At 41.9% G+C, this 143,373-nt stretch overlaps 3 protein-coding genes across 7 annotated transcripts in view; all 3 read left to right on the top strand.

Moving 5' to 3' along the window:
* SLC38A2 (solute carrier family 38 member 2) overlaps positions 1 to 12,117 on the top strand; it is a 15,491-nt gene extending 3,374 nt beyond the window's left edge. Inside the window, exons 5-16 of one of the 2 annotated variants that reach the window (XM_032182266.1) lie at positions 925 to 998; positions 1,092 to 1,184; positions 1,378 to 1,459; positions 4,495 to 4,577; positions 5,530 to 5,588; positions 5,702 to 5,848; positions 6,297 to 6,376; positions 6,478 to 6,578; positions 6,875 to 6,999; positions 7,665 to 7,809; positions 7,945 to 8,042; positions 8,764 to 12,117. In XM_032182266.1, coding sequence (XP_032038157.1) covers positions 925 to 998; positions 1,092 to 1,184; positions 1,378 to 1,459; positions 4,495 to 4,577; positions 5,530 to 5,588; positions 5,702 to 5,848; positions 6,297 to 6,376; positions 6,478 to 6,578; positions 6,875 to 6,999; positions 7,665 to 7,809; positions 7,945 to 8,042; positions 8,764 to 8,862 — 1,186 coding nt within the window. In that variant the 3' untranslated portion in view covers positions 8,863 to 12,117. Of the gene's footprint in view, positions 1 to 924; positions 999 to 1,091; positions 1,185 to 1,377; positions 1,460 to 4,494; positions 4,578 to 5,529; positions 5,589 to 5,701; positions 5,849 to 6,296; positions 6,377 to 6,477; positions 6,579 to 6,874; positions 7,000 to 7,664; positions 8,043 to 8,763 lie in introns of both variants that reach the window. The other variant, XM_032182178.1, reaches the window with a different exon arrangement.
* Positions 12,118 to 27,918: 15,801 nt separating this feature from the next.
* On the top strand, positions 27,919 to 62,592 carry SLC38A1 (solute carrier family 38 member 1). The gene is made up of 16 exons (XM_032208186.1): positions 27,919 to 28,123; positions 36,283 to 36,495; positions 42,628 to 42,703; positions 43,178 to 43,293; positions 48,591 to 48,664; positions 50,282 to 50,374; positions 50,700 to 50,781; positions 51,622 to 51,704; positions 52,629 to 52,687; positions 52,810 to 52,935; positions 55,223 to 55,302; positions 56,487 to 56,587; positions 59,735 to 59,853; positions 60,402 to 60,543; positions 60,650 to 60,747; positions 61,421 to 62,592. The coding sequence occupies exons 2-16, from the start codon at positions 36,377 to 36,379 to the stop codon at positions 61,520 to 61,522; spliced, it is 1,470 nt and encodes a 489-aa protein (XP_032064077.1). The 5' UTR covers positions 27,919 to 28,123; positions 36,283 to 36,376; the 3' UTR covers positions 61,523 to 62,592.
* A 30,160-nt stretch (positions 62,593 to 92,752) lies between these two features.
* SCAF11 (SR-related CTD associated factor 11) lies at positions 92,753 to 137,983 on the top strand. 4 transcript variants are annotated; one of them, XM_032187875.1, is made up of 15 exons: positions 92,753 to 92,861; positions 107,729 to 107,807; positions 108,650 to 108,804; positions 116,929 to 117,006; positions 118,697 to 118,791; positions 119,800 to 119,867; positions 120,508 to 120,563; positions 122,977 to 123,083; positions 124,022 to 124,111; positions 125,335 to 125,441; positions 129,456 to 132,014; positions 133,712 to 133,944; positions 136,624 to 136,842; positions 137,232 to 137,351; positions 137,705 to 137,983. In XM_032187875.1, exons 2-15 carry the CDS (start codon positions 107,747 to 107,749, stop codon positions 137,831 to 137,833), a joined length of 4,077 nt encoding a protein of 1,358 aa, XP_032043766.1. In that variant the 5' UTR covers positions 92,753 to 92,861; positions 107,729 to 107,746; the 3' UTR covers positions 137,834 to 137,983. The 4 variants fall into 4 exon arrangements, with proteins under 4 accessions (XP_032043766.1, XP_032043742.1, XP_032043750.1 ...); XM_032187851.1 differs by having other exon boundaries at positions 133,712 to 134,055; XM_032187859.1 differs by lacking the exon at positions 92,753 to 92,861 and adding an exon at positions 93,332 to 93,424 and having other exon boundaries at positions 133,712 to 134,055.
* The last annotated feature ends 5,390 nt before the right edge of the window (positions 137,984 to 143,373 follow it).

Below are 143,373 nucleotides of genomic sequence, written 5' to 3'. Positions count from 1 at the left end.
GAGCTTCACGTTTTTTAGCAGATGTGCTGCTTCTTAAGTTTACAATAAAGTAGCGTGCTCCTATTGGTGTAAGAAAGGCCAGGGGGTTTTGAATACATTGTAGTTTTCCACAGTGTTCATAAGCTGTAAAGAAGTCCCCCCTAGTGTGCCACTCCAGTAAGTGCATTTGCTCTGGTTCACTTCAGAGATCTGAATTTTAGGTGTTTCAAAGCTGTGTTTCTACAAGTAATATATGTAAAATCTGTGGAGAAGATAAACAAGCCACTATCAATTCACACAGGAAAAATAACTTTTGAGCCAATAAAGTATTTCTTTAATGTAAGCTCATATTTCCATTTAAAGACCAAGTGCACAGCTCTCAACATACATTCATTTATTCATTTTCAGTACATCCTTCCTTTTGCAGTTTAATCTTTACATTAAAAAAAAAATGTTTACATGTTTAAGCTGAAAGGCTGATTTGTTCATGACTAAGGTAGTCTTTACTTTAGCTGCAGTTTTAGTTGATGATATACTCAGGACATACTGTTTGTTGAACAAGGAAGACAGGAGAAATACAGTTTCCAATAATGATCCAAAACCATTGCCATCGGTAGTTTGTTAAATAATTTATATCAAATGTATCCAACTGTATGACCTGATACTTGTCCTTGCTTATGCTACCTTATACTGAATAGATTAATTCTACACTAGAATTACTCTAAAATGTGTTCCTCTGAAATATATTTTCATATAAAATCCTTTTTAAACAAGGCATTAATTGGGTTTTCAAAATGCTTTTAGCTAGCCTTAGAGTCTACAGTTTATTCCCAGATAATATTTTAAGACGATTTTTCTTTTGTTGTTTGATCTGCCTTTATTTAATAAGGTTACAATAAATCATTTATGGCTGTTACAAAGTTGCATGTTTTTTCCATCCCCCAGGATACTTCTGCTATTTGTCTCAATAGTTTCTTTGTATTCAGTGCATCTCCTTTTGAAGACTGCCAATGAAGGAGGTATGTCAAAGTACTGTTTTGCAAGCGTGGTATTTGTTTCATGCTGTATTTTGGGGAAATGCCATACCAATGGGTTGTTTTGCTTTCTTTTAGGATCTTTATTATATGAGCAATTGGGAATGAAGGCATTTGGTATGGCTGGAAAACTTGCTGCTTCTGGATCAATCACAATGCAGAACATTGGAGGTGAGGACAAGATCTTAAAATGTCTATATTGTCAATAATAATTGTTCCCTACTTATTGTGGAGACTTTTTTTCACACAACATGTGTTCATTAACTGCTTGTGTTCAAGTGAGGTTATGAAACATGTTATGTGATTCTTGCATCTTGTGACATATTCTATATTTGTAATGATCTATGATGTTATTCACCTACAGCTATGTCAAGCTACCTCTTCATAGTGAAATATGAGTTACCATTGGTCATCAAGACATTTATGAACATCGAAGAGAACACAGGGTAGGTGTTAGAACTCCTCATCAGAGAAACTATTAGGAGAAACAAATCTGGAGACTGTATATATTTTTATATGAAGACCACGTTCGGTACACCATAGCGTAGCTTCTTACTCAGACAGATACAGTAAGTTTGCCCTTCCCCTGAGTGCTCCACTTCATTTAGATCCAGCCTGTCCTTGGAAAAGGGTAGAAAAACACAGGTATTGCATCTTATTACAGAAAGCTGTTCTCTAAAGAACATCAGGTAAGTGTTAACATATGTATGCATAACATATGTATGGCAGTACATACTCATGATAAGGAAAGGTAAATGCTATTATGTGTTGTTTTTTAAATTATATTCCAACTAGTTTGCAGTTATTGTTCTGTTTTTCTCATATTAACGCTGTGGGAAGTGATTGAATGTGTAAGTTAGGTGAAGTCATGTAATAAATGTCAAAAGGGGCAGCTTTCAAAAAAGGTATGGGGACTAAACACTGAACTAAAAGAGTTCATATGCCCAAGACCAGAATCATGAACTCATGACATGAACTGAATCATGCCAGTTAGTCCTGGAGACAATTTAACTCCCTTGTGGCTTTCCTGCTTGGCTCTTAATGAGGATGCCTTGGGGAGAGCTCATGTTACCTAACTGTACTGGTCTGAAAGTTAGATTTTGAGCTCATCATTGCTCTGGTCTTTGCATAATTTTTGAAGAGAGCAGGTTCTTTGCAGTGGTCAGTTTAGTGCACCTGACTTAGACACCTGTTTTGGGCATCTCCGATGAGTGATTTATCACATCACTTTGTATTGAGAGGGTATGTAAAAACAGCTATCTAAAACAAGACGCCTAACTTAGATGGATAGAGTTAAGTGCTATAAATCTCACTCTTCAGAGTTGTACTTCTGTGCCTTGTCCTGAAGTGTCCCAGTCTTGAGAGGGCTGAGCAGCTCAAGACTCCAACTTACACCTAAGCCTGAGTTCAGAAGGTAGGCATTTTTCTGCCTGTGTTCCCCAAGGGGTTCAAGCCATTTGGTGTTCATACAGCTTGCTGATGGATATTATCATGATGACAGTGCTAGTTTTTTGTTTTTTTTGTTTTTTAATGTATTCAGATGAAGAATACAATACCTGACTTACTTAATAATGTAGATCTTACAAGTTCATTCGTGGGACAGTTCATTTCCCTCGTTTGGTTGAATCCAAGTCCTTATGTTCCACTTCTTAAGGAAGTCGGCAGTACTTACTAAAGGGGCTTGGAGACATATTTTTAACTGACCTGTCTTCAGAGAAGAATTCAAAATCAATTGTAATTCAAGAGGGAAGTTTCAGCACTGTGAGTTGCATTGCATAAAGTTGCTGCTCTGCAACTGAGGCAGCAGTGTCTGAGAGATTTGTATCTACAGTGTTTTCTTGTTGGCTGATACTAGGTAGCTGTACACTGATTTAAAGTAAATTTTTTTCTCAGTGCTGTAGCAACTGTGGACCCCATTTAACTGACTCTCTCCATGCATTGCTTAGGAGAGGCTGGGAATTGGCATCCATTGGCATGGATTCCACTCTGGCAGCCTGGTGCCTAAAATGTAAGCACTTACCTGTTTAAATGTCCCAAAATAATGCTTACTGTAGAAGAAAATGTTCTGGAATTCTGCAACAACATTACAAAGACTATCTCCATTTTTACAGTTTGTTCTGCAATTTTTAAAGTACTCAGCTGTATTTTGAAGCTGTGCAGTCCCATTCTTCAGTCCTCAGTACTGAAAAACTGTTAAGTCCTTGGTTTGAAAGTCCCAATGCTTTGTTGTACATACACTGTAACAGTGTGCACATTCTTATGACTTGCAAATGCCATGAGTCTGCTCTGATTTCTTTTAAATTTACCTGTTACATTTAAAATAAGAGAGGAGAAATAAGAGCTTACCACGTTAATGTCCTACACATCTGAACTTTGTAAAATACATTTTTTACATTCAGCTGTCCCAGGTAAAGCTGGGGAAAGAATCAAATCATTTTTTTACTTGCTACATATATCCAGAGCAAGTCTGTTAAAGTTATTCCGTATTTCAACTAGCATATGGGCTTATAATAGGCTTATAACGCAGCTGTTGAGTTTGAATGGACAAATTTCCAATTGGGTTATTAAATTTTGTTTAAATAATACACAATTTTGAAATATATTCTGTATACATTATCTAACAGTATTTAAAGTATTAATGTTTGGAAATAAATGCTTAGTGTTATTTGAATTACTTAAAGAATATGGGATATTCCTGTAGGATCATATAAAGGAAGCAATTGCTCTGCCACGATAAACTATTCAAGATCAGTTTTCCTGTTAGTTCAGTGAAACTGCATTATATTTACAGAGATTGTTTTCCCATATTTCAAAGGAAGATGGTCACCTTCTAGCTCTCTAAAATGTCTGATCAAAAATAGCTTTTGATTTTTATGGAATAAAGGGCAAAACCAATATGAAGGAAAAAACTTCTAAGTTTCTTACCATAGTTTCCCTACTGGAAGGGACTAAACATGCTTCCAGTAGAATCCCACTGCTTTTTTTGGTATTTTTCAGTCAGTGGGCTTGAGCTACTGCCTTAACTCCAGCCCTCATCTGTTTTTCTGTAATTCCCGCAGGGTACCCAACAGAATTTTACTGGCATTAAAGTGGATTATTACCTTGCTGGGGCCTTGCTATATTCTAATACATCTGGAGAGTTGGGAATCAACATTTAAGCAAATTACTTTTCTTCATGGTTTATCCCACTTGACTTTCCTTCTGGTCAGTCATTTACTTTCGTCTTCTGACTTCCAGATGCATATTAATTTTGGAAAAGGACACTAAAGGAAAGGCACAACATAGGTTTGGGGTGAGATAGGAAGGTATTGTAGTGCTCTAGGTCCATATAGTAAGTTGAATGCTAATCCCTTGTGATATCAGATAGTGCATTTATGTAAATAGCAGCCACGTGTTGTAGGAAAAGATAAGTGTGAAGACTAACCAGCAAATGTAATTTTTTCAATGCTTCAGTTACTTACAAATACTCTTTTTCCTACAGAGAATGGTATCTTAATGGCGACTATTTAGTGCTGCTGGTGTCTGTCATCCTCATTCTTCCTCTGTCGTTACTGAAAAATTTAGGTAAGCAGTAGAGTACAATTGAATTAAAAATGCATTGAAAACACTGTGAGGAAATGGCTAATGGGATGTTTGAGTCTTGGAGTGCTGTGTGAATTGACAGTGTCTCTAAGCTTGTCTCATCTGACTACTCAGTCTTTAGGTAATTGCTCTCAACCTGCTTTAAAAAAAAAAAAAGGTCAAGATGAGTGCCTCTAAGGCAACAGATGTGTCTGTGGAATACAAAAGGACAATAGATAGGAAAGCTCTAGAACACGGATCAGCAGTACTTTGTGTTTTAATCACAAAGTTTGACCTATCTTGGTCAGCTGTGAAATAGTGTAGTAGTGTTACTACCCACCCTGTAACAAAAGAATAGGAATGCTAGCCCTGGGCAGTTAAATTGTCTTACCAGTGTAGGCGGAAGTCACCTTTTTCATTCTAGTTCCCAAGCGGTAGTAGAATATTTGTACCAGATGCCTTACGTGAAGTGTCTGTAATTCAGTGATATATGTGTGTAACTTAGATAACACACTATTTGTTCAAATAATCCTGTACTGGAACCTTAATAACTTTAGAAAGCAATTCACATTAAGACTTCCAGTTATTAATTCCTACAAGTTAAATGAATCAATACAAACAGAATGGAAGGCAAACTTGTTGCTGGGGGTATTCCACTAGAATTAATCCTGCAGTCACATTTAGTATATAATAATGAAAAATAACGTTTTTTACTTAAAAAAAAAAAAAAAATTCACCAGCACAAACTCACTTTGAGAACTTCCAGAGAAGAGATTAATTGCAAAGTTGATATATATATATATATATATATATATATTTTTTTTTTTCTTTTTTTTAACACAATGCAAGGAAAATGGCAATCCAAGGAAATAACTTTCAGAAAATACTGTCTTAATTTTAGTATGGCATGAATATTGTGTCTTAGACTTTGTTTTTTTATCTTTCTTGATTACAGGATATTTGGGCTATACCAGTGGTTTTTCCTTACTTTGCATGGTCTTCTTCCTGATTGTTGTAAGTATAATTTTGTAGACTTCCAACTGCATTTTGAAGTGGAATTAAACAGAGTTTCTGAAAAGTTTCACATACTGCATTAGCCAAAGTAACAATAAATGCTTTATTTCTAGGTAATTTGGAAGATGTTTCAGATTCCTTGCCCTATGGGCAGTGACATAGTGAACGTGACATTAATAAATGCGACACTGGCACCTTCGGTACATGAAAACATAAGTGATGATGCCTGCAAGCCAAAATACTTCATCTTCAACTCACAGGTAACTGACTGAAAATCAGATTCTGTGTTGACAATCACTGAAAGAAACTATATACACAAGGGAAGAAGGACCTAATTTATTCAAGCCTTGACTCTGACATATAAACTCAATTACAGTGATGAATCTTGACACATGGGAAAGAAGTATGTATAATAGCCAATATAAAGATCAGGCTATGATGAGTTGCAGAAATAATTCTAAACACAAATCTATTCAGTTGAGTGAGATTTGAGAGTATTTGGTATCTCAGGGTCTGAGTTTAAGAAAACAACCATAAAATTGCTGTTTCACTTTTGCCAAAGTTTCAGTTACAAAGAATAGCTAGTCTTTATGAAAAAAAAAAAAATGAAAGAGAGAACCTAAGTCAAAACTGGAAATTTGTGGAATTTTTAACTGTATTTCTAATGTCTGCTTATTTAATAAAAAAATACATATTTGTGTTTTCCAGACTGTCTATGCTGTCCCAATCCTAACATTCTCTTTCGTCTGCCATCCTGCAATTCTTCCCATCTATGAAGAACTGAAAGGGTAAATGCTAGATATGATCCCATTATTTTACTGCATAAACAAAGTAGTGTAAACTGTCATCCTCTCATTGCTAACAGTATTTCTTTTTCTCCTTCTTACAGCCGAAGCCGTAAAAGGATGATGAATGTGTCCTACGTATCTTTTTTTGCCATGTTCCTCATGTATTTATTGGCTGCTCTCTTTGGATACCTAACATTTTATGGTAAATATTGCCATCTCTGCTTGCTTTTACATAATTAATGCACTGCAAAACCACAGTATTATTTTTAAGGTAGAGCAAGTTAGTTTTAACTTTGGGTTCCAAATACGCTGTATTTTTTTTAATATTTCTGTAAGTCTGCACCCAAAACTAGATCGGTAGTAGAACTATGCCTAAGGCACGGGATTAAAATTGGATTAAAACAGATTCATTGCCTCCAAGTTATCTCTGCATAAAATTGGAGACATACTGGAGAAGTGTGTTAACTACATCTAATTAAAATTCCGTTTTCTTTTTAGGAAATGTTGAATCAGAACTGCTTCATACATACTCTGCTTATCTGGGTCCTGATGTTCTTCTTCTTATTGTGCGTCTCGCTGTACTTATGGCTGTAACCCTTACCGTACCTGTAGTTATTTTCCCAGTAAGTGATTCTTTTAGTCTTACTACCATTTTTTCATCTGTCCTGCTACGGTAATTTGTTGATTTGGCAACTTCAATTTATTAATTTCTAGAATTTTCTCTAACATGGGGAAAAAAAAAAGAAAGTTTATTCTAATAAGCTTGTTGAAATGTCTCTATGCTGTTAAATGAAATAACTAAATAGCCAACATTTACAAAGCAGTAGATACAAAGACACAGCTATATTGTTTTCCTGATCTGATTTAATTGTTGGTGGTGGTACAGGTTGCTACTTTCTAAAAGAATCTATGTTATCGTCTTATGATGTCATGTTACGTTATCAGCTTACAGAAATCAGTATGTTTTTGTAAGTACATTTTTAATAGGAATTCTGGCCACTTAAGTGTATATTGTTGAGCAGCATCCTTATATTTAAAGGGAAAAAAAAGGATTTTTGTTACTAAAAAAAGAGGTTTTTCCTTGGGACTTTTTTCAGTCTATTACTGTCTGTTGTTAAAATCTAGGTAACTGAAAGCAGACTTAAAATAGATTTTACTTTCAGTTCTTTTAACTTTAAAATCTGAAGTTTTCAGGAAAACGCTAAAATATTCAAATCCAGGTTACTCCCCTGACTTTGACAATGAAAATTAATGTCTTTTTTTATTACATTTTTCTTCTCATTAAAAGATCCGCAGTTCCATTACCCAGCTACTGTGGGCAGGGAAAGAGTTCAGCTGGTGGCGTCACTGTTCTATTACAATTGTTCTTCTGGCATTTACCAACGTGCTTGTTATCTTCGTCCCTACTATTCGAGACATCTTTGGATTCATTGGTAAGCATTTTCATATCAGTTCAGGCAGTTCCTTAAGTCTTGGAAAATGCAGTTACAATCTAATTAAATTATACTTACCTCTTCACTTACATTTACCTGTTCACAAAACTTTATTTTTGTGCTTTGTAAACACAGGTGCATCTGCAGCTGCCATGCTGATCTTTATTCTGCCTTCTGCCTTCTATATCAAACTAGTGAAGAAGGAACCAATGAAGTCAGTGCAAAAGATTGGGGTATGTATAGACAAACACAGAATGGTTACACTTGCTTTTACTAATGCAGAGCAAGAACTTTAGTTTCCTTCTTCATGACTTTGAAATCCTAGTAAAGGAGGAAGTCAATGAATTGTCGTGGAATGTCATTTTAATTAACATGTAGAAGTTATATAGGTACTCAGAACTGAGGAGAGAGCCATCACAAGGCTCAATTCATTTCAGTGGCTTTTTTTTCTTTTAATCTCATCTCAGTGATAGTGCTAAATTTAGTTCATTCTGCTGCTGATGAGAACCAGCTTTCAACAGTTGCTATCCAAAAAAGCCTCGTGGTTCTCCCTTTAAATTTTCTTTCAAGACTTACTCATCTAATTTACCTCATGACAGTTTACCGCCACCTATGATTTGGGTCTTCCTGACTGACTGGTGTTGGTGCTTTTACTGATCTCAGACTTACTGGCTTAACAGTCAAGTCAGTGCAGAGTGGCACAGCCTGACTGCTATCAGCAGAGCTACATTAATTTCCCTCTGTTGAGGGTGAGGTCTGCTCTACTGGAGAAAAAAAAAAAAAGGTATTATTTGAAAAAAGACCCCAGTTACAAGACAGATGTCCATCTCCTTATTGTTTACTGTGATAGTTGATCCTTCCCCCATGAGCAGCAGCATTTGTGCCTTATATGAGCATGACTTATAGATACACTAGCAAAAACTGATAACGCTTCTTTATATTTTCTCTTTTCAGGCTGCGTTATTCTTTCTAAGTGGTATAGTTGTGATGACTGGGTGTATGACGCTGATTATTCTAGATTGGACCCATAGTGATGTATCTGATGGCCATTAACTGTCCTGGTCTAATACTCGCTACTCCACTTCAAATGCCAGTGTTCACTCAGATACCTACTGAGAATGAAAATGAGCTATTCAGCTTCCTTTAAAATGCAGATTCTTTGTTGATGGTTCTTCAGATTGTAGAATACCTGAACTCTGCCTTTAAGAAACTATTCTGCATGATGGAAATGGGTATTGACATCAAATCACGAGTGTCTGGCTGAAGGAAGTGACAACTTTATTCCATTCCAGAGAATGGACAGAACTCTCTGTAGACTTTTATCAAGCCATGTTTGGCTTTCGTCATTGTTACTTGGATATTTTGTTATTTTACTTGAATGTGCCTAATGGAACCATTTGATGTGAGAAGTGACTCTTAATTTACAGCAGAGTGTTTAAATAACCAATGAGAGAGAGAAAGAGAAACACTATTATTTTTTGTACCAAAAATTCTTATGGACCTCAAAAGCACTATTTTGACTTTAAGAAACTTTTTTTTTTTTTCTAAAAAGCATGAGAGAATATCATAGAAGAACTCATAAAAGTATTTAATCAGTGTCCTAAATTAAATCTAGTTTGTCTTTCTGTAGAGGCATAACTAGAAGAAAACTTATTTTAAAAATATTTCTGATGACCAAAACAGAAGATGAACCAATTTAAGTTAAAATCCTCCAATTTTAAATGCTTCCCATAAAATTCAATAGATCTGCAGTATAGTGAAAATAATCCTCACAGTCCTATTTCACTATACTTAAACTACAGTTATCTTCATTTCCAAAAATGGTGTGGAAACCCAAATTTTCAAGCTTTAAAAAATAATGACCCTTTAGAACAGGTATGTTTGAGGAAAACATACTTAATGTAGAACTCAAAAAGATGGTGTTGACATTTCCCTTCTTGAGGTACTTAATAGTGCAATTGGGTAAGACAGGGTTTGGGGTTTTTTGCTTTTTTATTGTTTGTTTTTTGTTTGTTTTCTGTTGTAGATATAAACTAAATGGCACTGAAGCGTATCATGCCATTGATATAAAACTCCCTCCTGGAGTTCTGTTTATTAATAAGGTCCACTGTCAGTTGTAGCAATGTTTGTTGTTGGTTTTTTTTTCTGTCCAATCTTGAAACACTCAGTAGGAAAAGAAAAAGGTCCTAATGTAGTTTACTAGTTGTATAATATTCCAAAACTGTACAGTATTTCTCAAATTACTTATCCATTATTGGATTTTGAATTACTTGACTATTCTGTTTCTGAGTCAAATCCACAAAATAACTGCACCAGTGTTTCATGCTTGGTACAAACTCTCTTCACAAACACAACTGGGATTCCTCTTCCAATTTATACTGTATAGTAGTACTAAAGATAACCTCATAGACTGGATAGTCATCTCATCCTTGTTTGCTTCAGAAATAGGTAAGTTTCTTACGAGCCCTAGCTAGCTAGCTGATGAAACAGGTGCTGTATGATTGTGATAGCTGTTTTGTTTCTAGTGCATGTTTAATCTCTCATTCTTATCCCAGGTTGAAGAGAAATAACACTCGTGTAACAGCGTACTTGGCTTATAAGAGGTTCTCAAACACAACAATATTGGGTACAAAAGCCTAGATAGAGATTATTAATGAAATAATCATGGCAATGTGGTCAGCTGTCTTCATTTAACTTAATGTTTTAGAAATCCAACTTAGTGTTCTGCTCAGTATTTATGTCAGAGGGAACAAGTAGGGGCCTGTATTCCATTGGTTAGACAGTGCCCAAGACTTTTTGCTCTTGTAGAATCAATCAGAAACAAATCTAAATCATGGTCATTGTTTGACAGATAACATCAAGCTCTGCCCAGCCATTTAAAATCTATGAAAAAAAACTGCAGGTATTTTGTATCGATACTTCTGCATGGCTATAAGTACTGGTCGCTAAGTCTGTAACGTAAAACTGTAACGAGAAGTTAGATTCCTTTTGTGTTGTTTGTATCATTAGTTCAGTGGTACTCAACTGACAATTAACGATCCTGGAGTCAGCATTGACTAAAGCTCCTTAGGTACTTCTCTGCCTCAGGTACTTGACATCCATGGCTAACTATCCCATGATACCTGATCACTGTATAGGAGTGCTGAGTGTGCGCCTCAGTACTTTGGCAGCTTTCTTCTTTCTCTCCACAAATGTAGAAGGGTGGAAGAGATTTAAAATGTTGTCTACCTTTGAGCAATTTGTAGCACATAAGGGATGAAACACTTCCCTTGCCAGTATTTAAAAAGAAAAAAAAAAAAGTGAAAAATAGCCTCCTTTCTTTCAGTAGCCATTGGAGAGGAGGTGGAAATAAGAAGTCACTCCATAGACAGAGGAGAAAAAATTTTGTGGTGACACCTCATAATGTTGCATGATACATGTCATTTAATTCTCCTAGTGTAGCAATTTCTAGATTTTTGCATTGTGGTGTCCTTTGACTGGCTCTCTACCTGCAACAGTTGAGTTCCACTTGGCTGGGTTGATTTTGAATGTATGGTTTTCTTGAAACTTGTCTGTTTAAAGTCACGTACATAACAAACCACCTGAAAGAGCAGCTTCAGTATTAAACCACTGTTTTGTCACCTCAGTTAGACATTACCGTCTTCCATGATATTTCAGTCATAAGTGTAACATTATTTATAAAACATTAATCCATTAAGCCTAAGCCTATTTTTCAATATTTATGATAGTCTATGTACATAACTTGTATGTGTGTATATACTGTAAGTATGATGTATATAATGTAGGTTTGGGATTCGGGATTTATGTATATATTCCTCTCTCATTACTAAATATTACATCATTTCAATGAGTTGTTCATGTTGTACATCTGTGTAACAACTGTCAAAAGAAAGGTCCTTTTACAACATGGAATACCTACAAAAATGGAGGTAACGTGTTAACACCTGAGGTGTGTAGGAAACACTACGGTTGTATTTATTACAAATGTATATGTTGCAGTAAACACAGGCGTCACTTGGGTCCATAAAAAGCGTAGTTCAGGTTCGTGTATGCTTTTCCTGTAAAATCTACCATGGATGTTACAATCTCCTGAATGCAGTAATTTAACAACTTTTACGATCTAACAGCTCTGTTAGGCCGTCGGCTTCAGGCATCCTACGGTACATCCGTGTACATATGTGAATATCCACTGTATTGTTAGAGGCCAACAGTCTAAGGGCACTTGTTGGCAAAGAGCGCAACACAGTTTCAATGAAACATTGTATGTTTGTTTTAACTGAATTAAATAAATAAACAGATAATCTTAAACAGTGTGGTGGTGGTTCTTGGGGGGGGAGGCATGGGGAGGTTTTTCTGTAAAGCTGGTATTGAAGTGCACCTATAATTTCATGCATGTTTAATAGATTTACGAGCACTTTTTAGGAAGGGAGTGGGGCGAATTACATCCAATGAAATCTACAACTTATAAAACTGCCAAAGTAACCAGAACAAGTCTGAACATCAGAGAAAATAAGAGATGAAATTCAGCAAGAAAGCTCTGTTATGTCAGTCTTTGCAGCACAGGCACAAATATCTGCAGACAAGACTTGTTCTATTACATCTTGTATAAGCATAATAAATGAGCCTTGCCAAAATCTTGTTCCATTTTCCTGCAGATTAATCTCTAGGAGAATGACTGTAATTCTGTAAAAAAAAAAAAAAAAAAAAAAAAAATCAAAAGGGGGGCTTCTGTGTGTTTTGAATTATATCTTATGGCTAAGATACATGTGTAACATACCAATTTTTTAATTGTCCAGAAATTTGCATCAATTTGTATGAATCTTCATCTTTCCTAAGTATTAAGAATGAGCTTTGAAAGAAGAATAGGGAGGTTTTATTCACAATGCTCAGACTTGGGAATTTCCAGAGTCCTCTGCAGGTGAGAGGCAGCATCTTCACTTTCTCCTGGCTCCCCTCACCTTTTGGTCTTCCTTCCCCTCCATCCTTGCCCAGCAGCTCTGTCCTGAGGCCGTGCCTACTCTCCTCGCCTCCAAATGTTTGTGCAGTGCCTAGATCCTGTCAGATGGTGCCCAAAGGCCCCCATTACTTTGCTTGTGTTCCTGTTACGGAGCAGCCTCGCTCCCTTCTAATAAGCATGCCTGGGCTTCTCTTCTAGAGAAAACAAGCAGAGGGGCAGTGTACGTCCAGGTTTTGGTGCTGGAAGGAGCCCAGATGCCATGAGGGACCCCCAGTCCTGTCCTCCCAGGTGTTTGGACGTGCCCTCACGCCTCCAGTGCAGAAGTGTCCAGTGCCTGTTTCCCCAGCCTCACATCACAGTTTCAGTTCCTCGGATGTGACAGCCTAAACCCCACCTCCTCTCAAGTCCATTCCCTTCCCCATCCCATTCTTGCTTCTGTCCTCACACACCCGGTTTGGGCTGCCATAAGGCGGCTCATGTCAGCTCCGTCGCTCTCACTCTTTGCCCAGTCCCAGCCTGCTCCCTGGTCACACCACCTCCAGCTCTTCCATGAGCTGCATCCTCTCATCATCCACTGCCTGCCCGACCACCTGCCACAGCCCAGCTCCCACCTTTCCCAGGCCCAGCGAGAAGTCCTGTCCGTTGTCCCAGTCTCTTGTACTGGAAAGTGCCAGGACGAATATCTGAAACTAGATAAAACTTAAAAGAACAAAAATACGTTCCAGTAAGAGAACTGTCGGGTAATCTCTGTACTAGGTGGCATCATCAACTGCGCTCGACAATGTTATTTAAATTATAAGTGATATTTTTTATTTTACATATATTAATTTTTTAAAGGTTTTCCAGTTGCAAAACATAAATTGATAGATAATATATGTTGGATAGGTACCAACAATACCATAAACATTCATTATGGGTCTCGGAAACAAAGTGTAGGTTCTGTAACTCTCCTCTTGGTGACCCTTACATTTTCTTCATGTCCTCTGCAAAGAGCTCGGACTGCAGCCAAACAAAGGGGAGCAGAGCAAAGTGATGTGCAGTGTGTATCCCCAAATGCTTTGGAGTCATTGGTATTCTCATCCACTTGGACCCACCTGGAAAGCCAACAAGAAGTCAAATGGGAAAGAGAAGCCCACAAGTCCCTCTTGTAGCAAACCAGACAAAAACTCACACCTACACTATTTTTCTCCATCCCAGAAAGGTCCGTGATTTGCCCGGTTCCTACTGCCCATTGCATGTTTTGAAGCCTGTGCTCACTCTGCTAGTTGGCCTTCCACCTCTGGTTCTTCTGCAAGAGCATTCATTTCGTGTACACCATACTGCACCTCCATGGCTCCATCAGACCTTAAACAGCCAATTTCAACCCCAAATCCACTATAAGGCAGAAAGGCAGCAGCCTCTCCTTTTCCCAGAAGCCAGCCCCAAATTCTGCAGTAAGCTCTTCTGAACGAGCAAGGAAAGCCCAGTCCGTGTCACCAGCTGGATGACACCAGCGTATGAACTGTGTTTCCAAACCAAGTCTGTCATTTAACATAAAACAAATGTTATTCCTCGCTGCTACAGATTTCCAGCCATTATGGCAGGTCAAACACAGCACTTTCCTATTCCTGCACTTAATAGAGCTGGTTTCCATCTTGTGGTTAAATTTCTCAACCCATTTAAACAATCCCTATCTTGGATCAACATGCTGCTTATCTCCGGGTCCCAGTGGAGAAGTCTTATGACGGTTATTATGTCTGAGTGTGGCTAACTGCTAGCACATCCATCCATCCTCCCCTGCAAATTTCAGCTTGGCAGGCAGCAGCGGTCTTCTTCTCTTCTGCTTTTTCCAGCAGCGGCTTGACCAGAGCTAAACCTCTGGAGTATTTTCTTTCTCACTTGTGTATGGCTAAGTGTGGGAAAGAATCACTTCCCCTCTTTGTCATCCAGAAAGTCTGAAGTAGGGTAAAACCCTTCTGAAAACTGTCCCTTTTAGAAAAAGGCATCTACAACTCCTTTGGTAACTAATTTACCTTTCAATTTTTATAAATACAGAGGAAATAAACAGAATCTGAAATGCTTTTATGGGTGATTTTGTTTCTGTCCATTCTGCTGTTCCCTGACTAAGCAGCATTGCTGTGTGCCACCAGACCTTTCCCTTGCCCATGACACGGGTGCTGTCCCCATCCGTGGGCCATGAGTTATTGCCCACGGTCAAACAGCACACAGATAAAGCTAGAGGCGTCCTTCTGCAAGATCATTCCTGGTTTCATTTCTTTTTCTCTTCAGGCTAATACTCCGTGGCTTTCACTTCTCCCCTCCACCACAGCCATCCAAAAACTTTCAGTTTTCATACTCATATGAGGTTTTGCAGACTTCTCAGGACTTCTTTTTCCAAGAAGAAAAGCCTTTACTTTCCATTTGCTACGTAGTTTCCCGTGTAAAGATCCCAGAGGCTGCAAAGAATTCATTTCCAAGAGGAAGTAAATATGCCCTTTTCACCCAGCCTAGCAAACATTGCCAGATAGCTTTACAATGGGATTTTATAAAACTACACAAAAGGGGGAATTTTTGCATGACTCAGTGATAAATATTGCAGTGTCAGGTCAGCCAGTGTGACAACCAACAAGAGAGGTGTCCGAGAGAAAAACGGGGATGTTTGCTATCAAAGGGGGAGCAGCCAGGTGATGGGACAGGGTGGTCCCAGCCTCAGGACCCCCACACCAGAGCTGTGCCCCTAGGTGGGAGCTGCCACCACCAGCAGCTGTATCCCAAGGTGATCCCACCGAGATTTGTTGGCCTCTCTGTCTTCTCTTAGAGGGAGCAGGGGCAATGTGGAAGTAATCCTGAAGGAGGTACGTATAACAGAATGTGGGAAGCACTCAACACCAGCCAGCCCAGCCCACGAAGCCGCTTAATTAATAAATTTTCATTTAAAAAATCATTTAAAATTATTTTGAAATCATGTGAAAAAAGGGCAGGAGAAAATGGTAGATGCTGACAGCCTCCAAGAGAAGCCTGAGTCATTACTTAACTCCCGTTCCTTAGTGCCCACAGGACTATCTTCTATCCCACCGGCACATTAACATAAGCAATAAAATAAATCACCATAAGCCAGAGCCCTTTCCTGCTGACGGAGCAAATACTGGCATCTAAGTGTTTGGTGAAATGAAGGAGACAGCCTGTCTGAAGAGCATGGAGGGCCAGATCTCACGTGCACATGGTTCCTCCTCCTTCTTTCAGATGTGCATTGAACACGCAGCCAGGTGCGTGTTGCTCCCCAGAAAACCCTTCTCTGCCGTCCTGGAAAGTTTTTGCAGTGACGAGCTTTGATGCTACAGATGTAAGAGGTAAAACTGACTTGCTTTGCAGGAAAATGCTCAGCCTGACCCCCGGCCCCAAGGGACCTACTCAACACCAAACCATACCAAGACTGCCCTGCACTCTTCCACGCAGTCTGAATCACCAGGACCATGTAAGAATTTCAACGCCACAAACAAGACTCCAACCTTGAGTCAGTAACTTCACCTTCTGAAAATAAACTAGTGGGAAATGGTAGATTTGATGCGATTTTCCAGGATGCAGACAGGAAGGGACACAGGCGAATACTTCCTTCCAGCCAAGAGATTGATGAGAGGTATTCACATCTGAAGGGAGGAATTTGCTTGACTCATAGAAAATATCTTTGTTCTTGGGGACTGAAAAACAGCTTTTGTGGAACAAAATGGATGGTCTGAGCCATCACTGCATCTCGAGAAAGAATAGCTTTGTCTACTGAAGAAACTAACAAGGGGAAGAAGTATTTTAATGGTGTGAGAGGGTGGTTTTGGGGTTTTGTGTTGTTTTTCTTTCCTTTTTTCTTATAGCTGGCTTTACAAAAGCAGAGGACTGGTGAAATTTTTTTTTTTTTTTTTTTTTTTTTTTTTTAAGAGTACAGCAACAGTAATTGAACAATGTTTAGATTTTGAATGATTAATTTGGGTTATGATACTTCTTGTAAAGCTGTTCACTTATGTAGAAGAGACAGAAATGGATAAATCTTTTGCTCTGGAGACATTTTAGTCTCAGCATTAGCAATCTCATGCAACACCGGTACTAGCAGTCACACCTCAACCCCAGCTCACTCTTCTTAAGCCTAACGTGAAGCTAACAAGGGTTAGCTGAGGCAACAACAGAGGCAGAGACGAAAATACCCTCCAGCAGCCCATGAAGGCATTCACTCCTCTTTAATTGACCTTTCTAAGCAGAAGGGTGGCTGGAGCATTAATTAAAATGATCTCCAAGTCTGAATGTAGAGCCACGACAGTTGAAGGGTTGCCTTTTTGCAGAAACATGAATATCTGTACACCACGCACGACGACTGAGCCTCCGAGGATGGTGTGGGGAGCAGTGCCCCAGCCCAGGTGGCTGCCAGGACCTGAGCCTAAAATAAGTTATTTCTGTACTCAAGTACATGGAATTAATTCAAAAGCCAAAAGCAAGAAAACAGAACTCAAATTCTGCACCGCAATGAGCCAGCGACCCAGGTGCTTGCAGGGGGAGAAGCCCTGTGGCACAGGAAGAGTTACCCCACTCCCAGGCCTACTGCTTATTCCTAATCCTATTAGAAATTGTGTCTGGATCATTACCAAAACTATTCTTGTGATATTCTCCAATTCAAGACCAGAATGCCTGTGTGTGCCTTACAGCATTGTGCCTGGCACACGGGGCACAGCTTCTACAGGGCCAATAAGGCCTGCTGTGGAAAAACTTGCGGTGTTTCTGGGACACATTTACCAGGTATTTGGTCTTGGAACTCACCTTTTTTTTTTTTTTTTCAGTTTTGTGATCTCTTAGAAACATTCAGACACATTACCCAACCAAGGGGCTTCTCAGAGCTGCCCCGTGGCAGTAAATGGTTTGATGCACAGATATGGTTTGATAGATATAGGTTTACAGATATAGGTACCACAGATATAGGTTTGATGCACAAATGGTTTGATGCTCAGATAACAGACCTGAAGGCACCTGAAGACAGGTACGGGCGGTCACTCGTGGACGGATATCAGGACCCCATCAGCGTGCCTGTGCTGAAGCTGTGGGGCTGCCTGTGGGGCTCCCAGTCAGATTTTGGGGTTTCCACACTGCCTGGGGAAGCAGCCAGGGCAGCACTTCCCCCAGCTCAGCATGCAGGGCAATGAAACCAAGAGCATCCACTGGAGGTGACGCAGCACAGAGCTGCATTTGTGTCTCCTTCCCATGGGCTGATCGCAGGCTAGTCTCGTAGAGAATTAGGACAACTCTTGTCTGATGTTATTAAGCAGAATGATTATGGAAAAATCAACCACTCCCTTTGAATCCACTTTCATTCTCCCTCTTGTTGCCAGCATTTTTTGTTCTGCTGTGATATAAGGTCTTTTAACATTATTTTGTGTCTGCTAAGTTTCCTGTGTGGGAAGCACCGTCCTGACGCACTGTATTAATCCTTAAAGAAGATCAAATGAAAAAAAAAATAAAGATAAAAAATCAAAATTTCAGAGTTACTAGAATCCTCTTGAGGATGATTTTCTTGTTTTCCATTTCCTGTCAGAATTCGATTTTGCAAATGAAGCTGACATATGCAAACCCTGCTCACATCCTGCTCTTCACTTTATACTTAGATTTACAAGCATGATTTAGATTTAGTTTGGGATTATCAGGACCTCAGCTGCTCTTTTTGTTAACTCCAGGTTCTGAAAAAAGTCTCTGGAGGGAAAGCAAAGTCATGACCAACACCACCCTAGATCAATACAGGTATTATTTGTCACAACACATTTCTATAAAGATAAAGCACTTCCTGCTTTCTAAAAGGTGTGCACCTATCTCCCAGAAAAGTGAAAGGGAAAAGCGACAAACCCATGTATGCCAAACAAAATGCATACCAAAACTGGTGTGGAAAACAGAACTCAACTAAAGAACTTTTGGTGTTGGTGTCAAAGAACCCACACTGAAACCTTTTTGCACGTTTTAAGCAGGACTGTGAAAAAAACAGCAGAGAAGCAGGACGTACATTCCCAGAACCTGGACTGCCCTGCAAGAATTGTGATTTAATTTTGCTCCTTTCCTCAAATAACTTTGCCACAAGAGTATATTGTCTCCTTCACATGCTGTAAAGTGAAAAAATAGATTATGTTATCGCATAGCAAAGTAAGTTGTATTTGATGTGCATTTAAAGTGTGTCAAAAGAGGTTGCACTATTGTAGCCAAAAAAAGCATAAGGACATGAGGCAAGATTTATAGGTAGAGATGATATCCTTTATTAGATTAAAAGGTCTAATTAGAAAAAAAAAAAAAAAAAAAGTTCGCAGGAGCCCTTGGGAGCTCAAAAGTTTGAATATCACCTGGTCGGTGATATTCATCAAACTCGTAAACGATGCTTATCTCAGCCTGCACACCTTGGTTTGCATGCTATCTGCACGAGCTGTCCCCTGTGTTATTGCCACGCAGTGTAATGTGTTAGCACAAAATATGCCACAGGACAAGAAACCAGAGGGCAAGTTTTACGACAGCAGTGTGACAAGGATGTAAATAATTCAGGCATTAGCATAATGACATCTGCAACAGGCAAGGTATTAAATACTCTCGTGTCACTGGCATAGGGGAAAGCAAACACTTTTGCCCTAAGAATGATGGCACTTCACCCTTCCCGTGATACGATGTTATCCTTGACAGACCCCGGCCCTTAATAAAAGAAGGGGAAAAAGGGAAGGAAAAAGGTGTGTGAGGAGAAACTAAGTGTTGGCAGGGGATCAAAACCATGAATTTTAATTCAGAAATTCAGAAATTTCCAAACATGAGATTAAAATGACAAAGACACAAATAAATAAATAAATAAATCTACTTCTAGAACACAGCATTGCTGCCTGCAGAAGGCCAGAACACAGAGGTCTTTGGTTATGCTGCCTCTCCGCATTGCACAGCTCACAGCCCCGGTGTGGCAGCACGCTCCAGCAATCGATTCCCTGCTTCGGAAACGTGGCTTAATGAGCCATAAGCAGCGGTGTTGGCCGTGAGTGGCACGTGTTTGTTTAACTTACCTGAGAAATTAAATGTAAAGCATCAGCTGCCATTTAAAATTACCTGGACGTCAGAGAAAAGCAAACAGCTTTGTGCATGTAACATTAGATGCGGGCACTGAACCCTCCTCCTGCGTGAAAAACGAAAAGCAAACATGGAGCGAGGGAGATCCTTGGGTCTGCATCGCCAGCAACAGCCAGCCCTGAAATAAATGGAAAGCAAATGTTTGCTCTGCTTAAAAAATGCTCAGATTGTAATAACTGCATAATGCTCTAAGCTTTGAGAGCTTTCTTTTGATAGTTTATGGACGCTGCCTCTCTGCTCACTGAATATTTACCAGGAGAAGGGTGAGGTTCCCATCAGTTTGATATGGCTCGCCCTGTGGTTAAACCCAGCACATTTTCAAACAAAGCTGTGAATGTGAAGTGAGCTCTGGTGTGCCATATTTTTAGTTCCTCAGTTCCCCGTAGCACATGCTGCTGTGTTTGTTTAGCTTTTTCTCACTGCAGGCAGTGGGCATTCCCAAAAGCCTGGTCACTCTTTTAAGGTCCTGATTTTGATTTCTTAAAACCTTAAGATCTTGTTGAAAATTCACGTGAAAAGATTGTTACTCCCCTTTGCTGTTGGCAGCTGGATTTTTTTGTTGTTGTTGTTCAGTTTTCTGGCTCCCTGGTGCCCAATCAACAGTTGCATGGAGCAGGGGGAAACGCATGATCCCTTCCAGCTTCCCCAAATACGTTATGCTTTGTTCAGAGTAATGTAATTTAAAACACATTTACAAAATACATTTATTCCTTCCTTTTACTACTGCATTAGGGACTATGCTAATAGTGAAAACATATTGGATCGAGCAGCTTAGTGTAGTCCAGTCCATAACAATATTTACAATACGGCCTCAATACATGAGCACACAGAATTTGCAGGACCAGGCTATGATTTGCAGCCACGGCAAGGCTTTGGGAGCACAGCCTTTCCTAGTGGCCGTCTGAGACTAAGAAACCCCTAATAAAAACATGGTCAAGTTCATACATTGAATACACATTCTAAACCCATTTGCAGTTTTTTTAAATATATTTATTTAAGAGGTAAAATAGATGTCTGCTAGCATAGTATATATTGCGTATAATCTATCTGTAAATTTGTGGTATAAAATAGTAATATATATGAATTTATGTATACCACATATTGTACTATATCTTCTGCCTTCTGGTTATCATGAGCTCTATGCACCAGACCTGCTGGTAAAGCACGTGTTACACTCATGCTGTAAGAACTTTTTCTGCTATCCCATATATCCAGATTTTTTTTTAAGCCAACTTTTAGTTTTCTACATGGGCCTTAGAAATGTTACTGCACTTTTCTTCTGACCCAGCTCTGTCAAAATGTAACTTGCTTTCTTCACCTCCTGACTAAGTAATGTGAAACAGATGGAAAAATAGGAGGGATGTGCAGATGAGATAAAGCAGTGGGAACCAAAACTACCGAATCCCTTTTCTGGTGTGAACGGCCTCTACCGATGTCTGTGTATGTCCCACTGATAATTATTATCTCGTCTGTTGTAAGCATGTACACAGTTAGCTGTATGCATTGCTAAGTGAGCAGCACCTTCTGCTAAGCCCCGTTTACCAGAAGAGGAGGAAGGACCAGGTTGTTCACTTGGTTATATGTCCAACTTCTGGTCACTCCAAGCATCCCAGCCCGGGCCTGGCATAGGAGAGGGCTGCAAGCCCACAGCTCTGCAACACAGGTTTAGGTGGGTAGATATACAGCCACTGGGAGGCAATAAAACAAGCACTAGTGGGAGCAGGTTCATCTTTCCACCTCCAAAGATGCCAGAAGCTGGCACGAAGGCAGACCTACCACTGCAGAGGGACATACTGATGGCTGAGAAAGACGTATGGAGTCTTTTTAAATGTCTTCTCTCTCTTAGTACTGTGCTCCTATCATTAATATTACCGTGTAAGTCTTCCTAGTTGATGTGCAAGAGAGGGCAACAACTCTCAAAGAGAAAACTTGCAAGTGTTGTATCCAACAGGAAAATGTGAGCATTTGTGTTTTGTACCCAAAATCTGTAGCACTGGGTCTGGCATGGAAGAGTCCTGGTTTCCATCCAAAAGAAACCCAACAAAAGCCCTTTTGCTGGTACAATCCCCTCAAGCACATTAAAGGGAAGGACAGCTAGCCATGCAAGCTGTGGAGCAAGTCTTGCTCCACAACTTGACAGGGAATCCTGAGTAAATCATGTATTCTCTCAGTTTTCCTCCAAGTGTTCAGTCTGCAGTGGGACTACTAATACTTGCCACTTGTAGCAAAATATTAGGAGATTCTGAGATGAAAAACAGTGTGTAAGTTCAAAGTGCTTCTCATAATCAATAATTCTACAATATGATAGACTCCTCACTTTAATCAAGTGCGCTTTAAAAAAAAAAAAATGATTTGCTTTAAAGATAAGTTCCCAAAGACTATCCTTGAAATCAGACGGTTCAGATAGGGAGTACTTAACGAGATTGCAGGAATGCATGCCATTTCTAGTCCTGTAATTAGGCAACAGAGCAGATCTAATCACTTCATTGCTGTAATGACAGCTGCTACACGAAGCCTAAAAACAGAGAATGCAGGAGGATACCCCACAGGTACCTCAGAAAGTTTTTAGCTGTGCCTCCAAGCAGAGGCCTGCACACTTCAGCATTTTTGCACGTTGTTTTCCCTTCTCCTCACTGCAGCTTGAGCTCAGTGGCACGCCAAGGGGTGCAGCAGGGGTGGGCAGCTGTGTGCAGCAGGGGAGGCGCAGGGGAAGCACACAGTGATGCTGCACACTTCCCCATCTGAGGCAGATCAGGAAGTTTTGGTGTATTCGTAACAAGAATTTCCACCTAGCTTCACTTGATCCATCTAATGCATTTCCCGCAGAACTTGACTCCTCCACAAACACATTATTAAAAGCTTGCACATTTAATAATCGCTGAGTGCACGCGCAGTGCTGTGGCCTCAAGTGCTGTCACCATCTCTAGGGAAGGAAGCTCCAGCACACATGATATCCAGAGCCTTGTAAATTACAGATTAAATTTTGCTTCCAATTCATTTAGGCTTAGCACACCAAAAAACAAACAAACAAACAAACAAAACTATAAATGTTTGCATTTTAAAGAATTGCAAAAGAAAATGTAATTGTCAGAGGAGCAATGGCATAGGTACCAGATACCACGAGTCACCTGTCCAGTCCTAGAGACATGTTAACAGCCCCAGCTTTCAAATAACCTTAGTATTTCTGCTGTATTTCTGCTATATTTCTGCCATATTTCCCAACATACCCTTGGGTATGTCAATAGCTGTCTTAGTTTTATTATTTTAAAAATATTAGTGATCAAGATCTTTTTTTAAAGGACTTCATTTTAATCTAGCCCTCTACACTTAAATATGAGTTTCTTGCATCTAAAGCTAATCTGTATTAGTTTGTTGGTTACTGTGTTGATTTAAAAATTAGTTCCTCATTTTGCCACCATCCTGAAAGGCTGATTTCATCGTATTAGATAGGAATTGTCAAAATTAAGAATTCTCCCCCCCTCCTTTTTTCAACTTTGTGTTGTTTCAAGGTCCCGTAACATCTCCAGGATACCTTACTGTGGGATTACAATATGGTCAGTATATGCAACCTGGACACTTACAGGTTAGCTTCTAATTTCACACATTGTCAGGTAAACAAGCACGCCAATTGCTAGAGACACTGAGCTCCCTCAGCTCCCATAGATGTAAGGACCAACAGATGCTCAGCAACTTTGAGTGCTTCTAATTAATGATATTTTGATATATAATATTTGGCATCCAAATTCCAAATTAAACTTCCACATTCTTTTATGTAAGTATCTTATTATAAATATTTTTTAACAGAGGATCCAATTGCTGGGCTGTGCGCTAGGAGGCCAGTCCCTGATTAAAGAAATTATCTTCAGTATGATTTAATGCACAACAGTTACCAATCATTTCATGTTTCTAGGGACATCCCATCTTCCACAGCTACGCCTTATGCTGGGACTGGGAGTTGCAGGTTGCCAGGACCAATTCTGGCACTCCGACCTAACAGATACATCCCCTCCACACACTGAGAAAACCTTTAAAATTACTATGTACAAATGGCTTGGCAAAACTATCATTTTCTGGGGGAAAGGAGAGATAATCTCTTCTTTGCATTGTATCACAACACAGCACCATGGATACAACAAAGTCTGAATCTACTCATTCAGAAAGATCAAAGTTTTATGGTCTCGTCAGACCATATAAATTGGTCTATAGCACTATAAATTCATGGTAAGAAGCAACGCCTTAAATGAACATAAACAAAAGAGCATTTCATTACACATAGTCATACTTTTAAAGTGTGTTTTAGTGAAGTTTTCACTATCACTATCGGCATCTATCCCTTTGCTTTAGTCACCGGTATTTGCTTAGGCTCATGCAAGAAGTTTGAAGCCTTTCTATCCTAGTAAAACATTTGTTCAGATCAGAGAAAAGAGCTAGAGCAGATGTTCTGAAGTTAAGGAGAAAAAGCACAGCTCCCTGGTTCCTTGCTTGAATTCCTGAATCTAAAAAGGAGTAAGAGAGGAGAGCTCCTCCCACTAAGCCAAGGGTTAGTCACTGCAGCTGAACACCACTCTTTGGCCAGGAAGCCAACAGATGGTACTATCGCATGATCATGGAGTCACAGAAATGCATGCAACATTTCGCAGCCCTCAGAAAACTGACTGCCTCAACTTGCAGAGTTGGAGGCGGCTGAACACGTTTAAGCACAGCTGATGCTATCATTGTTCATGAATTCTGCGACAAGTGTGGGCAGTTCTTTACAGAGTGTCATGCAAGACCAGTCATGTACAAATCTCCCCATTACGCATCATTGTCAGTGATGCTCTTCCTTGCTCAGCTGTTAGACAAAATATCCTTGTCAAGGACCATCACAGAACCCACACTGGGACCCTGTGAGCACCAGCAGGCTTTCACCATGGTGGTAGATTTCCAAGAAACCTTTATTTTTGTTTGAGAGCAAACCCTAGCATCTCAGACTGGAGGCACCATAGGTAATTGCTGAGAAGTTTACTTCCAAGAAGAACGCTGCATGAGGCAGTGCAATAATTTGCTGTACCACCCTGGCAGAGTTCAACCTCCTCAGTGGACTCCAAGCATACCGATGGTGTGCTAGTGCTTGAAGCACCCTCAACCTTCAGGTAGGTATCAGCACTTTGTTCCTCCTTGCAGCACATCTGCAACACTATCTGAGCACAAGGTCTCTGTGAAGTCTTGGTGGGAAGAGGATCTTGCTGTTCAACTACTTCCTAAAAGAGGATCAGCCTTCCTGTGAACAGCCCAGTAGAGCTTAGATGCTGCTTTTCACAGGTCTAAGCTCATGGGCACTCTGCAGCAACTGGACATAGAGTTCTTAATAAAAATAAAAATTAAAAAAGGAGAATAAAAAAAAAAAAAAGCCCCAGAAGTCCATGTACCCTTTATTTCAACTAGCACAAGACATAGATGTAGCACAGAGGCGCAGAAATAGCCATTGCCTACACGCTGTGCTTCTTCATCACCCTTGGCCATTCTTGAAAGCCCGTCAGGACTTCAGAGATGTTCAAGGTTACTTTCTGGCAAGCAGCTTTTTCTGCAAAACATGGGATCTCTCATTTCTCTCCTCCATCTCCTTTCCTGTTTCTGATCTTCTCTCTTTCATTCCCCCCTCTTTCACACATGCCCTAACACATAAGTCCAAACGTGCCAATGATGGATGCACTAAAATAAAGAGAACTCTGTGAGCACTCCCCATGACTCCCCCTACCCACACACAGCCACCTCCAGCACAGTAACTGCTTTCCCCCGGGCTTTAGCCATGCATTTGCCTGGGGGTACAATATCAGAATGGGTAATCATCCCAAATCAACAACCCACCATCACCAGCTTTGTGTCAGGTGCAAGAGTCGTGCCCAGAATCTCTTGCAGGCATCATTGCAATTTTCAACCATAAGAGAGCCAAGGAGCCAACCAAGTCCCCATTTAAAATGCACCCCAAATCAAGCAGCATTCATAAACTATGCGTGGAGAAACTTGCCCAGTGCTCAGACGTGTGATGATTTAGTCAACCAAAGGATTGTTTGCTTTTTTTTTTGACTTAAGTTCACTTGTATTCCATAGGTAGAGCATTTCATTGCATACCTGCAGTTTCTATTAGGCAGTTTGAGCTAGTCAATAAGCAGAAATTTCTGAAGGACGGCTCAGACAGGAAATTTCCAAACTCTGGAAGAACATTGTACTACGGAGAGCAGTTCTGAAAATGAGCACGGCTGCTGATGCATTTTAGGCAGCAGAAATGTAATCTACAGAACATTCGGAGGCTGCAGGACTGAACAAAAGAAGGATGGAAATGGCGTTTTCGCAGAAAGAGAAAGGCTCAAGACTGTTGCAGAGGAAAGGGAAGAGGATCCATTTTGATGAGATAAAGGTGCATTGAAAGGCATCCAAGGAGAGAACTGCCAGCTCTAGGCAGACAACAGGAAGAAAAACGATGGGCCTGAAATATAAAAGCAAATTCCTGAACCTTTCGTACATCCGAAGCCAGGGAGATTTAATACACTAAAAGATAAAGGCCCATGAGTGAATAAGATCAATAAGGAGTGAATGGCATGAAAACCTATTGAACAAATCTTACAAGAAATTGTAAAAGATAGAACTAGAAGGTGCTGGTCACAAACATTAAAGTTTCACAAAACTTCTTGGCAAACAGAGTCCAAAGAATCAAAATCAGGAAGAGACTGTGAGTGGAGAAATAGGAAATATTAAAAGTGTCAAGTACAGTGCACGGTCTGGTGCTGTGCCCACAGGGCTGGATCCAGAGGCAAGCCCCTGTTGTGGATGCAACCCCACATCCTTTGTCGATATGAAATTTCTATGGGGCCGCCTGGGAGTGATTCATTCAGGGGAAGAAGTGTCAAAAGAGCAGCCCTGGGCTCACCAACCCTGGGCAGCTCACTCCTCCTCTCGCCTGTTTCACTGCCAGGAGGGTGAGTGGCTCTCTTCCTCGCAGGGTGCAGTGGGGTTGCTTCGTGGTTTGCTTCCTGCCCAAAGAACGACCCTAGTGAGGAAAAACTAAAATGCTCTACAAGCACCGTAAAGGGAATCCAACTCCAACATGCAAAAACGATGATTTGAAAACCACAGATCTTCATGTATGACATCTGCCTTTCTGGTCTGACATTTAGGGGCCCTGGGAGGGGATGTCCCAGAGCGTGCAGCCCGTGATGCTGTGGGTGGAGCGGCCATGGGAGCTCCCCAATGGGCAGCCGGGCTAGTGGCCCCAAAGCTGTGCACGCCAGTATCTGCTCCTTGCCTTGGGATGTCCTGTGTGAGCCAGTGCTGCATGGGGTGAGGGCAGGGACTGTGGTGTCACCCCAACAGCCCTAGTAGCATGTAGCTTCAGGCTTGTTCCCAAGTTCTCCTTCCTTGCTGGAAGGCTCCTGTGGCTCTTTATGGATGTAACTCTAGAAATAAGCTACAGCAAATCGTCCTCACATCGAATCCTCCTGTACATCTGAACAAAACGTGTGTCTCGCCCTAGCTGAAGACGTTGTGACCCTGCACGCGAATCGCAGCGCTTGCAGCCCATACATCTTGCATGACGAAACAGGAAACGGGCAACGTGCTGGTGCCCAACCTTCCGTGGCCATTTCGGGGAAGACTCCACCAAAATAAATAAATATGTAAGATAAAATAAATAAATAAATAAATAGAATTAATTAAGGGAAAAAAAAAAAAAAAAAAAAAAAAAAAAAAAAACGCGGCCTCCTTGCTAAAAGGGGCTCTCCTTTGGGCCAGCCGCGGAGCTGCAAAAAAGCGAGCAAACACCGGGTTTTTTTTAAAAAAAAAAAAAAAAAAAAAAGAAGAAAAAAAAAGAAAAAAAAATTAAAAAAGAGTTCGCACAGCGGGACGGCGGCGGGAGGGGCCCCGGGCGGGGGGTCCCGCGGGGTCCCGGGGGGGCTCCGCGGCACCTGGCGGCGCGGCCCCGTCCCCTGCGCGGCCCCGATGCCGCGTCGGCGGCGCGCCTTGCGCGCTCCCGGCAGCCCGCCCGCCCACCTCCACATGCACACACCCGCGGCGGGAGGAGGAGGAGGAGGAGCGGCATCCTCTGCGTCCTCTGCCCTGCGATTTAATTCCACCCCCCCCTCCTCTCTTCCCCGGGTCCTCCCGCTTGCGCCGCTGAGGTTATTTTATTGAATTTCTTTAGCGCATCCTCGCTCCGGGGGTGCCGCCGCCGGCAGAGGGGGGGATCCATCGCACGTCGGGGGGGTCCCCGCGGCTCCGGGGAAGGTAAGGCGGCGTCTGATGCAATCGGGGGCCGGGGCCGCGCTCCCCGCGCCGCCTTTGTCTCCGCGCCGCGCACGGTGCTGCGGAGCCGGGCCCCGGCCCCCCGCCGGCAGCGCTTTGTCTGCGCCGCGAGCGGCCCCCACCCCCAAAAAAAAAAAAAAAAAAAAAAAGCCAAAAGAAAAATCGTAGCCGGGTCCGACCCCCGAAAAATGCGCGGAGAGAGCGGGGCCGGCTTGGGGGAAATGGGGAGGGGAGGTTTGGCTCTGGGGAGGTTTGGAGAGGTTTGCGTTTGGGGAGGTTTGCATTTGGGGGGTCGGATTTGGAGGTTTGCGTTTGGAGGTTTGGATTTGGGGGGTTGAATTTGGAGGTTTGGATTTGGGGGGTTTGAATTTGGAGGTTTGGATTTGGGGGTTTGCCTTTTTGGAGGTTTGCATTTGGGGAGGGGGAGGCATGCGGCATTCCCCCCCCCCCATACACACACACACACGGAGGGGGGAGCTTGGAGATAGGGGAGGAAAACGAAGGGGGGGGGATGAGTGCCAGGATGCTGCCTCGACCCCAAAATGTTAAAGGAAAAAAAAATGTAAAATGGCAGTTAGCAGCCGGGAGCTTTCGCTGGCAGCACCAAAATAATTTTAAAAAATAATAGAAATTTGAAATAATGAGGGTTTTCACCTGCCCTGGTGGCCCCACGTGTGCTGCAGCCGCCGCCTGCTGCGGGCTGAACCCTGCTGGGCCCCCCCAGTGCCTTTCCCTACACAAGGGGCCCGTGGGGTTCGGGTGGCTGTAGGGAAATGCAGCAGGGCCCAGGGCACGCGTGTGCATGGGGAACAGCCACGCTGCGTGCTCCTGGCGAGCCCAAGGAGCGGACAAAAAAGGATCAGGTTTGGATGCACGCTTGTACATGCGTTCACGTGTGTGCAAGGACGTACGGCTCGCAGTACAAATACACACGTGTGTGAATGGACCTAGAGCTCGCAGTATATGCACATGTGGACCTATAGCTCACAGTGCATACACACAGGTGTGTGCATGGACCTGCAGCTCGCTGGTAGGGCAGTGGTATCGATCCATTGTTTCCCCGACTTTGCAACGCAACCTGTAGCTGTAATTTCCACCACCCCCCACAGCCCCCCTTGTGCAAGAGGCAATGGGGAAGTGTGTAAAACTGCGCTTTGTTTATGTGACACTGGAGGAAGTGAAACGAAAGCCCTTTGCGGCAGCTGGCTTCGTGGAAGGCACAGCGGGGATCCTGCCGTGTGCCAACAGCCCTGCTGCTGCTGGGCACCTCCGCCAGCGGGTGCGGGCATCCCAGGCTGTGTCCGTCCCCTCTTGGTGGCCTTGGGTTTTCCTGTTGCTTGAAAGGCAAAATAAGGGGGGCCAGCCATTGCTGTAAAAGTATTAGAAAAAGTAGAAAAAGCTCCTTTCTGATCGATCGAACATGCTCTGGAAGGAACCATGGATATATTCTGAGCCTGACCACCTCAGAAGTAAAGGTGCTACAAGGAGAAAAAGCAAGAGCACCATTCCACCTAACTTTTTCTTCCTTCACCCCCGAAGCATGAACTTCATTTAAAAAGCCTCTGTAAGGAAAATCCATCTATTGCTGAAGGATACATAGCACCAACAATTGCCATTTCCAGCCTAGGAGCCCACTCCCAAATGCTCTGAGGCCACCGGGCAGAAACCTGTCTGAGATCTGGGAACCACCGCGCTTCTGGTGAGCAGAGGCCTTCTGCGGCAGCCTGGTGGCACGGCGCCGACTACAGTGGGGTCGCACCGAATGACTGCTATTTGACTTTGCCTTTTTGGAGGTTTTTAGTCCAAAGAGGCAGCACAGAGAACGTGGTTCAGCAGAGCACACCACGGCAGCAGCAGCAGCATCCCCTGCCTCGCCGCTTGTGGCAGGGAGCAGCGGGGCCGGCCTGCTGGGCCATGCGAGCCCTGGGCACCGGGCCTCTCCCTCGCCTCTCTGCAGCCTGCGGGAGAACATGGAGGATCGATCCTCCTTCCTGGCCAAACCCTGCTTTTTACAAGGGTTTTAGTGCCTGGAGGGGGAGGAAGGGCGCTCTGTGTTTGCAGGCTCCTCCTTCTCCTCTCTCTGATCCAGATTTTCTAATTTGGGGGGATGTTCTTTACCGGGGGCAGAGGGGTGACTGAGCAGAAATGGGACTTTCCTTCCTCCCCTGCTCTCTCCTTTCCCCCTGTGTTATTTCTCTTTTTTTTTTCTGAGCACCCAGAGTGATGATTACTGCTGCCTTAGAAGTTTGTGTTAAAAAGGCAAAACAAGATGTTGTGGGAATATGTAAATATTTCAAGCCTGAATGAAGTTTTCTTTCTGATACGTATTTACTGCTGTAACCTTAATCTAATCCAAGAAGCCTGAGCAGCCACTCTTGGGAAAAATAGCAGCTTTTCCATGTTGAAAGTGCTTTACAGCCCTTTTCCAGTTAACTCATAATATTTGAGTAAGGTTATCAGGTAAATACTACTCTGAGTCTTGTACAGTCAAGGAAAGTGAAGTAAAGAAATTACACGTAAACAGGAAAAAAGGAAAAGTGAGTTACATGTGAACCTACGCAAAGAGTTCTTCTTTCTGTGGTACAAAATTTATTTTAAATAAGAGTTTCAAAGCTGCTATTTAGCTCTTGTGGATTCATTCTGGTCGTCTGCTGCCCTGCTGTAGCCCATCCTGCAGCACTCCCACTGCACAGCCCCTGTGCAACACAAGAGTTCGTTTATTTGTGGGGGTGCATCCTAGGATCTCTTCAGCAAAACCGAGACTGTTGAGAGGATTTCACAGATAAATATAATTAGGAAAAAATGTGACTATATTCCTCTGCCAAATGCCTTCGCTAAATTGACTGGGAAGGGCTCAGAACAGAAATGTACTTAAAACCATTTTCCTTTATGGCTCATCTTTAAGTGTTTTGCCTGAAGTAATGAATCACTGGGTGAATCAGACTAGGATTTTATGATTTCTGATTTGCCTGCCTTTGATCAGCTGAGTAGCCTGTCGAGACTTAATTCGGGGACTCTTCCCTTCCTTCCTACAGCCTAGAAGGGCAGCACAGAGCGTGATGGGGCAGAGCAGGAGCATTTTCCCATTGCGAAGCAAGGTCACAGCGCCGAGGAGGGCTGAGCATCTGCGTCTGTGCACATCACTCCTTTCTCATCGCATCTTTCTCCAAGCTTCCTTGTCGAGTCTCCTCTCACTGGCTTGTTTCTCACCACTACCTTCTTTATTTTAACTGTTCCCTCTCCACATGCTGGGAGGGCTCTGTGCGAGAGGAGCCTGGATGTGGAAGGTGACTGCTTGCAGTCGCCGAGCCAACAGCTGCTGCAGCTGGTAGGGCTTTTGGCAACCTCATTCCCCACGGCCTGACGGTGTTGCTGCTGGTTTCAGGGGCACGCCAGCACCTCCTTGGCCCCCCCCCCGAGCCAGGGTGGCTGGGGTGAACCCGCTTCCTTCCTCCCACTCCCAGGGCTGCAGAGGGGCAGTACCGAATAGCTGGAGGCAGTGACATTTTCAGCAGCTCAGATGTTTGCTCAGTGGATGTGAGTCAGTCTTTAATTTCCAAGCTCTTTTGTTATCTCAGTGGCGCTTCTCTCATCTCTCCATTTTGTCCTTCATATAGGTTAGGAGTAAAACAGGAACTTGATGTTCCAGATGTCAGGTGTCACTAATGCTGCAAAGAAAGGAGGTGGTTGCTTCCCAGCCTTTCAACGTGATACTGTTACGTCTAAAGCCTATTATTGCTTTTTGTCATCTAAGCGAATAGTCCGTACGCAGAGTTTCAGGCTCGGCATTTCATTATTTATATCCATGGAGTCTTACCGGTCACGTTGCTTTTCTTTGAAAGAACTTTCAACGGTACGAGCAAAGAAAGATGTATCATATCTCAGGCTTTGCGGGAGTGAAACGGCGTGTGAGAAACTCGGGTGCTGGATTCTGATACCTCCTAACCGAACAAGAGGGAGTTCTATTGGCAAAACTCCTTCCGGCCAGAAAGTTGAGTCATATTTCAGCTTTTAAGTAAATTGTCTCGAATTCCATGCTTAAAATTGCTTAGTGTGTCTTGGATATTTGCCATCACAAAGACTGCGGGAAATGTGCAATGAATGAAGTGTGCGGTGAGTGTACAAGTCAACGTGATGAAAACCGTACCCAGAGATGGGCAAGATGGTGTCCGGCCCTTCCCAAACCCTGCCACATAGCTGGGCAGCTTCTGGGCAGCCATGTGTCCTAAGATGGCACTTTCTGAGTGATCGCATTTGCAGGGTATGACAACAAATACCTGTAAGTTACAGCATCACCATTACCACCAGTAGTGATATTAGTGTTAGATATCCTGCTTCTAACAAAGGGTTTTCTGATAATACAGCTCTTCCAGGTACTGCCTAGGAAGGGTTCATGCCCAAGTCAGGAGAAGAAATAGAGTTAGATTGTCTTCATGACCATATTTTTTCAAATACAAACTTTTTGAGCCTGTTTCTACTGTTGTGGAACTTTGACAGTCCAGAAGAGTGGAGTAGCAGGATTTGTTTTTTTCTTTTGGTATTTCAGAAGGCAACACAGAAAGGAGCCCAGCTCTTGGAATGTGCTTTAATGGCTTGTAAAGGTCTCCATGTCCTTGAGGAAAATAAACTTGTTTTATCTTCTTGTGTCATCTCACTGTCCTCCTCCTGAAGTCTGTGACCAGTTGTAATCTTTCCCATTTTCTGCAAGGAGCACACGATGAGTAAATTATCCATAATGGTTTTTACAGGACATGTCATGGGATGTCTAAAGAGAAAGCCAAGCTCATAGGCCACAGCAGAGCTTTTTCTACTGAACTGAGGGCCTGAATCAGCTACCAAACACAGACCTTTGAGCTTCCTTTAGAAGTAACTTTAGCCTTTTCTGGTTTTCTCTCAGGGCAATTCATACTTCAATGAACTATTTGCCCATGTGAGTGGGAAAGTTTGAAGTAAGGGCAGAATTCTTGTGTTATTTTTTCTTGCTGATTTATTCTGTGTGTCTGGAGACTGTCTGGTTTGACTGCAAGTATCTGAAACTTCTCTGTTTGGGAAGTTTAAGGATGGTCAGAGTAGCAAGCACAGTGGGATTGCTGCAGCCACTCTTCAGATTATTTTTAATTCATATTAAATAATCAAGCTCAGTCAAGGATTTTTTTTGCCAAGATAACGTTTTTATTTTCTTTTATCTTATGACATTGCTTGAATGAAAAGGCCTTCGGGTAAAAAAACATCCTTCTTCAAGTACAGCTCAGAATCAACATATAGTGACCCTTAACTAGTTGAAGCTTTTATTTTTTCCTTCCCACAGCATCACTGGCACCTACACCAGAGGCACAGCTTGCTTCCTTCCCTCTTCCTTTCCAGCTCAGCATGGCTGGGCAGGTTGTCATCTGGCAGTGCCCAAAGCTGATGGGCAGCACGTGGGGAGAAAACCCGGCTGATGTGAACCCTGACCCTGGGGACTGTCAGTGTTTTTTGGGACCTGTGTGCTGATCGTCACAATGAGCAAAATAAAGCCTGCAATGTAAAATGGGAGTTTTGGGGGTGAAATTCCTGCAGCCACTTGTAGTACTCTGCTGACTGCTGAGGGGGCGTAGGGTGGTTAGCTCTGACAAAGGATTTGCACTGTATATATCTAAGGAAAGTTATCTTTGCAAAATTGTGGCGGTTTGCTTAGAGTTTTTTTCCAGATATCACGCATATCACCTTTCTCTCTGAACCTGTGAGCACTTCACAGACTGAGCAGTATTGTTGCTATTGTCATCCCAGCTTTACAGATGGAGGTGCTAGGGATGGTGTGGTTATCCTTCGCCAAAGGCTTGCAGTGAGTTCACGCTGTGACAGTTTCAGTCCCCAGCCCCGTGGTTCTCTCTTCGCTGCCCTCATGTTTTGGCACTGAGATCAAGTGTTCTCATACTTGAAAGTGCAATGAATTATTTTGCTCAACAGTGTTTTTGGTTTCAGGGTTTTGTTTTGTTTAAGTAATTCCCTTAACTTAGCGAGAACCTAGTACAGGCTCCAAAACACTGTCACGCTGTTGCAGGAGCCACTCATCTGTCTGAAATCTGGAATCTGCTGAAGTTGTTGCTAATGTTTCAGCTGGCTTCAGTTGCACTAGCATTTTGCTGCATCTTCATTCAATCCTTTTTTTGTGTGTGTGTGTGTCGAATCTGAGCCTTAGTTCAAACAAACAAACAAACAAACAAACAAAAAGTCATCACTTTTGCATTGCAAAGATGCCATGCAAATGAACCAACGAGCCACTTTCCTGTCGGTCCAGCCCCAGCGTTTCAGCTGCACCACAGCAGAAAGGAGAAGCAGGAGCTGCACGTCAGTGAGCTGTGCAGACTGCTTTCCAGCACACTGTTTACCTCACAGAAGGGTGAATTTCAGCACCTGTTTTTGAACATGCTCAGTGTGGAATTTCTTAAGCACACAGGTAGCGATTGGGAAAATCCTCTTGGGGGACCGAGATGCAAAACAGCCCCCAAAGGGAAAGTTGTACTGCTTGAATTTCAGAGGAGCCTCTGCATAGCTTTAAAAATGTCAGCAGATACAGATCTCGGCACAGGCACTGCCACTTCTATTAAGGCATTGTTTATTTTAGGAGCTCACGGTCACAAGAAGCTTCAGGATGCAGTGTGCTCGGCCCTTGCTACCTCAGCAGCTGCTGCCTCCTATGGCTTTATCCTTTCAGAAAAAGATCACGCTTCCCTTCCAAAATAGGTAGACGGTTTTATGCCTCTGGGAAGACTGTTCCAGAATGTCACCGCCAGAGCCACCCCCTGTTTGCCAGCCTGCAGCCGTTTGTCAGCACTGTGCTGCCATTGAAGCACCCAGGAGGACAGGCCCTGATCCCATGGAGCTGCCCCAGCTCTACACCTGGTGCCCTGGGGCAGCATGGGCTTTTCTAAGAGCACACCTAAACTTCAAGATGAAATTATTTCGGAGAAACCACTTACAGGGAAACGGGCCCCTTTGCAAAGGCCTCCTCTGTGCGCTGGGGAGGTGGTGTAAGCCAGCCCAAAGCATCGGGTCCTGTAAAGTTAATTGGGGATGCTCTTGCTTCCGTGGTTGCCTGTGAGTAGTTCGACGGTTTTGAGGTAGCTCTGAGGGTTTGAGAAAATATCCCCAAATGGATCTGGTATGTGAGCATTCCCCAAGTACCCCAGGGTGAATTGCAAATCATTGTTTGGCAGTCGGGCAGACCATTCATTCACAAAATGGGAATTAAGAGAGCTGTGGTGCGGGAGCTGGTTTCTGAATAACAATCCAGTGCCTCAGCATCACGCAGGAGTTGTCGTTCAGCTGAGAGTGGTCAGGCTCCGGAAAACGTTGGTCTTTCAGTTGATTTGCATTTCTGACAAGGAAATGTGTCTGTAGCAGCCTTGCTTGATCTGCCTTTGGTGTTTTTGCTTTTATGCAATGCATCTGTCAGTGAAGAGACCTCCTGATCTCTAAATAATAATTGCTTGGCACAAGCTGTACGTTATTCTTTCTATGTATGAGGTGTAAGCTTAGAGACCTGTTTCTGTCCCTGTTCAGCATAAGTTCATCCATACACAGAGTATCCTTTGTAAATCTTCTTTACCAAAAAAAAAAAAAAAAAAAATTCATACATTCAACTACCTGGAGTATAGATAGCAGCAGAGGAGAGCACTGTGATAACTCTGTCCCTCTGTTTCTCCACTTAGCAGCGGCACAGAAGTGAGGTATTTTATATTTTTAAGTAAAAGGCAACAGCGAGAACATACAGAAGATGAACACAGAGTAACTAAATGGGCCTTGGGCAAGCAAACCATTTTTATTCCTTAATTTGTAGGTCGTGAGTCTCTTTCTTCTGAAACAAACAGAATTGGTTTGCTCACCAATTTATATCTACCGGTACCATCCTCAGTAATCGGTTGTGGGACTGGTTAAACTTGTAAGGTCAGGACTGAGTAATTTTGTAAGGATCTCATTGAGGAGTTTAACATCACTACTCTTCTGCAATGCATTTACGTTGCAGCCTGAAGTGCTTCTAATAATATCAAATTGGTTGGTAGCATGGTCCCTCTTGTCCAGGTGTCACTGCATTCTCCTGGTCATACTGCCTGCTGCTGGTGTGCACATACATTTTGGGCTTTTTCTGTTTCACCTAGGTCGCTGACACTGTGGCTGCAGATTACCCACAAGACCTCAACCAAACACTAACATTTCGAGAAACAGTTGGATACGTACAGTTCCTCGCCCAGGATGCCGTTCAAAGCTGGATTAGAACTGACTGAATTGCAGAATATGACTGTCCCCGAAGATGATAACATCAGCAATGATTCAAATGATTTCACAGAGGTGGAAAATGGCCAGATAAATAGGTGAGTATTTTTCCACTGACGCTGCCTGCGCTAAGAAACACACTGTTTAAAAACAGCATTCTAATTTTCAGTATATGTTTTGAATTATTCATCACCAAGTCATGCTCCATTTGAAGATGTAATTTGAATTTCATATGTGACATCTGTTGGGCATAGGCTGCAACAGCAGATAAAGCAAACAGAGTGGCAATTTATTCATCGTTTCAAATCTTTCAAATTAGTCTAATAAAATGCACAAACATATAACGTAGCAAAAAGCCAACATTCTGGGACCTCAACTCACATACAGTGGAGAGGCAATAATAATAAATGCAATTCGACCAAGAGAATAGCAGGGGGCAGATCACTTTGTTGACCTTCAGTCTCTGCTGTGACAGTTGTAACCTGCCTGGCCACATCCCTGGCTCCAGGGTTGTGGCACGTGCGGCTGGCACTCACTGTTCGCTCCGGGGTGGGATGGACCAGGCAGCAGTAGCTGTACCCAAGGCAGGGAGAGCGAGGGGCTGGTCAGAGATCTGCATCTAACTCGTGTCCATCTGAGGAGTGCAGCTCTTTATCAATTTGGGTGAAAACTGGCCATTGAGTTTCCTACAGGATAGTCATTTACGGAAGGGATGTGATGGCACATCTGCCAGGTGTCTCTGCCGGGCACTAGCATCCAACAGGTGCTGAGATCTGCTGCCGTGCCCCAGCTGGGTTTTGCAAGCTGTAGAGCACGAAGCTGTTTTCTGTCCAAGGTTCCTGCTGAAGTGCTGAGCCCCAGGGGGCAGGGCTGGAGCCAGCCTGGCCGGGGAAGTCCTGGGGCAACCGCCAGCTGCACCCTGCAGTGCTGCGACCACAGTGCAGCTGCGCTGGTGGAGGTGAGGGCTGGTCAGGAATTTTCTGATGCAACTGCTTTGATGGAAAGTGCCAGGGCGAAACACAAACCACTTCTGTTAAAAAAAAAAAAAAAAAAAGTGAGAGCAAGAGAAAAAAACCCCTCCAACTTTGCCAAAACAAAACAATTCCTGTATGAACCTGCTGACTTTCCTGCTGGCTCCCCCGGAGCTCAGGAGCTGACAGCGGTGGAGGCGCTCCCCGGAGCCTGCTGAGGATTGATGTCCTTGACAGGAGGAGGGGTGGCTGAGCTCTTGGCTGGTGCCACAGGTAACTGGCAGAGGGAGAAACCCCATTAGTCCATCCTCTTTCAGTGAGTGCTTGTGGAGCTGTGTTGTGAGCATGGCCAAGTCTGAGAAGTGTCAAGCAAAGGAGGGAAGAAAAACGTGGTGTGAAAAGGGTCAGAAAGACAGAATTTCTAAGTCCTGCTCTGGCTTTTCAGGCAGATGAGCATATTCCACAGTTCTCTCTTTCCATGTGGGTGATTTTCTTCCTCCACGGAGCACCACTTGGTTGTACCAAATATCCCATCACTATTTCCCCTCTCCATGGGCACCTCCTCACTCACACATCCTGTCCACTTCTGGTGTGCCCTGTGCGTAGCGCTGTGCTCGTGCTGCTCTCCACCTCGCCACTCCTTGCCCGTAATGGCACCCAGACCCCGTTCTGCTCCCCGCGGCAAGCACATCCTCTGACTATATGGTTATTCCATTCCTACAGCTGTGTCAGCAAACGCCCGGTCCCTGTGGGATAAGAGGTTAACGGGCATACAGAAGATCATCTTTTGTGACACACAGCGTGTAAGGCCTTGTGAAACTCCAAAGTCCACCAAAATCAGTGGGACTTTTTTTTTTGTTGTTGATTTCACATGAGCTTTAGATTAGATCTGTAATTTTCAACTGACTTTTTTTTTTTGTTTCAACTTGTTTGATTTCACACTCCGTATTTCATTCTGAACCGTGTTTTTTTTCTCAGTGCATAATTTTTCAAGCTGAATGTAGAGCAACGTTTTTAAGGGTCTTTTGGGGACGATACGGCAGTGAGAAGCAGATTCCAGGTCTGATTTAAACCCCAAATATTTCCTGATCTTGGAAAAGAATCCTCTAGTTCCCTCTGGATTTCCAGCATTTTCTGGACCTGAATATGCCTTTATATATTCAGTTGTATGTAGGGAGGGGATGTCATTTGGGAGGGGCTGTGTTGAGAGGGGTTTTTCTTTGCATGCAAGTGTTAAATATTTTCTGGGAATGCCTATAAAGGAATTTGCATCAAATCCAGGCATGGATTTGCCATCTTTTAACCATTCATCCTGGCCACACAACTGTGCCATCGCTGAACATGGCATGCATCAGTGCTTAGGTGACCTGCTGCTTCATGTGACAGCAGGACAAATCCACTAAGCTGTTCAGCAAACTTGTAACTATGATGGTGCTCTCAGGAAGCTGCTGGCTAAATGCTTGTCCTGGTCTGCAGCTACTCGTAAGTTTTGGAGCCCTCCTTGTTCAGTTAACAAGGTTGCTGGTAGCTGTATCCAGATCTGGTTGAAGTTCTGTAGAGTAAGCCAGAGCAAGTTTTCTTCTGCATTTCTTGTTCCTGCTTGCCCTGGAAATCTTTGCCATCGCTCAAGCTGCAGCTCCATTTAAGAAACTGCCTGAGGATAGGGTTCTGTCAGCTTGGCAAAACCAGCTTTCCCTAACAAATGTTTAAGGCATTGTCAAATATCACTTTAAGTTAATTATGTTTAAACGTATCTGAGATGGCTAAATGGTTTTAACTCTGCTTAGCCAAAATGGTTAGCTCCAGGATATCACCTTTATCAAACATTTCTCATTTAAGTCCTTTAATAAATTAAATTTTGAGACCGTGGTTAAGCACGGTCCTTTTAAAATCACTTTATCAATAAGACTGAGTTTCTACGTTTTACTAAATCAAGCCAGAAAAAGAATCGGATTAAGAAATTCTTTCCAAGCCAACAATGAGGCTTCATTCATCACAAGGACGAGCTGATTATCTTTTGCCCAGGATGTTTTATAAATGTATCTAAAATGTTTTGCATAAACATGCTTGGCTGTGATGTAAGAAGTACACGAGGAAAGCAGAAACATACAAGAACGGGTTATGCCTTTTAAGGCTAAGCTCTCAAAGTGAAGACAAGAAACAGCACAAATGGGTTTTGTGCGTGTCAAGGAGTCGCAAGGCGCTGAAGGCACAGACTGCCTCACTGTGCTTTTGTGGGGCACCTGTAATGGGGCTCCAGAGCTTGCACGAATTGGGAGAGTCTGCAGCAGTCAGCTCACTTCATTCCAGTCAGATTTATAAAGGTCAAATATACAACATTGTGACAACTAATAGCTCATTTTCTAATCTGTTAAGCAGAGCAGATGCATGGCGTGGTTTAACCAGAAATGTTAGTCTTATAGCGTGTGTTCCTTTCATATACCATAGGAAAAAGGACACTGAAATTTTAAGAGCATTAAGTTTTTATAAAAAAGGCAAATCTTGGGAAAATTCATGTTGAATCTATCTGAATCTATTAGACTACCTTTGCCCTACTTTCTTCTTCTTCTTTTTTTTTTTTTGTAAGTTCAGCAACACATTCCATTCCCGGGAAGTGTAGGGTGTCCCACGGTGCGTCCGTACCACCTACGGAGCGTGGTCCCGAGGCAGCCTTCTCGTCTGGGCTTGCCAGCTGAGCTGTCTGCACCAGCACAGGCAGCCGCAGCCAGGGCGCAGCCGGCAGGACAGACAGACGCCCTGCAGCCCCACGGCCCCCCGCTGCAGCGCACAGCCAGCCCCCCGGCTGGCAGGCAGGGCTGGGAAGCCCCCTGCAAAAAGCTGGGCACCGTGCGTCTTGCAGGTCTGCTCACCTTGTCAGAGGAGACAACAGGCTGGACAGCAAACCCAGTCCATTTTAACATACAACTAACTCAAAAGAAAGTGCTTTGGATCAGTTTATCTTATTAGACTGGTTTTCTCCAAGGAAAGAGTAATTTTCATTGAACTTTAATTCCAGGGAGTAATAATTATATAGTATCTACAGATTTGTTGCTTTTGTGATTATTAAACAGAGACTGAATGTGTACAGATGAGCAGAAGCAGGGGGATCAGACTTGTTAACTCCTCTCCTAACTCTAACGAAATCTGAAATGACACATGACCTCTGTGGCTGAAAGAAGGAGGCAAAGCCCACAGATGTTCCAAGCAGCGCTCAGAAATCCAAAAAAGACAAAACGTTTCTCTGTGCTCCTGCCTGTACAAATTGCCTGCAGGGTGTTTCAAGAGAGAGCAGGAATGTCTTTGTCAGACCGCTCACGCTCAGCTGCCCGTGCTCAGGAGATGGGCTTTAAACAGACGTGGAAAAAAAAAACACATGCTCTGAACCTATAGAAGTCCGGGTTGAAACTTTATTCCGTGAGGGTGAAATACCTTCCCGGTGAGCTTCAGAAAGTTAATTTTGGATCATTCCAGCTTAGAAGTGGTTACTTTTCACTCCTTAAAACAGTAGGGGAGGATCAGCCATCTATTCCAGCTGCTTTAGGGCTGGTGAACCTGGCCCATATATCTATTTTACAGCAAATTAGTTTCTGAAGTTAGTAGCTGTAAAATTCCAGGATAAGCCTATAGTTGGTTTATATTTATAATAGAGCAAATTGAAACAGACTGATAGGTAGGAATCAAAGTTGCAAAATAAAAAAGCAATAACACTAAATACATCTTGCCAGCTTTGCCCGAATTTAAGGATAAACTCAAAATGTGTGTGTAGTAGCGAAAGGTCAAACTTCCAAAGATATTTGCTTCTAAGGATTTTAGCCTTAATGTCTAACGAATGAGCACAAGGTATGTTTGATGAACAAAATACTAATGACATGGAGTTCAGTGCGTCAGCTGCGGGATCCAAGTCAGCAGCATGATCTTAGTATATCTTAGAAGCTGTGCTCTCATGTATTGGTAGCAATTTGGTCACAACCAGGGCAGTGAGGAACTTTGATAGAGCTCTATATTTATAAATTCAGCATTACATTACCAGACTGAGTGCCTTCGGATGTATGGAAATAATGCACAGCCAGAGTCTGAGCTGTGTGTCTATGGTCAGAAGTTCCTGGCTGTGGGAACTCTGTGTTCAGCTTACTGTTTGCTTGTTTTCATTTAAGAAGAGCCACCTTAATCTGCCTACAGCAAAAAGGGGTCTGAAGCTTGGTGACGGCCTCTGGCTAAGTTTGTAGTGTGTGTGATGGCTGATGCAGTAGGCAGTGCTCAAGAACCATCTGTAAATTAGCAGAGATGCCAGGGACTTAATTGTGCATAAACTTTCAAAAGATGAAAAGCTGAAAGAATGTTTTATACAAACTAAAATTGTTTGTTGAAGAGAATGTCTGGGAGAAAATATCAGCTCACCCTAATCAGAAGTGTCATAAATCCCTGGGATACCAACACACAAAGGCAGGAAGCAAATCTTGCTCTGGTGTCGGTGAGATCTTCAGTGGGGGGGGGTGCAGAACAAGCAAAGGTGCAGAGAAGGAAAAATCATTTACCACATGCTCTCCTGCACAGAGGTGTTTAATTTTGCAGTATGGTGAATTCAGTACTGAGTTTTGAAAGGCTTTTTGATGACAATATGGTAGCCCAAACCTGAGGTCCGCCCGCAGAGCACGTCACCCAGTTCAGGGTGGTCCCACCCAGAGCTGGCTGCATGCAGCATCTCTTCCTCCTCCTAACTCCAGCCACATCAGCAGGATGGCAGCAACTCAGGGCTTGTATGTGGTATTCCCTCTGGCTTACCCTACTTGCAGGGTGCTGCATGGCTCAGTGGTGGCAGTACCAAAGCCCAGGGAGCGCAGTCAGGGAGGGCACAAGCATCACGCTAAAGACAGTGGTGGCTGCATCTCTGCAGGACACCTGGAGAAGCACGTCTTGCTAGTGTCTGTGCAAATTCATTGCTTTCCTGCCCACAAAATTGATGCTTTTTCATTACTAAATCTCCTAAAATACCGTTCCCTAAAATTCCGTAAAATCTCCTAAAATACCATTCCCTAAAATACCATTCTGATCTTGTACAAGTGGTACCTTTACTGAGGCACAGTGTGTGCTGGTGTCAGGGAACCGTAATCGGGCTCCTTAAATAGTTACGAGTTTGACCTCTTTTCGCGTACAGCTTTTATACATTGTGTATTTTGTAATCACATGCTGCTTACAGAATTAACTTGTTCGCATTTTCTAACCACTCCTGCTGGAAATAAATCCTCTGACTTCTTTCAGCAAGTTTATTTCGGACCGAGAAAGCAGAAGAAGTCTCACAAACAGCCACCTGGAAAAGAAGAAGTGTGATGAATATGTAAGTCCTTCTTGCTGGTCTTCTCTATCAAAATGAACTGTACTACATTGGGTGTTGGGAGGGCCTTTAGACGTGGTCTTGAAAAAGTGCTGGTTCAAGGAAAGGGAAGTCCCCAGGCCTGTGCTGGGCAGGAGGCCATGGCGGTTCCTTATGGCCTTGCAATATATCACTCGTACCTAAGATGTCCCACAGGCGTGGTGAGAGATGGGTTTTAAAGCTGAACCTGTATGAGTTGTCTGTTGCCTATGTATTTACTGGAATTTAGGAAATCTGTAGGACAGCAATCAGAATATAGCTGTGAAAAAGTTCGGTGTTTTTTTTGTTTTCTTTCAAACCTCACAGTTTTTACTAATTTGCTCCCACAACAGTAGATACTTCTATCTGATATATCATGTACCCTGCAAGTCGAAGTGTAATGGCATTTCTGTGCTCTGTTCCAAGCCGTTGCTGACCTGTGAACCTCTATTTCTCCAGATTCCAGGAACAACTTCTCTGGGAATGTCCGTCTTCAACCTCAGCAATGCCATCATGGGCAGTGGCATTCTAGGCCTCGCTTTTGCATTGGCCAACACAGGAATTCTCCTTTTTTTGTAAGTGTGAGCGGGTTGAGGATCTGATCTCTCTGCAGTGCAAGCGAGTGCAGTGATTTACGGTCCGTTTGAAACGTGATGTGCTTTTTCATTACTTGAAGTCACCAAACTGTATAAGTAGCTTGGAGTTTGGAGTACTGGTGGATGGTCAGTTGTTTCACATTCTAAAGATGCACTTAAATACTCAAGTACATTCAAGCCTGAAAATATTAGCTATGTTTTTCAATATTTTTTTTTTCAGTCAGAGTGGTGGGGAGAAATAGCCACTAGTTGTGCTTCTGGAGCAAATTATGTCCATGCCGTTGACTACTGACCTGAGCCTAGCCAGGGATTTTTCCTATGGTCTACAAACTGCACATACATCGAAAACAGCAAATTTATTCAGCAGTAATACTTGCAGTGTGATAGTACCTACTTCTTGCGTGTGTCACAGGTTCTCTACAGCTTTCAGCAAAACATGGTGCAATATCTACTTTTTTAACCAAGAAAAAAGAATATTTGTATTCTTTTAAATGTTGCATATAGTGTTTTTGTCTCACTTCCACAGTTTCTTCAGTTTCTTATAGGAGAGTCCTTATTAGCCAACATAAATACAGCCAAGATTTGAGTATAAAAAAGAGTTGAGGTAGACTACTTAACTCCACCAAAAAAGAGGCATTTCATAAAACAGAATTTTATAGTTTAAAAATGAAACAGTGCCAGTGAATGAGTAAGACACAGAATACTGTGTTATTCTGGTTTGCAGTGTGAGACATTTCATTGTGAAAAGTGATTGTTAAGAAATCAGTTGGGAATTGTGTGCAGAATCCAGTAATAAATGTTCATTGAGGGAAGAAATACAATAATTTACAATATTTGAGACCTGTTCAACACAGTTATTAAGTTTACAGATCACTCTACAGAGGTGTCATTTTCTGAATGTCAGAACCTAAAAATCTAGAACTTACGTTATTTCTTTTTTTGAAAATATATAATATGAGCCCTGCATAGAGCAGAATGGATGGCCAAGGTGGTATGTATAGCCATCTGCTCTGAGGTTTCGTGCCAGCATAGCTACATCCATGCTGCTGGAGTACAGTTTGCTGTGGTTGGATAAAATCTGGGAATAATCCAAGGAATTAATCCACTTACATTAAGAATGTACAAAGTCTCATAATTGTGTTGCAACTAAGCTAGGCTATAAAGTAGATGGACACTAATTGAGTTGTTTTTTGTTTTTTGTTTTTTGTTTTTTTATTCAGAGGGACTGAGTTCATTTCATTTATTTATTTATTATTATTTTTTTTTTTAAACCAGCATGTGATAGTAACCTGTTTATGATTCTCCACCCATGCTCTCTGATAAGCACACCTTGGAGGGCACAGACTGGGGTTTGCAAAAACTGCTGTAACCAAAGAAGTCACCTCTGCTCAACCTTGTTACCTCTTCTGGGAGACCAGTGTCTCAGCTAAAGAACAGTAACTTTTTACATCTACTCTACAAGAGGAGATTTTAGAGCACCTTCAATTTCACCCTCAGTTGCTTTAGTTTTCCATAAGTAATCTTATCCTCTTCTCTCTCTCTCTCAGCAAAGTTTTTCATGAGAGTTTAAGTGAAATGCATTTGCTCTAAAGGATATAAAAAGGCAGTTTCTTATAAATGAAGTAGATCAGATAAGTGGTGTGAAGACTAGCAAAACTTCAAACAACTTGTGGTGGAAACCAGGCTAGTCTTGGTCCGAGTAGTGAGTGTATAGCTGTGCACCACCTAACTGTACAAAAACCACCAAAGCTGATAGCTGGGTAGAGGTTTTATATAGTAAATAACAGCATTATTCTCTACAGAATTAGACCATGTGGGTTTAAGTGAGAGTAATTGTTTTTGTTAGTTTTATAATGCCTTCAGATCTGTTAGCTTGGAGATAGATCAGCCTGCTGAGATGAAAGGTAAGGAAGCTAGCAGGACCTTTCTGACCGGGCAAGCAGAGATTTTGCCTTTGAAGCCTGGAGATACAGCATCCTAGCGTGCTGTCTGTAGTTATGCCTGAAAATTGAAGTGCTTTAAGTTGCCCTTTCACCATGCAATAGACTCATAGTTAAATGTAGACCATTACTTTTTTATTTTTGCTCACACTCTCAGTCAGTGCGTTTTTCCCACAAATGTATGGTTCTGCTGTCTCTGTCCTAGGCAGATCTTAGAACCATTTCTGCTTTACAAGTGATAAAAGATAAAGTCCTAGCATGAATTTGATTTCTTTTTGCACATGAGAAAGCACTTACATTCATTACTCTTGAACAGCAGAAATCTGGAAAGTTTCTAGTTTGCTTTGTCCAGGTCATCTGTCTGCCAGTGCTGGCTCGCACCAGCTCTGAAAAATAGAAAGCAGAGGAGGAAGAACTAAAGGAGCATTTTCAGCTCGAACAAAGCAGACCCAACTTGATTTCCACTCTCACAATTTTTATGCTACTTCAGTGTGAAATGTGCACAGAGTGCACCAGGATCAGTTCAGATCCTATACTCTTGGCATAAGACGTACAAAGTAAATATGGTGATGGGTATGTACTGTCACGTCATATTTGCATAACTGATTGCCATAGTAAAGTGTCATACTCTCTAGGCAAAACAGCAGAGGAACTCTGAGGAACTTAATCCTAATATTTTTAATAACCACAACCTAGACTGAAGAAGAACGTCCTTTCTTGTGTGAAAAAAAAATGGGCAGAAAGCCTTCTTGCTGCAGGAAGATGCTTCAAAAAAGAACAAAAGGCTTGGGGAGGTAAAGAAGGGCCAGGCCAGCTGGGAATGGCAGGAGCACTTGTAGGTAGCTCGCCCTGCTTGTGGTTTCACCCGCAGCAGAGCGATGGATTGCACTGCAGAGACACGCGGGCTGCCCAGGCATGAGGTGCCTTCAGCCCATACTTAGCCCCGCAGTGCATGGGGTCTGAAAAACCCTTCTGAGAGGCAGAGCTTGTCGGATGAGGTGCAGGGTGAGGTGACAGCTGAGGTTTCACTCTGCTCTCTGCAGCCGCCTCTGCTGAGGTCGGCTGGAAGCTGTCACCAGGCTGGGTGTCCTGCAGTGGCATGGCCCTGCTCTGCCTCGCTCCTCCACATCCCATGCCTTACGGGGTTCAGTGCAGAAGGCAGGGGGCTGCCCGAGCCCCCCAGGCCCTGCAGCCTGGACTCCACGGAGGGCTGGGGACAGTAAGTGTTTGAGCCAGCTTGGTAATGTGGCAGCTGTGAGCAAACAGCAGCGGTGCCACAGGAACAGTTTGTTCTTCCTAGCCCTGTATCAGTCCCCTGCCTTAAACTGTTTATTCTGGATTTGTTGGGGGAGGTGAGCTTTGCATGCGCTGATTGCTTGCAGAGCTGCCAGCACTGCTTTAAAAGTAGGCAAAATAATAAGTATTGAGACGAGAGCGCGAGCTACCCCGCTTCTGTTTTGAATTTGCGCGAGGCGAGTGGCAGGGATGTTTCCTTTCCTTTCCAAGGGGCGGTTCTGGTGTGGGTGTCCCTGTCCGCACCGCAGTCCTAACACAAACAAGTTCCTCATGCAGTGCTAAGGAAAACGCCAAGCGTCTCCGTGCAGGTCCTACAGGGAGCTAAGGACAACAGATCAAATACCTGGCTGCTCGGGGGTGTTATTTTTACCGCTGCAAAGACTCCATGAGCTCAGTCCCTGCAGAACGGGAGCTTTTAATATTAAAATAGACTTGGTGCTGGCTTGTGCAGCCAGGGCCACTTGGGGCTGGGAGTGACTCAGCCTGGCTGCCGTGGCTGCGAGCACTGTGCCTCCATGCAGACAGGGGCGTAGCGGGTCTGGAGGGGACGTGGGCAGCAGCAGGGCTTAGCAAGTCTTTAAAAAATGGAGCAGAGTGACCTCAGCCATTGCAAGCGCCTTTCCCCTCACCTCCCCAAGGAGAAACACCCTTTGGGCTGTACGAGAAACGTGGTGTTGCTGTCAACCATCATTCTCCGCAAAAGAGCAGTTCCTTCTACCACCTCCCTGCTCCTCTGGCCCCAAAAAAACTAGTGGGTCAGTATTTGGCACTAAAACATTTCTAGTCCAAAATGGTAAAAAAGGGGAGGGAGGAAGCTTCTCATCCCGATCGTTCTATATATTTCTATGAAAAAGATGTGTTGCTGCCTATCTGTGGCAGCAGCATGTTTTCTGTTAAATTTTAGGCTTGTTTTCCTCGGTGTCCCAAGGGTAGTTGTCATAATACAGAGAGGAATTGCCAACAGATTGTCTGAATGCTCTTCACACACATCATGAAAACATCATCAGGTCTTTGTGTGTCAGTGTCGGAGGGGAAGGCACACATAGTGCTTGGCTTAAAGACATAGAGCAATGAGCAAATGTGTTTTTATGCACTTAGCCCCCGGCACTGACTAATTATCATTTGTGCCAGCAAGTTCCTTACACAAACAGTTCAGTCATTGCTTCCTGCAATTCTTCTATGTGCGAAGTCAAATTATGGATCATGGCGGAAAGGGGAGTGACATCAGTGAGGGGACACCTGTCCCTTCCTGGATGAAACATAAGCCTTTGCTTTCTGCCTTCACTCCCAGGAGAAGACAGTCTGTGAGTGGTGAGGGGATGGGTCAGCTGTCTCCATGCCTAACATCTAAAGCCCAGAGGCCCCAACCCTTGGGATCACTCATTGCGAGGACACGGACAGAATCGAAGCTAGAGACCACATTATTTATCGCACTGAGTTCACATTTGGGTCCTTTTTGCCTGTGGAGGGCTGGATGGAGCAAGACATGTCTGGGTGGTATTAACCTCCCTCCTCTTCCCACTCCTTCGGCACTGGGAGGCATGTAGAGAACTATTGAGGCACCCCTCTGGTGGCATGTGACACATGTCTTGGGAAGAGATGCTTGCATCTGGCACAGAAGGCTTTAAATAGAGGACTTCCTTCTGAAATTTTTACTCAGCTTCCAGAAAAAAATCCTTTAGACTGGGTGCTGAGGAATATACCTGGCTCATCCCTGCTCTGATTAAATCCTAATTCCTATATGATGAGACATCTTCCTTCTTGCTTCCCTCAACAAGGAAGGGTATAACTCAGTAACAGGCTGCATTTTTTCTAAGTTTTACTTAGTTGAATTCCTCTGCATACAAGGTTTTATAGCTCCTCTCTAGCCTGGTGGAATTGCAAACAGCATGTTAATCACTCTTGTTTATAGGGCTTTTTGCATTCTCAGAAGATTATAAAAAATATCTTGGCATCAACAGGAATATGACCCAATGTGTAAAATATTGCAATGTTAGAGCTCTGCTTTTACAGTAAGCTTTATCTTTCATTCTTTTGTAGGCTGCTTTTGGTTTCCGTGACATTGCTGTCTATTTATTCAATATATCTCCTGTTGGTGTGTTCAAAGGAAACAGGTAATCTAAGATGTTACTGTAGCATTTCAGTGGACTTGTAAGGAATAAGAGGTAAAAAGTGCTCAGTATAAGGCAAGGTACTTTGTGAAAGACAGAGTTTCTATCACTTTGCTGACACAAAAGAAAGTCCTAAAAGATTGTGGGTCAGAAGCCCAGAATTAAAAATAATGAATGTCACGGCAAAGGGGAATGACATCTGACCATCACTGTAAAGAGAAAAAAATCAAGCCAACGAGTGGATTCTGCTGCAAGGAAATGTTTTTAGTGAGCTAGAAGGAACAGCTCAAATAGTTCCTTTGCATTACAAAATCAATTGCAAATTAAATATAATGAATCTCTGCCTATCCAGGTAAGCCAGCTTACTTGGAAATAGAGCTCGTTGTTAACAGCTAGTGTGAAATTCGTGAGTTTTCCTAGAAGAAAATAAAAAGAAACAGTTCCTCCACAGAGAGTAGTATAACTCTAAGCAAAACACATTTCTAAACACAGAAATTAGAAGTTATTTACAATGTTAAAGAGACTTTGTGCTCTAAGTCAAGAGTCTCTTTGAGTAACAACCTCTGAAGACATACTTTTAAAATTATCTGTGCATAAGAACACTGTCGTATTTTAATACGTAATTTGGATGCACATGAGTTATTATTATAGTGTGTGCAAAGGCAGCAACTACTTATTTAAACTAGGTGTGAAGGCCTAATTGTTGACACATTTGTGCCCTCTTAGTTCCCAAAATCTGAGCCCTGGTTTCTGTGCTGCTGGATTGCAGATACATCATTACAGCTAAGCTCAGAGTTATTGTTTATACAAGCTTTAAACAAGAAATGTCAGCTATAAGGAAATGTAGAGAAAAACAAACGAGATCCATTTTTAAAATAATCTGTTCAGTGTAACATCTGTAGTATTTCTCTTTCTGTTCTTGTGATTCTCACCATCTTCACAATATCCAGTCTTTTTTTTCTCAGCCTGAATCGCAGCCAAGGAAAAAAAGCATTTAACAGAAACACAATCCAATTAATAGAGGAGTTTCTCAAGCTTGACAAATACTTAAAATGAAGTTTTAGTTATAATTTAAGCTGTTCCCTGCTTTTACCAAAAACATACCACATTTGAGAATTCGCAAGTTAAGGCATCATCATTAAAAACAGTAAATCATCCTGTAAACTAGTGGCTGCCTTCATTTGGATCATTTAGTCAAACCAAGCAGAATTACAGAGTTGCAGTCTGGTGTCTGTTGTGGCCAGGCTGCCAGTACTGGCTTGTGGCCCCTGCTGTACTGAATCTGGTCTGGAGAGAAGGTCTTCAACCTTTCTTCCATTGAGACTGCAAAGCTAATATGCCAGGATGGGGATACCTGAACTTAAAATGCCATTATGGGTATAGACAGACTCATTAAGAGGGTCTCATAAATGATCGGTAGCCAAAGACAGCATTTATAGATACCAAAATATTACTCCGTAAGTTTCAGCTCTAGCAATTACAAGAGAGCTTTCCATTTAGTAACAATGGAAACATACAGTTTTACAGAGGAAAGGTTAGTGGGAAAGGAATCACAAGTGGTTTGACTCTTTGCTTTTGCTGGTGAATTCTTTACCTTTCTCCTCATTTCTTTTAACACAGGCTGCATGGTGTATGAAAAGCTTGGTGAGCAGGTCTTTGGCACCCCAGGGAAAATGATTGTCTTTGGATCTACATCTCTTCAGAACGTTGGAGGTAAAGGAGATTTGGATATTTAAAAACAAAACAAAACAAACAAACAAAAAACACAGGAGGATCTTAATAAAGATCTAAATAAAGGTTACCCATTCTCTTAGAAAAGTTTGGGATCCTCATGCTCCTCCGTATTGGTCTCAATAACATTTTGCGTGCAGCCCTTTAAAGATGCTGTGTTACTGAATGATCAGTATTTTACAGTCAGTTACAGTTCTGGGTCTTCTATCATTAGAAACTGATGTGGAAAAATGTTCATGATGCTTCTGTGTACTTATTCTACAAAATATCTCATCTGTTGTCTAAAGTGATTCTCTTGTTCCACCAGCAATGCTGAGCTATCTCTTCATAGTCAAAAATGAGCTGCCTTCTGCCATAAAGTTTCTAATGGGAGAAGAAGAAACTTTTTCGTAAGTTGAATACATTTTTGCGATTAGATTACAGAATTTAACATTGTATAGGTAATCTTGAGCATATGTTTATAAAAACCCTTAAGTACTGGATATTTGGATATTCCTTAGGCTTGTCAACAGTAGATCACAGGAGTATCTCAGTGGATTAATAAAACACAAGAAAACTTTGTGAAGGACAAGAGGATGGATAGGAAATTAAAAGTGTAGTTATCAGTATTTTCTCTATTTACACTCCAGATTTTTGTGCAGAATTAGAAGCTTTGTCTTTTACAGTGTAGGGCAATGCTTGAAGATATTGGGAACAACAAAAGTTTAAGATATTATATTTTTACTTGCATTTTTAGCATCTTACAGGACTTTTTGGCCCTGAATAAAATTCTTCTATACTAATATATGACAAAGGCAGAATATTATACTTAGATGTCTGCCAGTTGTCACTCCTTGACATTTACCAGCCTCTTTAATAGAGGGAATAGGAGGATGGTATTTCTTTACAGTAATAAATAGCCTTTACACAGGGTTATATGATGTATTGTAGAGCACAAAGAAATTAGAGATCCCTTTCCTCGGGTTTTCATACTAAACAAAGCAGTGAAAATATATCACACAGAACACCAATAGTGCTGCATCTGAGGCAGAGCAGTGCCATGTTTTAAGAGCTGGATGCCAAATACCTTTGGTACTCTGCAAAGTTCAGATGTGGTCCCTATTTTGCCTTCCATAGTGTAAGGATATGGAAGATGCTTCTGTAACTGCAGCAAAGAGGATGACTAAGTGTGAGGAAAACCAGAGAGGGTTTAAGGTGTGCTCACGGTACTTTTTTAATGTTTTGTACAGGGCATGGTACGTCGATGGGCGGATTCTCGTTGTCATAGTGACATTTGGTATCATCCTCCCTTTATGTCTCCTTAAGAACTTAGGTAAGATGTAAATGCCATTATGGGTATAAAATACAGGAGCCCATTGTGCCTCCGACAGCCACATTGGCCACTCAAATGTAATTACAAAAATTGTGCTCTCATTGTAATCTAAGCAGCCTCTCTGGTCCAGGAGGAAGCTGCGTTTTGAGCATCTTGGAAAAAAGAAGGCCTAAATTGTTACAGCGGTTGAATTCGGTATAAACCAGCCTCATCCATATAATTGGGGAAATTGATTTTAAAAAATACGGTTAAGAGGGTGTTTATTTCATGAGGTGACTGACTCTACTGTATGTGTGGCCTGTAAAAATATATTCACCAACGAAATGTAAGATTATAAAAAATTGCTTATTTTTCTATCAGCATTGAAATTTTCAGTGGTTGGGTTAATTGGAGGTGTTGGCTTTGTAAGTAAGGTGTGTATAAAGAACCACATTTCCAAATGTGTTTTAGTCCACAGAGATGCCAGATGGTGCACTATGTGTGTTTTAAAGCCATGTAACAAGTTTTGGCACTGCATTCCTCTTGGGATCTTCCTTTTGAGAAACTAACCCATAGTAAGCTCACATTTCTCTGTGTAGTAGGGAATCTGGGTCACGTTCTGATTGCAATTTCACATTTTCAAGTTTGTTTCAATTACCACAGCCCCTTTCAAAAGTAAAATTAGTTAAACTACTGTAACGATTACCTTCGGGAAGGAAGGTGTGTGTCACATCGGTTAGATCAAAGCCCTGGTCTGTCTGAAAGCCGGAGGCTTGCAACGTGGAAGGCTCCCACACCAACCAGGAATGCTTTTGTCCTGCCCAGAAGCTTGTAATACATATTAAATGTATAATGCATTTAAATTTATCATTAAGTAGAGAATTAAAAAGCAAGATACGGCTAATAAAATAACCTTGTGTAAGATTTCTTTTTAATTTATTTCAGGGTATCTTGGCTATACCAGCGGATTTTCATTAAGCTGCATGGTATTTTTCCTCATAGTGGTAAGTTAAGCTTGCTCTCTTCATTGGATTAGTCACTTGATAGCATATTCAGAATTTCTTAATTCAATTAGAATTTGCTTTTTAGTATTATTCTTAACAGCTGTTTTCTGCTTTTGTCCTAGGTTATTTACAAGAAGTTTCAAATTCCCTGTTACGAATTGGAGCTAAATGCAACATCATCTATGCTATCAAATAGCTCAGCACATGAGCATATGTGTAAGCCAAAGTATGTTATCTTTAATTCCAAGGTATGTTTCTTTTTATGATACTTATTTTTGATTCACATAATACATGCACCTACACTCCATGTCCTTAATCAGCTCAGCGGCACGTAGGGCCTGCCCCTCCATGCTTCCACATGTGCTCCGATGGCGAATGCACAATGGGAGTCCTTGCCCAGTTGTATGGAGGTGCCATAAACACCTGTAGCTCCTTGCAGTCTTGCTCTGCTGCTCCGTTCCCCAGGAAGCCAAGATAGGCTGAGCTGCCTTGGTAGTATGTGTGCTAAGGCTGTGAGCCCCAGATGACACCGGACAACAAATGCTTTGTTTAGGAAAGTTTTCCTTTCTGCTGCTTTGTACTGTCTGTGCTGTGACTGAGTTCCTAGGCTGTGGTTCAGCAGACACTGTAAGCCTGCATCCAAAGGCCAGAAGTAATTTGTCTGTCCTTCTGTGCACAAACCACTTCTTTGTGACAGGGTATTTGTTTTTATAGCCATATGGTGAACTGGACCAGGAAAAGGATACAGTCGAAAGCTAATCCAGCAAAAATTTGATTGCCTTTCAGCTGGATGCTTTCCTCGATCGCCACACAGCTGCACAAAAAGTTGTGCCAAGAGAGTGCGAAAGAGCAACTGGCTGTAGCTGTGGGAGCGGGAGGATTGCTTCTTCCAGCTGTGCCGGTTTGCAGTGATCCTTGCACGGCACCTTATCCAGTAGGGCAGGGTCCTCAGATTGTCACCATTGCATTCATAGAGAATGCGTATGTATAGTATATGCCTGAAAAAAATTAAGCTTTTTAAAAAAATCATCCTACCAGCTTCAGTCCAAGAAGTCAATGTGAACTAATTTGAGCACTTTTCTTCAGCTGTGGGCAGCGATCAGCCCTGAACCAGTGTGACTGACCAAGAAGTAGTCAACTTGGTATGTGGTAGCGACACAGGAGTAGGTACATTTTAGATAGATACTGACAAAAGGAAATCTTATTCTCCTGCAGTGACAGTGTTTACCTCAGAGTCAATGAATGCCCATCAGAAGGATCAGTCCATCTGAATTAGGCACACTGGACCTGAGCTTTAGAGATTTGCTTTCGGGGCCAATAATTTGCCAATCAATTTAGTAACTTAGATGTGTGAGAGAAGATCAGGTTCACAGGATCACAGAATGGCTGAGGCTGGAAGGGACCCTGGAAGCCATCTGGTCCAGCCCCCTGCTCATGCAGGGACACCTAGAGCAGGTTGACCAGGACTATGTCCAGATGTCTTCTGGGTATCTCCAAGAGTGGAGACTCCACATCAGCTGTGTGCTGGAAGTGATTGAGAGAAGGCAGCACAGGTCTGGCTATGGAAGGACCACCAGAGAGCAAATAGTGTGCTTTCTGAATCTCATGGGATGGGGATGTACCCCACTGGGCAGCTCCAGGACTACTTCTGTAGCAATGGTTGTCCTGTGGCCAGCACAAGGAAACCTCAGAGCACCAGGAAGAGCTGACCATAGGGATCAGCTCATTTTATCCTCACAGGAGGACCTGTTTTTCATGTGATCTCAGCTCGTACCAGTTTCCTGTGGAGAATGGAAGTGCTTGAGCTCTGAGATCATTCATAAAGTTTGGCCAAACGGTGACCACAGAAACCCGCTCAGATTTTTCGTTGAGCAGGGGGTGAGGTTCCCCTCAGAGGCCCTCTGCGCTTCGTAGTGACGTAACGGTCTCTCTCTTTCCCCAAGGAAAAGCATGCTCCCTCCACACTCCTCCTAGCCCTTTTGTTGGCCTGGGAAATGAAGGGGCTCAGTCTGGTACCTTGAAATATCCATTTATTTGTAAGTTCTGCATTCCTCTTCTCTTTTCTTACAGTCTGGATATGGGCTTCATCTTCAGGACTTCAGCCTTAGCACCACGGGTGCGCACCCCTCTCCATCCCGAGGCAGGGTAGCGTAGCGGTGACCCACCATATGTCCGTCCCCCTTACACGTGGCGGTGTGCTAGTGTCGGTGGCAGCAGCTGGGCAGGGAGACCCATCCCAGGGAGCAGAACCCACAGCCGCGTGGCACCCACCACTGCGCGCTGAGGACAAAGTCAGGGCTGTGCTTGCATGACCAGCGCCAAGATGTTGTCCTCCCATTGAAAGAGCGCTGCTCTCCATGTTTTGTTAAACACATGCCAGTTGACAGGTCTCCTGCCTTCTCTGAATAGGGCTTTCAACGTTCGGTTGAAAGAGTCCAGAGAGTTGGGAGCTGAGGTAGCTGAACACATTTCTTTATGACTCTGGGTAAAATACTTATTCTTCTTAACTTTTTGTCTGAAACTCTCTCTGAACAGACTGTGTACGCTTTGCCCACCATCGCTTTTGCATTCGTGTGCCACCCGTCAGTCCTTCCAATTTACAGCGAACTTAAAGAGTAAGCCTTTCTCTTTTCTTTTTCTTTTTTTTTTTTTTTCCAGTTAATTGTTTTGCACTGTTTTGCATGGAAAATGTTAGTGCAGAGGTGCTCTGAGTCATTCGTGCCATTCGGAGGAGATATGCTTTAATAAAACCAAACAAGCCAGCGAGTGTGGCTGTCAGCTAGGAAATCTGGCCTCCCAGATGTGCCATTGGGGTGGAGGGAAGCTGAGGATAATGCAATACTTGGGGAGTTTTCTCTGGAAGTACACAGCAGCCTGGGGAGAGCCAAGTTGTGCCGACCGTATTTTGCATAGGAGGGAGACGTGTGTTCAGCCCACGGCAGTTGTTCCAGCACAACTAAAAATCTGGTGCAATACCAGAAACAAAAATCACTTTCAGCCTCGCCCGTGCTGCGATGCCGTCGCCAGGCCGGCCAGCTTGGTGCAGCCTCGGGCAGGGCTGCGGGGAGCTGGGGCCCGGCCCTGCTGTGGCCTTGCTGGGGCCGGGCGTGGGGCCTGGGCCTGGGCAAAGGGTCGGGAACAGTCAGACCCCTGGGGACACTCAGGGTGCCCTCAAAGCTGGATGCTTTGAGTTTCATGTGGCTGCAGCAGGTGCCCAGGGGCCTGTCGAAGGCATCCCTGTGTGGATTTAAAAGCATATATATTTTTATGTACTATACTTTATATATTTCAGAGCAAATATCTAAAAATGAAATATTTACACTTAATCTATTTTGCTACAGTGGTCTGTGTACATCCATTATTACCACCCATGGGGGATACAAATACGTTTTTTTCTGCAAACATTCAGAATGTTGTTGTTGTTGTTGTTGTTGTTGTTGTTGTTTTTCTTTGTACACTTCTACTGTCCTTATATTTTGGCCTTTTAATTTAATTACTGAAGTGTTTAAGGGCTCTTCCTGCCCACTCAGCTTCGCCCTTCCCTCCAGTTACAAGAGTGTGTCTGGGGAGCAGAGCCACAGGGTGGTTACAGCATGTCTTTACTTAAACTCCAAGGTCCATTGTCCCGCCTTTCTCTTCCTGATGCAGCTGTCAATTAATTCCTGTTCTAAATGAAAATGCATTCATGAGTCTCTGCAGAATTGATATGTTTATGCAAAGGCTTGATACATTTTTAAGCAGCTATTCAGAAAGACAATCCAACCGTTTTATTTGTTCTCTTCTTTTCTTCTTTCCCCAGCCGTTCACAGAAAAAAATGCAGTTGGTTTCAAATATCTCATTTTTTGCCATGTTTGTGATGTACTTTATGACTGCCATATTTGGCTATTTGACTTTCTATGGTAAGTATGCAGACTTTACTGATCAAAGCAGAAAGGGAATACATGTGAAATCAGTAACGAATCCCAGCTGGAAAGAAAAGTCCATTCACTTATATTAAAATACTTTTTCAAATAATTTTCCTTAGCGTTTTCATACTGAGGGTACAAATCCTTTCCTGTCTTTCCCCTGTGGATGACAAGCACAAGTGAAAGCAGTATTTACAAAAGGCATATTCAAAATATGAGGAAGAGATTTGTTTAGCAGAACTGGGGATTAGCTGGGCCCTACCGAGATTTGCATTCCAGAGTCCCTACCTGAATTTTGTGTGCCTTGGTAATAAGTGATGTGTGACTGGTTGTGCACATCTGTATAAAACGTGACAGGTTTGAGAGCAGGTCCTAGCAAATGGGTATCAAATGAGCCTTCACAGCTTTTTCACTTTCTTATTGGTACTTTCATTGTTGAGAGACAAAGGACCACATGTTTTTCCTGTGTCCCTAGGGTTCACTCCTTCAGGTGTTGGTTAAATAAATTGGCAGCAAAGGTGGGGAAGCTCAGAGGCATGTCCCAGCTCTGCAGCTGAAGGATGGTTATTTCAGTGTCTGGGACTAGCATTGTGTCTCTTTTCATGAATATTGATTCGCTTAAAGAAACAAACAAATTATGTTGTATTGCTGTCCTAAGGGAGTATGTACAATTTTTAAGTAAATAGGATAAAATATGAATGTGGCCCAGGAAGCTACTCCCATTTCCCAGTATAATGGAAATGTTGATATGTAGTGTGTTTTCTCATAGACCACTAAAGGGTTATGAGACAGACGCCAAAATTGACATTTACCTTTTACCTCAGGGTCACCAAAAGGTCTTCAGTCATCTCCACTGTGTATTCCAAGTGACCTTTTTGTTACAATCTCCCCTTGTGACACCATTCACTGTAAGCCACCTATTACAAGGGAAAGAAAATAGTAAATATGAAAATTGGCTTCTTTTTTTTTTTTTTTTTTTTTTTTCTCAAAGGTGTACCTGTCTTGTTATTTTTTTTCTCAGGCTCTCGTCCTGCTCATAATGCCTTGAGCCTGCATGCACTGAAGTAATTTGACATCATCAGTTCTAATTTTCCCCATGAAACTGATGGAGGTGAGGGGGTATCTGCTGCAACTGACTGCAGCAGCAGCTGTGCTCACCTGACTGCTGCTAGCTAGAACATTGTCACAGGCATGCATTAGATCAGTAGCCCTGTGGGGGGGCAGTGGGAGTGAATCAGCACGAACCCCTTCACTTTGGCAGGGAGGAAGCTCTGGTGCAGTCGCCCCAGGGATGTGAGGAGGCAGATACCCATAGGATCCTCTCCGGGAACCTCCCACGCCCCATGGAGCCCATGGAGGAGATACAGGCTGCATCCTCCTGGCCCCCTTGGGAGGGAGCAGTAGAGGAATTTTCCTCCCGGAGCAGGCATCCCTGCACATGGACGCCGCGTGCCTCTGCGCAGCTCCGCTGGGGCTCATGCAGGCACTGACGATCACAGGATCGGTGCCATGAGAGGCAGCACAAAGAGGAACTGAGGGAATGCGAAAGCTCTCCGCTCCAATCCTCCTTACTCTTGGGACTGACAAGATTTTGCCTTTTATATGTGCACTTGGTTTTCTAACCTCTTCCCTGCCTGGGTAAGACCAGGGTTTTTATTTTGGCCATTTCTTTTTTACGCCAATAGTGCTTGTCTGTTTGCTGTGTTCTCGAAAGTGTTGCAGTTATGACTATATTTACATTGCAGAATTACAGAAAAGAGGTGTTTTTCTTCCCCTAAAAGGTCACTGTGGTTGGGCTCTGTGGTGTATCTAGCTGAAAGGAAAACAGACCTTCAACTGTAAGCCTTGCCTTTCACTTCCTACCTGGCTGCAGTCCGTGAGCGGTACAGAAGTTGCAGTCTGTGCTCGCAGGAGCAGAGTAAGCTCTGTGTCGCAGAAGCTGTGCATGTGCCCGGCTTGAAAACCCCACTCCTAACCTGCAGGGAGGTGGGAGAGTGTTTTCTTTCTCCTGGTGGGAATTCAGGCGCTGAGAGATGGTCTCGCCCCAGAAGGACGCCCTGGGGGGAGCGTAGGCGTTTTGCTCTCAGGAAGAGGAGGTTTTACCACAGTTTTGATCTACACGTGCCCACCGAGTTCCTCTTAAGGACTTCGGTTTAAAAGCTATTATGTTTTCCTGTCAGCTTTCTAAGATTAGCAGACAGAAAGAAAACTCGAGCTGTTCTAAAAACAGAGGGTAGCGAGCGTGTTTCTGTGGCGCATTTCACAGCCGCCTCCCTGGGTTGCTGTTCCTAGATATTCAAAAGGCACAAAGCAAGCACGTAGGTCCCCCGGCAACTTGCTTTTCCCATCCGTTACCACTATTTAATCAGAGTGCAAAGGAAGCATTTTTGCAGGAGGGCTTATTAAAGCATCACCAGTGCCTCCCCACTAGGCACCCCCGGCGATCTTTTGGCCATGCCGGGAGCACAGGGCCGGCGTGGGGCCGAGCCGCGGGCACTGCCGAGGAGGGGCGGCAGGTTCAAGAGAAGAAAAAAACAGAAGGGCAGCCCTCCGAGGAGAGAGGAGCTGCCCGGGGGTTTGAGTGCAAATGTCAAAATGTCCCACTGAGAGCTGACCTCAGCCGGGCTTTGTTCTTGCTTGAGAACAGAGGCACTGCTTTGTGCTGGGAGTTTATGTGCTGTTTAGACCAATTTAGCTCAACCTTGTAATTTATATTAAACTCAGCCGTTGCGGTGCATGTGGTTATTTTTATATCATTTGAAACTTTAAAACAAGCCCACAGAACCGATTAAAAGTAGCTTATTTCACTTTACTTATTTATTTATATGTATATATATGTAAGCAAGCTTTTGTGCGTGTCTCACTGTTGTCTTTCCTACAGTGAAAATTACCTTAGACTTAGGCATGTGCTGTCTTGAATTAGGATGCATTCCTAAATCAGGCCTCCAAAGGATTAATCTGGAATAATAGGAGCATTAGGATTTGGTTCAAAATGCTGTTTTAACTCAAGAACGTTTCATTCCATACTCTTTTGTTTACAGATAAATCACTTGTTGTTCAAGAAGGCTGTTGTTAAGCAATGATTTTTTGTGAATGAATTGCCTACTTGCTGGAACACTTACCGTATTGTCTTTCCCATAGACAATGTGCAGTCAGATCTGCTTCACAAGTACCAGAGCAAAGATGACATCCTCATCCTGACAGTGCGCTTGGCTGTGATTGTTGCAGTTATACTCACAGTGCCAGTGCTGTTTTTCACTGTAAGTAAAAGTCTCCACGCAGTTTGGAAGTAGGTAGTGTCTGTATAGGTTGGATTTTTTAAAAACACAGTTTGGTCGTTTCCAAGTCAGTAATGCTGCAGCTACAAACAAGAACTCGAGCTTGGATTGGTCTTTTGCCACACCAGATTCCCAGTAATTTCTGGAAAACTTCTCCCTGCAGGAAATAAATGATTCACTTTTGCTCTTAAATCAGTTTTAAATTGAATCCACAAGGGCCTTCTCTTCTTTCACATGATTTCACTGGAGCAGACTCAGAAGTGAAGTTCACTGTTAGGTGCAGAAGGACCCCAAAAGGCATGGTAGAAAGAGAGGAATAGCCTACTTTGGATGTATGCAAACATACAGTTGTGAAATATCAAATTAATTGCAAGGATTGTTTCAAAGAGCATTATGTCAGAGTCCCCACAATTTCTGTCAGATCAGTGTAGAGCTGAGTTGCCACATGAAGAACCAGTTAAAATAATCATGGGGAGCTTTGAACTGGCTGGTAGACTATTCCTGACATCAAACTCTCTCTCTTCCTACAGGTACGTTCATCATTATTTGAGCTGGCGAGAAAAACAAAATTTGACTTATGCCGTCACGTTGTGGTTACTTTTGTCCTTTTGGTTATCATCAACCTGTTAGTCATTTTTATTCCAACCATGAAGGATATTTTTGGAGTCGTAGGTACAGTGTCCTGGCTTTGTACTGCTAATATAAAACTGTTGATAATCAGCAGCATAATAATTATGGTGCTGGCAACTAAGAATACTCATTTGTTTCAATTTTGCAGGTGTCACTTCTGCCAATATGCTGATTTTCATTCTTCCTTCATCATTGTATTTAAAAATTACACATCAGGATGGAGCAAAACTGACTCAGAGGATTTGGGTATGTGTTCTTTTCAGGTCAATGTGTTTGTCTTGTCATTTCTTAAAATGTGCTAGATGGAAAACCCACCTAATCTGAAGATTTGTGTGAGCTGCTTCTCCTGACGTTTCCCTCTTGCTTCCATCAGCTGGCAGCCTTGCTTCCCCTTTTTCATTTGCCCTGTGTGTCTTCTGGGCCAAAGGCCCCCTGTGCTCCCCAGCCATTCTCTTTGGAGCTGGGGACATTTCCTTCCAGGGGAGCAGCAGCTCTGCAAGCAGCCGTGGCTTTGGCCAGGGCATGGGTGCCCCTGCAACTGCCCTTGGCAGCCCAGCGAGCTTTCTGCGTTTCAGTGTGCCAGTTCAGAAGGCATACAGCACACTCTGTCTTCAGGCTTTGAGAAGAGCAGAGCTGATAGGTCCTAAAGATGGACTCATTTAATCCTTTTTAGGGATGATCAACATTTAAGAAATGAATTGAAATGGGGAAAAAAGTGGTTTTGGTGTTCAGCAAGTAATTATTAATGACACTAATCTGTTAGTTATCTGTGAGTCTTGTCTTCCCCAGCAGTGCTATCTCATTTTAGCCCATAGCTTTGATACATCACCTTGTAAATCTCCTTAAGAAGGAAAGTTAACACACTTGAATTAATTGTCTTTTCTTTTAGTTCATTAATTTTCTCTCCTTTTTCTTCCAGGCTTCTCTTTTCTTGGCACTGGGGATAATGTTTTCCCTAGTGAGCATCCCTCTGGTAATCTATGACTGGGTACAGTCAGGAGGCAGTGCCGAAGGCCACTGAAGCTGACCTTCTGAAAAGGAGACATCCCTGTTTGCTACACACCAAAATCGCAACCATCCGTTCTGTTATCTATTCCACCTTTTGTGAGTTTACTCAAATCAAATCCAAATAATGATTTTCCAGTACTGAAAATACTGTTATGGGTGTATTTTCTTGCAGAAAACAGACCCATTTTTCCAACAGGCATATCACTCTGTCCCATGATACTGAGTTATCAGATCAGCGTTAAGTCTGTGTTAATTGTTGAGAGACTATATAGAGCGTTGCTCATAGGAACTCATCACAATTAGTTTGTTTTTCCTCTTCCACCCATGAACTCCATTGTTCCGTTATTATTCTTAGCCCTTGAACCATAAGCTCTGCTCCTTTAAAGCAGCAGCATTTGTTGTTATCAATCCCAGCTGGAGTGATTGTCCCAAATGTCATCAGTTCACACCCTTTCCCTTTGCCTTTTAACCAAAACTCTGCTCTCAATTGTACGCATTCGGTTGGTTTGTTTGTTTGTTTGTTCTGTTGCTGTTTTGTGCACCATTTGCCTCACCAAGTGTAGCATTCTTGGTACGGACAGGAAAAGCACCATGAGTGTAAAAGAGCATTGTGTAAACCTAGGTCCTAAATCTGGTGCTTCTCTCTGTAACGTTGTGGTGGAGGAGCCAGCCCTAGTCTTGGCTCTTTTGTTGCTTTGGGGAGCAGACCTGTGTGTGTGTGTGGGTGTGTGTTTTTGCAAAGGAGTGCAGGGGGCAGGAGAGGGACAATCACCACCAGCCACCATTTCCCTGCTACATTTCAGTTTGAACCTGGCCACCAGTAGACTTGACAGCCAGCAGTGAGTACTTGAACCTGACCAGAAGCAGACGCTCAGAGATATCCATAGGAAATCTGCATTTTCTTCAGCATTAAACTGTTTGCTAATGCCCCGTTCTTCTCAGAAAGAAATGGCAAGCTCCAGTTTTATCAAAACCTACACGTTTAGTCATACCTCATGCCTTTTGCATTCTTGGATTCATCTGTACATACCTAAGGTTGGCCTTTTAGAGACTGGCTCCTCTCTCATGTCTCATCCTCCTCCCCCTGAAGTCAGCAGGGTTTCTGACAGCAGTGGGAGCAGGATCTGACTCGCCCTACAGAACTACTGGATATCTAATGGAAATTGAAATATGTAACATTTATTTCAACAAACATACACACTTTATATATTTGAAATGTTTTATTTACATTTCACATCAGTTCTCCATAGCAATTACAGGAAATACATTAAATTACTACTAGCAGAAACACTGTAACTTGCATCTGTTGTCCACAAAACAAGCATTTGCCTAATGCCTTATAGCTGGTGTAGAGAACTACTTGTAGAGATTCAAATGCTAAGCAGGTGATTGTTGACCATCCTCAGCAGACGTTTATTAGTGCACTGCCAGCAGCATAAATGTGAGCTAAAAAGTGTCTTCAGTTTTGCTCTTGAGATGAACCAGGCTCCCTCTGAAAAAAACGATGGCTAAGGGGAGCCCTAGATCGCATGCAAGGGCTACGTAATGCCCTCTGCTGTACATGTGAGACGTACCTGTCAGCATGCAGTGACCCTCTTGTTCCCTGTGGCTGGTTCATTTCCGACTCCCATTGTAGCTGTGGAAGGAGCCTGTCATTAGCAGCACTGCCTGTGGGTAATCTGTCATTGCAGCTTGTTCTTTGTAAGGTCGGGGGTGGAGAATTCAGGATCTTGGGGTTTCTGTGAGCTGTTGAATTGCCTCAGTTGCCACTGCCTTATCCTACGTGGCTTGAAGCTGCTGAGAGTTGAGACTGCAGAGCACTTCTCAGGACCTTAGGAGCAGGTTTTTAAGGGTGACAACAGAGAGGTTAGTTTGAGGCCTTACTTGGAATTTAAGCACTGACATGCAGAGAGGCCTTCAGAGCAGCCTGGCAGCAGGAAATCCCATCCCTTTTAACAAAGACCTTCTGGCCTACAGAGTGTGGCTCCTGCAGCCTGTCCTGACCTGCCAGACTTTTATTCCCAGCAATACAGGCTCCCAGCAAGGTCTCCAGCATGCCATCCTTCCTCCCATGCAGCCCAGGGTTTAAAACACAGACAGCTGAGCTAGATGGGATCAGGCAGGCTGAGGATCAGCTGCCTGTGGCTTTCAGCAAGTGGCCTCAAATGCCCGTGCCTGTGACAGCACAGGTCACCAGTTCTCTCTGCACCTCCCCTTGATGTGACCAATACTGCCTTAGGTGGGCCCTCATTCACAGAAGTCCATGCTGTAGCCTACAAGTCCAGGTGTTAGTGAAACCACAGAGAGAAGAACCTGTGCTTCTGTCTCCTCTCAGCTCATTCTAGCATTTTCCCAGCTCAGGACATCATTTGGGGTTTCCCTTTCACAGGCACCCAACTCTCCCTGGTAGCTAAAGCAGGAGCCTGGCGTCTAGCTGCTCTCTGAATCAGAAAGACTTCTTACCAAGGCCTGTAGAGTCAGGGGAAGGGGCAACGCTTGTAAACTGGAAGAGGGTAGATTTAGAGTGGGTGTAAGGAAGAGGTTGTTCCTGATGAGAGTGGTGAGGCACTGGAACAGGTTGCCCAGAGAAGCTGTGGATGCCTCGTCTCTGGAAGTGTTCAAGGCCAGGTTGGATGGGGCTTTGAGCATCCCGGTCTGGTGGGAGGGGTTGGAGCTAAGTGGTCTGTAAGGTCCCTTCTAACCCAAACCAGTCTGTGATCAGCTTGCTGGGATCACATATCAGGATTCAAGGCACCTTATAATCTCTCTGGATCTCATCCCAAAAAACCTAACTCAGACCTGAGAATGCTGTACAGTGTTATCCTCAGAACACTCCAGGGCTCTTCTGCTTTCCTTCCCCCTTTATCCTCCTACTACTGATTTTTGAGCGGTGACTCTCTGTGCACTGGGGGGTTGTAAAAGAGGAGATCCTGGGAGTGATTTTCAAATACCCAGGTAGGAGCTAGAGGTCTGATCTGCTGCACGGGGTCCCAGAAAGGTCACAACTATGACATCTGCCCCCTCTCCGTATTTTGTAGTCTTGTGTTTCAAATAATGACCATTGACTTTTGACACCCAGCTACCCTGGACTTGAAGGGCTGTTGGGTGGCTGATTGCTGTTTGCATCTTCCTTAGTCTCCTCCATCACAATCCTTCTCCCTCCTCTTTGCTCTTCTGCCTTCTTCTTTTTCCCAGTTTATATGTGTACTGGAGTTTTACTGGATACATAGGGAGAAGGATGAGCTGGGTGTGTGCACAGAATGAAATTACCCAAGGTACCGGACTATCAAAGCATATCTTAGATACTGAAAGACAGATACCTGAAATATTGAGTCTTTAAGTAGGCTTTGTTTCTGGGTCTGTGAAAAAAAAATTTAAAAAAAAGAAAAAAAAAAAAAGAGGGAATTTTGCTTAGGCTGATTTACTGGCATCATATTTATAGATATTTATGGAAAGGAATCATGTGTTTATTGATGTCTGTGGTAATGAACGTGAAATAACGTGCTTTTTGTTTTCTCATCAGGTTTATACATTCTTAACAGAATGCAATAGACCCTGCTGTAACTGTCAACATCAGTGATGGATGACAATATTTGTATGAGGTTATCTGTAAAATGTACTGCTGTTATTCAGTTCATTTGGAATAGTGAACTTGTAGCCAACAATGTACGAGTCCCACATTTTAGCTAGGATTTTAAGAGCACAGTGAAATGCTGTAGGAGTTTCTCTGTTGTTAAATTAATAGGATCCAGAGTACCGTATCTACTTAGTAGGTGGTAGCATGCTTTCTTTTCATAGAGAGTTTATCACTATCGTGAGCACTGCAAATTTCATAGACTAGGTGAAAAATTGCTCCTAATAACTGCAACAAAGTAATTTAAACTTCTTTTTTGCATAATAGAAACAATCAAGTGGTGAAGGACAAGGAAAGACTAAATAGAAGCAGGGGCTCCCAGTAAGATTGCAGGAGCTAATCTTACACTGAAAAGACAGCCTTGCTGCCTCTCCTAGTCCACAGCACATTGCAAAGAAAATAGTCTTGAGCTTAAACCACCCTTATGGTTGCAGAATACAGCTGCCCTTCTCTGGCCAGCAGCAAGCATGCCTGGTGAGTAAAACACAGTGGATTGTTACCTGGGAGCAGCGTGTTGGGAGCTGTGACGTCTATGGGTGATGCTTGCTCCTGGTCAGAGAGCTAATGCCAAATCTGTGCACCAGCACAGACCTTTCGTAGGGCTGACACGGACCCAAGCAGTGCCCGTCCCCGGTGTGGGGCTGCGGGGGAAAGGCCAGTCACATCCTGTGAGGGCTGGGACACCCACCCCTTCCTGAGGGCTGCTGTCCTGAGCCTCACAGAGATCCACAGCTTGTGCTCCCCTTGGAACAGGTCATATCTGCAAATGCAGGTTGGGTGATAGATGGGTTTTGTCTGTACATCTGCCTTACAATGCACAAGCGCCACAGCTCTCTCTGATAATGAGTATTAACAGTAACAATTAATGGTATCTCTAGCTCATCGTTAAATTAACACGTTTCTTTGCTTGAGCCTTACATTAAGGCTAAAGAGCATCTTGGTCAAAGCAAAACTTTCCATGTGGTGTTGTCCCACCTCCAGTCCTACCGTCCCACCCTGGTGCCTTTATGAGGGAGGCACAGCCGAATGTAGTCAGGTCCATCAGCGGTTCCACAAGATGGCTTTACCACTTGGTGCCAGGGCGCTCGCTTAAACAGTTCCCCAGAGCACCTGGCATCAGGAAAATCCTTATTTCCTATAACTTACACAAAGAATGTTTTATTTGTATCTAATGTAAGGATTTCTGTAACAAACTGTGAAAAAAAAAAAAAGATAATTAATAAAAAGTACAGGGCTGGAAAGGTCTAGAATTCACAAATTGTACACATGCCTATGTTTCTGAAGACAAATCTATGCAGTTGTGTTGTATTGTAGGAAATTTCATTTTTATGTATATATATATATTGTAAATAAATAGGATGCTGTATATTTTTGCAGTTGTTTATGCCCTATTATATAGAAGTGTTGAGATAGGCTCTGCATATTAAGAATAATTTTAATAGATATACAAATACTTTAGCTTCAGACTTAGCAAAATGTATATCCTTTCCTTTCTCCCAAGAGTTCACAATTTGAATCCCAAACTTGAAATTATACTTACATTGCTAATGTAATAACAAGAAAGAAAAGAAAGAAAAAAGAGAGAGAGAGAGAGAGAAAAGAAAAGAAAAGAAAAGAAAAGAAAAGAAAAGAAAAGAAAAGAAAAGAAAAGAAAAGAAAAGAAAAGAAAAGAAAAGAAAAGAAAAGAAAAGAAAAGAAAAGAAAAGAAAAGAAAAGAAAAGAAAAGAAAAGAAAAGAAAAGGAAAGGAAAGGAAAGAAAGAAAGAAAGAGAGAGAGAAAGAGAGAGAGAGAAAGAGACCCAATGAAATTGCTAGGAATAGTTCCAACACAGGTCTCCCTGTTTTCTCCATAGCAAGTTACCCAGTCTTACTACTGGGTAAGATATCTCCCTGCATAAAGTGCCCATTTGGTACCCAGGTACCTGTTCCTCTGCCGAGGCCATGTGGCAGCAACATGCTGAAATGGACTTATGCAGAAAGCAGAGCAAGCTGCAGCCAGCAGCCTGCCCCAGCATTATGCCACGCTGGGTTTCAGGCCTGTATATCATTCCGCAGAGGGTAACTAGTACAGATAGAAGTCAGACCAGGACTTCTGCACTCCCTTTTCAGCCAGCAAAAATGTAGATCAGAAAAAAAAGTATCACGTGCCAGGGGTGGGTGACAACCAGAGCGATTTGTTCTGTTTGTAGCCTGCTCCCTGCAGCTCCCTTGCTGCAGAGCCCTGTGGCAGCTCCTCCAAGACAGACCCAGGCATGCAGCTGTGGTGTGCCCACAACGCTTAGCGTCTCCTGTGCTGGGAGAGCATCCCCCACCCAGGGACAGTTTGCACATCCCTTGTATGATCAGGCAGACGCCAGCATTTTGGTCACAGGATGGCTGCATGTCCAGGGTGGGTTCGATGGAAGGGGACAGATGTGTAAGCCCCGAGAGTGCCTCGGTGGGAGCACAGCCTCGGCGCTGCAGGCGAGTGCTGTCGACAGTTTTGCATAGAGTCTCTCACTGGTAAAGCGCAGAAGTGCTTTTTTTTTCAGGACTGATTAAAAATGGAGGTTGAGAAATGCATCTAAAAATAATTGTATGTTTTTCGTGTTTAATTTACGGTCTTGGATGAAAATGAAACTTGAAATAACATTTGCTTTAACCATGAGCACAAATTTGAGGAAAAATTTATATGCAGTCACTTCTATGGAGCTTTTCAAATTAGTACAAGTGTACGTTTTGTTTTCAGTGTTACAGCCAACAAAATATAATCTGTAAAGGTATTTTTCCACAAGACTTGAACTTTAACTTGTTTATAGAAAGCTGTTTTTAGCATCCCAAGATATGTTAAGGCTTACCCAGATCCAGTATAAACAATACTGTTTGAATGATGTACACTTGATATGAGCTCATCTCTAATAGATTGTTCAAGTGAGTGAATGGTAATATTTTGCTCCTGCTAACATCACCATACTTTGTGCTGTTCATATTCGAATAAAAGATGCAGTTTTTCAGTTTCTGTGTGTAAATAAAGAAAAAAAAATGTATTAAGTTCTATAATCTCTGTTACCTCTATAGTTTTTAAACATTAAAATTGTGATCTAAACTAATGCCTTGGGCTGTACTCGTTCTTTCAAAGTGATGAATATATATCATTTTAATCCCTTAAACAGGATGTGTTCCCAGCTCTTATGCAAGTGCTTTCACTGACCTCAGGGCATGCAGCTCTGCAAAGCCAGCTGTATTAGACTCAGTGCAATATATAGAGCAAAACATCAATACATGGCTGTGGAGCATCAACAGAACATTTCTAATACAGCTTTAGAGGGACTTGAAGCCAGGCATACAGTCACCACAGATCGGGGTTGCTGAAGATGATGGTGTTTGTCAAGCCCAGTGCTTGCTTCTGACCACTCCCTGAAGGCTGTCCCTGCCAGGCTGTTTTGGTGTAAAGTCAGACCTTTAGCTTTAAGGGCTGCTGTAGTTTGTTTCAGCTCAGATGCTAGACTAATGCCTGGACTAGATAAACCCCTGCTGTACCTTGTCTGCTACTGAGGCAGAAACTTGCAGCAGATGGATGAGGAGGATATCTGAGGACAGTGATGTCTTCAGCATTCCAGGCTGGATCTGCTGAAGTGCCTCTGTCAAAGCCTTAGCGGGTCTGGAAAATGTTAACTTTTTGCCTTTGACTGCTTATTTTAATAGTTCTCGTGTTGTAGTGACCACTTAAAAGAAGAGCCCTTGGCTGGAGTCCTAGCCGCGAGACAGCTGGCTTGGCTGAAGAGAGGGAGGGAACAGCCTGTGGTGCCGGGCCCCTCTGCAGGACACACGGTGGGAGGATTTGTGAACCAGGTGACCCTCGGCAAGCCTCTGCCTGGTCCCCAAACCCAGGGAAATGTCTTGAAGCTGTGCTGGGAGCAGCAGTGCACTAACCTGCTCCAGTAGGCTGACCCCTTTGGACATACCATTTGCTCCCAGTTCTCTACCTATAATCACCTCAGAGCCATAACTTAACGCACAGGAGCGTGGGCTGCAGAGTGGAGGAAGAAAGAGGAGAAGCTGTATTTCTTCCTTCCTTGCAGAGATGAGCACAGGCATCTGTCACCTTCTGCAGTGCATTTTTACAGATTCACCTCAAATTCACCTAAAACCACAGAGCCAAAGGAAGAACACCAGCCGCCTTTGCAGCCGCAGACTGCTACCTTTGGCTTGGCTTGGTCTTCATGCATCCCCATGGCTGGCCAGATCTCTGAGTTCATCTGACTTCCCCCTGCTTGAGGGTGAAAAAAGGGAAATTACCTTTTCCTTGGGCAAGGGATGCAGCCTCATCTAAGGGGAGAGACCCCCCAGTTGGTTGAAATGAGATCTTAATTTGACTTCAGTTATGTGAAATCGCAACTAATCTTCAGGCTGAAGCCCAAATTCAGGCCCCTAGTTAAGATGTCTCATTCCCCGCTGTGCCCAGAGCTGGAGCTAAGTGCTCACACCAGCTTTACAAAGTGTGGAGGAAGCAGAGATGCTTCCCTTACCTACTCACAAGCCCACGGCAGACTGAATGTGGGCTTCACTTTGTTCTTGGGCCCCACAGGGCAGCAGCACCACTTGCTTTGTGTTCGGCTGTGCTCACAGGCCCTGGCCAAAGTAGGCCCTGCTGCCTGTTAAAGGTGCTGTTAGACACGAGTTCTCGGCAGCCTGGCATCAGTCTTTTGCAAATGTTATGTGCCATGCATTTCTCTTTCAGCTTGCTATTACAGAAAATGAAGTCTCTGTGCATTATACTGCTAAATGCCACGGCTTTGGCAAGGGGGAGTGCTACTGGCTTAGCATGCCTCAGCCTTGCCATGGCTTACTGCTCTAAAAACATGAGGTTATTGGGATTCTTGGAAAAAGGTGTAGTTCGCCTGAAGTTTAGACAATAGGGCTAGGAAAGTAAACTGTGATGGTTGGGGTGTGTGTCCCTGGGCGTAAGCCAACCTGTCAGTGAGCCCATCCTCAGATTGAAGCCACCTCACAGCGGTGACGGCACCGCCTGCCTGGCTGCCGCCCGCCTCCACATCCATGGGGTGCAGCCACAGGCCTGGCCCCACAGGCACTCCTGCCCCAGAGAAACAGCCAGAAGGTACCCGGGGCCAAGAGCCACGTCCCCTCCTCAGAAGCCTCATGTCCTCTTCTCAGAGGTTGGGTACAGCTCCAGCCCCCTCCCCTGCCTGTCCTGGCCCTTTGGCAGTGTATTTGCCTCACAGCTGGCAAGCTCTGCTGCCAGCTAGGAAAAGCTGGTGACGTTTGGCTGGTTTTTGGTGGAGAACATTACTTCAGGCTGTACTCTGTGAAAGCACCAGGCACTGACCATGCTCATGACAGGCTCCTGTGAGCTCTTCCTTCCTGCACACCTCTGGGGACCTGCGCTCAGGTAATATCCTAAAAGCAGCTCTTCCCAAAACCTGCTGATTTTCCAGTAGGGCTCACTTTGTGTAAGCTTTGCAAAAGCTGGAACAAATTGCTAAGGCAGTTTGCCTTGGCCATTGGAAAGATGTAAAGACCAATCTTAACAGCCAAGGAAGGATTTGGGGTTACCGCTGGATGTCCCTGGGGGTGATGTGATGCAAGGTCATTCATCACTTTGCCCCAACCAGTAAGGCAGTGACCTCCCATCTTGCTGATGGGGCACACACACGTGCAGCACACATATAAACACACCATGTTTCTGACCACCCAATCTGCCACAGGCAGAACAAAATTTCAGTGTGTGAAATAACACACATGATGAATTTAACCACGCTTTGAGGCCACCTGAAGGTGCTCAGATGCCACCATGGTGAGCGTTAGGCCTAAAGCAGTCAAGGGATTGCTCGTGCTGTGGCCACAGGCCTGCCCTGTCCCACTACCACCTATTACAGACTGGCCCTGCAGCCCAGGCAGAGCTGCTACCACCTTGCCTCACCCAAGACAGCCTCAAGTTGTGCCAGGGCAGGTTTAGATTGGATAACAAAAAGAATTTCTTCACAGAGAGGGTGATCAAGCATTGGAATACGATGCCCAGGGAAGTGACGGAGTCCCCATCTGGAGGTATTTAGGAGATGTGTTGACATGGCACTAAGGGACATGGTTTAGTGATGGGACTCAGTAGGTCAGGTTTGATGGATTGATGACCTTGAAGATCTTCTCTGACCTAGATGATTCTAAGATAGCTTGGGTTGCTCATCCCTTCCCTTTGCAGCTTCTCTTTAGCCACACAGCATTGGATGGCAACAAGCTTTGTGCAGAGATGTTTGGCAGCAATTGCAAAGATGAAAGCTACGTACTAGTTGCAGTAGCATCAGATGTGGTTTCCCCTCTGCTCTCCAACTGAAGACAGGCAGAAGAGCACAGCTAGGGGCTCCTTGCAGGCACACACCCTCTCAGCTCTGCTCCTGAGACTCACAATGACCAAACCTGTGCCTCACCACAGGTACAGTGTTTGTCTGGGGGTCTCACCACAGCCTTCAAACCATGTGTGCCGATGCAGGATGGGGTACAACCTAGTCTCTTCACCGGAGCTGGATGTTTTTCTCCAAAATGCTCCATCAGATTGTGTTCGCCTCCGATGTGCTGCTTCATCCTTCTCCCTATGTTTCTATGGAAACTGCTCTCACCTCTGCTCACTGCTCACGCAGCCATCAGCATCCCGCCCTGAGCTTTGGGGGCTTCAGAGGAGCTGGTGAGCATCTGATGAGGATGTGTCCACGCAGGTGGGCTCTCCAAAGGTTCACATGGAGGGTACTTGTCCCTGCTGCACTGCAGAGCACACAGATAATTTGCTCCTTCTGTGGTCTGCTCCCACATCCACCACTATCACCACCACAGCATCGTGGCCGTCACCCAACCCATTTCCATCCACAAGCAAGAGGTGGGAGGAGGACGAGGCACGAGCCTCATGCTGCCAAGTTTTCACACATGGCCCAGAGCACAGAGGGTCTGTTGGCCAAATGTCTTCCTAGCCTCCGGGACCAGCTCTGCGGAGCCCCAGCCACGTTCTTGGATGCTCAGCCCACCACAGAAATGTGGTGAACATGGTGCTCAGCGGCTTTGCCGAAGGAGACGAACCTGTCAAGTATAAAAAAGTGTTGTTCTGCCCCGGGTAATTATACTGGAGCAGAGCAGAGCTAGGTGCCAAGGTATTGGAAAGTGTTATGATAACAAAGAAAGTCATAAAGAGGGTGGAGAAATTTTTACGACGTGAGATCAGATTAATGACCCGTACAACGACTGCAGTAAAAACAGCAGCATACAGATGCTACAACATTTGTAGAACACATTTCTTGAAACCCTAACTAAAGCCTGTAATTTCCTTGGATGTAAAAAAAAAAAAAAAAAAAAAAAAAAAAAAAAATTATATGTTCATTCTCTGACAAAGGCGGTTCTTGCACATTCTGAAGCCTCCTCGGGCTTTGTGCAGACAACAGCTCCCACTAGGATTTTCACATGAAAGCTGGGTCTCCTATTAATTTTCAGATACCGTTTGTAAATAATCAGAGAAGTACCAGATGCCGGAGAAACAACTTCCCTGCCATAACAAGGAATTATATATCTCTGGCAATTAGATCATCATAAAATAAAAGGAAAACAAGCATCAGTCTGCCATTCTTGCATTCAGTGGCATTTAAACAATGAAAGCAGTCTCTTTTACTACAGCTGGCAGCCTTCCAGCAGCACTTTGAAAAGGCAGTGTGGCCTCCATGTAAATTGATAAACAATCTTGTTGAGCAACAGGCACAGGAACATTCAAGCCTTTGTTAAATTTTGACTCGAGTGGAGCACTAATTGGCATCTTTCCGGGCAGAACAAACAGGGTCAACCTCGTTGCTTTACACAGGCAGATTATTTTAACCAGAACACACAGCTAATGAAACAAAACCCAGGACTGGGGATGCTAAAAGATGCAGAAATGGCTTGATTTCTTAAAGAGCTCTGGTTGGGGGCAAAAAATCAAACTTGGTTGGTTAAAAAACTTGAATAACTGAGGCCTAGCTGTGTTGGTGGCTTCAGTACCAGCTTAGGCTCACTACAGAAGCAGATGTTTCATCTTCACTTGGGTTTATTTCCTGCTGATCACTGACCATAACGTTCAGGACCAACGCAATCCAGAGAGGGGATAATATCCTCACCTCTGCTCTGGGCCAAGGATCAGAAATCTTTTGTACGGGGCTGCTAGGGCCTACCAAGATGCAGAGAAGTCTCTGGTGTGTGGGAAGTGTGCTCAGACACCTTCCTGCCAGCTAATTACCTCCTGCTGCCCAGTGCTCCTGCACATCTCTGCCTGCTCCAGAGTACACTGGGGCAAGCTCAGCTCTTCTCTCTTCCTCTTTGTGATGGAGCAGAGCACAAATCCTGCCAAGCAGAAAGTGCACCCCATGAAGTCTGCAACCCCCAGGCAGGCAGCTAAAGTACCAAGCAAGTGGGGTGGCACCGCAGCTCACCAGGCAAACAAGTCAGTGACACTTTGACTTCTGTGGGAAAAATTTTACTAAAAAAGGGAGATCAATTATAAATTCGTTCATTCAAATTAGAACATGGCCATATTTACATTACAACCGTCTGTCAAGCACAAGAGACCATTAGTCCTGTTTACTGCAGATATAACCTATACCTCCTTTGAGGGCACCTGAACACCACGTAGGCTCAGGACTGTTGTCTAAAATTGGACATTTTTTGATTTGGATATTTACAAACAGCCCAGATGCCAGCAAACAAAATAGGTCAAAACCAATAGCTGGAAAAATAATCTTGCTACATGCTCTTTACCTTCCCACCTACCTCTGAGAAAACAGTGCGGTTAGCACAGCTGAGCAATGAAAACAACATCCACAAAAAGCAGGATTCATTGAAGCCAGCTCCGAGAGCTGTGCTTTTCACATGGGGACGGAGGTGGCGAGGGCACTTACCCACAAGAAGAACCTGCAGTGTTTCCAGCCCTGCTATTTTGTAGAGGTGCACCAAAGGAAGCACTGTCCCAGCACAGAGTCCATAATACCTCTGCTACCTTGCTGGGGAAGTACTAACTTTGGGAAGTCCTGTGGCTCAAAGCCGCAAGAGTTTTCACGTGTCCTCACCACTGCTCTGCCCAGCAAATATTTGGTCTCAGGGACCTTCAGGAAGATCAGGATGAACCCACAATCTAATTACAATAAGCTGTACAACAGCCATATACAAATGCTGTATGTTTTCAGAGAATGAGGAGCTCGTTAACTGTTAACAATGATGCCATTAAGAATGTTGTGTTTTACTAGCAAAAAAATTTAGCCACAAAGACGTTGTGTTGGCACAGAGCTTTTTTCACAAAGGTCACTGGGAGCCACCACAAAGTGGTAAGGATACTACTGAAAGGGACCAGACTAATTTACTGATTACATACACAAAAGATTACTTCCAGACATCACTTCAACAGACTTTCCAAGGTTCACAGCCTGCTACAAACTGGTTGAAGTTCACTGTGGTCAGTGGAATCAGCCTTAGTTTTATACAATCAGGCTAAATGCTTTAGATTTGCACAATCTGAAGAACTTCCTCAAAGCTTCTCTACTAAGGTATACGTCAATTGCTTTGAGGGGGATTGATAGGAATGTTAGGTAGGCTTTAAGACTTTTTATCTTTTATTGCTGCTGTAGGATTTGTATTTTATTGATTCTGACCTTGGTATGAAATGAAAAATATTATTCAAAGTGACTCTGTAAAAGACGTTGATAATCAACCAACAGGCAGGATAACAAATAGCAAAGGATGCCCATGTTGTACTGCTGAGGAGAACGTTGGAAGGAATGAAAACCACCACAATGGAGTTGTAGGAGCTCCAGGAGCTTGCAGATGATACCAAATTGGGAGGAGCTGATGACTCCATTGAGGGTGGTGAGGCCTTGCAGAAAGATCTAGATAGGTTGGAAAGCTGGGTGATCACCAACAATATGGAGTTTAACAAGAACAAGTGACAAATTCTGCAACTGGGAAGGAGTAACCTTGGCTATACGTACAGACTGGGGCAAAAGATGCTGGATATCAGCCCCACGGAATGGGATCTGGAGGATTTTGGTTGACAGCAAGCTGAACATGAGCCAGCAGTGTGCCCTGGCGGCTGGAGGGCCAGCCGTACCCTGGGGTGCATCAAGCACAGCATTGCCAGTCGGTTGAGGGAAGGGATGGTCCTGCTTTGCTCTCCACAATGCTCTGCACTCTGTGCAGTTTTGGGCACCACAGTAAAAGAAAGATATAAAACTGTTAGAAAGTGTCCAAAGGAGGGCTACAAAAATAGTGAAGGGCCTGGAGCGCAAGATGTATGAGGAGCAGCTGAGGTCCCTTGGTTTGTTCAGCCCAGAGCAGAGCAGGCTGAGGGGAGGCCTCATGGCGGCCTGCAGCTCCCTCAAGAGGGGAGCGGAGGGGCAGGCGCTGAGCTCTGCTCTCTGGGGACAGCAACAGGACCCGAGGGGACGGCATGGAGCTGGGACAGGGGAGGGTCAGGCTGGGGGTTAGGGAAAGGTTCTGCACCCGGAGGGTGGTCGGGCACCGGGACAGGCTGCCCAGGGCAGTGGGCATGGCACTGAGCCTGCTGGAGTTCGAGAAGCGTTTGGACAATGCTCTCAGATACATGGTCTGATTTTGGGGTGGTCCTTTGGGGACCCAGGAGCTGGACTTGATGATCCTTGTGGTTCCCTTCAAACTCAAGGTATTCTGTCAGCTGTAGAAGAAAATCATCAGTTGTATGACTTTCTTCTTGTGGCCTACACACGCAGGCTAACCCCTGACACAAATTACCCAATGGAGAGGCAAATCAGCACGGACACCAGCATTTCAGCACTATCCCAGTAGGCTTTGCAGCAACACTGCATGCTGTAGAAAATGCATCTGCTCTTAACACTGGTTAAACTAGGTCACCAGAAGTGTTTCTTCCTGCACTGTCATTTTGAATCTGAACTTGCAGAAACTGCAGCGTACGAGTTCCTGCGGATGGGCCTGTGGAACAAAACCACCTTGCCAGGAAGGAAACTAGGGTCTAGTGCAATCCTCAGCACTACTCTCAGCATTTTTCATGGTGTTAGGTCTGGGATAAAATAGATACTGAGTGTTTTGCTTTGACAGCTGAAAAAAAATAGTCATACTACAACTCTCATATGTGCTTGTCATTTAGCAGCCCTGCTCCTGTTACTTGTTATGGCCTTAACAAGTCTGCAAGACAGTGGGTGCCTCCTGCTTTTTCTGTTTCAAGTCAGCAGATGGTGCTTTTAGAAGGACTATCTTCTATCTCGGCTGCTTTAGAGCCAAAGGAGTTTGGTAGACCCTCTAAAGAGATGCTCCAGTGAGCTGTGTGTCACCTGGGAAACCTAGAAGGGGAGCAAAAGGAAAATGGTCCTTGCACATGCAGCCTTAATACTGGCTGAAGGAAGGAAGGACTGACAGAGGGTCAGAAAGCTTTGCATTAAAATATAATCCCTTGATGAGTCACGCTTTCATTTTCAGTAATGTGTTACCCTTTTATCTCAGCATTTCATACCGTTATTTCTCAGCACAGAATCTCAAAGTGCCTCCAATGCACAGGCAGCAGAGATGGTGAAGTCTCTGCTCAAGTGTATTCTGCAGTGAGGCACAAAAGAAGCTGCAAAGGAAGAAAGTGCAGACAGGAGACCCAGCACTTCCTCAGAGCTGCCCAGGCAAGGGAAGCTGCTGCTCTGCATTTGGGTGCCCAGAGGAGGGCAGAGGAAGAGTGTAAGATAAATCAGTTATTTATATCTCCCTTTTTAACACTTCTGTCATTTTCTGTCTGACTCAACGTCTGCCCTGTGGTTGGAATTTCGGTGTCAAAACCTGAACAATTTGAATGCATTTTAATAATATTAGTGATAATAATAATTTTATTATGAATAATACTGTAATAACTCAGGTAATGTGCATTGTGTTTTTTATTAAAAATGTTTATTCCTTCTGCCTTTTTATTGAAAATTCTTATTTTCTGAGCTTTTACAAAATAATTTATGCACTTCTCCCTGCCCCAGGCTGGTGTGACCACAGCTGGATTCCCGCTGGGGCAGTGCAGACCTGAGGCTCCAGCCATGGCCACGTGCCCGGGCCACATCTCGCAGCAGACGGAATGGGCAGGGCTGGCTCCCCAGCCCCCAGCCTAGCTCCTGACCATGCAAGAGCAGAAGTAACGTGCTGCGTGTGCCAGGCCAGCTCACCAAACCACGGCCAGGCACACAGTGCTGGTGCTAGGGTGGGCAGTCCCACTGGTCATCCACCCCACTCTTTTCATGCCATAATAAAGCCATCATTTTTCAGCATTTCCTTCGTGCTTTTGAGGGACAGCCAACAGTCTGGCTCCTGTAATACCAAACAAAATACAGGGGCAACGCGTTCACATCCATAGCCACCTGTGCTGCCCTTTTGCTCTTGCTGAGCTGCCCCCTACTTTTATCACCAGCGACTCATGCAAGGTCACACACCACAACCTGCATGGCATCAAGAACAACAGCTACGGTGAAGGCTCTGCTCAAATGCTTCCATTTGACACATGCAGCTCCGGCATCCTGATATTAAAACAGTGCTAATAAAAAGTAGAGATGTGCAACCTTCATGAGTCCTTTGGCATAGGTGAGATCTAACACAAATGTGATTCTAACATCCTCTGAGCAAATCCGTAACAAGTTTCAGTTCTACATGGAAAATATTTCAACAATGAGAAGCCTTACATCAGTTTTCTTGATATTTTACAGGATGAACATTGTCAGACGTATTTTAAACTTTAGCTTGGTTGATTGGTAATACCCAGTGTGTTTTACAAACCTCTTAAAAGTCAAAGCCATCGGAATCAAACTCTGGGGTGTTCACTAGCTAATCAGAGGAAGCCACAGATGGGTGTCAGTCCTAAGCATGCAGAAGTTAGCCAATATGGCTTTCTTGGTGTAGTGCCACAGCAAATGACAACACAAAACTGATACTAGGCAGGAGACCGTCAGAAGATCTGCAAACACCGTAAAGGAGTTGGCTCTCTCCAGTTGCCTTAGCTGTGCCTCCTGCAGTTTGTTATAACATCATTCGCACATGGAAGCAGATGGTATGCTACGTATCAATTTACTATGCCTCTCTTTCACAGATTTTTTTGGTTCTGTCTGTGCATTTTTATTCAAAAGAGGACCATATGGTCCCTGTGAGGTAGTTTATAAATAATTGTATATTTACAGTAGCAATTGAAAGCAGAGTCACATGCTTTACCTTCAGGAAGGCAGCTGAAAGTAGCTGGGTATTACAGGGTTTTGAATGATTTCCTCAGTACAGCACAGAGATAGGCAATGAATAATTAAACAGAAATTGATTTCACGTGGCCTTCCTGATTGCATTTGTTCTGCTACTGCTGCAAAAGACTAGGTTCCTAATCAGAGCTGGTCGAAGAGAGGTGGGGTCATGCGTGCTCTAATGGCATTGCCTCTATCCAGCTGGAACAACAGTCCCAGGCCGCTGCTCTGCCAGGGGCTGGACCAAGTTCTACAGGGACGGACAGCAGAGGCAGGATGGTGCTCCACCACCAGGAGACCTTGAAGTTTGCAGGGGCTGGTTTGAGCCTCTGGCTCAGCTCTTCCCCCAGGGGAGCTGTTCTCTGGGTGCAGGTGGCCCGAGGACAGCAGACAGCACCGCTTCCCCAAACACCCTGAGAGGCTCCTGCGAACAACCGGCTGCCTTCTGCTTGTGCTTCCTTCCTCCTCCCCACACGCTCAGTCACCATCTCTCCTTGCACTCTCAGTGCAGAGCAAATTTACCTCCAGAAAGCAACTGTCTGAAGAAGCAAGACCGAATTTGCTTGCATAAAACCCCAGCCAGTTTCAGTGCCCGGGTGACTGAATTGAGGCCTGTCTCTGCCCCCTGTGAATATTTTCAGCACTGCCCTTGCTTTCCACACAGAGTCAAAGACAAAACCACACCTCCCGGGTGCCAAGGGAGGGTGTGCAGGGTCAGATTTCCCAGATGCTCAGTCTCCCAATTAGGGATAAATTGTCAGAAGAACTCAGCTTCTACTTAGGTCTAATAAATAAGGGTAGATTTTTTAGAAGTGTTTCACGTTGCTATTACTGGCCAGGATATGCCCATGAGACCTCTCTTTTGGAGACTTTAATATCTCTTTGTAAATCCTCTCTATTTATGTGTGGGTTTAACTGGGATACAGGAATAAGCATGGTGTCCAGGCCTCCAGCTCCTCTGGTCACTGTATCCCAGTTCTGCTTCATTCCCCTTCCCCCTGGCACTACCTTTTTGTGTGTGTAAGAATAAACATGGGACAAAAATGAAGATAAAATTGATTCAATCTAGGTGGCAAAGTTATAATTCTCTTTACTTTCCATTCTTTATCACTTGCTCTGCTGATCAGTAATGAGATTTTCTTTTCATCATGATCCTTGGGGTTGATGCCTAAGGAGAAGGCTGTGGGCTGTGATTTACAGAGCTGAGTGGCAGGATTAGGTGGGTTATGTAAGTAAGACAGCAAAATCAATCGTGAACAAGATTTAGACTCATTCTGATGTTGTATTGAACCCTGCCCTCTCCCCTTCAGCATGAGAAGAAAAAATGGCAGAGATCTGAAAAATAATTTGGGAAGTCACTTTCAGGCATTGTTCTTCCTACTTTTTTGAGCTTTTCTGTTAACTGATAGATGTTGCTGAAATCTTTTGCTTCAGTTATGCAGCACTTTCATCAGTACCACATAGTGTAATGTGAGCTGATATGGTTCTCTCACGCAAGCATGAAAGAAAAGTCATATAATACACACATGCAGTCCCAGACGATTCTTAAATCTACTCACAGGCTGTTCTGTAATAAATCAATCTGGACTTGGCTGATATCTTTCACACTGCTGGATGTAAGCTTTCTGCCCACTTTTGTTATTTAAAGGTGAGAAAGAAGTTTTGCCTTTCATTGCTTTTTTCTTTTATAGATTGACAAACAGACTTTTCACTGTAACAGAGTTAGGTAGAGATTAATGAGTTTGTATTATCAGGAGATGAATGTCTGACTCCAACAGGATATTTAGGTACTTGCCCATGGACTTGCCCTAGATTTCAAAACTGAAATGCAAGAGATGTGTGCACTTGGCATTAAGGGACATGGTTTATCAATGGGACTCAGGTCAGATTGATGGTTAGATCTTGAAGGTCTTTTCCAACCCTGATGATTCTATGAAGATCTGGGTTTAAGTGAACATATCAGTAAAACTGGGAACCTAATTACACACAAATGGCTTTCAAATGCATAAGATTATCTTTAAAAAAAAAAAAATAGAGATTGCTTTTTGTTAATTTCTTTCATTAATAATGATTTCATTGCTATTTGTGATGGTCGTTCAAGCTCTTTTTCTCCTGATGAGATCCCCATAAATGTTCCAATGCAATGTAGATACAAATACAGTGGACCTGTACTGTGCTTCTCCAAGAGCTCTGGAGAGTAAAAGTGATATAAAAATGAGAACTGTAATTTTTGTCTAAGGTGATTCACTGTGATAAAATGAGAAAGCAAAATATCTAACAATATTTAATTTTAATGGTGTTATCGCTTCATGTAATCTCTAAGATTATTGGTTATTAGCAAGCATACTTTAAAGACATATTTCTGTTTCCAAATATACGGGGTAGCTAGTAAACACACAATCAGTGAATGTAAATAATATTCCACTGTTTCCATCAGTGGCTTTAATTTATCTTAAATGACCATCTAATCCAATAGTATCTGTCCCATGTTTTTAGCTAGACTCCAAAACTCTGCATTGTCCCTTCCATAGTAAAATGACAACTTCCACAAAGGCAAGAAATTCATTGACTTCATTATTTAAACAAGTCATTGTTATAATAAATGGAAGTCTCATAACTCTTAACAACAGTGAGTCAGACCCATCTGACCTTTGTGGGTGGGCCTTTGTTATGTCCTCTACGTTTAAGAAAGTACAGTATTGTAATATTATTCATCACATACCAAGAGTTCCATCAAAGTCTGACAATCACAGGAAAAGGCACATCCTCACTTACAGTACTGCTGAAATGCTAAATATGTCCGGTCATGTAAAGCCCGATCCTGTGAAGTTTTGGCATCGCCCCTCAATAGGAACTAACAACATCTCCGCTACTCCCTTTCCCTAAGGGATGCCCATTGTGCTCACTCACGGCTCGCAGCCCTTTAGTCCTCTCTCTAAAAAAAAAAAAAAAATCTAAAAAAAAAAAAGGATAACTGGAATGAGACTTCAGCAGAAACAAGTGTTGCTCCCTTAAAATGAAGTGTCTGGTTGGGACAGGGGTGTGAATACGTGGTCACCTCGAGGGGAAAGACAGAGATGGGCAATTGCAGAAAGGAGCGCGGTGCCTGCAGCACTGGAGGTGTTCAAGGCCAGGCTGGATGAGGCCCTGGGCAACCTGATGTGGTGAGTGGCATCCCTGCCCATGGCAGGGGGTTGGAAAGAGATGATCTTTGAGGTCCCTTCCAACCCGAGCCATTCTCCGACTCTGCGATGGTGCCGTGCTGCCACCTGCGGGCCTAGCCTCCAAACGGCGGCTCCGTACTGCTTGCCTGAGAACCAGCAGCCTTGGGAGGATTTTCCCCCAGTGAATGTGGAAATTTCCCCCCAAAAGCTGCTGCAGCCATCTGCTCCTGCTGGGAACACGCGATGCTGCGGGCCAGATGCTTCGTGGTCACAGAGGGTGGTGGTTGTAGAAGCCGTCACAAGCACATCCTTGCTCTGTGTCTTAAGTCCTGGGGAAATACTTTCCAGGTGGAAATTAGCCCTGGTGTTCATGCACCAAGAAAATGAAAAAAAGTTCACAAATCTTACGGTTTTGTTGGGTCTGTGGTTGGGGTCCTGTGCCCACCGGCATCCAAGCCCTCCTGTTCACCTTTGCTAAATCCCTCCCCTGCTGAGAACTGGGCCCATTCTCTGTGTGCAGGCCTGCTGCTCACTTCTGTCTGGGAGAGCACAAGCAGCCTGGGGGGCAACATCTCCTCCTAACGCCAGCAGCACCTTTCGGGATGTTTTGACCTTCCTCTCCCCAAAACTGGCTCCACCATGTGTCTAGCTCAGTTACTCTGCAGCTGCTGTAACGTGAGTCATGTCCTTAGCTGCCTGGGGACTACTTTGCAGGAGCTGACCCAGAAAGGTTGACTGAAGGGGGTTTCCTAGCGCTCATCCTGGCACTCATTTGGAGAAAAAGCCCTACTCAAAGAGGATTTCACATCTTTTCCCACAATTATCTAAGCAATTAAAGCTTGGGGAAATATGGGCTATAGTGGCTAGAATGCAAACAGTTTTTGTTTCTATTTAAAATTTTCAAGAATTATTTGCTAGTCCACAGACTATTGAAATATCCACATTTTCCCTCTAAAAATCATAAATCTGCTTTGCTAAAGCTAATTTAAAAATCCCCAAACACTGCCGCTCCAGGCAGCGTTCCCCAGAGCCGGTGTGGCCGCTTGCAAGCTGGCTGCCCGGAGCTGTCCTCCTGCCGCTCACATGCCCAAGGGCTCAGCCAGCTCCACGGCCACCTCGGGGACAGCCTCTGCAAGGAGCAAGTGGTGTGGCTTGGCAGCTGCAGGACTGCCCATCTCTCCCCCCACAAAAACAGCACCCAGCAGCAAACAGCTGCCTTCTGATAAATTTATACCACCCTCCAGGCCATCACGCCACCAGCCTCCCACGTGGGCTGGTACGTCGATGCTGTGACAGGGAAGATGACATCAAGGAAACATTGCTTTTACAGGGCTAGAAATTTTTCAAACTCTCCAACTTATTCCGGAGGAGTGGGCTGAACGCAGAGCGTCCAGCCTGCCTCTGCTGGAGACGTGCAGTCTTGGTGCTGGATCTCATTTTTGTTAAAAAGGTACAAAACTGTATTTGGAGTCTTTTTAGCACTTCCATTACAGGCTTTAAAGCAGCTGGAAGAGATTGGTAAGCAAAAATAATCACCCTTACACTACGTGCTTAAAACATTCCCTTTGAGCAGCATGCTCCAGCACTTGAAACACAAGGTCTGTCACACCTAGGGTATGGACTCTGACACACATTTAATGTCAGATTGAGCAAGTCCCTACTGACTCCCCATAGCAGCTTAATGTTACTAACAGCCACAAAATGTGTAATGTGCTCCCTCAGCAGAAATGTGGCTTTCTGTTTTATTAAAACTTTGTACCATTTCCTTCTCACTAACCTGTGAGGATGGCATTTATACAATCTACTTAGCTCTCCAGCCTACCAGTTTGGAAATTTATAAAGAAGCTCATCTAATCTGATAGCATTTTCTTTTCTTTTCTTCCTGTACTTGTTCGAAAGCAGAAAAGGACCTGAGGGTCCTGGTGAACATGAGCCAGCAGCTTGTCCTTGCTGCCCAGAAGGCTAATGGTGTTCTGGGTTGGGTGAGGCAAAGTATCACCTGCAGGCTGAGGGAGGTGATCCTTCCCCTCTGCCAAGCGCTGGTGAGGCCTCACCTGCAATGCTGGGCCCACTTCTGGGCTCCCCATTACGACAGAGACATGGGCATACTGGGGGGAGTCCATGAAGGGCTGTGAGATGATAGACTGGAGCACCTCTCCCATGAGGAGAGGCTTGGAGATCTTCCAAAGCCACCCTGGGCAGCCTGCTCTGGGTGTCCCTGCTTGGGCAGGGGCTGGAGCTGCTGGGCTCCTGAGGGCCTGCCAGCCTCAGCCATGCTGGGGTTCTGGGGATTTTTTCTGAGGAACAAATGGGTACACAACAATTCTGTGTGGGTCAGAAGGATACTTTCAGTGAGATAATTACACACAGACCACCAAGGGCAATGGTTCACTAAAGGATTGCTGTGGCCAGGGGGCCAAGGGGTCCCCAAGACTGGAGCAGAGAGGGGCATCAGAATGTGCCCGACTTACTGATGTACTGTTAGAAAGGGTATTTTACTACTTTTAGTTATGAGTTACAAGTCTAAGGGTGCTTACATATTTGGTAAGATCTCTAAGACTAAGGTAATTCTAGTGGAAAAAGCCCCACAGGACAAAAAAAAAATCCTAGCTTAACTGCTGAAAATCATTGTTGACCGTAACCATAGCAGAAAAACAGAACAGCCTAGAAAAACCTGAGGCATGTGGTGATGGACTTACAAATAATTACTTAGGTGTTCAACTTTATATCCTGTGAGTAATCTCAGTGATTCAACAAACCTCTTTGCAGAGCATAAAGGTAAGGACCTCTTCCACCCAGGATGGTGGCTGCATTACCTTGAACGCTATAACATTAACTCCTCCACCTAGCTGCCTCCTTCCATAATGTCAATGCAAGCAGCTGCCGACAAGCACAGGCTCGTTGAAGTGTTATTTTGGGGGAAGTGCCAGAATTTATTTATTTCAACAGACTTTTGAACATACTGTACAATTATTCTTAGAGTGTATTAAATGGGTTGTACTTTTAGTTGAGTGGATACTTAATTTTTGTTTTGGGTAAAAAGATTGTTTATTTTGCACTAAAAATACATCAGTGGTATTATATACGATTAAGAGATGTTCTTTTTAGTGGTGTCCTTATTAGTAAATCTGCTATGAAAAATGTGTTTATTAGGTAGCTAACAGCACTTCAGTTTGTGTCAGACCATTAGCTAGCAACCTCATGGGTGACTCTACCGCTGTTTCTGGGTGATCAGCTGGGTTTTATTGCCTAGGGACTGCAATAACATAGCCCACATTTGGTGCAGTAAATCACTGAAGTCCAAATTAAGTTATCAACATAAAGTATTTGATAATAATACAAAGCTAAATGGCTGTTTGGAAAAGGTGATGATGGTGGTTTTGGCATTGATGCATTCATGTGAGCTGTTTGCAAATAATCTGAAGTCTGATTTTTTTTCCTAAAGTTATGGCCAAGTTTTGTTCTTAATTTAGTAATTTGGATTATTGCCTGTTGTGCTTAGGACTTGACATCTGGGGAATGCATTTGAAGAATGAATTAAAGAAACACACACCACTTTAAAGCTAGTTATTAGAAGTTAACGGAAGAAATGCTTTGTTAGTCCCCTGAGAGCCACTACCTCAGAACAGCTACTCTTTCCAGTTCTGTGATATTGAACTAGATTTGTTTTCTGCCTTCTCTGTGACAGACCCATGCAATTAACAAAGGGAGTCCACAAACTGTCTACAAAGAGACAGACTTACCAAAACCATGAAATGAGCTATCTCAGGAGAGAAACAGTTCAGTAGAATCTTCTTTCCTTGCTACTGCTTAACCAGCTCTATCAGCATTACCAAAAGTGAATGTGGAACGTCTCCTGCCTCTTCCATGAATCTCCAGACAAGGCTGGACCACTCATGTGGAGCAATCAAAGAGGGTGTTACCACCTCTAGTTATCTGCTCTCCTCTTTTGCTAGTGGTTACCATCCCATAACAGTCATCAGAATCAGTGTTTCACCCTGCTTATTAATGTAAAACACTGATCAGTTTGGGATCTGTTAGTCTGTTTGTTGGATTTGTCTGACATTGAAATTTTAGGGAGATGAACAGTCTAGACAGGAAGGCAAGGTAAGTTCTCCTGGTATGAACAGACATGTTTTCTGGAGACACATGTTTCTGGAGACAGATGTTTTCTGCATCAGGTTCTCTAACTTCTTTTAGATCAGATCTGGCTGGCATTGTAGGTTGAATTTCAGAGACTCTTTTTCACTCTCCAGTTACTGCTGTTGCTAAACAATGGAATTACAGATACAGATTTCCTCAGTGGGGGAACTGCAACAGCAGGAAATTTTGAGAAGTCTGGTGTATTCAAAATCTCGAGAAAGGGCAAACAACACTGCAAGACTCAAAATGATGGACAACTGAGGAGAAAAAGGATTTAAAGCCAGATTTTTTTATTTATATAATTAGTTAGTTTATGAGCACCTTTGAAATGCAGTAGTTAATCCATACTTCAGAGAAAATGTCTGTGCTAAATATTCAGCATTTTAAATAAAGTTCATGGGGCTCTTCTGCAGTAGAACCAGCAAAGGTCAGAAGAGTGTTCCTAACATCTTGAGGCTAATACAAGGAAAAGGAACAGACAAATCACCCTACCCTTATTCGTGATGTAAAAAATCAACTATTGACCCTTTTGCATCTGTTTAAAAAATAAAATCCTCTTGATATTCATATGAGTATAAATATATTGATTCAAGTAAAACAAGGCTATTAAATTCCACTGTTATAATATTCCCCAGTAATGGTTCAGACTGCATAAACTCTTGATAGATGAGATGTTTTCATCCCTTAGGGTACACAAAAAGAAAAAAAGATAGCGAAGGAACATTGTTTTCACTATCTATTGTTTCAGACATAAGAGAGCATTGCTATCCAGTGGGAGCAACGCATCTGTCTATGGACTCCAGCTGTATGGTAAACATTAGGAGTCAACATGCAAATAACAAAATACCAATCAATCCTACCATGTGACAAGCCTCTGAGACATATAATTTCATAGGGTTCCTTCACTTCCTCAGTAACACCTAGATATGCCTAATTTGTTACTCATTTGTAATAAAGACATGAGCTGGAGAAGTCAAACTGATGAATTTGCACTTAACAATTGCTTTATGTAGCTGAAGTATTGTAAAATATACCAGAAGGCTGCAGTTTACCCATCCTCTCATTAATCAAGAACATTAATGGATATGTTCCTATGTCAAAAGGAAAGAAAAGGCAAGACCTTACATGAGATATATTAAGAATCAGTCATTTAAAATTCATCATGTAGTTTTAAATGTACCTTTTCCTACTGCCAGATGGGAGAAGTACAAATTATTTTAATTTATATGTTTTCTGTTTCAAGACAATTACAGCAAAGAGTTTCCCAAAGACAAGGCTGAATCTACAACAGATATGGGTTAAGAAACACTTTCAGTGCTGGGTGAGAAGGAGGTATCAAAAGCCAACCCTTGCCAAGCAGCATATTTAAATAGCATTAAATGATAAAGAGCACTGATTGATCTTAAAAATGCTAGTCAGCCACTGTTTAAGTAAATAATATGCAGAGATTAATTCAGAAAAAAAAAAAATCAAGAAACAGAAATATAAAACAAAAGCAATGCTTTTAGAAAGGGGAGAATAGTAAAAAATAAATAATAATAATAATAAAAAAACAGAAATGGTGGTTGTTTTTTGTCATTCCTCAGTCTTTTGAGAAAGTAAGGTTTCTAAAGGAGTGACCTCCGCAGCTGCAATCATGTCGCACATCCTTGGGCTGTATCTGAAAGTAATCATAATCACACTTACAGCCTGGAAGGTGCAATCCCCTGCTGTAGCTGGTAGTACCACCAGCTCCTAGTAAACATCGTAGCTTCAAAACATATCGCTTGCTCGTGTGTTTCATGCTGCATTTGTCACAAGCTTTCCTAAAGCACGTTTGTGGTTGATTCACACATGTTATGCGCCGTTGCACCATTCGATGGAAGTGGGTGGATAACAGTGTGAGCTCTTACAGCTCCGTGTGAGGAGAGGCTGATAGGGGGGTAAGGAATGTTGTGTCACATTTTGGCTTATGCTGTTTATTTGCACAAATGTGAAAGACGCTACTTCCCTAAATACTTCAGCTGAACTGTCAGCTTTTCCTTGGCGTTACTGATTAACTCCGCTCCCCCTCATCTTCCCTCTTGCTGCTCTGTCACGCACACACTCAGGGATCAGTTCAACACAGAGCGTGGCAAAACCTCTCCACCCAAAGAGTTCAAGCCTGTGGATGCCTTTGATTTGAGTTTAACTTGGCTTTGCTGAGCTATCTCCTATGGCTCTTCCAAGAGAAGGGCGGTAGTTACACCCAGGGCTTTCAATAATATTTATCACAACCTGTCTGAGCAAGTTTGAATGCAACCAGTAAGTCTTTGAGGATGGCAGAGAGGACCATTGCATAACGGGGTTCAGCTTAAGTCCAGAGTGCTAGTTTAGCTAGACGAGTCAACATCCCACAACTTATAAAACATTATTTGAAACAGGAAAAGAATGCAAGCTATTTTTCCTAAGGAGTGCACTGTTGGTTTTGTGTTAGAATTTGCAAGGTATGTACATAATATATGCTGGTGTCAAAAGCTCCAAGCATTTTTTGTTTCAAGACTGCGAAAGAATGTGGTTTGTCACAGCTCACTGCTAGAATATTTGTAAAATGCTCATGGGAACTCTTGGAATAATTAAAGAATGGTGTCTCCATGACAGGATAACACCCATCCCAATTCCTTCCCAAGGAAACAATATGGTTATATATTATAAATTATGGCTAATTATCTCACATCCTGTTTCCTCATAGCCCTAAACACAAGAAACCTTTTCTTCTTCATGATATTCAATCTTGCTGTTAATAACATCTTTTATTTCTACAGTGGGATTTATTCCAGAGGATTCCAATCCATCTCCATGGAGCACAATCAAAGTGTGACCACTAACAGCATACGGAGAAGAAAACCCAGGCTAAGAGCATTATAAAATTCCTCTGATCCTATATAAAAGGACTGGTGCTATCCACAAAGAACTGAGAGAGTCTTGTTTTCTAGGGCTTTATCCAAGATCCTCCCCTTCAGCTTCAGAGCCAGAACATGCTTTAATTGAACAGGAAACTCTCAGGAGCTGATGCATGGTTCCTGGATATGGAAATATTGTGACTCTAAAATGTGTGCTGCCAAGTCTTATCTTATCTGATCACACCCATAAGATCCTTCTGGAGATGAATGTTGTCAAAGATAAAGCCAACAGAGTTTCTATATTTAGTTTACTAAATGGTTGGTTTGAATACCAATAATAGAATCAGCAGTGGCTGATTAATCCCTTCTAATGAATAATAATAATAATAATAATAAAAAAGGCTACAGTCTTCACTGTCTTTTGTGGCTAGGAAAAAAAAAGTCCAGTATCAATGTCTGAAAGGGATGAGCGCATTGTATGAAATGGGAGAAGAGTTTTAATGGACAGTGAACCAAAGCAGATGTTTGATAACTGACAATTGTAAAAAATTTCCAGCGTAGCCCTTAGAATTTATTAAAACAAATACAAGGAAAACAAAACAAAACAAAAAGTTACCTAAATTTGCTGCACTCCCAAAACAGATTTTTTCATGTTTTAGACCAAACTTTTGCAGACCAGCCTTTTGCATTCTCTTTGGCTAAAAAGCAGAAGTCTGTAATTCCTCATTAGTACCTGTTGACTCATTCTGCTTACTTTTATTTATATAATATTATGCCGCATTTCCAAACAATGAAGCTTACAAGCAAAGACGTGTTGCCTGTAAACAAAAAGCACAATATCTCAATCAAACTTTTAGAACTACTAAAGAATTAAAAACACTGAAATAGCTTTATTAGTGCAGCCAAGTATCCAAGGCGTCTTGACACACAGAATACACAACCTGCTTACTTGGATATATAGACATATGCTCCAGAACCCCAAAATTAAAAATTCCCTAAGAAGCAATGAGAATACAAGTACTAAAGACAGGGAGTTCTGACTATTACCTTATTAGAAAAATGAGATAAGCCACCTAGTTTATTTCCAAGTTTTTTGATGTTGTTGCTTTTGTCTTTTTTTTTTTTTTTTTTTTCATCATATCTAAACACAAGCCAAAGTTGAATCTGAAATTAAAGCAAAGATCAAAACTCATTGCTGGAAAGGGGAAGAAAAAGATTCCCAGAAACCTTCTGGGGAAAAAGAAAAAAAGGAAAAAAAAAAAAAAAAAGGTGATAAAGCAACCCTCTTATAAGTACCTCAAAGATATGAACCAACATCAAATGATATCATACCAATCACAATTCATTTTATACCAGAGTAACATGCCCTTTGGACAGGAGAGACAGTCATGTAGACACTGATGTACTTGATTTTAGTAGGCCTTTCAATGCTGTTTAACCTAAAAAAGAAGGCTGAGAAGGAATTTTTAAAAGTTAAGACCAGATAAAAATATGTTGCAAAGAGAAAGGAAACAATTTGTTGTTCCCTGCGCCAGTGGTGGACAGTACTTAACTAGGGGCTTCTGATGCAACAGGAAGGATCCAGGTTATGGATTAGGAGCAGCTTAACAAAAGCAGAAATTTTAAACCAGAGAAATAGCTTGCCCGAGGAGGCTTTGGAAGAGACAGTCTACCTCCAGAGGCCTTGAAGCACGAAGTGAACAAAGTAGTAACAGATACATGACTGATCCTACATGGGGGCAAAGAGGTTGAATGAGTTCTGAATCAACTCTGAGTCCACTTCAGACTTTTTTTAATGTCATTTGAATATACCTACATTCCTCAAAAGCTCAGAGTACAAGAGCCAAAGAGATGAATCATTCATTGCTCAAACGAGCATCTGAAAACTGCGAGCACAAACATCATGTCATCAATGGTTCTTCTGTTCCCTGGATATTGAATATTTTGGTAGCTTTAATCAATCAATCCCAAAAATGTCACTATAGGAAGAACAGCTTGCTACTTTATTATTTTTTTTTCACCCTATCTCTTTCAGAGACACAGTGTAGTACTGGCAGCTTCAAGACTACAAAAATACCACTTCGGGTTCATTTGGGTTTATTACACTGAGAAAGAAATAATCATAAGGTCAGTTTTGCCCATCTCTTGTTTGCCCTCGTTGCAATGGTTTGCAGATGATAAATGGCACAGGATCATTTCAACGGTGAAGGATACTTCAAAGTTAAGAATTCAGATTTACAACACCAAAACACAAGTATTTGCATTCCCCCTCTGCACTCTATGCTAATCCTAATTTCTGCACTCACGGATAGCTACAGAGTTCCTCTCCACCATGCCCTGCCTCATCCTTGCTTTTTCATCCACTGCCTCCCCTTGATCTACCATATTATTATTGAAATCTCTTCAGCTTAGGTAGGACTTGAAACCTCTGAGGGCAGGAACTTTGTGGGCACACAGAAAAGTTCAGAAGCTGACAGCAGTGAAGTCCCAGGATTTTCTCTCAACTGCAGACAGCGTGCTCATCTCCAAAGGTGGATGAGAAAGGGCCAAAGCAGTTCTGCTAATACAGCGTACTTTTGAAGTTGTATGAGTAGGTATAAAGGTCAGTGCTGGAAAGGATACGGATGCCACATTTTTACCCATGTATGATACCCGATCAGAGGATCAAACAAAAGTACAGACAGCACCTCAGATGTGATGAGTGTTTCTCCTTGCATTCCTCTGTGTCACGGAAACCTCCCGTCAGCTTCCCTGGCTCCTCTGCGCAACATGATCTGTGCAGCACGAGGGGATGACAGCAACGTCTTCATGACCTGTGCCAGAAACAGCAAACACCAAGGCTTCCACTACATCTCTGAGTCTCAAGTGACTCAGGAGTCATTTTAACTACGAGACTCAATAGTAAGTAAAAGCATGCAGCAGTTCTGTGTAGCACGGCCTCCTTACAACAAAACCTCACCTCTGTGGCCATAGCCAAACACGGTGTTGCTGTTCCCCCATCACTCCCCCTTCTTAATTGCTTCAGTGTCTGGTTTGAGGGTCATTCAAGATTTCAGTCTACTCAAGATGCAGCACCGAAAGTCATCTGTCTTAGTCTGCAACAGGGCTTTCCTTAATCTCATCCTTCAAAACAGCTCATTCCTTTCTTCAGATGATGGAGTTCATTAACCTTAATAACCCTTAAAGTCAGGCTTACCTTACACATTTCATCATCTTTCTTCTGTCTGTGCTTTCCTACCTATGGCTAGCGGCTTGCTTATTACATTTCCCTGCAGCCTGCTAATGAAGCCAGTCCTTCCCTTTCTCCCCCTGCCTCTTCTCACATGCTGTCCCTACAGGCTGCTCTTACAAGCTCATTCAAGCTCTTCTGACTTAATCCTAAATTAACATTCTCCCTAACGAGGTGCCACCACTCTCGCTGGACAGACTCCAACACGCACCTTACCCCACCATGCCCCTGGAGACCCGCCGCCACACTCCACCAAGCCCCGACCCACCCCATGCTGCTGCCCGGGCAGCCTGCAGGGTGTGCGGCCATCACCCCACAGCCCCCTGCTCCCTCACCGCCATCACCACAGCCATGGCCATGGCCCCCCCGTGAGCGCAGGGCTGCGCTCACCGCCCTGCCCACACCGTACACGGATAACGAACAGACAGAGGCTGCTTTGGGTTAAGTTTGGGGTAAGTTTATTAAAAGGACGGCTCGAAATGGGTCAAGTTTATTAAAATAACGACTCCACACGGTTATTAAAATAACGAAATGGGGATTGGTGTGAAGGAAGGAGTGGGTTGCCCCCCCCCGTCGCACAGTGATGACGCCACCGCCGCCCGGGCCGGGGCCGCGCCCCTCCGCCGCGCCGCCAGCAGGGGGCGCCCGAGCCCGCCCCGCGCCTCCCCGCCCCGCCCCCCCCCGCCGCCCCGCCCCGCCCCGCCAACCGGCGGCGGGTCACGTGCCCCGCGCCCCCGGCCCCGCCTCCCCGCCCGGTGCCGCCCCCCGCCCCCGGGAGGACCTTTCCCACAATGCCCCCGCGGGCGGGCCGGTTTGGAGGCGTCTCGCTGGCGGCCGCCACGCCGCCTCCCTCCCTCCTTCCCTCCCTCCCCGCGCAGCGCCCCCCCGCGGGCCCCGCCGGCAGCGCCTGGCCCCGTCCCGTCCCGTCCCGTGGCGGCGGCGGCCATGTGGCCCGGCGCCCGCTGAGCCCGCTCCGCCGCCCGGCCCGCGGGGAGGCAGCGGCCAGACGCCGGGCGAGGCCCCCGAGCGGCGGCGGCGCGGCTGGGGGACGGCCGCAGGCTCCGCTCCATGCTGGGTTCAGCGGCGCCAGGTACAGCGGCGGCGGGGGTGGGGAGCGCCCGGGGGGCGGCCCGGGCCCGGCGGGGCCTTCCCCTGCCGCAGGGCCCGACCCAGCCCCGCCGGGCGGCTCCCGAGCCCGGCCCGGGCCGAGCGGGGCTGGCGGGGGCTGGCGGGGCCGCTGTGCCCCGCGTGCTGCCCGTGCCGGGGGTGCTGGGTGCGGGCGGGGGGCTGCGGGAGCGGGGCCGGGCCGGGCCGGGCTGGGCTGGGCTGGGCTGGCCCCTGCCTGCCTGAGAGCCGCGCTGCGGCGCGCTGTGTGTTGTGATTTTTAATCTCGGAGGGACGCGGAGCCGACTCTAGCGGCTGGTGTCGTGCTCGTGCACCGAGCCGCTGGCTCCCCGTCGGGTCGGAGCTGTGAGCGAGCTGCGGTTGCACTTAGGAGTTTACTGCTTGCCTGTTCAAACCCTCCCCTGCATGGGACAGCGGGGAGGTCTCCAGTCAGCTTGTCTTGGTTTCTTCTTTCTTTAACATAACAGTGAGATTCCTAAATGAAATGTCGGCGACTACAATCTGCTGTTATTTGGCTGATCGTACAGGGTAAACCGTGTCTCTTTCTTTTTTTTAATTGGGAAGCTCTATTTGGAGATGTGCATGCACACAAAAAACCAGCATCCTCTTTCTCCATATGGAGAAATCTTGGAAAGGTTCCCAAGAACTACTTCCAAACGTTTCCTTTAGAATTTTTTATGAATATAATGGCTTTTGTTTGCTTTCCTTAGCGGAGACAAGACAAATGTGGGGGGAGGGCAGGGTGGGTGCTGTTTAGGTTTTTACTAAAAGTTACAATGTCAAGCTTCAGCAGGTTTTATTTCAGTAGTTTACAGTTGCTGATGCATTGAGCTCCAGAGTGATAGATGGCCCACGTCAGAAATACACCAATTTTCTTTTATGGTCCACGTGACTGGAAGTTTGCTTCTGAATAGACAGAATGGGCAAGAACTCCATGGCCTCAGAAAAACATCTCTTTCTTTTTCTCTCATCCAAATGGTCTCAAAACAGAATGTTTTTCAGGCCTTCTCTAAGAAAAGTAAAACTGGAGGCACTAGTTTATCTTGTGCTCAGATCACTTTAAGACAGGGAATGCTTCTCCAGGAATTTGGTGAGTTTTTTTCAGCGTTAATTTGTACAGCTCAAGCACAATGCGTGAAGGATCTTGAGTTTGACTCAACATGGAGATGTAAGTTTGTTGTTTTACAATTACTCAGCTGTCACTTTTAAACCACCCAAGAGATAAAGAGCTTCTTTTTGCTCTTGACTGACTGTAGTTTGAGTCACACTCCATGCATGAGTTTTAGCCTCTGGCTTTATAAAACTTGTGTATGGTTCTGCTTGTGATATGTAATGGTTCTGCTCTGGTTACAAACATCTGCTTTTACCTGTCACAGAGATTCCTTGCTGAATATTTGCAGTTTCCCATTGCCCTGAGTGTTATAAAATGTGCAAAAACTGAAGTTAAAGTTTACTATATATAGTAATTACCGTAAGGGTGGTTTGTTTCAGTTAATGTTGTATATGGGGTGGAGTGGCAGAACGCTGTTGGAAAAAGCTGGATGGGCTGACTTGTGGTACCAGTACCAGAGTTACTGAAACCTGGCCTCTTGAGTCCACGGCTTCAGCACTGTGATGTTCTTTTTTGCCAGCAATCAAAGGCGAGGGGTAAGAAATGTCCTTCCAGTTAACAGTAACAGAAACGTGGGGTCTAGTTCGTACTGACATCCAAGCAGATTCCTCAGTGCTGACAACTTGTATGAATGAAGTCTGAAATGCATCTGAGATTAAAGTAGGTTTTATAAGTCTCAACATTGTTCTCTTTTCTGCCTACTTTGCCAACTTCGAGATAGAACGAGCTTTAAGGTATAAGTTTAACATGCGCATTAGAAACCTCTGATATTTATGGCTATAGTGTTATGTGGAGTGCCTCAGAACAAGGACTGGTTCGTGGCTTTTCAGCAGCATAGACACATTTTATTTCATATGTGTGTACTAGTCCGCTGTACTCTGATGAGGAGCAACCTTAATCTGAGTGTGGCGACTTTTTTTTTTTAAGCCAGCAGTGAGGTTGGTAAGTGAGGTTACGGGTACAGTTTGCAAGCTGAAAGCTGTGAACATCTCTTTGCGGGTCTGCAAGCTGCTTTCTTCTGGTGTCCTGAACCACGGATGTTCCCTTCGGTAGGAAGTTAGCAGTGTGCAGTCGTGAAATAACAAAGGGCTTGCAGCTGATGGGAGGTGAATGCGTGCATCCTTTAATGTTCAGCTGTCCATCACATCCCCACGTCTAGGTCTGATGGTGTGCTGAAGGCCAAGTGACTGTTGGAGGGACTCAAAGGCTGAATATGCATGATCTGTACTTCTGTGGCCCACACCAGATGCAACAAACAGTTTTTCCCTGACAGTTTTGTTTTGTTGTTTTAAAAGCCTGTTGCTTGTAGAAACATACTGCTTTACTACTGCTTATTTTTATGGCACTTCTGATTGTTTCTCCAACTAAAAGGCTTAAGGAAAACTAATTAAACTTAACCAAATGTGAAAGTTGTCATTTCTGGGCTGGCAAAGTTGTTAGCTGACATGACAAAGGATCAAAATACTGCATCTAATTATCTACTAAGTAGCAAGATTAAAATGAACTTGTATTAAAGGCATTTAGTAAGGTCACAAATACATGTACACATGTAGGCATATGTGTATCTCCACGTTGCATTTGTGTACATAGTGATAAAATGAATATTTTTACCCCTTCACTTCTTATTATTAAGTAACACTTTCTATAAATTATCTTGATGTAATGCTAGCGTTACTTTTTTTTTTTTCCCCCACAAGAATGCAAAATTTGAGTTTTGATGTCAATAATAATCCAGATATTGGATTATTTTCATTAGAAATTATTTGTCAATCTTCTATAAAGCATTTTTTTTTATATATATACCATAGTGTATTTGTGTTTGAAGGGGGGTAAGGATGACTTGGTTGATGGTCCCTGCGTTAGGTCACAGTTTGGTACAGGGAATAATCAGCGTGCAACCCGTGCTTATTCCATCACATCACAGCAGCTGTCTTTGACTCTGTGGCTAGTGGCATTCTTAAATTTCTGAGATTATTTCAGTTTCTTTCACATACATACATGTACAATAAAAATATGTATGAATGAGGATGTAGAGAGAACTGGAGAAAAAGCTTGCTTTTTGCTCTCAAGCAGAATATTAAAGAAATAAGTCTTGCAGAAGCTGTTATCTAAAGCCTAATGCTGTGGCAAATAGCAGTATCTGGTCACTTTTTCTAATAGATGCTAATAATAATCTCTGTCTTAATGCAGATGTTATTTAAGGATTGGTGAACTCCCATTAAAATGCAGTCTTTGTTCATCTGCTATCAGGTCTGTAAGCACTGCTTAACTGTGATCTTCCATCAAGGTTACTATCTGCGAGTAAACCTGACTGACGCATTCGGCGTTTGGAACTTTTCCAAACTAGTATGAAATCGCCTGGAAACGTCAAGTGCATTAACACGTGTCTCTCTTCTTGCTACTTGGCTTTTATTAGGCTGCCAACAGTAACAGTGAGTGGGAAATCCCTGAGATCAGCATCTGGATAGAAGTCCTCGCGAATGTCCATACCTTTTGATAGCACCGCAGGACAGAGCTGCAGCAGGGAAGATTTCTGCCTTGGAAATGGAGAATTTTACATGAAACTAAGCCATAATAATACTTGACACTTGTGTTCTCAGGTAGCATCTGAAGACAGATGAGCGGTGTTAATTAGGCTGTTCGCTGCCTAGAACAAATTACTTCAGTGATTCTGAAGATACAAGGAGAGACAACGAAACACTCTGCCTTCTGTACTCTGCCACTGAATAATCACATCTGTGCAGTTCTGCTTGTCTTAAATGTTCTTAGTTTGCTGCTTGTGATACAAGAGATAGTGGCCCCTGTGGACAGAGGTGTACAAGAAGTAATTGCAAGTACTATGAGAAAAGCAGTGTGTTAGTATCTTGAGCTCATTAGAGCTTATTTGGTAGCACCTCAAATGAAAGATTCCTGTAGCAATGAAGGTAACATATAACCTTCTCTCTGTACCAGTGCAGTTGGGATTTTTTTTATTTTTTTTTAAATGCACTTTCCAAGTCTGAGCAAGAAGGTACCTAATCCCACTCTGAGAAACACCAGTTGGCACCAGCACTTGCTTGGTAGTTGCTATTGCGGCAAGAAGCTGTGAATGAGGAGAGAGTTCATCACTCTAAGTAGATGCTAGCAGAGGTGACATGGGAAACTTCTCTTGAAAGCTTTGTAATGAGATACAATAATTACAACAAAAGCTATGTTGATTTTTTGAAGAGCTCACAGCCAAGTATTTGTTATAGGGAATTTCTTGATGCCATCGCTAGGGTGAAAGTAACTCAAAATTGTGATTTACATGTTTTCTTGTTAGCAGACTGTCCTCAGTTGAAGGTAAAGATTATGGAGTTCAAGATACCTTTTCAAGCCCAGATCAGTTTTTTTCCCCCTTTCGTGGCTAATAGCTTTTGTCACCTTTTGTCTGTTGCTATTGGTGTCAAGGAAAGCTTCTCTCTAATCCCCATCTTCCGTTCCTGGCTATACCTTTCTAGCTTTATTTTAGCCATCTTGAAAGTGATCACCGAGTAAGTAAGAACCGTGAAAGCCAGATGAACAGTAATTGAAACTGCTTACTCCCCGTCTATCTGCTACTTCTCAAATGGCATCTAATGCATTGCTCTACAAGTGCTGTAAGAGATTTTGTGCAAAATAAGATGCTCAAGATTGTTTCAATTGTCATGATAAAACCTATGCAAGCTCCGTATTTTTACACCACTTTCCAAAAATACAGCGTTTTATGTCTGACATTTATTTATAAGTGGTTAGTGTAGGTCTTTGACCTCAGCTTATAAAATACTGTTATTCAAAGGGAAAAGGAGCTGGAGAACCATGGTTTTTGACATCACAGCTTTCATCTAGTACTTCTTTAAGAGTATGCCTCAGCGAGGCAAAACACTTATAAATGGCCACGCTACTTTCTTTGTCCTGTTTGTTTGTAAATCAATGCCTGTATGTTTTGAATGTAAGCTAGCTGAAATTACTTCTTATGGAGATGAAGGCTTCCATAGGTTCCAAAAGAGCATGTTGTATCACTGAACTCTTTATTTGATGTTTAAAATGAAAGAACAGCAGGCTTTTAATAGAGGACTCAAATTCAGTGTATTTTTAACAAGGGTGTGGGTATGGTTCTGTGTGATCTTCTGGAGTGCGTTTTTCAGTTTAACTCCAGAAAATGACACAGGAGCCTCTGGACTGCGTAATTCTATTCAAGGGACGGCATTGTTTGCAGGAATTCAAGATTCAGAAGCTGAGCAGTAAGACTACCATAATGTAGGTGGAAGGAAAAAATAATGGCAATCTGTAAATGGACAATTACAGGTTATTTCTTCCTTTGCTGGATTCATTCCTTTTTTTTTTTTTTTTTTTGGCTTAATATAATATTCTAATCACCTACCACTCTGGTTTTGTTGCTGTGTTTTTTATTTTATTTTTTTTTTACTTGTTAAATATTCTCACCATTGCTGTGACCCTGGAGCTTTTCATTTGAGGTCAGTCTTACTCTGCCTCTTACTCTACCAGTTTTGCCATGCTTTTTCCTTCCCCTGTTAAAAGGTCTTAGCTTTTCCACTTCTCCCTGTCTTTGCAAGGTGTTTTTGGTTGATCTCCTGCATCCCTGGTGTGTAAGCCCCGCCACTTGGGAATGTTTAGGATGGTATTAAGAAACATAAAGATGGTCTTCCGAGTTTCTTTAGCATCAGAGAGGTGATTGCAGCAAGCCCTGCTGTGTTGCCATAGCACTGGCTGAAGTATGCTCATTCATCTTGTGGGAATGCTGCATGTGCAGAGTAGCAATGGGATAGAAACTTGAAATTATTAGCGTATGCTGAGCACAGATCTAATTTATGGGGAGAAAATAAATGCGGTGAGTAGCAAAGTTTTCCTGAGTAAATGCAAACTTTTTTTTTCTTTCAGATTTGTGCCCTGGTAGGTCTGGAAGGGTTACTTGTGTGGAAGGCATGTTCTTGATCTCAGTGACCCACTGCCAAGTATCTGCTCTTGGGTGGAAAGCATGAAAACATTGGTGCTTGCTTCCAAGTGGCTAGAAAAAAAAGAAGGCTTTAACTGTTCTTGGAAATGGCTGAGCCGTTTTTGCTGACTCTGGTATGCAGTGCTAGCCCTTCCAGCTGCACGAGTGTACGTGTGACTAAGGACCCTCAGCAGCGGAAGATGGGGTCGTGAGTTTATGCTGACTTGGTTTAGTTGCCTGGACCGTGTGCGCCACGACAATAGTATCTAATCCCCAATTAGTTCCTGTTGTTTGCAAATCTCAATTTCACACAGCTCAGCCACGGGCTACTTAGAAGCAACACCTAAGTGCTGAATCGTACATTTTGTGAGAGGACCTCAAGTTTTCTGTTGCGTATTGCTTTGTGTGTTGTTAATGGCTGTGGTACCTGCCTGCTTATCAGCCCTGCATGGAGCAGCGTGATTTCGCCCTGGCACACAGGTGTGTCCTCCCTGCGGGGGTGGTCATGGCACAGTGCCTGTTCTGGGGGGTTTCTTACCCTACGCGTGGAACAGGACGACAGGCACTGTGCTTATTGCCTTGTATTGAAAATAACTGCTTTGGAAAGCAAAATGAGGTCCTCTTAATTTATGTGGGTGTACACTTAATCTTGTATCGGTCTTCAGAAGCTTCTGGTCATCCTGACCATTGTATAAATGAACTGGCTTTTGCATGGGGGCAGTGGCTCCATGACACGTGCTAAACCCAGTGAATGTTTGTTCTGTCTTAGGGTTCTCGTGGGCCCAGCCATAAACTTCTGTACAGACTAGGCCTGGGATTTGTCTTGGGTAATTCAGAAAGCTTTTGGAAAGCAGTGTTATGAGTGGCAGTCCTACTGAGCAACTACCCTGCAAAATAACCTTACTTCAACGCGTAGGTAAGCAATGCGGGTTCGTCCCCCAGCACTTCTGCATCCTCAGGAGCTAACGGAGCTTGAGTAGGGCTTGTCCCCTCTGAGAACAGAAAAGTGTTTGCTCACAAACAAGAGAAATCAGTAGGGAGAACTTGGATGAAGGTGGTAGGGAGACAAGCATAGCTTTGAGTTGCAGGTTAGATGTCAGCTGTGAATATATACTTTGAATCAAATGAGACTGCGCCCTTAACAACTCCTAAAAGTCATTTTTCCCTTGCAGATTAACAAGCTTAGCTTCATCTAGTTCTTAGTCTGAACTAAACGTGCCTAAGCACTGGCCGTCTTGGCTGTCAGTGGTCACGCCGCATGTACCGATGGTGCAGAGGTGCCATTTCTCCATAACCTCTGTATGTAAATTCACGTGGTCTGAGTTAACCTCACAGATATGTGTAATGCTGGGTAATCGATTTAGGTTGTTTGCAGGGGGAATCTGCTGAGACAGTGTTTCTCATTGCTGCTTACTGGGTGTGAACTCTTAACGTAAGCTCGGGACACAGCCCAAACTTCTGCCACCTATCCTAGTGGAACAAAGTGTGTTACGGTTGGCGGTGCAGAAAGATGAGAAATGAAATTTGCTTTCTGTAGGTAATTACGCATCAGTGCCAGGAAGGTAACTAGTCTGGTACCCAGCTCAAATTTGTCATGTCTCTGAGCTGCTAACTGCTGTGCAAGCTTGTTACCTGCTCTTCACTTCTTCGTGAGCTTCCTCAGAAATGGGTCTCAGCCTTGTGTGGTAGAACGGTCAGGACGGATGTGTGTGAGGTAACTTTCTTCAGTGCGTTTCTGACAGAGATATTTGGAAGAGAGCGAGTATCTCTTTGTTTTAAGTCTTTTAGTCGAGCATGATACCTTCCCTGTCTTGTAGAAATGCCAGTCTTTCTGTGGGTTGTCCTGGTAGTTGTGTAGATTTTTATGTTTTTGGTGAGCAAATCAGTGGAGACCAAAAGAGCCCTCGTGTGTATTGCTTTTTTTTTTTGGAGGAGGCAGAGGTATAACACTTCAATGAGTCTTAGTGCCCCATGTTCTCCTAAGTTGCACACTTCAGACTGAGATGGCTTCTTGGGGTGGTATTTGGAGTTTTGCCAGAGACTCTGATATTTATCAACTGATGTTTAGCACGAGACCTTTGACTTTGTCCTTGTGTTATCTCTTGTTCCTCGGTACTAATATTGAATTTCTCCTGCAGCCTGCCTACTTTTCTTTATTAGAAACATAGAATATCCCGAGTTGGAAGGGACCCCCAAGGAACATCGAGTCCAACTCTTGGCTTCACACAGGACCACCCAAAAACCAGACCATGTGTCTGAGAGCATTGTCCAAATACTTCAAGGAACTCCAGCAGGCTCAGAGCCATGACCGCTGCCCTGGGGAGCCTGTCCCAGTGCACAAGATACAAACTGATGAGATCTGGTAACTGCGAGGAGGAGGAACATGAAGGCTGGTAGATCAGGCGGCCAGCTGCATGGCTGGGATTCTGGCACGAAGGAGTGCTTGGCCTGTGCACAAGTTTCCCAGTACAGGAGACATGGGATATTCCTTAATAGATACCTGCTGGTGATGCTAATTTTCTTTCTATTGTTAGCCTAGATGTATGTAAAACTGCTGGGTTTGGGGTTTCTTTTAGCTTTGATAATGCTCTTAAATAGGAGTTGTTAAGTTGGCATCGTGCTGTTGATGCAGGTATTAATGGCAAAATGCGAGCCTTATGATATAAATGTTTCCCTTTTTTTGAAGTTGGCAGCATGCCTGGCTTAGTTCTCTGTTGTACCGAAGCTTTTTGGATGGTGACTTTTCTAGTCAGCCTATAACATGATTACACTCTGCTACGCATGTGAATAATGTATAATGAATGAAGTATCCTCCCGTTACTGTTAGGAAATGTAGAGCAATGGAGGAACTTGTAGGTGAGTGTGACTTGTCAGGACAGTTGTACATAAAACAGCAGTTCTGGCATTGCTGGGCTAGCTTCTTATCCTGCCCAGCAGACTGAAGGTCTAGAAGCTAGAACTCCATCTGGTCTGTACCAGCACATAGCAACCTGTAAAAGCCATGGCATGCCCTAGTGTGTTTCACCTGTGTCTTACAGGTGCTCTTTTGTTAAACTTCAGTGAAGAATACTGCCTGCTGCCTAGACCTGACTTTGAAAGGTCGGTATGGCATGTCTTAAGCCAGTCTGTGATTACAAACTTGCTGCAGGAAGGAAATGATTGCCCTGTGTGTCCACTGTGAGGTTCTACATCTGCCTTGAAACCCGTGGCTCTTTTGATGGTCAGTCTGCAAGATAGATAATCCAAGCCATTGCACCAGTTCCTCCAGCTTTATCTTCCATTTTCGTGGAGTTGGCAGGTAATCTAGGTACTGGCATGTCCGTGCAGTTTGACAAGAAAGTCCTAGCTATTCCAGCACCTTGCTGCTGTCAAAAGGGGCAATCCTGTTCTGCCTTTTCCCTCACCCATTTTTTTGTCTTGTAATTTCTTTGGCATGTGTCTGCTTTTGGTGGCATCAAGCTGTTAGATTAGATTAACTCTCTTGGGTAATTGCATCCTCAGTGGGTTTGCAAAGACTCTAAATCAGCAGTGAATTGCTTGGCTGAATAGCACTGATTCTTTCGGAGACTGGATCCACATGAATAGGCTTAAACCACCAATAGAAGGGTTTTTTTCATTCTCCAAAGCTTAGCACTGGTCTCTTTCTTTCTCTTTAGCATTCCATTTGGGAATGCATACAAGGTGCAAGTTGACCACACAAAGAGTAAAGATCCCCTTTAAAAGGTCTCCTTGGAGTGCACCAATTGACTCTATATTCTCTCTGGTGTTCTGGGCCACAAGATTCCTTTACACTAAGAACAAATCCAGGATAACTGCTTCCAGATCCTCAGTATAGTCCTCCTTTATTGAAGGGCAAACAGCATCACTGAGTTGTCACTTGAAACAAGTCAACCTTCCAGGCTCTTCAGACAACTTAAAAGTTTTTTTCCAAATGAAAAGAACTATGAGGGTTCTCAATGTGCAGTTTCTTGGTCTTCTGTCATTAGATACTAAAACTCTTTTGGTTTTGTACACATCCAAGATGTTTTCCTTAAAAACATGCTTGCTGAGAGGGAGAGTCTTAAACCTCCTTCCAAGGTTTATTAAAGATCAACAAAATGTATAGGGCAGGATAGAGCCCTGCTTTTTGCTGCCCCCCCCCCCCCCAAAAAAAAATCGATGTGAGTAAAGTAAATCGATGTGAACTCATCGGTGTGAGTTCACTGGAACAGGCTGCCCAGGGAAGTGGTCACTGGAACAGGCTGCCCAGGGAAGTGGTGGAGTCACCATCCCTGGAAGTCTTCAAAAGAAGTTTAGATGTAGAGCTTAGGGATATGGTTTAGTGGAGGGCTGTTAGCGTTAGGTTGGAGGTTGGACTCGATGACCTTGAGGTCTCTTCCAACCTAGAAATTCTGTGAAAGGGTGTTACTGTAGCTTTATTAACAAAATACATTTCTGTACACTGAATGTATGGCTGACTGTTTCCGTTTCGAAACAGATTGTGTTTTGAGTTAGTGAAGAAATAAAAATGCAAGCAGTAGAATGCCATACTCTTTGTAAAATAACAGAAAATATTTTTGTAGAAACAGAACAGTCAAAACAAATCACTCCTTTAAATTCAGATGCAACACGTGTCGAAGTTGGAAAGTTGTATACAAATGTTTCTTAAGTCCCTTAAGGAAACAAGAATAAAACAGTATTGGACATCATTTTTTATTTGCTTACTGGGGGTTTTGTTGCACACTCTTTTAATTTTTATCCCTCTTTCTAAAATGAACAAGTCTACTTCTGTGTAGACAGGTCTGGACCACTGCTGTATTGGAGGAAGAGGATATTGAAATGTTGCATTTACTGGGCATGAAGAGTTCTTGGGAAGACTTTTGTCTTGTAGTTAGTCAAAAAGCAGACATAATTTCATTTGTCAGTTGCTGCACTGCTGTGCATTTCTGTCCAATGATTTTTCTGTGCCTACCTAAAATTAAGACTTTAATGTGATAGGTTTTAGTTCAGTGGGACAGTTACATGACAGTTGCACAACTTCAAACAGACCAAGTTGTTTTTCTGCATGCACAGTGAATTAGTGTTGAAATACATCTGTATTTTTAGGTTGAGTTCGCGGGAGTAGTCTGTGTTAATATAAATGGTGAAGTTACACTTTAATTTTTGTGATATAGAAGGAGGAGATGTAATATATTGAGGAGATGTCCAAGTATATCACGAAGCCATGTTCTTCAGGCTGATGGGTAACAAGTCAGCAATTAACTTTAAGCGCTTCTGTTGAGAAATGCCTTTGGTGTTTGCCTTCTTTGAAGACAAGAACTGGGATTTCCTATGAGTAATAACCTAGGAATTGAAGTGGTTAACTCAATTAAAATAATGGGGAGAGGAGGGGTACTAGTAACGGTGTCCTTGTTCACTATTTTCACTTTAATATACCAGAGTATTCTTGTCTTTATCTCAAATTAAATAGATTAAATAAGATTCAGCGGGATTAAATAAGCTGTTTCCATTACACGGTAATTCCACTGAAAACCAGAAAAATACCATCTTTGCTATAATGCTGTCCTATCTTTACACATTCTTAAAAGGTATTTCTCTTCAGAGTTGTTTTTTTTTTGTGTGTGTGTGTGTTGTTTTTTTTGTTATGCTTTTGTTTCTGTGTTGTTAAGTACCCTTCATATGTAGGTCTTGGGGTATTTTCTAGTATCTCACATCAACTGAATAGCTGTAACTAAGTTAAAAATGTGTTTGTCATAAGCAAAGGAAATTTGGTGCAAGTACTCTGGCTATTGGCATTCAAATATATATATCAGCCTTATTGGACATGACTGGTCATGGATATGACTGGATCTTCATGTAAGGTCATACAATTTGACTGGGAGAATCTCACATAAAAATTAATCTCGACTCTTTCACTGTCTGTCCTCAGCCAAGACTACAGATTTCTTATGTGGCATGCAACTGTGATGAAAAATTTTAGAAATACTTCCAAATCTTGCTTAAATTTAGAAGAATCTAAAGGAATGTCACATCTAGGGACAAAAAAAATCCTCTATTTTCTGTACTGACTGTTCTTTTTAAACCACTAAGTTCTCTTTTCCTTTTTTTAATTTTATAAATATAATGGTGGTCTTTAGTATTAACTCTTGGTACTCTACTGGTTGTGATGCCCCTCTTAAAAGAGTGGAGAAAATAGTCTTTCTGAAATTCATTTGTTAAATACCATATGGATTTTTGTGAGGTGTTATACTTTATAAATATAAATTAATATATACTTAATGCTACAATATTTTGTATTAAATTCCTGTGTCTGTGAGAAATGTACAGTGTCAAACTGGCAAAAAGCTGATCTGTGAAATGTGTTGGTGGCACTCAGGACCTGTTTAAATATGAGGTTTGTGGGAAGAATGATGCAACACAGCATAAATGTTTGCAGTCGCTGCACATCTTGGATTTACTGATATTCTGTCAAAATCTTAGGATGTTTTTTGCAAATTACTGTCACAGCAAGAATTTCTGAGATATTTTTGTGTCTAGAAAGTCTAGAAAGAGTACAACAAAGAACAGGTTGCTCTTTCTGTGGAAAATAAAAAGAAAGAGCTTCTGTAGGTTCTGTTTCTGCGAGCTGCCTTAGTTATCTTAAGACCTCTATTACAATAAGTATGAACTCTGCTGCTTCTCCTTAAGCTACAATTTGGCATCCAAACTCTATTTTATTTTTTTTTTTCTGCGGATGTATGCACAATGTGGAGTTCTCCTGTCTACGTGATACATCCTAAGGCTCTTAGGAATGAGGATTTTTTTTATGGATTTTTTTTTGCTTTTTTGAAAGCATTGCTGAGGTTTTGTGAACACATACTACATACAGAAGGAACGTCTCTGTTTACACATAAAACATGTATACTGCACGCTGTCACCCGATTTAAGCTTTTTGGAACCAAAGCCACTTAAAAGTCTAGTTGGGAAAACAAAAGACCTTGATCTCTTATTTTAAGTTCAGATATGGTTTTTTTTATGGTCTTATCTGTCCTAATTTGATGCAGATTTGCAGATTTCACGTGTTCAAGACATGAAGCTTTACTGTAGCAGTTCTGCTTATGTTTAGTCTCATCCTTGCCTAGCTTGCCAAGGTTATTTATTGGTGGCTTTGTCAATGGTGGCTGTTAACAGAGCTTGTCTGCAACTTAGTGGCATTGACTGTAACAGCACAGCCTGTATTAATATTAGTGTTGATAACTGCTCTAGGTTACCAAAAGGTGGAATTTCCTTCCACCAGGGGTCTTTCCTTCCTTCCTTCCCCCAGCTGACTTGATGTATGTGCTCCTTCGCGGAGGGTGGTGTGTGTGTGTTTGAAAAGCAGCTTCTAATGGAAATGCTGATGCACTAAGATTTCTACTTAGTTTCACAGTTTTGACCACTTCTTTAACGAATTGTGTTTGGGGCACAGCTCAGAGCCCTGCTTTCTCGGGTGCTGTGTGACGGGTATATGCAGGAGTTTCTTTTCCCAGTAAAAAGAAGTGATCATTGAAACACTTCCTACTGCCAAGATCAAGCAATAAAGATTTGAGCAGAAGAAAAGTTTTAGGAGGCAAATTCTGCCTCCCCCACCCTCCTGAATCCAGGTAGTAAAGAAAAAAAATACAGTTTTTAAGTGAAATAGAAGGAAGTTCAGCTGACAAGCATGCTTGTGGTGTTCTGGGCTCTTGTGACTTTTTCTAGTAAAGTCATTAAAGAGTAAGGGCTTGAAACCTCAGTCAGCTTGGTTCGGGTCTGAATGCTTACGTAGTAAATCTTAGTAATTTCTCATTCATTCAATCCCTTGTGAAGCTTTAATTGGTTCTTTCAATTAATAATAGTTGAAAAAGCTTATAGAGTTCAGAATAAAAGCGCTGGTTTCTTTAGGGCTGTGGGTTGGAGCTTTAGGTGTTCATGGGATCTCTGGTGTGACCGCAGCAGGTTGAAATGCAAGAGATTCAGACCGAGGTGTAGATGCTTTTCCAAACGTATTTCATTCTGCACGTTGTGGGTGAGCTATCCAAAGAGCATATTCTTGCTGTTTATTACACGATACCAAGTTCTTTCGACCTGTATGGTGTTGATCCCAAGGATATTCTCTATCCTTGCTATTCTTACTCCGTACAACTACCTTGGATAACATTTAAAAGGCACATCCTCTTCATTGCTCGCTTTTCACTGACAAGCACAGGTGAAGTGCTCTCTTGCTTGATATTGCAGCTTCCCCTTTATTCTCTCTCCTGGGTGTTAATAGTTCTAATTGTACGGCAAAAGCAAGAAGCAAGCAAACGTAAGCTGCTTTCATTTTCTGGTTTCCACTACCGCTGGGATGCTAGGAGTGGAAAGCAACCAACTCTTCTGGTTTTTGTGTGTTTAATTTTGTTGCTTCAACCATTTGTGAAGAGCAATTTACAAGAGGTTAGTTACTGCATTGTTAAATGGGGTGGTTTGCATAGGAACTTAGCAATGCATTTAACTTCTAAAAGTTAAAGCACTGTTGGTGGTCTTAAAACACTGCAAGAACTTTGCATTTGTTGAACAAAGACAATTTTTCAGTTACAAGTATCAGTTGCTAGACAGCATTAATGATACCCATAAATTGCAAACAGACTGTAAAAGATCCGTATCTGACTCCTAACGTCATGTGTTTCTACTCTACAAAGATACAATGAAATGGAGAGTGCTGGAGAGCACTCATTAAGTCCGTAGTGGTCAGTTTTATCTTCAAGTCGCAATATAAATGAACTGTGTAAACTCTTTCTATGTTTTCCAGACCTTATTTTGTAAGAAGATGAGGAACAGAAAGCAGTGTATTCAAGACACAGAGGGTCAGAAGCATGAAGGCATGGAAGGTAAAGTCTGTGTCTGAAAACGTTCAAGTATGTTATTCAAGTTTGAGCTGTGAAAGGTCAGATTTTACATTTGTTCTCTCAATTAGCATGCTGCTTGTTTTGAAAGAAGTTGTGTAAACATAACTGCTATCTCATCATAATATTTTTTTTGTCCTGTGGAGTCCCTGTATCCTTTCCCATGAATTCTGTTTTTCATGTGCTGACTTCTACTGGCAGAACAAAAATGGAAATGGCAATTGCTATTCAGAAAAATAATTGAAGTAAAATTCATTGAAGGAAAGCTCGCCTCTTTCTGTTTAAATTGGGATCTGTTTTCATTATGCAAAAATGCTCCCAATTTTGTTAAATGTACTTGATTAGGTAAATAATTTGAGCATGGTCAGATTAAAATAGTTCTGAGACTGGAAAACTAGAATAAAAGTAGACTACGTATATGTGAAGATAATGAGTATAGGATATGCTGGGCTAATTACTGCATGGAGAGAGTGGAATTATGATTTCAGAAGAGCAATGAGTAAATGACTCCATGGGCAGTAGGAAATACTACGTGATGCTTCCATATTTAACACTAGAGCTAATAGACACCAATAACACTGGAGCTAGATTTCCTTAAACAGCGAATCGTGAGACAATGTTCTATGGAATACGTTGCACAGTATTTTTCACCTGAAGTATATGCTTGGAACTATTCCTCTGGCATCTTGACTGTATTGGACCTGAAAACTTGATTAATATGCTTCTAACTACAGAAAAATATATTTTATTGCCTTATCATTCAAATCTACGAGGACTTTGTTTCAAAAACTGTCAGAAATTCTAAGTGTCAATGTTCATAATACCAGGTGAAGAAAAGGAAGAAAGCTGTTCCTGTTCTACCTCATTGTATGACGGTAGCACGTGCCCCATCTGTCTGAACGGCCTTCTAGAACAGGAGATCGGTGTTCCTGAGAGCTGCAGTCATACCTTCTGCATGACTTGTATTCTTAAGTGGGCTGAGGTAAGACCGAGAACCAAAGTGTGTTTTTCTTTTACTAAGCATAAGAAAATAGGGTGCACATTCTGACTTGATATAAACTGGTTATTGAAGCACTTTTATATGTAGATCATGAGAAACCTTCTCCTTAGTGTAATGAAGTACTTTGTGTTTTCTTTCACCAACCATCCTGCCTCTTTAATGGCTACTAATGTTTAGGGATCATTAAAAAACTGTGATGGCTGTTCAGAAGATCAGACAGTATTACGGACATGTCATAATACTGCAGTACCATTAACTTAATCTTACTTACCCTCAATGCTGTTTCTCACCTGTGAACTCTTAGGACTGAGACCAATTGGTTTTCATGTTAGTTTACAAAGCAAGCCTGATAAAACCTTGGGTTTTTTAATTATAATTATTAACATGTATCACATAATAGTGATACCTTTGTAGATAGTGCTAGAGCTTTAAAGGAGAATGACTTGTTGAACTAATTATTATTTGTTGTTCTGTTTAACCTCTCTTCACACGTCCTGTAGTCATTGCATCAAGTCTTTAGGATCTTTAACTTTCCTGTAGCAGTTTCAATTATCAATATAAAACTCCAAATTAGAATTACTTTATGCTATATTGTGGTGGGGGACGCAACGCTTGCTCTAATGAGGTGCTGGTTTTTGTCCTGCTTCTGTGCACTTGAATAGGTTATTTATTATAGAATCAATAGGAGAGATTGCTACGTGGTTTCTTTATAAGTTTCTTCTGAAGTTGTTATTTTGGTTTCAGTATTTCCTTGAGGAGGTTGCTATCACTTGTGTGTGCGTATGTACATATACAATACACTTATGTACTTTTTTGTTTTTAACCTTGATTTTTGTGTTCTTTTATTACTGAAGATACGCAGTAAGAAAAATCGTTTCTCTGAAGCCCACATAAAATCTTCAGACAGTGATAAAAGCTATCAGATGAAACTTAATTATCTGTTTTGTAAATATAAATTAACTAAATTGCCTATTGCCAGATTTTCTGTTCTGCAAATGATTATGATGCTTTTATTTAGCAGTGAATGAGAAATTCTCATCCTCGACTTTATCCTAACTTGCTTAGCTGATTGTTATTATGGCAGCTGAAAGGCAATAAACAGTAACGTGCACAGGGAAGTGAAGCAGTACAGTAGACTGAAGGCTTTGCTGCTGGATTTAAGCTTGTTCACATTGTCTAACAGATGCTTTTAAGCCCAAAGAAGAAAGGAAAACTTTTTCATATCATTCACTTGCAAACTCTTTTGACAGGAAAATTTTTGTCGTGTCAAATTTATTTTGGCATGAAACACTATACAAATAGAATAAAATAAATCCTGCTCTTAAGAGTTTACAAGTGAACTAAATATAAAAAATAATGGGGGGTTGTTTTTAAAGCTACTTAAGACTTATACTGCTTCTTTCCATTAGTGAGATCTGATGGGTAAAACCACCCATCTTTTAGAGGATGCTCTATGGCTGGACCTGCTCAGTGCATGAAACTATTGCCTAATCTCATAGTTTAATTATTTTTTTATTGTTCTGAAAGCTGTCTAAGTCGTTAAGAGGTTTCAGCTCTGAGAAACAGATGAGGTTTTACAGCTTGGACTGATAGAAACATTACAAACACATGGCCATATAAAGCACGCTAGTGCCATGTATTTTTTGTGTCCACTGTTAGTATTTAGTAAGTAAGTGTTGTTGTTCAAGCATTCTTTCTTGGGTATAAATAAACTGGTTTTTAAAACAGTTTCCTGTTTCTGTAGGTGTTGGAGTATATTAAAACAGAGGATGAGAGTCTCGATGTTTTATTTTTAAAGATTTTGCTTAGTGTTTACATTCCATGATGAGCTGTGTTGCATAACTACAGTTGTGCTTCATATACTCAAAGGCTTTGCCAGCAATCTGTGTTCAAGTTGGGCATTTTTTCTATCCCATGTTGCATCCACAATTCAAAATATAACAGGATCAACCATTTATTTAAATCGCTGTTTTTAACTTGTGCAAAATCACTGGTTTTCTGAGACTTTATGGCTCTTATGTGTAACTGTGTATGTCCTAATTAAAACCTGGGTAGTTTAGGTAGATGGTAAATGTGTTTGCCGTTTTGCTCCCTTCTCTAGCAATGGAAGACTTCCAGTATTACTATTACAGGGAAGTGTCCTGTACCCACAGGTTTTCTTGATGCAACCAGCAGCAACAGCACTCTGAAGATCTTTTGTAAAAAGATATACATGTGTGGCTTTTAAGTGAGTGTCTGCTGATTTTAGTAGCATTACAGTTGAGTTAGTGCTGTATTTTCATTCCTTTTGAGAAAAGGTGTCCACTTTCTAAAGAAGAAATGAAGGGAAGATTAAAATCCCCACTAAGAAGCTAGTCTTCAAATGAACTTTCTTGTTTTAAAATGTTGCCTGAACTGTTCTGTCCTCCATAGCTATGTTTACTGTAGTTAATTGTGGCACCTGAGAGTATTGCTGTGCAGTAGGTTCCTGTTGCCTGTACTATTAAGCTCTCCTGTGGTATTAGACTGTCATCTTGTGTGCCTTTGGCCATGCTAACCTGTGCTCTCCCAAGAACTCCTGGGCAGGTGAAAGGACAGGGAATGGTTTCAGTGAGATCAGCATGAATGGGATTCATCCTGTGCTACCTGTCACCCATCCGCCTCTGTAAACTGACATCGTGTAACTTCATAATGTGGCCTTCCATGCTTGAGACTTTGTATTTCAGGAAGGGGTGTTAGAAGATCACAAATGGTGAGGAACATTTGTCTAAATCTGGAGCTCAGGCTGTTCGGCACAGCCTTCAGTGAGAGTGCTGAAGGCAAGCAGAAGGGCTACCTTCAATATAAGGAACACATGCATAACATTGCTATGTGGGCAGAATGAAGAGGGAGCTTTGGCCATTGCTGGGTGTAAAAACTGCTCTGGAGTCTTCAAACACCTTCAGTACTGCAGTGTTGTATCAAGGGAAGTAGTTACATGTGTTTCTCATGTAACAGGTCAAAACTATACATGGTAAGCTTGTATTTCATGTTTGAACTGGGAGGCACACCTGTTCTAGCTTGTTATAAGCAGGTCTGAAAGCATTTAAGTAAAGCTTAAGAGGTTGACTTTTTTATGAGAAACAGATACGAAGAGTAGCCTAAAAACCTCAGCTAAGGCAGCTGCTCCAGCAGCAAATGTCTTGTCTGTACGCGTTAGAGGAAAACTATTTTGTCGTCAAAAATGACAATCTTAAGTTAGAGGAGATAAAACACTTATTCTTCTGTGCTGCAGGCATTTTAACTTCTTAACTTCCCTTCTGTTTTTGAGCGCCAATAAATACACCAGAGAACTCTGTCTTTGTTCTTCCAGTATTTCCTCTTATGAACCATCACAAGAGGAAGAGTGCTGAAGAAAAGATTGAGCACACTGTCTGTTTCATCAACATCTCTTGCACAATAACTTTGATTCTAATGACCCTTCCCTGCTAAACACGTCTCTCTTAATCTTTGTACTTGGCCTCCCTCATTCATTTTTCCTCACTGGGAGGATTTGGAAGGGGAGTATGTTTTACTGTAAATTCTCCGAAGCATTGAGGCACATTCAGGCAGGCCCTGTGTAGTACCAGGGACTGACTTAATAAAACTAAGCAACTGGCACAAAGAGCTGCCTTGCGTTACGTTTCTAGTAGATGTTCTGATCTTACAGCAGTCATTACCTTTGTGCTAGAGTAAAGTTTGGATCATTGACTGTGCATGTATATTTTCTCTGTGGGTACGGAGTTTGGTATGGTAACTGGAATTCTTAACTTGTATTATTCTTTTTGATCTGCTTTTCTTTTGTCCTAAAGGATAGAGGAAGGAAGTAGCTTATGTTGCAACAAGTTCCACAGCGATCTGCTGCAATACAAAGCACTGCAGGCTGAATTAGGGTTACATTCATGAACCAAGTATGCAAGGTGTTCAAAGAAACCCTGAACTTAAAAACTGAAATACAAAAAAAAGTCTTCTTGATGAAGGTATTGCATACACAGGCAATGCATCTGAGAACTGCTGCACAGGAGAACTGTTTTAATCAAAGTCTTTTAGAAAACCTAGAGTTTAGATACATTTTCTCAAATTACATGTTCTGTGCCATATTTATCAAGTGAAGTGCATTCATGCAACAGCTTACAAATCTGTGTTAGGGAGTAAAACTCGGTGTGAATGTTTTTGAGCTTGGGTCCAAGTTTTCCCAACAAGATGGTATCAAGAGAAGTACAGTGACACACAGTAGCTTCCTTTAGCATAATTTCACAAATCCTTACCAGTAATAAATTATTTCATCCTTTCCTAAAGACAGACACAATTTCAATAGAACATGCCAATGCTTTATGAGATATAGAAGCAACAGATGGCTATTTTGGATAAGAAGTGGAAGCTACCTAACCTGAATGTTGTAGGTAGAGAGGAAACAGTTGTTCAAATTCTAACTAATTAGTTTGTTGATTACATATTGAGTCTAAAATCTGTTCTCATGTGCTCTCTATCTTTATTATCCAGCTATTTTATTTCTAGAAAAAATAAACCAGCTTCTTTTGTTAGAAATAGCTTTTGTCAAGCACAACTACAAAAACTTAGTGTTTATCTCGTGGGTTTGTTTTGGTTTTATTATTTTATTTCAAATAGACCTAAAAATAGCGATTCCATGTACTTACCCTCCAAGAAAGGTGGTATTGAGAAGAAAAGAAAAACAACTTGAATATCAGCCGCAGAGTTCTAATGATTGTGATCGTTATATTAAATGATCTGATGTTCTGGATTTTGTTCTGATTTTTAGATAGCTATGTTAAATGAAGATACTGTATGGAGCTGTAATTCTTGTCAGGCTGTGACACATGCATGCCCTCTTATGCACAATAAAAGTGATAGCTGCTGTGTGAACTTTTTCTTGTTTTAAATAACCTTTTTCCCAAAAGGACAGTGTACATTCAGTATTACTTACAGTGTTTTCCGGATAAAGCTTCAGCAGAGAGAACCTGTTCATTTACCTTGAATGAAAGAAGACACCTTCTTTGATTACTGAACCATCTCCTCGAAAAAGATGAAAGAGATGAGTAGAAGGCCACCACACTTCATGTGTCTTTATTGTAGAATTGTAGACAGCTTTTTTTACTCCCACTCCTTCCAAATTCAGTCTCCCAGTTGGGAAAAGAGGCAGGGGAATTTTCTTCCATTTCTACTTTAACGTTTAGATGTAGTATAGTATAGACAAAATAACCTCTAGCTGTCCTCAAGGGTCCCCAGCAATTGTACTATGGCAGAGGTCATGGGGCAGGGATGCACATGAGACTGCCCTGTCTTCACTAGAATTTCTCCTGAGATTTGTTACAAACTAAGGGATAATGCTTGAGGTATGGAAAGTAACTTAGTAGGAGTAGACACATACCTTAACCTAGCTGTAGCTTTTGATTCTCCTGGATTGTTTTCCCCTCTTCTTGCCATGTATAACTGTATGTAATTGTTAAATGCTTTTTCAGATGAACTGGACATGTCAATGTGAATATTGTCCTAATGAAGTCAAATGCTTGTCACTTGAATTGCTGTTAGTAACACTTAGTATTCTATGATGTGTCACTGCTATGAATAAAAACTGGATTTAAATTTGGGAGCATAATATTCATGTGTAAATTTAATGTAGAAACAGATTGTCTTGGAAAAGCGTAGCTTTCAGTAAAGCTAAATCCTGAAATGGGAGTGAGAATTACTAGGTAAATTATGCTTCCTCCTGTCTTTGACAGTTTGATGTATCTGCAAATCAAAGTACTTACCTGGAAGTTTGCAGCTGGTTCAGCAGTTGCAGTGCATTTCATAGCATCAAATACGGCAGTTGAACAACACCTTGCTACGTTGCTGTAGGGTAGCTGTGTGTTGACTGTAGGACAACAGCTGTCTAAATAATCTGAGCCTCTAGGGAACTGGCTTAATTGCCCAACAGGCTTATTTTAATGCAGGCCATGACACCTCAGGGAACAAACAAAAATCCTCCACTAGGGCTAAGCTTTTAGTTGAGGTAAAATACTACAGTTTCAAAAGGAGGGGTAATGCCTCTACCTTTATCGTTCAACAACTTGTTCATGCAAGTCCTGCTGTTCTTGGTTTATAAATCAGTACAGCTGTGCTCTGGTTCTTGTTCCTGAAGCTTCTGATTTCAACTGAAGGCTGAAGGTTTGGGGACTGAGTAGATGAATGAGAAGGTTGGGCACTCTTTAAAAACTGAGAAGGGAACAGAATCAACAAAAAAAAAAATTCCTAATGGAAAAACAAGAATTAAGTTCATCATTGAATTTTAGGGCAGAGTTCATATACAAATTTTTCATAGCTGTTCATGCAATTCTAACACTACATCCTGCTTGCATGAATAAAAATCCTAATTCCCAGATAGTTGTCTTAAGTGCAGCAATAATACGCTTCATATACTGGTTCTTGTTCAGTGAGTGAATTAGAAGCTGGGTGTGGGGTTTTGGTGTCGTGTTTTTGTGTGTCTATTGTGTGTTTTTTTATTTTTATTTTTTTAAAAGACTTCTAAACTGAACCATTGAAGTGAAGGGGGGGACGGGACCAATAGACATTTATGGAATTAAAATGAATAAGTAATTGTATAGCAGCAAAAACTAGCATCTAGTTCCCTGTGGAGTTTTCTGAAAGCTGATGCCATCATCCTCCTGGATAAGAGCTTCACTTGAAGCTTCCTTTTTTTGTGGTTGTTAATGTTTTATTTTTCTCTGTTTGTGTATTCTGATGTAGTGCAGCTTAAATGAGTGGGCATTTGGGTGGCTAGATATATTAAAAAAAAAAAAAAAAAAAAAAAGGGGGGGGGGTAAATCTGTATTTCCATCAGACTGTAGGGTAAGATGACCTTCGATTCTGTTCTGTTGCAAAGTGCTTTGTACAACTTCCACTGTCTTAAACGTGGGAGGTTTTTCGCTCTGCTGACTGCAAAGATGAGAGGTGTATATATTCAAATAGATGTGTCAGAGAAGGGAAGGTGTTACCGTGTTGGCTGTTGATCTGCGCAGTTCTGTGATTTTTTAAAAGGAAGGGGGTGGGAGGGAACTCTGGGTTTAGCTTGGGTTCTTTCTGCTGTTTTGCCTCCCTTCTTGTGGGTTTTTGGGTGGTTGGTTGGTGGGTGGGTTGTTGGTTTGTTTGTGTTTTTTTGGTATTATGTTGCTGCCAATGCTATTACTTGTTAATAATAGAATGTCAGTTTACACTTCTGTTTGTTAGGCTTGAGGGAGAAGCTGGTAAGCAGAAAAAACGTAATTATTTGTTGAAGCTGCATACAGCAAAAATGCCAGAATGTTTTCTGGCAACACACAACAGAAAAGCAGTGCATTGGGAATTTTGGCTGTATTTGGAAACTGGCTGTGTTGATGCTTTTGGGTTGATACTGGAAGAGCTGCAGTGAAGTCAAAGGTTAAATATGGAAAGACTTTTCTTTTACCTGCTAGTAGGTAGCAGAGAACTGTGAAAACAATACATTGGTGGCAGAGAGGAAGGAAGATTGAGAAGTTGGAGCAGGGATTAAAGCAGTACTGACTTGTAGGGAGTCCCATGTTTGATTTCTTTCAAAAAAGACATTGGTGAATTTAAAAGGTTAGTAGCTGAGACGTTGAGATGAGCCAGTGAGTTCCACCACGGTTGTCAGAACTCTAAAATGGAGAAGTGAAACCGCTCGTATGGCATCTGACCTCACCTATGCCAAGGAACTGTTCTTTTTTTTTTTGATACTGTGTGCTACTGTTTTGTTTGTTTGACGTTAAGAAATAAATGTTTGTGTATTGATATAAAACCAGAACTACTTAACAGGGATTAAAAAAACAAGCCTTCATGTAAAATATTTCATGTAACCTTCATGTTAAATGATTTTTTTTAATGCAATTCTCAATTACATTCTTGTTTCCTTTTGAATTTTCCCATAAGGAGAAATCTATTATATGAAGCAAAGTACTGGATTGTATGGGTAGTTTGTGCAAATATGTTCTTAATGTGAACAAGTTGTGAACTTCTGTATTTCTGTAAGGCACTATAATATTGAATGAAAGTGCAGAAAATTGAGGTTTTTCACAGTTTACTATAAATTTTGTAATAGGAAAAATCATTTTTCAGACACAGGCTTCGTGTCCTATTGATCGCAGACCATTTCAAGCAGTATGTAGGCTTAATGCGTTAGAAGATCAGATAAAGGTAAGTTTTAGACTTATATGCTATTCAAGAAAATATGCTGCAAGATTTTACTAATATGTCTGTGTTTAATAAGGTTTCCTAATAAAATAATAGTAGCTTTAACGTTTGTATTATATATTTGAAGCTAGGAATTATTCTTAATTGTTTTTTTCAAACAGAACGTATGCAATATTGTATAAAAGTTACAGTATAATAATATCAGTGCCAAGAAGTAATAGTGATACAGGAATAATAATGTTGCTATTGCTCCTATCTTTGAGCATTCCTGATATATCCAGGAATAGAAGTTTAGTAATTGGTCTCAAAGTATTTTTTTTTTAAACTAGATTTTTTAAGTAATTGCTGGATTAATTACTATGTAATCTTGTACATCCATAGTCTTCAATTCATAGAAGAAAAACTAGTTAAAACAAGAGAAAACAATTAATGCTAAGCCTTGGTGAATGTAAATTTCTGAATCTTTTCATCTTTCAGTTCTTCTGAATAACACTGCTGTGGAGAGCGGGTTATTGATTAGGAAAATAAAACTTAATTATGATAGATGATCTTGAAAATATGTATAGAAAAATGCTAATATTTCTCTGCTCAGCTCTGGGACTCTGTGGCAAAGTTGTGGTTATAAGTAATTCCTAAGCTGCTGGCTTTGAATTTTGCTGTGTTTAGCAAACTGGCTCCCTCTAGCCATTTCTCGTTCTTCCAGAACAAGAAGCCCCAGGTAGTCAGCTGCAGAGCAACCAGACTGGCAGCCACAGATATTTCCTTCTCAGGGAAAACCAAAAATAGTATATTGTGCTCTAAAGAATCACAGAAGCAGCTGAAACCAGATAAATTAAGGTTTTAATTTGGAAGTTTCAAGGCCGTATCAAAACTTAGTTTGAAAGGTTCTTTGTTTACAGAAGTACACTATAAAAAGTAGACAAAGAACAAGGGTCCTGATGTCAAAAGGGGCTGTAGGGATAGAGAAACATTGGCGCAGGGGCAATATCAGCACACAGACAGCTTATCCACTGTGATAGCCACTGAATTCATAATTACAGCGCTAATAGCTTCAGAAATTGCATATAAAGTCAAGATTCTAGAATAAGGAAATAAAAAATGTCTAATGAAAGTGTAATTACTAAAGCAACTTCATAGTGTGTAATAAAGATTGTTGTATGTTCTCAGAATTTTGAAAATTGGAGGGGGAATGTTATATGAAATCCGTAACTTACATTATTTTAGAGGATAATTGTTTGTTGTTGGTTTTTGTTTGTTTGTTTTTGTTTGTTGTTGTTGTTTTAATGATGAGGAAGCATTTGAAATTGAATGTAAGTTCAGCATTTTCCAAAGCTGACCTTCAGGTATTCAGGTCAACCAACTTAGTTTAAAATTTTTCAGTTACCAAACTATCAAAGAAAATGCATAGCTTTGAGATACTTGCCATGGCAGGCTGAATGCTCAGGGAGTTTTGGAGTTGTGGAATTAATGTGCATCTCTGGCACAGTCAATATAGGTATCAAGGTGTGTTCTGTTTTTGTTTTGTTTTTTTTTATGAAATCTGTGCATTGAGAAATTAACGAATCTATGATTTGAGAGTTTCAAGTCCTTCTGCTTGAGCTTATTTTTCTGTAGACCTTAAAAGACTTTGAATGTAGTAAAAGCCCATGTTTATTGAGATTCTAGACTGGATCAACTTTATTTTTCAATTCAGGTTCAGGTAAAACAACAGCAAAGGAAGAAAGAAGAGGAAAACTGTGCCTGCAATAAGGAAAAGTATAGCCATACAAAGATGAGAAGTTTCCTGAGGTTGGTAGCACGCTTAATGTAAAACATTCTAATTTGGAATATCCAAAAAGTTAAGTAAAATCTTATAAATGTTATAGCCTGGATTTTTTTAATAAAGTTTACTGATCTATTTATTTCCAACAAATATTCTGGCAAACAAGAAGTAAGGAGCAACATATTTATTGCATTCAGACCTGGAAGTAGCATTTTTATCAAGCACATCTGACAAATTTCATACTAATTTTTATTAATACGTTTGTGGCTAGGACATGGTTTAGTAATACCAGTCTTCAATTATCTAAAGGGACAACTGCTTTTTTTCTTGCATGTTACAATAAACCATGGTGGTATTCCAAGTTTTAGTATAAAACAGCTGTAGTCAACTACGGCTTTCAGTCTAGTGAGTTTGAGATGGAAGTATGGAAATGCCATTCATGTTTTGAAAGATTTTGTCACATTTGTATTGTATAAAATAGTTTAGGATTACACAGATAAATTTTACTAATAGTGATAACCTTAAGCCAGCATTTAATTGTGTATATGATGTATGCAGTGTCCTTGAGGTTAAATTTGAATCACCCTTCACTACAGAAAAGATAACTTGGAAGTAAATTACCATTTTTTTGGCTATTATTAGAAAATAAATAAGATTGATCTTTGCAACTCTCTGAATCACCATTAACTTCAGTATTCTTTTAATGTTTATGTAAGCAGTTTGTGACACATGTCACAAGTTGCCATGAAATAAAGCAAAATTAAGCATTCAGGTTTAATACAGGAAATTAACTTTTGTTGTGTACATAGATTCTTTTCATCCTAAAGCTTTTCGAGGCATTTAAGTCATGGAAGATGATGTACTGGATACAAGTTCAGGCTTTAATAGCAGTCAGAATGTTGGTTTATGAGCGTAAAGTAAAACGGTAAAACTTCCTTGAAACAGGAACTGTTTTTGTTTGGGTGTATATACTCATAATTTAGGTATGCCCATAAATGTTGCTGCTTTTGAAATATCTTTTGTTAATCTCACAGAAGAGCTCTATGTCCAAACAGAGGGCCTTTAACAGCAAAATTGAGCAAAGTTGTGAAGAAAAAATACAGTAAGTCATTATTTTTTCTCCATTTGCTGGAAAAGCTGCTTTTTATTAGGGAACTCTAGAAGTACTTTTCTTGATGGGCTAATGTTTTGTATTATTGTTTACATTTGCATTTGTAAACCAAATGCCAAAGAATAGAAGCTTGGAGATTAAGAGAATAAAGTTGCAATATTTGGCATTGCTATACTCATTTTACTGGCAAGACTACCTCTTCAACTTCAGTCACAAGTGAATTGGATTTGGTTTCAGCGTGAATCATTTTCTGTGACAGATAGTTAATGCACAGCTAATGATAAGCAAAGAAACAGAAGATTTTGCTGATGGTTCAGGAAGAAGAAGCACTTGGCAGTATTTTGGGGGGAACAGTTTGAGAGGGTTGATGGGGGGGGGGTATTGTGTTCTAAGTGTGTTCATAACTCCTGAAGTTAAGCAAGTATCTGAAGAGGTTAAAAAATGGTTGATGTTATAAAAAGCTATTGTGAAGGTGCATATATTTTAATTTTACTGAATTTGTGTAAACACATTGTAAATAAACTTCAGATACATTTTAATTACCATCTCATTTCATTAATGATTTTGACAAGCAATTAAGAACTAATATATTAAAGCTAGGATCAAAAATTTTGCTTCTTATTTCTCACAGGTAATATTTTGTATGACAAACGAAACAGGAAAGCTTTGTCTGTGAAGATAAACAAGGTTGGTTCTGATGATGAGACGTTTGTAAACATTTTTCTCATAAGCATTTTTTTAAACTACCTTTCTGCTTATTTTTAGTTAGTTTTTTTTTTTTCTATTTGTTAATTCTAGTATGATCCAAACCTTTTTAGTTTGTCTTGTTTTGTCTTGAAGGAAGCTCATAGAATATAGTGCTAGGTTATATAAGGTTCTCTCCCAGATGTTTTTGTAGTGGTATGTATTTTCATTTAGATTAGATTGTTACCTAAGACTCTGTAACCTCTTTTCATCTTCCTTCATCAACTGAAGGTGGGATCAGCTGCAAGCTGTTAACCTAAGTATCATTAGATAAAGGATATGAAGGTTTTCATTCATTTTATGAAAATGCTTAGATGTAATTAACCATGTAATTTGGTTAATATTATTTGTCTGATAAGCCATGGACATTCTAATTTACGCCAAGGTGGCTTTTAACGGGAGATTACTTTAGGAATGTTTGCATTCCCAGGCTTCTTGTTTTGTTCATAAATTTTAACCTGTAATATAAATTCCACTTACAACAAGTAAAGAGCTATAAAGGCTCTGTTGTTTGATTTGTTTTCCCTCCTTTCAGAAATATTTCAGGTCTCTGTGACATGAGCTGGTGATCAATGATTTCCTGATCACAGGAAAATTATACCTGTATTACCTGTATATAGTTATACCTGTAAATATATTTGCATGAAATAGTTGTAAGTAATTGATTTCATTTTGAAGTGTAAATGTTGCTGTCCGTTATTTTCTCTTACCTAAGTTTGAACAGGAGGGAAGTCTGTGTTCAAGTTCTTATTTTGCCTGCTGCCTTGTTTCATGTAATATTATGGCCACATACATTGTCAGGTGACTTTCAGTAGCTGGTGGCCTGAGTGGTCATGTTTATTTGGTGCTTATACACCATAATTCTCAGGGCTACCTTTAACTCTAGCCTTCCTCTTCTAAGTCAGATATTTAGAAATTTTGTTTCTGTCACCATGTAAAGCTAAAGTAAAGCTTTTATTGATTTCAAGAGGTTTTGAACTGGAAAGATAGGGCTGAGTGGTAGATCGAGCACTCATTTAGCTTCAAGATTGATGAAAACTTTCATATCTTGTTTTCAGTGATTTATTATACAGGTGAATAGCATCAATATCTCAAACAGGACCTGTTACAGAAAACGTACATAAAAAAGTAGAGATAAATACCACAAACCTTTGGGAGGAGGTACAGAGCTCAATTATACAATATATGTTCAAAATTTGAAAGAAAGCACTGATTTACTAATAGCCACTTCATAAAGGTATTTACAGGACACTTGGGTATCCTTTTTTGATGGAAATACTAATGTTCAAATTCAGGATGTCTTTAAAATAAAGCATTTCTGAAAACAGCATTTTAGGATGAACTTTATTATTTACAGTGATGAAATAAGGCATGGCCCTGTCTCACCAGTTCTCTGTGCCAAAGCTTGAGGTTTGATAGAGCTTGTAGAAAATGACTAGACACTTGAATGCACATTTACATATGTCTTATTACAAAGCTTATTTTTCTTCAGAGTAAATATTTGCTGAAAGACCCTGTAAGTTTCCATCTTAAAATACAACTGGTAGGGAGCGAACAGGAACGTTTCAGGCAAATTCAGGTTGACATTAGCCCTTTAGGTGATATGATACAAGTGGCAAAAACAGGTCACTGTAGATAACTGTGTCAGTTTCATAGTCTGGAAGCAGCGTCTGGAGGGTTATTGTTCAGATTTTTTTCTATTGCAGGCAGCCCAGAGCACAGCAATATCAACAGAGTCAAGCTGTTTTCTGAATACAATGAAAAGGCGATGCACTAGCATACAATGTTTTTGTTAGACATTGTTAGCAACTGAAATAGAAAGTGGTATCTGTTGAAATGTGAAGCTGCTTCTGAGTATTGTCTCTTTGTGTGAGGGTGCAGTAAACAGACACACCAGTCAACCTTGGATTTTCTAATTCTACCTGAAGGCAAAGAAGAATCCCAGCTCTTATATCAGGTTTTCTTGTTAGTTTGAAACCAAACATGCAATGAATTGCTCTGAAGGGGTCTGTCTGAATGTGCTAGCATTGTACTTACTGTGGTTCATTAGGTAGCAGAAATGGGAATTCTGAAATAGTGAAGATTGGGCTTATTTATGTGTAATTTCTTTATGAAGCATTAAAGATTTTTGCTTTTGAAAGACTATTAAAAAAAATGTTTATCTACAAAGAGCAGGTGTTGAAAATTTAGACTGAATAGAGCAAACTTGTTTGATGTAATGGCAAATCTCAGTATAAAACTATGGGGCTACTATGGTGCCAACATTCTGTGAGCTAAAGCCTAGCTGACATTAAATTTCAATGCATCTTTATGTGCTAAATGCTAATTATTTCATTTTGGATGTTTCTAATTGTAGCCCAGAAGAAAGACCTGCTGGAACGAGTGCTTCAGGACTAATTTCTATAGTACACTTCCGGCCGGTGGTAGCAATGAAGAATCCTTTCTTAGCTGTAGGAATGACTGGTTAGTTTATACCAGCATGCAATATGAAGTGATGAGTTACTGTATTGTAGATACTATAGTTCCTTCTGCTTCTATCTGCGTATTACTGCCTTGAAATATTTTGAAGTTCAACTGCTTTTTTTGTCATGGTAAACCAGAATTTAAAAGATAAACACTTGAAAATTGGTACAGTTAAATCAACATCTCAATATCTCTTCAATATTTGTATCAATATCTGTTGTGTGTTCAGGTTCAAATACTTAAGCATGTGCTTTTAATCTCATCGATTTAATAGGAATTTAGCTGATATTTAAAGTCCTTGCAAAATTGAGGCCTTGAATAGGAAAGTGCTAGTCCTGGTATTACAACAGCAGTTAGTAAAATTGTTAACAGTAAACCTCCTGTTCTGTAGCAGAAGCAAGTGTTCCTGTTGTTCCATGACTCCAAAAGGAGCACTTTAAATGTACATGAAGTAATTTTGCTTAATGAACCTAATACCTAAGATGGAGCATGGCAAATATTTATGATTGAGAAGGTAGAAGAAAAAGAACAGACAAAGAATGGTCTGGAATAACGTAATTTGGATAATACAGACTCAGAAAAAAATAATCTGTGTGTTTTCAACAGTCTATAAATGAAAAATCCTTTTTGCCATGCACACGACAGTATTAATTTGTCAGGGATACAAAGTTTTTTCATCTTTTAACACCCCCCCCCTCCCCCCCCCCCCCCCCCCCCCCCCAGAAGACACATTTCATCTGCTGTTTTGCATTCACTCTGCCTAGAAGTTTATTTGGGACTTCTCTTATATTTACTTTTCCCTCTAAACCATATACCTGTATACTTTCATGGTAACTGTTGAAAGTTGTAAGATGTAAAAATTAGTAACTGATAGAAGAAGTTATTGAAATACAAAATCAGACAAGGTTATTCTAAATGGCATGAAATTTGTATTTTAGTACAGAATTCACAGAAGTCAATGCAGTGATCAGGCAGAAGAGACAAGAACTGGAATTGTCATGTTCATCTGCGCTTGCTAGAGTTGAAAGGTACAAGTTTTGTATTCATAGTGCAATGGATTATAATGTATTACTTCAAGTTTGGAATTTGATTAAATTCAAATTGCTTTTCAGGTAGAATATCATTTGATCGTAAAACTAAACTATGTTTGTGTGTAAGTTGCTAATCTTTTGTATTTGCTGCATGCTATTTTTATGTAAATAGTTTCTGTATATTGTGCTTTTTTGATACTTATGATGAGCATAGCAACTCCATCTACTTATGCATCTTTGACACTTTTTCACAGAAATGAGAGCTTAAATGTATTTTCTGTTACTTAGAAGGTACTGTAAATGTGTTTTTTAAATTATTTCTATCATTAGAATCAGACTATATTTGCATTACTTGAAGATTGATTCTGATTCCCTTTTACCCACACTTCCTTCATGGGTTGGTTTTGACACTCTTCTGTAAGAGGAATTTTATCAAATAAAACAGAACATAAAATTATTTTTTTTGTCAGAGAGCAGATGAGTGTTAAAAAGTATTCTGAGTGTGTTTTCGTGAATATAAGACAAAAGCATAAAAACAGATGTAAAAAAAAAATGTTTGTCAGTGATATTAATTTCATTACATACCTCTGGCATAAAGCAGACCAAAGAAAATAGAGTAAGTAAAGGAGATTTTTAATTAAAATTTAAAATGGCATGTAGGATTTAAATAACGAGTGGGTTTGTTTTTTACAGATGTTTTTCTTTACGGGAAGTTCCATTCCAATTTAGTGGTAATTTAAAAATTCTTTTTTCCACCAGGTTTGTTCTTCTGGTGTGGGAGTCTGAATCAACACATTTAGTGTGCTTAAAAAGAAAAAAAAAAAAAAGTGACTAAATTAATGTGACCTGTAGACTGTTTCTCATTCTTTCTGCAGAAAAGGCAGTTCTTCCACTGAAGTGCTAGATCAGTGTTCAGGATTTTATTTCCAGTAGGTATAGCCTACTGATTTGGAGTAGGCTGCTTGTTACAGTTCAGTTTGACTTTGAAGAAAGCCAAATATATGTTCCTTCGACATAGCATACTTTCTTCAAACTGTTTAAGTAGATTAGGCCTTAATGTAAGCTTGAAAGAAGGAGACTTTTGTTCTCTATTGGCTTTGACTGTCTCTTCAACTGTAATGGAGCAGGAAGTGTCATGCTTGTGTAATGGTTTTGTGCATTGTTTCTAAAACTTCCTACAAACAACTAAAACAACTAATGTTAATGATTTTATTTTCCAGAATTCCTTTAATGTCTTACGGAGCTGAAGCTGAGACCTTTCTTATTACTTCTACTACAGTGGCAGGGACAATTCTTCCAGCAAATATTAGGCCTTTGGAAAACTTTGGTAAACTTTTTTTTTTTTGTAAGTTTTATTTATAGCTAATGTGGAGTAGTATTACAACATGATTCTCAGAAGTCAAAGCATGTAGTTATAGTTAAAAGGGGAAAAAATATGTTTTGATGCAGTTTGGTATTTGAAAACCAGCTGACCTATTTCTGAAATCAGAATATAAAACATGAACCAGCCACTCCAAGAACAAGTATTTTATTTAACTTAGTTCTCTTCCTAAATTCAAAATTTTCTTTCATGTTGCAACTCTTCCTATTAAGTCTAAATTACATTTTGATACTTTTGAGTTGCTTGACATATTTTAGTGGTATACATACATACATTGTGGTATACTGTGTAACAAACTATTTCCTGATGGAGAAGAACAGTCAGGAAGCTGCAGTATATGCATCTGTTTCAGTATGCCTGAAAGCTTTATAGGGCAAAAACGTGAAGGATGCCAGGATCTGGCAGGAATGTAGTAGAAGACAAGATATAGAAAGAATTAGCTTTCTCCAGTTGCTTTAACTGCCTGTCTCTCCGTACTCATCAAGAATGTAGATTCTCTTCCCACTGGCTGCACAAATTCAAAGAAATGGAAACAAAGGGGTGCTGTTTTTAAGGCCAGAGATAATGCCTTCTTTGAATTTGGAATTATACTACTTTCATTTTACTAGTAGGCAAAGAGGCAGGAGAGATTTGGGTCTCTTTTGGCCTACTTGAATTGAGGAAGTGAATTGTGGGAAAGAAGTAGAAGGATGATGGAAAAGATACTTTATTAATTAATATTATGCATTCTTGTTAAAGGTACTTGTTTCACTTCCCCATTTGCCAGTGAAAAATTGATAGGTTACTTCCTCAGGCCTCTGAGTTTTGGCAGTGCAATTTACTGATGCTTAACTGTTTCTGGTTTTAGTAGTCATAAGCGTATATGCTAGCTCCTCCAACTTGATTTTTCCTTTCCCATTCTCACTTATACAGTCAGGCTTCTTTGTTAGTATGTACCGGAAGAAAAGAAAAATCTTGCTAGATGAAGAGTATTTAAATTAACTTCCAATTAGTTTGCAACATTAGACTACTTAGAACATATAATTAATTGCCATTGATAATTTCTGTAATTGATGTGCAAATAGTGATAATGTTGTCAACTCCTAATGCAGAACATGAAAATAAATCCCTTACATTGCCTTTTGAAAGGAGGAGGAGATTTTGAATCTGAATCTTTCCAGGGAAAGAAAAGAAAAATATTTTAGATTTGAACTGAAATTAATTCTTCATTTTTCTTGGTTAGAACTTAAATACTTAAAAGACAAAATGGAATGCTTATCTTACAAAGGTGTGATTTTTTTTTAAATGTAAAATTACCATGCTAAAAAGACAAAGCAAATAAATTCTTAAGATATTTTGTATATTTCCAAATGTTTTTGCCACATCTGAACCAGAGTTCAGATGTTTGATGTATATAAGTATATCACTTATACTGTGGACAAAGTGAAAAAGACACTAAAATATGTGAACACTAAAATTTTAAGTCATATTCAGATTTGACTTGAAGACTTCCTACCAATAAGGAGTATACAGGAATAAGAGGCAGAGTCTTCAAATTCCCTAGTGAAACTAGTGGATATTGGATGTGAAGATGTCCTTTCAGGATTTGGTCACATTCTGTGAGTGAGTGTTCCTTCCCCATTCAGTTTTTTGTATAGCAGCTTAGGAGACGATAAAGGTGCACAACAAATGCTAAGGACAAAAGCAAGGAGAAACATAACCTGAACACTGTTAAGAGATGCATGGGAAATACATTAAGAAGAAGGGAGCAAGCTCTCCTTTTACAGGAAATATATGAGATGGAAAAAAAAAAAAGGCAGAAGATGGAGGAAACAGGTAACACAGACTTTCTGCAAAGGTGAAAAACAGGAGAGAAATGAAGAAAATAGATAATAGGAAAAAAATGAGAAAATAACCTTGCGACTCTTAGTAAATCGGGCATGAAAAACTGTAGCTTGTTTATACTCCCCTCATCTCTTAGTTATATCTAAAATAGGCAGTTTAGCATCAGAGTGGTAGTTGATAGTTGCTTGCAAAGTTGTCCAAAGAGGCATACAAGTACCACTGGTCATAAAGCTATGACCTAAATCTTTTTGGTAGATGCTGCAGTTTTTTACATGCTCTTAGCACGTAAATACCTTGTTTAGTAATTCGACCTAAAAATACATTACTGAATCTACAAATTCTGTTATGACTTAGGCTGACATTATACAGTTCTTATGCATGATTAAAGTACTTTAAAATAAAGATTTGTTGAGCTGAAACAGTTTGTCCAAGTGCAAAGTTTGTGAACGTTGTTTCTTTAAAATTTTACAAGTAGCAAACTATGCTAAAAAGCTGCTTGTATTTTGCAAGTAGCCTTTGAAACTGCCACAATAATAATTCGCCTTTTAGCTCTGTCAGGATTTCCATGTTTCACTTCTGTTTTGATTTTTTTTTTATTCTTGCAAGTTGATTTCTTCCCCCTTGAAGAAAATTATCACAGATGTTAAGTGACATTACAAATATTTAATATCTGATTTGTTTTCATAGCGATCATAATAGGATTGAAGACATAGTTTGAGACTGCCACATGTGGATGAGTAACTGCTGATTAACCATAGTGTAGTCACTTCCTAGTGTAATTACTGGGGAGGCCGTCATAGTAGATGCTTTAAATAGTGACAGTCATGTAAAACTACTTTAGGAGTTCTCTACTACTCATTTGCTTTTAAATACAAGATACCTTCTATACAATCAATAGTGTTTTTTATTATCTTAAGTGTTAATCTGAGTAGTAGTCATCCAAAACTCCAAATTAGATATGTTTTTCATATTCAGGCGAATTATTGTGGGGAATCTGAATTGCTGTGTAGACACAGGACAAAGACGAGATTATTACAGTACTGTGCTCTTTTCTAGCCTTTTAAAGGCTAGTGAGGTGCTTGTGGAGTTAATTCTCTTAAAATGATCAAATTGCGTTTATATTTAATAGACAGATTTATGTTTTTGATTCTGCTAACAAAGTAGTAAGCTGTAGAAAGAGGATTTTGTGCTGTTTTGTCTTACTCTTTTTATATAAACTATTTAAGAATACGTAAAATAAAATTTGGAGTGAGTTTGTGTTATGTGATAAATTAGTTTCTATAGATTTTGCAATTAATCTTAGATAAACGTAAGTTTCTACTATTTGTGTATAAAAGTGAAGCTGTCAAGAGAGAATTTAAACAGCAAATTCTTGATGCTTTCTGAAGTCTACACCAAGTATAAAACAAATTAATGGACATCTCAAATTAATATAGTTCCAAAATCAGTATTAAATTTAAATATATTTTTTCTATTATGATTTAATCTTAAATTAAGACTCTGCCTTGTAGCAGAGTTTGTCCATTTTGCCATGGAGTGTGCACAGCCTTTCTTAAAATCTGCGACTGAGTTTACAAAATCTGATTACAGACCTTGTAGAGAATCATATTGACACTGGCACTTCTGATCAACATGCAATCCTTCACTGATGATGGCCATTTGAAAATCTTACTGGAGTATTGAGCTTCACTTGTGTAGTATTGACACTTGACTGCCAACAGGGCCTGAATGTTACGACAGGAATTTGTATATTCTAGCAATGTCAGGTGTTTAGTTTGTTGCTTTTCTAATGGTTTAAATGCTGGCTGCCTTTGAATATCAATACTTTTATATCAATAGTAGTTTAATTGTGATTGCAGATGCTGTCCATGTATGTATGCCTCTGAATGTGCCTTCAGATGTCTAACATGTCACTTTGTTAGCTTGATTCTGCTCTTTAAAGAGAGTCAGTCTTTACTGGGGTTTGGGGGGGACACCTGGTATTTAGCTACTTAAGCTCTGGCGGTATTTCATACTGACTCTTACACTGCATTATATGAGAGTATCTGTTTAAGGGGAGAACATAAAATTATGTTCTTAACTCTGTTTATGTAAATGGTCATTATTAAACTTTAATGTATTTTGCTTTATCTTTAGGCAAAGGATATGCTGTTGCATGTACCCAAGAAGGAGAAGAGAAAAAACAAGCTTCAGGTTCGTCTGGCACTAGGGGAGCTAGAAGGAAAGCAGTTAATACTACTCCTAGAAGAAGGTCTGCACGGAACACTAAAAACGAGACTCTGGGTCAGTCTCGGAGCTCACCTCGGTCAAGCAGTTCTGGATGCAGTGCCCCTGATGGCAACAACCAGCCTCTGAATAAATCTTCTTTAGAATCAGAGAAAGCTCTTCCAAAACGAAAGTCTAAAAGAATAGTTAAACAACAAACACCTCTGGCTAAAAAGAAACTGAGAAGTTCTGCACGTTCTGAAAAGTCATCCAGTGATTCAGTAGATGATGACGACACTGCTGAGTCTGAAGCAGTTCAAACAGTAGATAAAGACCAGCAGTCAGATAATGAAAGCAGTAGTGCAAGCCTTCCACAGAAAAATGATGCAGAAACAGAATCTGCCAATGGACTGGAAAGCTGTAATGAACATACGGAAACTGAGGAAACTACAGGAGAACATGGCAAAGATGAAGACACTTCAGGCGATGCAGATACAAGTTTTTCAGTCCAAGAACCTCCAGTACTAACTTCAGGGGGAGAAAGTCAGGAATTTGAAGTAAAAGGTCTCACTGAAAAAAATGTAGATCTTAAGAATCAGGATGTTTGTGAAAACACTATGAAACAAATGGAAATAAGAGCTAGTTCCACAGATGAGGTATGTGACCATGCAACATCTGAAAAATCAGATCAGATATTGTGCAGTCCTCAAAGTGAATTACCGGAGAACATAGATACTTTGACAAAAGTACAACAGTCAATAGATAGTCCAGAAAATGAATTGCTGGAGTATCCTAAACCTTTGGAACAAGATCAGCCGTTAGAGAGCCCCAGAAGTAAATTGCAAGAACATACGGAAGCCGCAGAAATAGATGATTCAGGGGCAGAAGAAAAAACAGAACATACAGAAGCTGTAGAAGTAGATGATTCTGGGGCAGAAGAAAAAACAGTAGAAGACTGTGCAAGTACAAATATTCAAAGCTTTAAAACTGTTCAAGACAAAGAACCAGATACATTAATAAGCAATACTCCTACAGACAGTACATCAGAACAATCCTTGAATGAGAAGACCGTACCAGAAGGTGAAGAGAGTAGAACTTCGGAGTCACCTCAGGTAAATGCTGAACACAAACATTTTGGAGAAGATAACAATGAAATGATACCAATGGATTGCGACTCATTTTGCAGTGACCAGAACGAGCCTCACATTGAACAGTTGCCACCGGCTGAAACGACAGAGCAGGGAGAAATGGACTCCGTAGGATGTGATGCAGCAAACTGTACATCAGTTTCAGGGCCTTCTGATGAAAAAGATGAAACTGTTCCTCAAGAAAAAGAGTGTCAGTCAGAACTCAAAAAAGACAAAAAGACTCGAACAAGAAGGTCTAGATTTCACTCTCCATCAACAACTTGGTCTCCTTCTAGAAGAGAAGGCAGGAAATCTCAATCACCGTCTCCTAAAAGGGAGAGAACCATAGACAGGAGCTCCCGATCACCAAAGAAGGAAACTGTTAGAGAGGGAAGGAGATCTTTATCTAGGTCTCCAAAAAGAGAGGCACTCAAAGATGAGAAAAAAGCGCCATCTCGATCTCCAAAGAGGGAGAATGTCAGGGAAAGCAGGAGATCATCTTCTCGGTCAAGAACTAGGGATTCATCTCCAAGGCAAAAATCTAGATCTCGAAGCAGTGATAGAGATAGTCAAAGAAGAGATCGTGATAGAGAGAGAAGAAACAGGAGATGGTCTAGGTCCCGGTCACGATCTAGGTCGAGATCACGATCTAGGACAAGAAATAAAGGGTTTTCGTCCTCTAGAAATGAGAGGGATGGTCATTCACCTCGATGGAAAGAGAGATGGGCAAATGACAGCTGGAGGAGTCCCAGAGGAAATGATCGATACAGAAGAAGTGATCAAGAGAAACAGAACGAAAATCTTAAAGAGAAGGACAATACAGAAAAAAACAGTGATGAACAATGTTCTTCAGACAAGCGGAGGAATGATTGTCCAGACTGGGTAATGGAAAGGATAAATTCTGTACCTGAGGGCAGGAACAGAGAGAGAGACAAACCACATTGGGAAGATAGCAGACATGATAATTCAGGACACGGTTGGAATAAAAACTTCGGTTCAGGTTGGATTCCAAATCGAGGGAGAGGTCACCGTGGCAGAGGTGGACGTGGCAGAGGCGGTTTCATGTATGGAGACCAGAGTGAAAATCACTGGCAAAACAGAAAACCTCTCTCAGGGAACTCAAATGGTTCTGGGAATGAATCTACAAGGTTCTCAGAACATCAGCCATACAAACATAAGAATGAGCAGGATTATTCTTTTGATACACCTGCTGATAGATCTGGGTGGACATCTGCCTCCAGCCGGGCTGTGAGAAAGACTTTACCTGCTGATGTGCAGAATTATTATTCAAGAAGAGGACGAAATTCTCCAAGCCCACAGTCTGGATGGGGAATGAGACAAGAAGAGGAGACACCTGAACAAGGTATTCCTAGATTTAAAAGAAAGGTTGGTTGCAGATTCAGTAGATAAGTAAAATTCTATTCATGTTGTCTTCATAGTTGTTTAGTTCTTCAAAATAAACTGGGATGAATTTGTGATCACTTTGCAATATGTGTGTATGGTACATATAGCATCTGCCCACGTTTTAAAAAAGGAATTTTTTTTTCAACAAGATTTGCAATTGACTGTGCAGATCAACAACATAGATTTGTGCTTCTTGCTTCTAAATAAGCTTTTCCCTCTTTATTTTTTTTAAAAAGAGGAGTTTACTAATGCAAAAGTACTTTAGCATTAAAAAACTACTTTAGCATTAAAATTCCTCTAAATTCCAAATGTCAGTCTAGTTGTTGTTGTTTTTTATTATTTTTGAGTATTTTACAACTAAAAGGTAGCTCCCTAATAGAAATAAACTTTTTGGTAGAAAATCAGTTGACTGTAGTTGAGACAGGTTCTAAATAGCTAAGAAGACATCCACAGATCGTTAATGCTCTGAAGTAAATGGCACGTGTGAATTGTATTTAAAAATCATAAAATCCAGTTGTAAAAGCAACAACACTTGTCCTTTCCCATTGTCATCTTGCTTTCTTTCATTCTATGTATTCTGCTTTTCAAAGGTAACTGCATCAAAGGCTTCTTAGTTTTAAGGAAGCTTTGTCAACCTTCAATTTGCTGCAGGAAAATTTATCAAACCTTTAATTGCAAGTACTGTGCGTCTTGTAACATGTTCTATAGTTTGGTAACAGTCATTCTAACTTTTGGAACCTGAAATTCAGATGAGAGCAATACAGTGTTCTCTCAAAACTGGAGCAAGCAGGCTAGGTGTGGGGGGGGGAATAATAATAATAAAAAGAAAACAAACTAAAAAGCAGTGACTTGGGGCACAGAATAAGTTTTTAAGTCCATTTGAATTAGGTGAGAGGGCTCTCCAGGGACGGATTCTGAGGGAAGGGAAATGCATCTGAACCATAACCTATCAACCATTTCTCAGAACCAGTTTCTTGACTTTTTGGATTTCTCGCCGTTTATACCTACATCTTACATTTTAGCTTCTGTTGAAGGTGGAGTGAGATAGTAAAACCATGTTTTTAAAAGAAGTGCCATCCCATGAGGTTATTTTTACTTCCAGGCTATATCTGTTGTACCATTGCAAAGTTTTTGAACAACTCTTTCTGAATATGAATGTTTTTAAAGTTTGTTGAGAGTGATTTATTATTCAGTGAAAACACACAGCATAGTATTTCTGTAGATACCAGAAAAAGCTACAGTGAGTGTGTATAACCTGGGCAAAGAGGAGCAGAAAGCAGTGTATGTGATAACATAAGACTAAACTTCTGAAATTGCAGAATCTGGATAAGTTGAGTTGTGTTGCTGTTCTTCGGGAGAAATCCTGTTTCGTTGTGATGGACCAATTTATTAGGTGTCCTGTGGGAACAAGTAAAGAAAATAAAAATTCAAAATGCAGGCTTCCACAGTAAGCTGACCTTCTTAAACTCAAACTAGTATTTGTCTGGTGATGAGTGCTGTGTGATGAGTGATGTGGTGCAGTATCTTTAAAATACTCAAATAGAGAAATCTCTTTGATACTCTATACTTCGTGAAGAGTTTAGACAAGTGGTTCCACTTTTTGCTTAATAAAATACATATTTTGTTTTACATACGGTCTGGTTTTTCTTTGGACAGATCCAAACCTCAAAGACCAAGGCAACCAGCAAAGTGATGGCTCTCAGTTACCAGTAAATATGATGCAGCAGCAGATGAACGTAATGCCGCAGGTGAACGCACAGCACCAACCCATGAATATGTTTCCGTACCCCGTGGGTGTCCATCCTCCCATGATGAACATGCAACGCAGTCCTTTCAACATCCACCCTCCGATGCCCATGCATCTCCACGCCGGAGTGCCTCTCGTTCAGGTAGCTGCTCCCACAAATTTGTCTCAGGGATTACCTCCGCCTCCACCTCCACCCCCACCATCTCAACAAGTCAACTACATTGCTTCACAGCAAGATGGAAAACAATTGCAGGTATGCTTTATCAGAAGCCTTGGCAAGAGCAGCAATGAGGCAACACATGAGTTAAGGGTTTCTTAAATTTAGTTCTATATACTTGATAAATTTATACTTGCAGTTTCTTTCTCTCTTGCCTGTTCTCTCCCACCCCACATCAAATTTTAAGTGGAAGTATACACAAGGACATGAGAAGTTTTTGGGGGCTGTAGCTTTTAAATAATACATAACACCACAACTGATTTTGTTTGGTTTTGTGGTAATGAGATGTTCCAGCTGGTAATGGAACACTGAAAAATTTATTCAGTACTGTCCCTTGCCCTGTTTCCAGAACTAAGGAGAAAAAGGTAATTTCAAGTTTTCCCCTTCAAAATCGGGGTTTTGCTGGAGAAAATTCTTGAATCCTCTTCCAGCAGTGTGTAGGAAATGACCTCAGCCTCTTTGTTGCAGTTCTCATCCGTTGGGATGTTGTTTGAGAAGAGTAAAATTATCATCAAGTCCTGCATGGCATCGGTTTGTTCCGCACTTCCATTCTCCAGCTGTCACTGCCTCAGCAGCTCCACCACTACCACCCCCACTGCCACATTCTCTGTTGTTTAATCTTTTGAGCCTTTTTGTTAATAAGTTCCAAGTTTTCTCTGGTACCTTTTCCTTGCTGCTTCTTGCCCAGTTCTCCTGGTTTTGTATGCTTTGTTTGAGACCTAACTCTTGCTTCATTTCTCCAGTTTCAAAAACTCGGCTGTGCTTGGGGCAGACCAGACCAACTCTTTGTGCCTTCCAAGATAGCTTAAAACAGTCTTTGTGTATGTGAGCTCCTCCTGTACCCAGCTGTTTATATTAGGAGTTTATATATCAGGGGAAGGAAAATGAACAACTTCCAAGAGAATGCATGGCCATGCAAGATGTAATGCCATGTCTGTGATGTACAAAGGGTTCTTAAGGGCTTGACTGAGGTTTGTGCTTTTCTTCTGTTGTAGGCCTCCTGATGTAACCTGAAATGCTTTCCCCTTCCTTCCAAATTAAAAAAAAAAAAAAAAAAAAAAAAAATTCTAGAATAACAAGTTCTAAACCTTTGTTTTTATGCAATGCCTCTGGAAAAAAAAAATAATTGAAATGAATTGATAAATGGCTAACATACTTTTTTCACTCTCAACTGCTGTTGACCGTTCATACCCACATAGGAAAAACAAACAAAAACCTAAGTACCATGGGGAATACTTTAATAGTGAAAGTAAAACAGTAAGGTACTGTTTGAATTAAAATGGTTGTAGATTCTTTGTTGATTTCATTTGTGCCTGCTGTCTGTAATTAAAATATTTTCACAGTTGGAAATCCCGTATGTTTTATTTCTAAAATGTAGGAAGGCAGAGTGCAGGCTGTGAACCTCTGCAAAATTTACCATCTAGTGCAGCAATAGGTACGATTGTATAGCAATTGTGTACTGCTCCAAAATACAGGTATGTGTTAAGAAAGCCCCTGGTATATCTGTTGCTGTTATCTTTTGTGGAATGGTGTCCGTGAACCTGAACGTTCGTGGGGAGTTCCTGCTGCTTTTCCTTTGAGCTTGCATTGAGTAAGTCCGTGGTGGTAGCACAATTACAGATTAACAAATACTTCAGGGCTCCAAGCTTTCCTGCCTTGTTCAAAGGAAGACGAAGATGGAGAACTGGCAAGGTTTAGTGTACTGATTATAGCAGTTTGATTATCTGCCTCTTTTCCCAGGATTTCAATCAAATAATTTTTTTTCATCTAGATACACGCAGACTTGAAAAAAGTAATGCTGATTACTTGGGGTGGGACGGGGAAGAAGCATTTAGGGTAGCCTGCCAGAAACATTCCTGGCTTTTGCTAAAAACAGTCTCCATTTGAGTTGCCAAGATCTACTTCATTTCTCAATTTCTGAAGAAATTGAGAAACTGAACAGTGTTCATGGTACCCTTTGGTGATGTTTGGAAATGTGTAGTAAATGGCTTTTCCTTAAGAACAGACCCTGGTGCTTCAGCTAGCATTTTACCTCCCTTGCGTTAGGCCGTAGGTGTTTACATGTTTGAAATTCACATGGAAGTTAAAGCCAGTGACAAACATGACAATGAATGTTTTCAAAGCAGTGTAACTATAAGACATGAATGCAGGCATGTGTTAAGGGTTTGGTTTTTTTTTTTTGTATGTATGTATGTTTAGGTGGTGACTTTTTTATTTTTTGACGTTAATCCGATTTACAGCTATGGGCCTCCTATTCTCTCCTGTGACAAAAAGGTTCTGCAGTCATCAGGTTCCTTCACCCATGTGCTAACACCTTCCACATCTGCCTGCAGGATGCCATATCACTGGGATCTCCATCAGAGCCAGATTCTAGCAACCACACTGAAAACACAGCGGGTGCCTTATTTCTCATGCTTTTTTTCCCCTTTGAGTAGATCTGGTATCACTTGCGTATCTTCCACAATAATGAACGGCATGGAAATGAGTTGATGAGCCAAAGCGTGTAGCATTTGGTACTTTTTCAATAGCTGCTGAAACATGCAGAAAGATATGTTGTCATACTGAAGGCCAATGTATTTTAACTCCTGATAACTTTTAAAACAGGGTATGCAAAATGCTGCTCATGTGAGTAATAACATGAGTGCTCCAGCCTTGCCTGCGCCAACAGCAGTCCTGGGAAACATGGGAACAGTTCAGGGACCAAGTTCTGGTAATGCAACGTCATCAAGTCACGTCAAAAGCTCTAATCCAGCTGCAAAACCGGGAGAAAACAAAGCAAGTGTGACAGTGGAAGCCACCGCAGATAGCTCAAAGAAGGACCAGGCAAGTTCAAAGTTGTCCATATACGCACATACATTTTGAGATACTAAAAATATGACTGATAGTACCTCTTCTCTGTGTATCTTTTAATCCTGTCATCTCTGTGATACTTTTGTCACAGCTCCAGGCTACAACAAACAGGGAATTGACTCTTTTTAGAGTAGTCGTTTTTAAGGCAGTACTGTTATGGATATTACTGTAATTGCTGTGGGACAACATTACGTTCTTAATAAAACATAGGCAGCTCTCACAAGTGCTGGAATATGAGTAAGGGAACATAGTTTTCGAGTCTTTTATAGTAATTTTTATCTGTTAAGTTTTAATTTGTGATTGACTATGAGATTATTTACGCAGGTGTTAAAAAATAATACTCCAGTTTTGTTTTTCATCAGAAATTGTTAATTCAAGAAAAAGCAGCACAGGAGGTCAAGCTGGCTATTAAGCCTTTCTACCAAAATAAAGACATCACGAAGGAAGAATATAAAGAAATTGTGCGGAAAGCTGTGGATAAAGTAAGTTGATCTGTTAACAAAATCTGAAATGCGTATGTTTCAGTTGAGGCAGGCTTGGGGTGGGTTTTCTGACCACATGGGAACTACTGGTGGTTGCTGTGGGGAGGGTGGGGGGGAACAGGAAAAGCAAAAATACCTTTGTCTGTCTTCTCCTACAAGGTGAAGGAGCTCTTGTGGATATGTAATTTATTGATGGAAAGAGTTGAATGGGAATTAGGAAGTACTTGGGAAGTTTTGACGATTTCCAGAGTTACTCTGAGATGTAGAAACCTGGGGTACTGGGAAAATAAATATGAAGCAACAGCAAATCAACAAATGGATTTCAAACATGTTTTTCTTTAAAACTGTTGTAGGTTTGTCATAGCAAGAGCGGAGAAGTTAATTCTGCGAAAGTGGCCAATCTAGTGAAAGCGTATGTAGACAAATACAAACATTCTCGGAAGAAAAATCCAGAAGAGGCAGTCTCCTGTGACAGGAAATAGAACACATTTTCAGTTTTTAATTTTATTCTATCTGCAAAGTGCAATTTCAACATAAACCGTTAACTGAAATCTGTACATGACAGTGATTTATATCTGCTTTTGATAAAATTATTTTTCAATGTAGTATATAATGTTTTGTTTAAAGAAATATAGATCTACAGGGCAACTTCTTTATTCCTTTTTAAAAACAGATGTCTAAAAAAGTAAAAGGTGTAAAGAAGAATCATTAGGAATGTACGATTGTGTGGATACTTAGGTGTACAGCATTTTGACTTGAATAACAGTGCATTAAATTAGAAACTTCTGTCTAAGTACATTGGTTTTGGAACAGGTATGTACAGTACATGTAATCAGTCAGATTAATTTTTTTCTTTTGATTTCTCCCTAATTATAGCAAAGATAAAATAATGTATTGCCTTGACAGATACTTCTAGCGTTAACTGGACAGGCTGAATGCAGGGGTCACAATGTGTATATAAAAAGGCACATGGAGTTCTCTGAACAGAAGAACTGTTTAGATTTTTAAAAGAAAAATCATAAACAGTGAAATTCAGTGCCCAAAATCATGGGCACTGTGCCATCTGTTGTAACACCAAATAAAAGTTATGCTGCTTGGTTTTGTTTGTGATGTTTTTCAATTTGTTTCAAGGTAGTGGGGATGAACTTGATCGATTTTTATGTGCTGAAAGCCCTCAATCACTACACACTGACAACCCCAGTTCCTGTCTAATCCTGCCCGTAGCTAGTGAAACAGTGTAGGGAGTTGCTCTGTGTTGGATGTTCAGATGCACGAACCAGTTTCTTGTTACTTCACGTAGGATCAAGAAAGCAGGGATTTGTCTCCAGGTTGCCAGTTGATCAGAGGCTGACAGTTGTGCCAGGCTTGGCTGTGTAATGCTTGCCCTTGTTAGCTAGGGACGTAGCATGGATTGCCAAACTGCTATCACTGAAAATGCACAATGTGAAGTCAAGTGCAGCAGCTTTTGTTTCCCTGACCACTTTTCTACAGAGAGGTTCGTAGAGGTACCACAAGCATTTTAAAAGCAGATCCAGGGTTATGAGAAGTGCTAGAGGAATGCTTACCCCTAATGTAGCACATGCTTTACTGAGATCACAGCAGGGAGATTGCTGAAATACTGAGACAAATACGAGCCCCTTTTGGGAAAAATAGCTTGGGATCCTTCCAGCTCAGAGTAGGGAAGAAACCTTTCTCTGGGATTTACTCTGGGATAGGAAGACTTTCCCTTTCTCTGAGGGTACAGTGAAAACTTCAGCGCTGCCCCTTCAGTCCTGCTGCGTGGTAACAACCTTTAGTGTTGGCTCAGCCTGACAAAGGTCTCCTGGCCCAAAAGCATGAATAAACATCCTGACACAAAGTATTGATAGAGGTTTTTGATAATTGTTCTCCTAGTAACCAGTAGTTCCTCAAGTTAACTTTTCTAGACAGAAAACTCAGTCTTACCTCCTAAGCAGCTTCTGCAGAAGCCTGAGAATGAGCTAAGGGATAGACACCCATGTACACACACGTGGCTATATACGGAGAGAGATCTGTACAAATGTGATGTTTGTCACAGCAGTTGATCACTTGGTTTTAACTGTAACTTTCTGCAGACTTAACGAAGCATCTGACTGTCTATATTTATTTTTGTGTGCCTAAATGAAAATGCTATGTAAATTAGAGACTGCTATAATACATTTTCTACAGTCAAGACAGGCTTTAGATTTTTCAAAATATTCAGTTTTACACTGTGGTAGCAATTTGTATGATCTCTTGAACTATTTTAAGCTAAAATTGGTTAGCACTTTTTGAAAAATGTAGCAAATTGCTATGTCTATCCTGGTTTATCACGCCGTGCGTACTTATTTTTATTACATTTTACTTCTCCGAATTTTTGGATTTTTAATGACTTTTTATATATCTTTTTACTCTATACAGTTGAGCCTTGCTATAAAGCTCCTTTCAGGAGCCAGATACGTGTTCGTGTCTCGTTTTTCTTGTAGAGGAGAGGTGGAAGTTGGGTGGGAAGGAAGGATGGAGTGCACAAACGAGAGCTGCTCCTGGCTGGCTGATCAGCCATCACATGCTGCCGTGTTGTTGGGGCAGTGACTGTAGTGATGCTCCTCTGTATTTCAAAACGTTAATGAAGAATATGGGATAGATTAGAATGTGATTAGTGACTTTATTTTTTAGAGTGAAATTATTCAGAACTTACCAGAAAATATGCAGTTCGCTACAATTTCTATGCTGAATTTAAAAAAACAAAAATGACAAAATGCATTGCCTTAATACATAGACTCTCCTATTCTTCCTGAGGAGCAGTACGGTCTCTGTTGGTGTGACTGCCTGAGAAGGCACGTACTTTAACCCTGTAGTCATGTTTTTGTTAAAATAGTGTGAGAGCTGTATTTCTATTTATTGAAACTCCTTGTACTACATGCACTAGTACTGAAGGCAAGCGATGGGAATGCACAGTGCACCTGCTGCCCCTGGGGTATCAGTAATTCATTCAATCCAAATTGCCTCGAGGTAAATAATGACAAAACTGTATACTTTCTGTGAACTTATGCAAATGATAAGGATTTTCCTTGCACTCCTTCCACTGTCTCACTGTGCATGCTGCTTGAATGTCTCATCCTAAAGATGTGTCTTAGGAGCACAGTGGCTGTCCGAAGCCCATGATACGGTGTTTGTAGCAGAAGGCTGGAGTGCTGTCTACTGAAAAAAATACTCTAAGAACTAGTTTTGTGTAGTGCTTAACATTTTCTAATAAATTCTTTTCACTAAGCTGGCAGTTGCCTGTGTTTGGTCTTCAATGATTCTGGCTCAAGTGGTTTAATTCAGAAGGCAGTATTAATTGCTATTACTTCTATACCTGTGCATACTTAATCTTGTTTGTGTTGTCTGGGCTCCCCCTCCTCTTCCCCACTCTTTGTTTTCAATTACCCTGCCCTCACCCTGCCTTGTCTGCCTGAAGATGCTGCGAGCTGAAGAGAAATAAATGCATGTGGCAAAATGTTCGTGTACTGAACTGCCGCAGTGGTGACTCCAGGCACTGGTTATTGCCAGGCAAGGCCAGGACTCAAACCTGTCCCACGTGCTGGCTGGTGGGAGCACTGAACAAAGGGCTTGGTGCAAACAGCCCCTGGGGAACCTAGCACGCGATGGGTGGGAGCTTCATTCCAAGCACCTCCTTACTTTCTGGGACTATGCCTGCTGTACTTCCCGAAGTGCCTCCCCAGGTACATGCAGACATTGTCACAGGGCTTGTGCAAGAGCCTCCTGTTGAAGGCGGCTGCCTGCCTGCTGTGTGAGGTTCAGAGAAGCTTTGTTAGATTCTGGCTGTTAGGGCTGGGTGATCACAGACTCATTAAGGTTGGGAAAGCCCTCCAAGCTCATCTGGTCCAACCATCCCTCACAACCAATGACACCCACTCAACCATGTCACTAAGCACCACGTCCAACCTTTCCTTAAAACGCGCCCAGGGACGGTGACTCCACCACCTCTCTGGGCAACCCGTCCCAATGCCTGACTGCTCTTTCTGACAAGAAATGTCTCCTCATTTCCAACCCAAACCTTCCCTGGCACAACTTGAGGCCTATCACTCTTCCCCTGGCACCTCTTGTCCTATCACTGGTTACCTGTGAGAAGAGGCCAACCTCCAGCTCCCCACAGCTTCCCTTCAGGTAGCTGTAGAGAGCACTAAGGCCTCCCCTGAGCCTTCTCTTCTCCAGACTAAACAACCCCAGTGCCCTCAGCCGCTCCTCACAGGACTTGTGCTCCAGGCCCTTCACCAGCTTTGTAGCCCTTCTCTGATGATATTTGTGGTGGCAATGGATGGCCCTGCCTTGCTTCTGTGTGTGCTGGAAGTGGGCGCGGGGGATTAGGAAAAGAACACACCGCTTTGATGAGCAAGAGTGGAAATGAAGGCCAAGACAGGCGGCTTGGTGAGGGTGTTAATTGCAGAGAGCGAGGTTCAGAGGTGTCCAGCCATTGAGGCCAAGAACTCTTCGGAAGCAGGACCGGTACTTGGAGGCATGAAGTGCCTGGGAGTTGGTGTGGTGAAGCTGGGTGAGCGAGACGATGGGCACGTTGGCTGCAGGAAGGGGTCTGTCACTCCTGGTGAGTGTGCAGGTGCCTCACGCAGGTCAGGATCTCTGTGATGGGGGCTGATGGACAGACAGACAGACCTGAAAAGATGGTCTTGAAGAGGAAAGTAAGGGAACTGACTGCATTCATTAAAGCTTGGACTCCATGGTCTTAGAATCATTCAGGTTGGAAAGGACGCCTATGACTCTACGACTGCAGTTAATTAAAAATTAATTGCCTGGTTTGTAAGTCAGCCTGATGCCCACCTACCCGCCAGGGGCCATGAGCTGTTCAGGCACGCTAACAGCAGGAACCGCCACTTCATCTACTGCCAGAAGAGCTCTTCAGCACCCTTCAGCCAGCGTGTGGCTCCCCGTGCCACCCCGCTGGTTGCCTGCAGCTGGAGACGAGCTCACGGGCACCCGGCCCCTGCGCTGGTTGTGCAATGCTGCTCCTGCAGCGCTTGGGCCCACGTCAGGTTTGCCTGAGGCTCCTCAGCCCGAGGAGCACCGGAGCAACCCCGCACCGCCAGGGAGGGACTGGTCCTGGGGGCGCCTGGCCCACAGCACGCGAGGGGCAGAGGTGGGGGTGAAAGGCAGGTGCAGCAGCAGCACATTAGGACTGAAAGTTTGAGGAGGCAGGTCCCTTCTGGTCTGGTTTATGTGGCCAAAGCCCTTCTGGATCCTGCTTGTACGATCCCATTGAAATCTTTACTCAGTTTTGCCATGAAGAGATCATTGCACTTGAGAGTAATTAAATATAAATAACTCACAAGTCTGTATCTTGCACAGGAGACACATCCTGGGCATCGTGGCACATCAGTGCCATCAGTAAAATGAGTAGTTTGAGTCCAAAAGTGCCCCCCCCATGGACTTGTGCCTTCTGAATCCTGCAGATGAAACCACTCCGTAAAAGATTTTTCATTATTATCAAGTATTATAATATTCATAAACGGTTTATTTAAAAAGGAAACAATGGTAAGGACAATACTAAATAACCAATTTCACTAATTAAAGAGTGCTTAGAAGCAGCAACTTTCAAAATAATCAGTGGAGCATCTATGAATATTAAAAACCAAATCACTAGCCCATGGGGAAAAAAAAAGCCCAAATAACTGATTGCACAAAAAGGAGATGAGTCTGGGAGAGGGCACCAGCTGGAGCACTGAACGTGACAATCTTTATCCCCCAGTATTGCTCAATTACACCTCCCAGAGCCTCATGAGCCAGCAGTAAGACTTCAGCCAGAGCTTTTACAGGTTGTTCGTGCCACAAGCCCAGGGCACGGCAGTGACACAGTCAATGCCATTGCACACAGCAAACAACCCAAACCAGAGGGGAACCCAACACAGAGATACATGGCTGCAGGAGCCAAAACCGAGGCCTTTTGGCAGCAGGCTGTCATACAATTACTCCTGAGATGTTGCAGAAATTAAACCTACAACCACTAATT

The sequence above is a fragment of the Aythya fuligula genome, chromosome 1 (assembly GCF_009819795.1).
Source record: "Aythya fuligula isolate bAytFul2 chromosome 1, bAytFul2.pri, whole genome shotgun sequence".
NCBI lineage: Eukaryota > Metazoa > Chordata > Aves > Anseriformes > Anatidae > Aythya > Aythya fuligula.
Note: the sequence above shows the minus strand (reverse complement) of the source record. Positions and strands in the feature narration are given on the sequence as shown.

Bases quoted from the DNA above. Each gene is read 5' to 3' on its own strand.
- SCAF11 (XM_032187851.1), top strand. From the start codon at position 107,747: ATGAGGAACAGAAAGCAGTGTATTCAAGACACAGAGGGTCAGAAGCAT. The intron at 124,112-125,334 runs GTACAAGTTTTG...TTTATTTTCCAG, and splicing joins GCGCTTGCTAGAGTTGAAAG to AATTCCTTTAATGTCTTACG. The intron at 136,843-137,231 runs GCAAGTTCAAAG...GTTTTTCATCAG, and splicing joins ATAGCTCAAAGAAGGACCAG to AAATTGTTAATTCAAGAAAA.
- SLC38A1 (XM_032208186.1), top strand. From the start codon at position 36,377: ATGCCGTTCAAAGCTGGATTAGAACTGACTGAATTGCAGAATATGACT. The intron at 52,936-55,222 runs GTATGTTTCTTT...CTCTCTGAACAG, and splicing joins ATGTTATCTTTAATTCCAAG to ACTGTGTACGCTTTGCCCAC. The intron at 56,588-59,734 runs GTAAGTATGCAG...TCTTTCCCATAG, and splicing joins TGGCTATTTGACTTTCTATG to ACAATGTGCAGTCAGATCTG.